At 48.2% G+C, this 142,837-nt stretch overlaps 3 protein-coding genes across 4 annotated transcripts; all 3 read right to left on the reverse strand.

Annotated features, from left to right (window-relative positions):
* Positions 1 to 28,319: 28,319 nt before the first annotated feature.
* On the reverse strand, positions 28,320 to 44,015 carry RBM38 (RNA binding motif protein 38). The gene is made up of 4 exons (XM_043479606.1): positions 43,576 to 44,015; positions 42,709 to 42,832; positions 42,188 to 42,242; positions 28,320 to 29,892 (listed from the first exon to the last, which is right to left on the reverse strand). Exons 1-4 carry the CDS (start codon positions 43,810 to 43,812, stop codon positions 29,589 to 29,591), a joined length of 720 nt encoding a protein of 239 aa, XP_043335541.1. The 5' UTR covers positions 43,813 to 44,015; the 3' UTR covers positions 28,320 to 29,588.
* A 14,133-nt stretch (positions 44,016 to 58,148) lies between these two features.
* RAE1 (ribonucleic acid export 1) lies at positions 58,149 to 75,627 on the reverse strand. Its single transcript, XM_043479781.1, has 12 exons — positions 75,415 to 75,627; positions 72,521 to 72,617; positions 71,838 to 71,942; positions 70,790 to 70,882; positions 67,004 to 67,090; positions 65,956 to 66,042; positions 65,754 to 65,825; positions 64,693 to 64,800; positions 62,499 to 62,605; positions 62,339 to 62,414; positions 61,570 to 61,764; positions 58,149 to 58,609 (listed from the first exon to the last, which is right to left on the reverse strand). The coding sequence occupies exons 1-12, from the start codon at positions 75,600 to 75,602 to the stop codon at positions 58,523 to 58,525; spliced, it is 1,302 nt and encodes a 433-aa protein (XP_043335716.1). The 5' UTR covers positions 75,603 to 75,627; the 3' UTR covers positions 58,149 to 58,522.
* Positions 75,628 to 85,519: 9,892 nt separating this feature from the next.
* On the reverse strand, positions 85,520 to 100,023 carry SPO11 (SPO11 initiator of meiotic double stranded breaks). Of its 2 annotated transcripts, XM_043480012.1 has the most exons (13): positions 99,883 to 100,023; positions 97,921 to 98,034; positions 96,549 to 96,637; positions 96,069 to 96,135; positions 95,716 to 95,824; positions 95,296 to 95,379; positions 94,085 to 94,121; positions 93,537 to 93,646; positions 90,082 to 90,181; positions 89,759 to 89,796; positions 88,777 to 88,853; positions 86,481 to 86,592; positions 85,520 to 85,997 (listed from the first exon to the last, which is right to left on the reverse strand). In XM_043480012.1, exons 1-13 carry the CDS (start codon positions 100,011 to 100,013, stop codon positions 85,878 to 85,880), a joined length of 1,188 nt encoding a protein of 395 aa, XP_043335947.1. In that variant the 5' UTR covers positions 100,014 to 100,023; the 3' UTR covers positions 85,520 to 85,877. The 2 variants fall into 2 exon arrangements, with proteins under 2 accessions (XP_043335947.1, XP_043335948.1); XM_043480013.1 differs by lacking the exon at positions 97,921 to 98,034 and having other exon boundaries at positions 85,878 to 85,997; positions 99,883 to 100,013.
* Positions 100,024 to 142,837: the final 42,814 nt, after the last annotated feature.

Consider the following 142,837-nt stretch of genomic DNA (forward strand, 5'->3'; position numbering starts at 1 on the left):
GCAAATAGCAACCTGTGTTATGGCTGCCTCAGCCTCCTCCCAGCACCAGGGCAACGCGGCCAGCCGGCTCCCAGCCAGCCAGCCAGCCACAGCAGAGCAAAGTGAGGGTGGGGCTGCCCACCAGGAGAGAGGATCAGGAGCAGGCCTGGCCGAGTGGGAAGGACTTATCCCCGAGACAAAGACTCAGGGTCACGCAGGCCTGCCTTTGACCGTAGAGACTCTGTGACCTCGAGCATTTTGTGGGCCTCAGTTGCCTCTCCTGTAAAATGGGAGAGTAACAATAGCCAGAGGTCTGCTGGATGCCAGGCCCTGTGTTAAGACCTATGCCAATTATCACCTCCTGGAAGGCTTGGAGAACCCTTGGAAGGAAGGGTGCTAACTCTGTGCAGACAAGGAACAAAACCCAGAGAGGGTGAGACAGCCACCCCAGGTCACACAGCTAGTACCAGTAAAGCACGGATTTGAGCTGTTTCAGACATTCACCCAGTGGAGGTAAGCAGCACAGCAAAGGGGTGGAGTGCAAGGGCTCTGGGGAGCCCCTTCCTGTTGATTCTGTGACCCTGGGCAAGTGGTTGCATCTCTCTGGGCCTGTTTTCCACCTATAAAGTAGGGATAACAAGGTCCCCATCTCCTATGGCTGGTCATTTATACCAGAAAATTTGTATTAGGCATCCACCCTGGGCCAGGCCCCATCCTAGATGTTGATACAACAGAGAACAAAACAAACAAAAAAGCCCTGCCTAGAGTTTATATTCTGGGTGTGGGGACACAGACAGAAATGTGGACATATAAATACATCTATGTCAGGGATGGGAATAGAGAGTGAAGGTGGGTTCTCTTTGATGAGGGTGCATGGTGGGCTGTTCAGGGCAGTGACATCTGAGCAGAACCTGAATGAAGGGAAGGAGCAAGTCATGCAGATATTGGGCAGATCCTGGGCGAAAGGCATCAGGGGATGAAGGAGCAGCCAGTGCAAAGGCCCTGAGGCAGGCTCGGGTCTGGAGTGGCTGCACCTGAGTGAGGCTGCAGAGGAGATGCTGAAGGAAAGGTAGGCAGAGCTCTGGTTGTGCAGGGATGAGGAACCGCTGGAGTGGTTCAAGCCGAGTGAGGCAGAATCACACAATTTTCTTTAAGGAGCTGTCTTCCTGCCTGTGACAATCAGGAGGAGGCAATAATCCAGACAAAATGTGATGGGCCTTGGCCCAGCATAGGAACAGGCCAAGGGGGAATTGGTCACATTCTGGAGATACTCTCAAAAGTCAACAGCTTTTGAAAAACAAATATCGTATGTTAAAGTATCTATGTGGAATCTAGAAAAGTGGTATAAATGATCTTACTTGCAAAGCAGAAATAGAGACACACAGAGAACAAATATATGGACGCCAAGGGGGGATGGGAGAGTGAACTGGGAGATTGGGATTGACATATATACACTATTGATGTGTGTTTTAGTCGCTCAGTCAGGCCCGACTCTTTGCAACCCCATGGACTGTAGCCCACCAGTCTCCTCCGTCCATGGAATTCTCCAGGCAAGAATACTGGTGTGGGTTACCATTCCCTTCTCCAGGGGATGAATACTGGTGTGGGCTGCCATTCTCTTCTCCAGGGGATCGTCCCAACCCAGAAATTGAACCTGGGTCTCCTGCATGGCAGGCAGAGTCTTTACTGTCTCAGCCACCATGGAAGCCCTATTGGTACTATGTATAAAATAGGTAACTCATGAGAACCTAATGTATAGCTCAGGGAACCTTACTCAGCACTCTGTGGTGACCTAAATGCGAAGTAAATCCAAAAAAAAGAGGGGCTATGTGAATATGTAAATGTACAGCTGATTCACTTTGCTGTGCAGAAGAAGCTAACATAACATTATAAAGCAACCATACTCCAATAAAAATTAATTTTAAAAAAAAAGAGTCAGCAGAGTACCGGGGATGGGGAGTAAGGGACGTGGGAATCAAAGGTGACTTCAAGATTGAGGGAGGAGTGAATGAGTTAATGCCATAGGAGCTCTTAGCACAAAACCCAGTGCGGAGTAACACTCAGTGAACGTGCGTTCTTGTCATTATTAAATGTGACGCTCTCTCTCCTAAGCTGCACTTCATCCTGGAAAACCTCTCTAATGAACAGGCCAGCTAAGAACTGATGCATTGGCCTAACGATGTGGGAGAGGAACAGTTGGGAAAATGAGAACCCCCAGCTGGGGCAGCCCAGCCACCCTCCCCATAAGGAAACCTTCAAACCAATGTGGCAACAGCAGGCGTCTGCACTGGACCTAAAGATGCTTCCTGACCTTGACTTGGCAGTAGGGAGAAGGAGGTAAGAAGAGAGAGGAAGGCAGACTTAGAGAATGAATTTTTGCTTCCCAGGGCGGGAGGAAGGATGGGGGGAGGGATAGTTAGGGAGTTTGAGACAGAACACACAGCTATATTTAAAATGGATAAGCAACAAGAATCTATTGTATAGCACAGGGAACTCTTCTCAATGTTATGGGGCAGCCTGGATGGGAGGGGAGTTTGGGGGAGAATGGATACACATATATGTGTGGCTGAGTCCCTTTTCTGTCTGTCCACCTGAGACTATCCCAGCACTGTTAATTGGCTATACTCCAATACAAAATAAAAAGTTTGGGAAAAATAAAAAAGAAGAAAGAGAGAGGAGGAAGGGACGAGGAAGTAAAAGTTCCCAAAGTCTCAAGAACTGGTCACCTAGATCCAAGGGGAGGGGTGGGCAAGACCCACGCAATCCAGGATGATCTCATTGGGGACCAATGAGGGCCCTTAGCTCTGGGTCTGAAACTTCAGACTTTCAGGGGCCACCTCTATGTCTGACCATCTCCACCTCATCTATCATTGGCTTCATATGAATGACTCACCTCTTTTGCTTTTTTTTTTTTTCACTTAAGTTTATGGCAACCCACTCCAGTAATCTTGCCTGGAGAATCCCATGGACAGAGGAGCCTGGTGGGCTACAGTCCATGGAGTCACAAAGAGTCAGATATGGCTGAGCCACTAAACAACACCTTTTTTTAAAAAGTAAGTTTATTTTAAAAGGAAAATCTCTATCATCAAAAGTAAATGGAGAACCAGCATGAAAACTTGCCGCTAATAGAGGATAACTTTGAAAGTGAGTCCGGTGAAAGCAAATCATGTTGCCTGTCCATGGCTCTCAGCCTGGGGCTTGGTCTCTCTTGGCTTAGAGGAGGGACAGGCAGGGAATGGCCAGCCATCAAGATAACGCGAGCACCAGGCTGAACCAAGGACAGAAAAATCATTGAAAAGGGATGGTCTTCGCCCCTGTGCCCCATGCCTACCACACTCCAAGCATCCCTCAGCCATGGCAGCCTAGGCCCCACATTTTCAACAAATTCATGTGAGCCGACCCTACTCTCTAGAGATGGAGATGGGGGACCCCAAGAACAGGAGCCACCGCTCCCTGAGAGGTCACAGCATGTCGGCACTCACACCAGTCTTGGACAGGTCATGAGGATGTGTCCCCTCCTGGGAGGCAGAGGATCCCAGAGAAACTTCAAACAGTCATGTCCTCCTGGAAGCCACAGGTGCCTGGAGCTGTCACTGTCCTTCCTGCCACGAGGCCACAGGCATTTCTGCTTGCAGGGGAAACACGAGGGTTCTGGGCATTGGTTCAACCGCTCAGCTCCCATCGAGGCAGCATGAAGGGTGCTGGCTTGATTCCCTGGACAAACGCAGAGCGTGTGCACCAGCCAGGTCTGTGGGCTGGGCCTGGCCCACCAGCACCGGCCACCAACAGCAGGTCTCCGGGGTGGCAGCTCACCCACATTCCAGAACCACAGGCCGGGGCACGCCTGCTGGGTAGCAGGCGCACATTTACCATCAAGAAGAAGCAGAAAGAAGCTCCTTTGTCTCCTGGTAGCATCCTGGTGACAGCACACACACACACACAACAGCAGCAGGTCACTGTCTCTTTGGCGGACAATGCTGCCTTCATGATACATAGCAATAATATGTGGTAGGACCTCCCAAGTTTCCGGTGGGGCAGCTTGGGTTCAAACCTCAGCTCTGCTGCTCACGATCTGATTGACCATGGAGGGAGGGACTCCAGGGCCCTCTAAGTCCTCATCCCTGAGAAGAAGCCTCAGAAATCACACACCTCGCAGAGTGGCTATAAGATTAAAGAAGTAATACATGTTCAGCGTTTCAAGTAGTTGAGTACTCCACCGAAACTAGCACAGGGCATCTGGGGGTTTTGGCTTTTGTTTTTTTCCATTTTCCACTTTTAAATAAGGCCATATTTTGCCAAAAGCCAAAATGCTGGGTCAGAGGGTATATGCAGTTTCTCAGTGCTTATTTCAGGAAGACAGACTGATCTTAAAAATCTGAATCTGTTTATAGCAAAACTGATGTGTCACTTTCCCCACATCCCTGCCAACACTAGGCTTTATCATTTTGTAATTGTTTCCTAATTGAATCAGCATGTAGCAGGGCTTTTGTTTGCATTTCTTTCTTTGCCTACAAGGCTGTGCATTCTTCCAGGTAACAACTGTCTGCACTTTCGCAGGGATAAATGAATTGTTTACTCCTTTTCAATGTTTCTTGAGTGGCCTCTGTGAAATCCTTTGATGGGTCCACATGGAAAGCACCTTCTGAGCAGGAAGGGAGTTGGGAGAGGGTTGTATCATGGGAACGTGGTGAGAGCCTCTGCCCCCACCCACCCCCATCTCGCGCCTTCACTTCACCTGAGTTTTCCCAGCTGAGGAAATGCTTCTCTGGGTTGGGGTTGCAGGCACCCTGGCTGGGAGGAAGCAAGGAGGGGCCAGAGGAACTGATTGCATTCTCCAAGCAACAAGCCAGAAACCTAACAGGCACCATTCCTGCCCCACTGACCACCCGCTTCTCACCCCTAACACTCCTACAGCCCCTGAGTATCAGGAAACTTTCCTTCCAGACTAATGACATCAGAATAAATTCATCCGAGTTATGATACTGCAATGATTTTCTCTCTTTGTTCCTTAATCACTCAAACTCCCAGGTGCTGTGTTAGCAAGATGCCCGGAATCTCTTTTTTGGGTCCTCCCTATACCTTGAATGGTCCAAGGATCCCTAGGTCATCTTCAACCCACAGGTAGGGGTGGGGCATGTTCCCCCGAAACTTCACTGCTGCCATGGCCTCTTACTCCCACATGGGGTCGCTGTTGAAGAGGGCTCTCCAACAGTCCTGTGGACACTTGTCCACTTTGCAACGATGCCTGAGCTGGTTGGACCTTTGCCTGGGTCTTGGAGGTCACCCACACTTGGGACTCGAGTTTGTAGCCCTCGTGGGTCACTCTTAAACACTCAGAACAGAATGGCAAGTCACCTCCCCACCTGATCCCAGCCCCTCACTGCACAGGAGGCCCCTGGGGGGGCTGGATCGTAGCACTGCCCCTAAGGTGACAGAGAGGGAACTGGAACCCCAAAGAGTAATTTTTCCAAAATCACTTGGCCAGGGGGCACCCAATTCAAGCTGAAGCTCCATTTCAGAACTTCCTGTCCAGTCCTCTCAGCACTTTTGTTTTTAGAGGCTACCAATGAAACTCCTGGGTTTCCCAGGTGGCTCAGTGGTAAAGAATCTACCTGCCAAGCAGGAGACAGGCTCAATCCCTGGGTCAGGAAGGTCCCCTGGAGAAAAGAATGGCAACCCACTCCAGTATTCTTGCCTGGGAAATTTTATGGACAGAGGAGCCTGGCAGGCTACAGTTAGTGCGGTCAAAAAAGAGTTGGACACGACTTAGCAACTAAACAACAAAAAGTGAAACTCCTGTTTCTCAGCCTGTGAGACTCTGCAGGAAGTGACCCCTGCCTTCCTCCCGGGCTTCATCTCACTTCCTCACCCACATTCAAAATCGTTTCCCACCTGCCTTTGCACCTGTCTCCCTCTCCCTAAAGACCACCCCCCCCCAGATCTCCCCCATCACTCAAGTATCTGCTCAGTGGGCCCCTATCAAGCTGCTTCTCAACAAGGCCCTTGTCACCATCAGACATCATCCTGTCCTTTCCACTCTGCAGGACACCCCTCTGATCCCGGCCACCTCATCTCCTCGGCTGTCCCCCCGGCCACTCACTACTATGTTGTCCTCCAGACTCAGCCCCGTGGATATTCTCTGTTGTGAGACCAGCCTGGGCACTGAGGGCTGTGTGCCAGCTCCCCTGGCCTCTTCTCCTGAGATTCCAGGAGCACCCCCTCCCCAGTGATGACAACCAAAGACACCTCCAGACATTGCCTGATATCCCCCAGGGTGAGGGTGCTGCAGGGGTTGGGGGGGAGAGGGGGAGAGCCCGTCCAGAAGCCAGAGGAATCCCCATCCTGGGCCTCGGAGCCCTGCCCTGCAGGCTCCTGGGGTTCTTGAGAAGCAGCGTGGAAACCCCTCTGCAGGGCCAGAAGGGAAGCAGCCGCAGGCCCAGCCACACCCAGCCAGGGAGGGTAGGCTGGGAGCTAATTATAGCAGGGGGGTTGTGAGAGGTCTTCTCCGGGAAGAGGAAGTGGCGCTCTGATTAACCCTGGGGTTGGTTCACCCCAAGTTGAGACAGTCCCCGTGGGGAGAGGAAGTGTGGTGAAATGAATTCAGCCTCGGGGGCCGGGGCGGCACCAACAAGCCAGGCGGCTCTGGCAGGGAAGGCCGGAACACGGCTCTGCGGCGCACGGGCCAGGTCTGTTGCGGAAGCCTTCAATTCTCCAGACCTTGGTTTTGAAAGAAAAGGGGGTGGGCCAGATTTGATTTTTGAAGTGGGCCTCTCGTTTCAGGGCACGGGCTCCCGAGTCAGGAGCTCACTGAGCCTCAGTGTCCTCATCTGTAGAATGGGTCAATGGGAACCATGTCTCTCACAGTCTTTGGAGGATGCATGGAGCTGGTCCGTGCTGCTGGCAGGCCTGAACCAGAGCCCGGCACGGGATAGGGGCTCAGTAGGTGTTCCATGTCGTCAGAACGGCAACACGATCGGTAGGGCCCAGTCAAAATGAAAATGTGGGCCCCTTGTTCAAAAGTTGCTAAGAACTTCAAGACAGAGAAAGCAGAGCATTAAGCCTGGCGTGGGGCCCCTCTGAGCCCGGTATGGCTGCCTGGGCCACAGGCCTGTGAGCTGGGGCACCTGTGGGGATGGGAGTGAGGTGAGGGTGGGGAAGGGCTCCTTACCAGGATGGACCCCTCTCCAAGACTGTCATCAGGGGACCTCAATTGGAACACATAAAATCAGAGTGCTGCACGCTGTATGAGACCCTTCACATACAAGCTATATAAATGGTGCACACAAAGCAATACTGCAAATTAACTGTCATCATAAATATGGGGGCTTCCCAGGTGGCACAAGCAGTGAAGAACCCACTGGCCAGTGCAGGAGACAGAAAAGACATGAGTTCAATCCCTGGGTCGGGAAGATCCCCTGGAGGAGGGCACAGCAGCCCACTCCAGTATCTTGGCTGGAGAATGCCCATGGACAGAGGAGCCTGGCAGGCTACAGTCCATGGGGTCGCATGGAGTTGGACATGACTGAAGCGACTTAGCACACACACATAAATATGTAGGTAAAAGCCTAGGCAGGAGGTCGCGGCTCCCACTCCCACTGAGGTTGGCTGTGGGTGGAACACGGGAGTCACAGCAGAACTGGGCTGTAATCTGTAACATTTTATTTCTTCAAAAGAAAAAGGATTAGTGACAAATGTGAGAAAATCTTCACATCTCATTGTGTGTCCTGTTTAATGCTGGGGAATCGTAGTAGGAGCTTATTCTCTGTATATTTTCATTTTTAAAAAGCAGGCATCACTGCTTTAAAAAGCTTGAAAGCATTCGATGAGGAAAGAACTAACCTTTGACTAAGGCTCCTGAGAGCAATGTGCCTGGGAGACACAAGAGTGTTAATTGAGAACCTACTACATGCCTGGCCCAAGGCTGGGGTCTCAGGTTGGAGGTGGGAGGATGTCCCTCCAGGAGCCCAGAGACCAGCACAGAAGCAGAAAGCAGGCCTGCATGTCCATCCTTTGCAGGGACTCACATGAAGTGACCCCAGCCTCAGCATGGGGCTGCCACTTGGCTATTTTCACAGGAAAGCTGAATCTTGGGTATTTTTCCCCTCTTGCTGAAGGATGCCCAGAGCCTAGGGGGGAGGAGGGGTCAGCTGGCAGGCACTGACGGCTGCCTGTTGGGGTGATGGGGGGCACACCAAGGTGAGAATGTGGGACAGAGTCCAACAGGCACGGTCAGGGGTGCAAGGGAGCCCCCGGGGCTGCCCCAACCACTGCTGAGACATTTAAATGAATGACAGGAGATGTCGCCCTGAATTGTCAGCCTCCTCAGCTGGCAAGACATGGGATCTGCAACCTCGGGCATGGAAGTACCTCACTCAGCTGGAACTAGAGCCCTCCCCCGGGGCATCAGCAGCCTCTTTGTCAGTCATGGGCAGAGGACTAGATACCGGGCTCACCCAGCCTAGGGCTTTCTCCCGAAGGGGCCTTGGCCGATGGTCCCCAAGAGGCCAGAAACACAGGCAGCTCCTCTGTCCCAGGGCTGCTCTCTGGTCATTTCTGTCTCCTTGGTTTATCTGTTCTAGCTTTTTAATTTTGAAATAATTTCAAACTGAGAAAAGGTGCAAAGAGAGTTCCCACATCCCCTTCCCCCGGCTTCCTCTATTACTCTCTTTCATAACAGTACAACAATCCAAACTGAGAAATTCACTTTGATACAATACCATTAACTAACTACAGACTTAATTCAGATTTTCCCCTAATGTCCTTTCTCTGTTCCAGATCCCACATGGAATTTGCTCATCTCATCTCCTTCTCCTGCAGCCTCAGGGATGGTCCTCACTCTTTCCTTGTCCTTCCTGATCTTGCCAGACTTGCAGAGCATCAGTCAGATGTTTTGTAGACTGTCCTTCAATTTGGGTTTCTCTCATGTCATCCCATGTTTTCAAATGAGATATAATTCCATGTTCCAGAAAATGCAACCTTGTAAAGTGTACAGTTCTGTGGCTTTTCATATACACAGTTGTGCAACCATCAAAAGGATCTAATTCCAGAATCTTCCCATCACCCCGAAAGGAGGCCCTGGGCCCCCACTTCCTTTTTGTCCACCATGCCTGGCACTTTCTCTTGTCCCCTCCCTCTTGCTCTGTCTCCATTTCTCTGCGGGACCCTGGTCCTATTTTCTTTCAGTTTCTGTTTAAGCCTCTGCCTCTGAGTTGCTTTGTCTCTCAGATTTGCTTCTATTTCTGCATCTCTCTCTCTCTCTCTGCCAGTCTCTCCCTGTCTCTCTCTCTCCATCTGACTCCCTCTATTTTATCCTTTTTCTTTCTATTTTGCTCTATGTAGCATGGGCAGCTTTCTCTCTCTTTCATTCTAAAGGTCATTGGTGTTTAGTTGTTCAGTCATGTCTGACTCTTTGCGACCCATGGACTGTAGCATGCCAGGCTTTCCTGTCCTTGACCATCAGTTGGAGTTCTAAAGGAGACACAGGCAAAACCCAAGAAAACTAAAAGGAATGATGAGGCATCTGCAGAGCTCTGGAAACAGACAGGGTGAGGGATATGTGAGGGCTCCAGGAGACGGGGACCTCTCTGAGGAAGTGACAACGCAGCAGCTCTGGAGGAGATGCAGGGAGATGGCCAGGCAGAGGGCAGCACAAACAAAGGCCCTGGGGCAGGAGAAAACTCCAGACTGAGACAAGGAGAGGCAGGGAAGACGGTCAGGAGCCTCCCTGTGCCCAGGCTTGCTTAGAATCCCTCCCCAGGTCAGGCCCCCAGCTCTGGGCCCGCTGCCTGGGAGCCCCAGCCAGCCCAGGGTGAGGCCTGTGGAGAATGTCACAGCTGAACCTCTGAGAACTTGCCAGGACTCCCACTGGGGGCCAAGCCACGTGCTCCTTCCTGGGGAACCTGAGCTGGACACAACCCACCCCTGCCATGGAAGGACTCAGCAGCAGAAGGGCACAACCCAGGCTCGAAGAGAGTCTGTGTGTTGATTTATTCCATTATTTACTCACAAAACCCTGATTAAGCACCTGCTGTATACCAGAACCATAAATGGGCACGGGCAGTGCCCCGACCTCACGGACTTAGACTCTAGCCCACCCACTCCCCCCAACCATGCTGGGGAGAAAGAGTGAAGCTCAGATGGTAACTTATTCATCCAGTACCTATGGGCTCTCGCTGTGTGGTGGACAAACATAGATGACCCTCAAGGGGTGGCCCCTGTTCACAGCACAGTTTCTGAAGCACAATGAATGGGTTCAAGTCCCAGCTCTGCCGGCTCTCAGCTAAGTGGCCTTGGGCAGGTAACTAACCTACTAACTTACAGTCTCTGAGCCTCAGTTTCCTCCTCTGCAGAGTGGGCTGCTGTGAGAGCTACAGGGTAGAATGTCACATGCTGAGCCCCCCACCCCTGACATTCAGAGAGCCCTCCTGGATCCGAACTGAGTTTACCAGTCATAGTCGTTGTCCTTCTGAGCTGGTGGGGCGGGCTGATGGGTCAGGATCCCAGGCCCGCTGGGGATGCAGTCTAGGCAGCCGGGTGGGGTGGGAGGGTGGAGAGGGGGCAGCGTGTGCAGCAGCTGGATGGTGGCTTGTGTCCTTAAGTCACCGAGGGCAGCACCAGGCAGGCCAGCCAGGGCCAATAGCCTGACCCAGCCTCATCTGTGATGCAAATGGTTGGCCGTGGCTCTGGGCCAGGGCCCCTGAGCCTTTATTTGGAGCAGAGGAGCCTGGGGGGGGATGTTGGGGGGTGGGGGAGTGGCCTGCCCCAGACAGCCTCAAGGGACCTCTCTGGGTGGGTTAGGGGTGAGTTGGGACTCCTTGACACCAGAAGATGCATTCCTGGAGGCTTACGAGGGCAGAGTTGAGGGGCGGGGGTGGGGAGGGGGAAGAGCTCTGGCTTGGCCAGTGGAGTGAGCAGAAAAGCCTTGCTGGCAGGGCTCCGTCCTGTGGAACCCAGAGATCCTCTCTGGGCTTTCTCCCGGGATCCCGTATAAATCAGGGCCTTGCATGTTACAGCCTGTCACTTCCTAGCTGGCCGCCCCCACTGGATCTCCAGCCCCCTCCAGGGTCCCCTGCAAAGCTGAGGCCACATGGACCTTCTCACCTTCTTCCCTGGCTCTTGGCCACCCTGGGCTTTTTCACAACCATTCCTTCTGCCTGGAATGCCTTTCCCTTTGGCTATGCCAATCTTTTTTAGTTCTTTTGTCCTTACTCAGTACATGTAACCATATATTCTTTTTCTTCAAGTCAGTACCCCCAAATTGTATAAACTTCAGGCCCCGTGAAAACTGGGTATGTCCCCATGGCAGGAAAATGTTCCCTGACACCATCCTTCCTGGTCCCTGAAGAAATGAGTAGGTCACATCCCCCTTTAGGTCATTCATTCATTCAACAAACATTTAATGAGAAACATTAAACATTTAGGGCTTCCCAGGTGGTGCTAGTGGTAAAGAACCTGTCTGCCAATGCAGGAGACATAAGAGATGGGGGTTTGATCCCTGAGTTGGGAAGATCCCCTGGAGGAGGGCATGGCAACCCACTCCAGTATTCTTGCCTGGAGAACCCCATGAACAGAGGAGCCTGGTGGTCTACAGTCCATAGGGTTGAAAAGAGTTGGACACAACTGAAGCAACTAGCATACACAATTAAACATTTAATGTATCAGGCACTCTTATAGGCACAGACAGAGTAGTGGACGAGGCAGATAAGGATGCCTGCCTTTATGCACTGATAGTCCACCAGGGGTATAAGCAACAGACAGATGAATAAGTAACAGTAAGAGGTACATAAGGTAATTGTAGATTTGAGGTGTGAGTTCTACAAAGAAAAATGGACAGGAAAGGTAGAGGAAGCATGGTCAGGGTGGGGGCTGTGATTTTGAATGCAGCAAGGTAAAAGGTGGGTGTGTTGATACCTGGAAGACGAGTGGTCCAGGTAAAGGGTAGCGCATGTGCAAAGGCCCTGAGGCAGAGGAATGCCTAGGAGGGCTTGGCATTTCTCAGTAGTGCTTATCAGACTGAAATTCAATAATTCATGCCAGTGATGACTTATGAATTTTCTGTCTTCCCCACTAGGATCTTGTATTTGGTAACTGTTCAATAAATAAATGGAGAAATAATGTATTTATTTCTTTGGGAGAAGGGGTTGGTGCTGGTAGAGTTGTAACAGAGCTCCCACCTCAGGGCGCTAGGTCAGTCCACAGGCCAGAGCTCTTCAGGCAGGGTGCTGGGCCTGGCAACAGTGTCTGGGGACAGGGGCACCAGGCAGCCTTTTCCTGGGATGTGGAGGGAGGGCGGTGGGCAGCAGGCACGGCAAGAACAAAGCAGGAAAAGAAGAAGGAGAAGACCCTGAGATGATCTCCAAGCTCAGTTTGGGGCACATGGAGTCCTCTGGAGATGCCCCAGAAATAACAGTGACACCATTTCAGGGGCCAAGTTCCAACTGGGCCACTGAATTTGGGAAGTGAACTTTAAAATCTTGGCCCCAAATAGTTACCTCCTCTTATGTGACCTCTGGGCGGGGCTGTACAAGTGGTGAGAAAGAATCTGCAGGTGAAATCCTGGCGCTGCGCACGGATTGGACAAGGGCAGGTGCGGCAGCAACTCTATTCAAGGCGATTCTTCTGCCTTTGCCTGAATTAGCAGAAGGCTGGACATGACATCTGCCTCCACTCCAGGGGACGGGCAATAGAGCACACCCACCCCCACTCCTTAGAATGTTACGCAGTCAACAATCAGGTGAGAAAAAGCTCCATGTGAGATAGGTGGGGAATCGTCAAGATGTTTTGGAGGGAAAGGAGCCTGACAGAGTGAATGGCACGTGCTGATTTGGAGGGAACAGATGGAAGCTCACAATGTAGTGTTCTGAAGCTGAAGGCCCTGGATGTCTGGAGAGAAGAGAACCAGGTGGGAGACAGGGTGGGAGGGACTTTCCCATCCCACAACCCTCCCTGATGCCCAGTCACTACATTAGTGAAAAATTGTTGTTGTTCAGCTGCCAAGTTGTGTACGGCTCTTTGTGACCCCCTGGACTGCAGCATACCAGCATGCCAGAGACAGAGGCCTCCCTGTCTCTTACCATCTCTCAGAGTTTGCCCAAGTTCACGTCCATTGAATCGGTGATGCCACCCAGCCATCTCATTCTCTGTCGTCCCCTTCTCCTTCTGCCTTCAATCTTTCCCAGCATCAGAGTCTTTTCCAATGAGTTGGATCTCCATGTCAGGTAGCCAGAGTATTGGAGTTTCAGCTTCAGCATCAGTCCTTCCAGTGAATATTCTGGGTTGATTTCCTTTAGGATGGACTGGTTTGATCTCCTTGCTGTCCAAGGGACTCTCAAGAGTCTTCCCCAGCCCCACAGTTCAGAAGCATCAATTCTTCAGCTCTCTGCCTTCTTTATTGAAGATGGGCAATTATCCTGCATAGAAATGCCACCGCTGTTAGGAGGAGTAAGGTGACTGCTGACAGATGGAGGCAGGAGAAACTGCTCACTGGGGGCAGAGGGGGTGGGGTGATGGGCACACCCCTCAGGGACCTGTCTGTTCCCCTTTCTCACAAAGCCAACCACCCAAGGAACAATAGGGCTTCCCCTCCTCTTCGGAGAGAACGGGCGGGTGAAGACAGCCTGCAGGGCTAGAGGTGGCAGGTGGAAACCTCAATGAGGTGCCAAATGCTATTCTGAGAGGCCAGGCGGAAGCCGGGCGGAAGTCGTGCCGGGGATGGTCTCAGGCTAGGTTACTGCAAGTGTGTTTGTGCTGGGGGAGGGGTGCCCCGGGGAGGGCAGGGAGATGCCAGGGGGTGCTCCCAGTCAGGCCTTATGCTCCCAACCCTCCCGGAAGCTGCTAGTCCAAAGCCAAGCCAGTTTCTGTTTTGCAGGAAATAGGGGTAGGTTAATGCATTCATCCCCCTCCATTTTCCTATCCACTCTGCCAACCTCAACCGACTCCCGGATCACTCTCACCCTCCTGACCTGCCGCAGTTCTTCACCCTGGCTGGGTGCATTCAACCTCAGGTTGCTCTCACAGGCTGTGAGTCCCTTAGAACACTCTAGCCTCTTGCCTCCTTCCACGACTCTTCTCCAGTGGCTTTTGCTCCACCCACCTCTCACCTGGGCCCTCCTGGTTCTTCTCCAGTACCTCACCTTGTTTCCTTCATAAAATTGTAACCCAATGATTTTTTTTTTTCGCTTATGCTCCTGTCTGGGCAGTAGCCACACCCACCTGTTTTTATTGCCGCAGAGAGAAGGTTGCGCTTTTGTAGAAGGAACAAAAGGAGACTCTTTGGGGCACAATGTCCTGTCACTTGGGGGAAAATATTCAATGTTCTGAGGCTCATCAAAGAGAGAGCCTGAATCTAACCAAGGTGGGGAATTTTAGAGCAAACAATTAGACTGTCCTTCAAGATAAAAGAGGTTGACTTTGTGACAGGCTTGGCTAAGGTTAAGGACCAGCAGGAAGGAGACACATTTTCCTTCCTTTGCAGTAACCCAGAGGGTAGGAGCCAAGGGCCATGGATTCTGAGCATGAAACCAACATAGGCTGAGAAATAGAGAAAGTTGAATCCCTATAACAGTATGTGAATTGCTGGATCCAGACATTCCTGAAGCCAGAAATTCAGCTGCATGAGTCAATCATGTCCAACTAATCATTCCCCAGAAGGTGGGTAAATCAATCAAGATCCTTTCCTTTGCATATGACAGAAAACCCAAGTCAGACTTCTCGGGTGGGCAGAATAATGCCCCTCCCTCTTAGACATTGTGTCCTGATCCTGGGAACCTGTGACTACATGAAGTTTGAATATATTTGGTTACAGGGCAAAATGGATTTTGCAGATGTGATTAAGATCATGGATCTTAAAAGAGGGAGAGTATCCTAGATTATCCAGGTGGGTTCAGTCTAACACATGAGTCATTAAAAGCAGATAGCTTTCTCCAGCAGGAGGCAGAGAGGGGCAGCAGAAGAGGAAGTTGAAGAGATTTGAACACCAAAGGGACTTGATCCACGGTTGCATTGTTGCCAAAGGGAGCCACGTGGGAAACAAGAGAAGGAATGCGGGCAGCCTCTAACAAAAAACCCACCCCCGCTGTCTGCCAGCAGGACATGAGGACCACAGTCCCATAGACACAAGGAATTGAGTTTAGCCAGCTATCTGAATGAGGCTGGAAGAGGATTCTTCCCAGACCCTCCCATAAGGATCAGCTCTGCAGACACCTTGACTTCATCATCCTAAGCTGAGGACCTGTCTGGATCATGCTGTATCTGGACCTCTGAACCACAAAAAGTAGGACATAATTATCTGTTAAGTGTTGTTTTAAGCCACTAAGTTTGGGACGACTTGATAGAAAACTAACTCCGCGGTTTAATGAAAAAAGAGAATTGACAGGCTTTCTCACCCTGACTTCAGGAATGACTGGGTCCAGCAGTTTAAATACTGTCCTCAAGATGCAATGTCTCTGCTTCCTCCTATGCTGGTTCATGCTACATGGGTCACCCTGGCAGCTCCAAAGCTCCCACCCCCAGGTTAAATCCACAGGAAAGGAGGCCCAGTTCTCCCAGTTCTCCCATTGTAATTCTCACCATCTCTCATTGCCCATGAGCAGACCACGTGCCCACTCCTGAGTTAGTCTCTAAGGCTAGTGGCATGCAGTGTTCTTTTTGGCCAGGTCTGGGTCACATACCCACCCTAAGAAGGTCAGGGCTGGGATCTGGAGCCCTGGAGACTGAAAGACAGATGTGGGGAAGGGCTGGTTCCCCAAGGGGAAATCTGGGCATGGGAGGGGGTAAATGACCACAGTGGAGCCCCTGCACAAGGGGGCGGCAGGAGGTCAGAGTGCACAGAGAATGTGTGTGTTTCACTCTCTGGAGTAAAGTGCACAGCCACCGTGCAGGGTGGCCTGGGCAGAGGAGCTCCGAGCCAGCCCAGTGAATGTGACTCAGAACCTCCAGATGACTCCTGCCCTGGGGGCGCCGTTTCCAAACTCTCAGGCTAGCCAGCAGAGAAGCCTTGTGTCCCTCAGAAGCATGCTCGACTGGGACAGAGTAAATAAACTGATATTTATACCCCAGTTCCACAGGGTGGCCACTTGGCTCTGAGGCAAATATGGTCAAAACTGAATTGTGCGGCCCTGGGAGGAGACCGAGGCAGTCCCAGGAGGAGCCCGCGGGAGGCAGCCACATACCACACTCCCACGGGCAATCCCTGCTCCTTCCCCAAAGACTCGGGTCAGGAGGGAGGGGTCCAGCCCTCTCTCAGGCTCATCCCCTTTTCCCTGCAACCAGATCAGGTGGCCCCTCCTCTCCTAGGACCTGGACCCCTGCTGGCCCTTCCCAGGTCAGATCCCGGCTGGATCCACAGCCCACAGCCAGGGTACCCATGCCCCCATCCATCCTCTCCTAAAGATGGCCTCTGTCTCAGATGGCCTCTCCTTGACTCAGAAGATCACTTAAATTATTTAGAATTCATATGTCCAGCAAGTATTATAAGCCCCATCTATGTGCCTGGTACTGGGTGTTGGGGTTGGATACCACCATGACGGCTCTGGTCTGCTCCTGCCCCTCCCAGCTTACAGTACAGGATGGGAGACAGATATTAAGTGAGCAAACAAAGTGTACTGAGAAGTACAAACCCTGATAAGTTCTCCTGAGAAGGCAGGCAAGCGGAGTGCAGAGTGAGGAAGGGTGGCAGGAACTGGCCAAGGATGGTCTCTGCAGGAACAGCACTCCAGGCAGTGGGGACAGCTTGTGCAAAGGCCCTGTGACCACCTGATAATTTCCTCCCCAGCTCCCGCTGATTCTGTAATGATCTTAGTTAATGGTTTCCCTGTTTTTTGTCCATCTCTCCCAGGAAACTGAAAGCCCTAGGAGGACCGAGATCTTTCTGCTTTGTTCCAGGCTGTCTCGGCAGGGCCTAGAACCAAGTCTGCACACAGTAGGTGCTAATACATGTTAGCAGAGTTCACTGAATTCAGTAACGATGAGTGGGCTGCGAGCTATGAAGGTGAGTGGACAAGCACGTTTAAAAATAGTGAATGAGGCATCAATTAAAGGTGTTCCCAGGTGGCTCAGTGGTAAAGAATTCGCCTGCAAAGCAAGAGATGTGGGTTTGATCCCTGGACCAGGACTATCTTCTGGAGTAGGAAATGGCAACCCACTCCAGTATCACTGCAGATGGTGACCAATCATGAAATGAAAAGATGCTTGCTCCTTGGAAGAAAAGCTATGACAAACCTAGACAGCATATTAAAAAGCAGAGACATCACTTTGCCAACAGCATGTCCGTTTAGTCGAAACTATGGTTTTTGCATTCGTCATATACAGATGTGAGAGTTGGACCATAAAGAAGACTGAATGCTGAAGAACTGATGCTTTTGAACTGTGGTGCTGAAGAAGACTCTTGAGAGTTCCTTAAATAGCAAGAAGATGAAAGCAGTCAATCCTAAAGGAAATCAACCTTGAATACTCACTGGAAGGACTGATGCTAAAGCTGAAGCCCCAAAACTTTGGCCCCCTAATGTGAAGAGCAGACCCATTGGAAAAGACTCTGATGCTGGGAAAGACTGAGGGCTTGAGGAGAAGGGGACGACAGGGGATGAAATGGTGGAATGGCATCACCGACTCAATGGACATGAGTTTGAGCAAACTCTGGGAGATGGTGAAGGACAGGGAAGCCTGGAGTTCTGAAGTCCATGGGATCACAAAGAGTCGGACACGACTGAGCACGTTAGTCATGGCTATGTCACTGCCTTGCTGCTGAGAAATCTGGAGTAACAAGCACAGATATTATCTGGAATTGGAGGGGCTCTCCTTTTGTACTTTTCAGAACTCTGTAACCTTCCAGTGTTTTACTCTGAGGTTGTAATTTCTTTCTACTCTTTTTGTTTTTTATAGTCATAGAAGCAATACATCTCTGCAGCATCACATTCAAACAGAAATATGTATAGAGTAAAAAGTAAAATCCATATTCGCCAGAGAGCACTCCTCAACCTGTGAATTCCACGAATGCCTGTTTAATCAGAGCCCCCCACCCCATGGGTTACACGTGATGCCCCTCTGTCCACCACGGACTATAGTGATGCAGGCCCAGGGCCAGACGAGTGTGGGTGAAGGCCTTGGAGAGGTCTGGGTCCCCTCCCCATCTTGGTTAAGCTCAGAGCCTCCCCTCCCCTTGTTCCCTGGAGATGCAGCCCAGGGCAGGGACTGAGCCCATGTTCGCAGCCTCTACCCCACAGTTCTAGCTAAGCAGACACCTGGGGAACAAACATCAAGAAGGGTTGGGAACCCATCACATGCGTCATCCAAAACAGAAGTGATATTCAGTGATAAACCAGTGTGGGAAGGGCCCAGAGCTCTGCTTTTTCCCGCGGTGACTTTCGTGGCTCTTTTGGAATACTCTTTCATTGTCTTTTCTCATTTTTTCAGAGTCACTGCTTTGCTGGTTTCATAAGAACTGCCTGGTGAGGTGGGCCTGGTATGTGGCAGGCCACCCTCTGGCCCCCCAGTCCCTGCAACCACTAGGCTCCTATCGCTATGGATTTGCCTATTCTGGACATGTCATACAAATGGAATCATGGGAGACATGGTCTTTTGCGACTGGTTTCTGCCCGCTATGATCCTGTTTTCAAGGTTCACCTGTGCTGTAGCATATATCAGAATTTCATGTGTAGAAAACCAACATGTGATTACCAAAAGGGGAAAGGGGGGAGGGATAAACTGGGAGGCTGGGACTGACATATACACACTACTATATATCAAGTAGATAATGAATGAAGACCTACTGTGTGGCACAGGGAACGCTACTCAGTACTCTGTAATGACCTGTATGGGAATAGAATCTAAAAAAGAGGGGATATATGTTTATGTGTAATTGATTCACTTTGCTGTACAACAGAAACTAACAAAACCTTGTAAATCAACTATACTCCAACAAAACTTTTAAAAAGGAAATTTCATTCCCTTTTATGGAAAATAATATTCTTTGTATAGGATACTATATTTTGTTTATCCATTTTTTCAATGGTGGACAGTGCATTCATTTCCACTTTGGGGCTATTGTGAACAGGTCTGCTAGAATGTTCATGGACAAGGTTTTGTATGCATGTATGTTTTTTATTTGTCTTGGTATATACCCAGGCGTGCAGTTTATGGGTTGTATGGTTATTGCTGCTGCTGCCGCTGTTTAGTCACTAAGTCATGTCCCACTCTTTATGACCCCATGGACTGTAGCCCGGCCTGCTTCTCTGTCCATGGGATTTTCTAGTCTCCCAGGCAAGAATACTGGAGTGGGTTGCCATTTCCTTCTCTGGAGATCTTCCTGACCCAGGGATCGAACTCAGGTCTCCTGCTTAGCAGGCAGATTGTTTACCACTGAGCCACCTGGGAAGCCCCATGGTAATTCTACATTTAGTCATTTGGAAACTGCTGGACAATCTTCCGTTCATATTCCCGCCAGCAGGGTGAAAGTGAAAGTTCCTCGGTCATGTCTGACTCTTTGCGACCCTATGGGCTATACAGTCCACGGAATTCTCCAGACCAAAAATACTGGAGTGGGTAGCTGTTCCCTTCTCCAGGGGATCTTCCCAACCCAGGGATAGAACCCAGGTCTACCTGCATTACAGGCAGATTCTTTACCAGCTGACCACAAGAGAAGCCCAGAGAGTTTCATTTCCTCCCACTCCACCAACACGGGTTCTTGCCTGACTTTTCCTTCCAGCCACCATAGGGGCTGTGAAGTGGCATCTCACTTTTTTGCTTTGATTGCATTTAGTGTTATTCTTTTAAACCAGTCTAAATTGTAATAAAAACCCCATGCTATATTCACAGAGGGTATCAGAGCCACATAAAAGAAGTGGATGAGGAGCTCCCCTGCTCTCACCAGCTATACTCCAAGGGGATTCACAAAAAATATTTTAAAAACTGAATCATCAAAACCCTACAAAGAAGACAAATTTGAATTCTTCCTCCAACTACAGAGGACAGTCTTTTTGAACCTCTGAAGAAACGAGAGAGGATAAACAGGAAAAATGGACAGGTGGAAACATACAAAACATTAAATAGAACTAAACATGGTGGTTCTTAGGCCAAACTTCACTTCAAAATCATTGTGATGCTCTTTAAATAATACCTATGCCCAGACCCTTCTCCCAGAGACCAAGCTTCAGCTGGTCCCAGTGGGGCCCATGCAGTGTGGTTTGGGGAATTTCCCTGGAGCCAGGTTCTGTGGGTGCCACCAGAAACCTGTTCCCTGCAGACCGTTTGTGTCTTCGGGGGGGTTATATCTGTCTGGTTAAAGCCAGAGAGCAAGGGGTGCTATCAGTATTGGCAGTGGTCCAGCGAAATCCTGAGATCCTCAGAATGGAAGGGGAGAAAAGGCTGAGTTCCCCCAGGGACTGACCTGTTTTCCTTGGACCAAGGACAACAGCATTGACTGTACTAAAGGGCTGGCACTCCTCAAGCTCCTCCCTCAAACTTAACCCTCACTGCTTTTTCCACTGTTATCCCAGGAGGCACGGATGAGGAAACTGTGGATCAGAGAGGGTGAGTGACTCACCCAAGGTCACACAGCTTGTAAGGAAAGAAACTCAAATTCAGACTCATGTCTGTCTAATTCCAAACGCTTGCACTGGACCCTTGCACTGACTTCACTGGAGTGTGGATGGGGGCTGGCGGTCTATCTAACCTAACATTCATCTTTCCAGCATCCCTCCATCCACCAGTCCTCCCTTCCCTCTCTCTCTGTCCATACTTTCTTCCATTCATTCATCCCTCCCTCCCTCCCTCCATCCATCCATCAAGGCTTAACTGCATGAACATCCTCCACTTAGACATTGATGAGGACAAAATGGATGTGTATCTGATGTGGCCCATGCCTTTCTCCCCCACTGACTCCCTCCCATGGCTCCTAGCTGGCAAACTAAAACACCCACCAGAGCTTGGTGAGAAGCACAATCAGGACTAGTCGGGACTGTGGCGAAGGGGAGGAGCGAGTGTTCTATCGTTGCTCTGTAGGACTGTGGGCCAGAGAAGCTTCTGTCTGTGGGTGCTCTCCTTCCACGGTGCTCCATGAACATCTCTCCAAGTCACAAAGGTACCTCTACCTCATGGTTCTTCACAGCTGCACCAAATTTCACATTGCCATTCCTTCCAGTGGAGAAGCCAGCAGCAGCTTGAGGGGGTGGCTTTGGCATCAGACCCGCTGAGGTTTGGACCCCAGCTCTGCCGGCTTCCTAATTACTCTGAACCTCAGTTTCTGCATCTGTAAAATGGGGACAATGTACATGCATGCTGCATGGGGTTTGTGAGCTGACACAGCCAAACAGTGAGCACAGCACCTGGCAGAAGCTAGGTGCTCAGTAAGTACAGGATTCTCTGTCCAGCCTGCCCCACAAGGAGGAACACGGCAGCCTCATTCGTCCTGGCCCCCCATGCCCTGTGATCTTGGAGGCTCCTATTTAAACCTCAGCTCCAGGCTCAGGATTGTGGCCTTTTTTGCAAGTCCATCCCTCATCCTCCACCCATGAGAGCCAAGCAGACTCTTCACCTGGGCCAGGTGAGCTCATGCAGACCAACCAGGCAGAGGCCGGATCCGCAGCAAACAGGGGCGGGCGTCCTGGATGTGCTGAAGGCTGGTGAGCTGGGATGGTGGGAGGCCTTGGGTCATGCAGGAGCAGGATGCCAGGAGAACCCAGCCCAAAGGACCCAATCAGCTACAAGGAGGAAGAAGGAGGATGCAAGAGGCAGCCTGGACCCGTTCCTACCTAAGATGCTCTGAGGCCACACCCAGGCTCTTGTTCTGGGTGATGGCAACACAAGGAGAGACAGCTGCCCCGAAAGGGAAGAAAAGTCAGAGTGAATAAAGCTGGGGGGTGGGGGGGTAGGGAAGCAGCTTCAACAAGGTCTAGGAAGGCATCTTGCAGATGGGGAGCAGGGGTGACATCTGAGCTGAGACTGGTGACTTTTGAACTAAGGCTGAGGGACAGAACACCTGGGGGGAGAGTGGCTTGTAAGAAAGGCATCTGCGAGGTGGCAGGGCCAGTTCAGCCATGGCACAGAACTGAGATTTTATTCCAGGGCAATGGGGAGCCACAGAGGCGTCTATGCCAGGGAATGTGCATGTTCTGTGTTACCTTTTTAGAAGATTGAGTGGGTCACCCTAGATAAGAGGTGGGAGGAGGCAAGGACAGCTGGGACCCCACCCAGCTCTGGCTCATCAGAGACACCCAGAAGACCAATATAAGCAAGCCGACGGGCACTGAAATGACCCCACCCTGGTAGTATTTGGAGTATGTGCACAGAAATGTAACATCAACCAGATGCCAAACTTCGGTCTCCAATTTTTCCTGCTCAGTTGCATATCGTATAGAATTGTGTTAAGAAAAACATAAAACTTCCCTGTAGTCCTGGTATTATTAACACCCCTGGTGGCTCAGATGGTGAAGAATCTGCCTGCAATTCAAGAGACCCAGGTTCAACCCCTGGGTATGAAAGATCCCCTGGAGAAAGGAATGGCTACCCACTCAGGTATTTTTGCCTGGAGAATTCCATGGACAGAGGAGCCTGGCAGGCTACAGTCCATGGGGTCGCAAAGAGTCGGATGTGACTGAGCGACTATAACACTTTCACACTAGTTTCTTCCTCTCGTTTATTATACACACATGTAAATTATTTGAATAAATTCCCTTTATTTTGGAATTTCCCCCCAACCTTGCTAATGTTACAATTTAGAAATAGAAGACCTTTATTTTTAATTTATCTACAAGTGTCTCCATCATGGGGCCCAAGGAAGCCAGCAGGAGGCACCTTGGACTCTCGAGTTGTCTAACGTAGCCAGCTTAGTTGGCTGGTGTTCGGGGCTTGGCGCGGGGGGCGGAGTTGCCCCATCCTTGATCTCCAGGCTGCTGTGTACACATGGCTTGAGGTGAGCAGACAGTGGAACAGGGCTGATAAGCACAGCCGGGCAGTTATCGACCCCAGCAGGAGGCCCAGGTGGTATCTGGAAGGCCAGGTGCCCACCCCACACCGGGGCCCGTGCCCCGTGCAGACACCCAGCCCAGGGCATGCTGGGCAGCTGCCCTGTATCTGGACAGCCCCCAATCCCAGGGGGCTCCCGGTTCCGTGTTTACATCTTGGGGACAAGCACAAGTGTGACTCAGCTCTCTAGGCAGGGACAAGCAGGGGTGGAGGGTGAGGAAGGAGAGAATGGAGCAGGGGTGGGGGAGGCCAGAGCCCAGCCCTTGGGGCAGGGTGGCGTGTGCCCTCCAGATTCAGGATTCTTGTGTCCAAATCCTGGCGGCCATGCCAGCTCTCTAGCCACGGGCAGGCAGCTGACCCTCCCAGTCTTGGTTTTCCTGCCTGTGAGCTGGGCACAGTCAACCGCCTGCGGGTTGCCAGGAGGATTCAGGGAAAGAATAGGAACAGACTATGTAAAGCCATCAGAAGTGTTCAGTGACGATCGATTGTCATGACCCTGGGGACAGCCTTAAGTTCCAGAGCTGAGGGTAACGCAGGGGAGGGTGTGCCTCATCTGCTGGAAACATGGGGTCCTTTATCCAAAGGCGGCGACCTAGAGGCAGCGGGCGGCTTTCACAGGAATTGAGGTGGTTTTCTCACCTCCACCCTCCACTGCTTGCTCAGCTTTCCCATGGGCACAGGGCTGCGGCTCTGGGAGCCGGGTGCCAGCCCCACAGCACTGAGCACGTTACCTAAGTCACCCTCTTTCATCCTAGTGGTGGTCTGGGGAGAGGACCGTGGTGATCACCCTGTGTGCAGGTGATCCTGACCCAGTTACTGCCTAGGGACAGGCAGTGACGAGGAGAGACAGAGCCAGAGGTACCCAAGTATCTAGTCCTTTGCACTGTTACATGTTGGCCTATGGGGTCTGCCTGCCTGGAGGAGGTTTGTGAGCAGGGTGGTGGGGGAGCCCTGGTCAAGACATTCCACCTCGAGCTCCCGGGGGCCACAGAGCCAGAGGCCAACATCACAGTCAAACCCAAGCCTGGACCAACCACGTAGCCCCTCTGAGTCTCAGTCTTCCCCTCTGTAAAATGGGACTATTAACCCACACCTTGTGGGAGGGTTCTGACCAGGAGGAATAGAGCCAGCACACGGGAGAACATCAAACCATCTGCCCAGGGCAGCATCCCACTCAAGGACCCTAAATGTGAAAGCACCTTGGGCCGCAAGTCCTACAGGGGGGTCAGATGCCCCATGATGACTGTTCACCAAATCTGAGCGACATGATGAGGCAGAAACTTGAGCTGCCATCTCAGAACTGCCCCTGGGGAGCCGGGTGACCCTGGGCAAGTTCTGTGCCCACTCTGAGCCCTAATTTCTCCACATGAGAAGTGGGCATGACGACGACAGACCCAGCTCACCTGGCTGGTATGAAGGTCGAGAGAGGGACTGGGTCAGTAACAGTGTGCACAAAGCCCCTGTGAATGGGACGTTAGTATCCTAGACTCACAGCTAACTGCCAGGAGAGTCTGAGACAGAAACTGCATGATGGACAGTCCCACCTTCCTCCTTAGTAACAAAAAACTTTCTGTATTCCGGTAAAAATCCAGCTAAACACCTGCATTGCCCACCAGCCCCTCATGGTTGAGTGTGGCCATGTGACTAAGTTCTGGTCAGTGAGATGAAAGAGAAATGTGCAATTTCTGTGAAACCTCCTTGGGAATTCCCAGCTTGAGGTATTCCTTTCACTTTCCTCCTTCTTTCTTCTGTCTAGAACTCTGAGATGATGACTGGATTTCTGGCAGCCACCTTGTTTCATGTGATGTCTTGAGAAAGTAAACCACGCACTAAAACAGTGACATTGGAAGTTAGAAGGAGCCTGATTCTGATGACTGGAGCTCTCATTTAAACACTGGACCTTCTGCTTCAAATCTCTTTTACATGAGAAAAACAAAGAAATGAACTTGTAACTTGCTAAGAACTACTGTTACTATTTTTTTATTGTATATCACTCAGCCTAATTTTAAGTAATGCAGACCCTTTGAGATTGTATATATCCAGAGTCTTGACTGCAAAGGTCAGAAAAAAATAAAATTAAATAGGGGTAAGTGAAAAAGGAAATTTATTAGCCCTTATAATGGGGGAAGTCCAGGGTCTAATTCAGGCACAGCTGGATCAAGGGGCCCCATAGATGTCACTGAGACCTTGTTCTGACTCCTCAGCTCTACCTTCCCTAGTGCGGTCTCTTCATAGGCATACACCCCTGCCTCTCCACTCCATGCCTTCGCCCCACCCCCGCCCCTCCCCCCACCCCAGCAGCTCCAGGCTTATCTGCTCCCAGATTGGCTCCCCAGCAGACAGACAGCTTCCTTCCCCCAAGAGGACCAGTAGGAATCCAGAACTGACTCCCATTGACCCAGACTGGGTCATATGCCTAACCCTGAACCAATCACCGAGGCCCCTCTCACGACACTGCCTGCTGGGGATGCAGCAGAGAAGGGACAGAGCCCTGGTCTTAGGGGGACTGTTGTGGCCCCTTTCTCAGGGAGGCAGAGACCCAGCTGAGCTCACCCTGCCAGCCTCAGAGGGTACCAGGGCCCCAGATCAGGCGCAAGCCCTTCACCTCCATGGCAGAGCACCTCCCACCGCCACTCCTCGGGGGCCCAGGCAGTGGTGACTCCACTTTTGTGTCTCAATTTCCCCATCTGTGCAAAGGGGCCATCTGAGTGTCCCCTCGTGGGTAACCGGCCATCCAGGAAAAGCGCTCGCACACAGCGCCTGAGCCAGGTTAGCACCGTGGATGTCGGCAGCCGTATTCACTATCCTCATTTATAATCATCGTCAGGGCATCCCACCTGCACAGACCATCACCTGCCGCCCTCAGCTTGCTCCTGCCCTGCACTAAGTGCCCTGACTCTGGAAGTTCACTCTCCGGGGTTTACCACCGTCCAGAGCCCTCAGTCCCGGACCCCATGAGGATGTGTATGAGGCCTCGAGGCCGGTCCCAGAGGCTGCCACCAGCCGATAGCGACAGGAAATGGGCTGGCCGCGAGTGGCCCTCCAGATAACCCTGGCAGCACCCGCCACCCACTCCCGGCCCCCCCTCCCCAGCCCTTATCAACAGCAGCAAATGTCTTCTCGGAGCTGGGAGCCCCGTGGTGACCTTCCTGACCACTTGCCAGTATTTGCAAACTAAGACCCAGCCAGAGGGAGAGAGGCAGGGGGCAGGGCCAGGTGTGAGGGGGCATCACGGGTCCCTGGTGAGACAAGGAAACCCTGCCTGGCAGGATCTCACCTGACTTGACCCCGGGAACCCTGATTCTTCCCTGGGCAGAGGCTGGGGGCCTGGACCACAGAAAGGGGGAATTCGTAAATCTCAGAATCAAAGGGACTGAAACAGACCCAAGGCGATCCCATGGGGACCCCAGGACAGCACAGTGTAGGTGGCTCCCAGTCTGCCTCAAGCCACCTGCCTGAATCAGGGTGAGTCATCTTGCTTCAAAGCCAAAGGCTGACCACGTGGAGTTGTCAGTGGACCTGAGGTCACACCCAGCCACCCAGCTCTGGGCAGGCACTACGTTCCCCACGCATCATCTGCCCTGTTCCCTGCGGACACTGTGGCAGCTCTGGCCTCTTCCGCCCCACCCCTCCCCTGGCCCCAGCTCCTCTCGTCTCAGATCTGCCCAGCACACTCCAGCCTGGATGGATGGTTCCAAAACTCCTGCTGGCGTCCTCCGCCAGAATCAAGTTCTAAATGCCAGCAGGCATCAGTTTCCCTGCTGTGCCTGGCACAACACTACATGTGGGGGACATACAGGACACAAAGCAGATGCCCCCCTGGTGTTGGTGTTCCAATGGGGATGGGACAGGGACAGGTGAGGTTACACCTGACAGGGAACACAGTTCAGCTGTCTGGACTGAGACTGGGGCCAGAGGAGGCTGCCGGGACAAAGATGCGCTGAGAGCTGGAGGAATTCAGCAGGTAAAAGCTGGAGGATTTGACAGCAAGTACAAAGGTCCTGTGGCGGGCTCTGCCTGGTGTGGGGGGCTCTCCCAGAACACAGTGACAGCTTTGGCTTTTTCCTTGAGGATGAGGGGGAGTCACAGAGGGCTCTGAGCTGGGGGAGCAGGGAACCCCACTGATGTCAAACAGGGCCCTCTGGCTGCAAGATGCAGACCATGGACCACCAGAGGACGGAGGCAGAAGCAGTGAAGGGGGCAAGGAGTGGGCAGACAAGAGATAGGCTTAGCAGAAGTTGCAAGAGAGGGTGAGGGAGGAGTTTTGCGGGACCAGAGGGAGCCTGGCTCGCCTACTGTGCAGGAGGTGAATGGGGGAGATGGCACAGACGTACACGCTCTGAAAGGTCCAGGAGGACAAGCATCCTGGTGCCTGGAGAGCAACTGCCCCAAAGTAGGCCAACCCTCGACCTCCGAGCTCTGCTCAGACTGGCTTCCCCACCAGGAGGAATCCCTCCATCCAGCTGCCTCTGATGCCTCCTCCTACCTGTGCAGTCCTCCCCTCCCGTCCCCCAGGGCATCAGCTACACTGTGCTGAGCTCACCAGGCAGCGGGCGTCTCTGCACTGTCCCCCCCAAGCCCCACCCAGACTGTGCTCAGCATGCTCACTGGTCTCTGCTGTCCCCTCAGCCCCGCCACCTCCTATGCTCACCTGCCACCCTGCCTCCCCTCACGAGTCTCTCCAGCCACCTGGGCCTCGGCGCCTGCTGTTCCTCTGCCTAGAACCCAGGCCTCCTCCTCCATCACCTGGTAATGCATCCTGACCGGTAGGTGAAATCACTGCATTTGCATGTTTCCTGCGTCTCCCTCACTGCTTTGCATGCTTGCTGCGCGTCCCTGCTAGATTCTAACTCCCCGGGCAGGACTGCGTGCTTTGTTCATGACTACTCCCAGGGCTCTGCATGTGACCTGGCACAGAACAATTTCTTGGAATGAATGAATGAGGGAACAATTGAGGGAATGAGCAAATGAACCTCCTTCTCCAGCCTTCACACTCCTTCCAGAAGGCCTCCATGATCTCCCACCACTGACAGGGCTCCAGGTGGGTGGTGGAAGAGGTTGGGACTTCCCTGAGATGGGACCCCTTACTCACACACCCTAGACGTCTCTTCTCCACCCTGACTTGTGTCTGGCTGCCAGTGCCCCAAGGGTGGGTGGCCTGGACACCTGCTCCTCAGCTCTCTTCGCAGCTGCCACCCAGGTTCTGCCAGCAGCACCCAGCTTTCTCTTTCATGGGGCTCTGGTGGCACCATCAATGACAACACCCTCCCCAACCCCCTGGCCTCTGCCCCAGGGCCCTGCTCCCAGCACATCAGCAATGCTGAGCCTGGTCGCTGTGGGGGTCGGAGGCGCCCCTTTGAGGGGGAAAAAAACCACAGACCCACTTTTTCTTTAAAGAAAACAAGTTTTATTTTTTATAATCAGAACATTCTAATAAAAATATTATTATAATATTAGCTACCTTTACTTTCTGGGCTTTGACTCTGCACCAGACGTGCAGCGAAGCCCACGTACGTCAGCCCCGAGGCCTCCCGCGTCCCTGAGGTAGGTCTGAAGGAGCACCCCAGTGCCCCCAACCTTCCGGCCCGCCCGCCCCTCAACTCTCCCCTGCTCCTCCAGGGCAGGGCCCCATCGTGGTGTGGGTGAACCTCCGCCTCCTCTCCCCGAGCTCCCAAGGCAGCCAGACATGTCTCAACTCAAACCCACAGGTTGTATACAGCAGGCGACACTATGGGGGTGGAGGGTGGGGTGGGGACCACCCTATGCTCTGAGCCTCTATCCTGCCAGCCGGCCGGGATGTGGTGGTCCAGCCCCTCAGCCAGCACCCCTTCATGGCCTCAGGGAGCAGGTAAAGCTTAAGAAAACTCACTGTCAAGATGCCCACCCTCTGAGGAGCTCGAGCTGGCACTTAGCAGAAGAACACCACCACCATCTCTTCAGGCGGACGAGCCATCGACCAAAGTGAGTCTCAAAGTCAGAAAAACAGGTTTTGGATTCTTGGCATTGGAGTCTCCATTGAAAAAATAGACTGAAACTCTGAAATCATCTTAGTAGCAAAACAACAATGATAAGAAAAAGAGCCACAGTGCTTTGATGGAATGAACGGACCATGGCTGGCTGCCCCAGTCACAGGTCACCGGGGGCGCCCTGCTGCACCTGGGAGCCCTGGGGGGTGGGGGGGTGCCCCCAGGCGAACATTTAGATAATGGGAATTCTGGGGGTGGGAGAGCCCCCTACCTGCGGTTCACAGTCATGCAGATGGAGTGACAACAGTCAATGCACTTCGCCGCGATCCTGGGCTTCCCTGGAGTAATAAGGCCTCTCTGAACGGGACCCAGAGGGCAGTCGGGGTTTATGGAGGGTCCAGAAGACCCCGCTGGGTGCTGGAGGGACCGCCTGCGGGCTCTAAGGTGTGGGAGGGTGGGGACGGTGCATGTGCGACATTCAGGCTGATCTTCCATTAGCTTTCGGTCATTCAAGTCCTCTCTCAAGACATGATGTCCCAGGTGTAAAGATCAGTAGTCTCTGGGCCATCCAGGGTGCGACGGGGTCCCGTGGGCCCTGCGAGGTCCAGGGGTGAGTGTGCACCCCCGGACTCGGCCGGCACCCCCCAGCCCGCAGTGACGGGGCCGTGGTGGCGGGCGGGGCCGGCCTCACTGCATCCGGTCAGGCTGCAGCTGCGGAGGCTGGTACTGCAGGAAGGTGGTGCCCGCGGGGGCCGCGGCTGAGAGGGCCTGGGGCACGGCAGCCGGGTAGCTGTAGCCCATGAAGCTGGCGGCTGTGGCGGGCGAGGCGGCATACGGGTACTGGTCATAGGCAGCCGGCGGGTACTGGGCGTAGGCCGGGCTGGCCGGCGTGTACTCGATGTAAGGCGAGGACAGCGGTGGGACCGGGGTGGCCGGGATCACCACGCTGGGCTGGACGATGGCTTGTGGGTAGATGTAGTGGGGGGTCAGCCTGCGGGGCCAAGCAGAGAGGGTCAGGGGACAGAGCAGGGAAACACAGCTGGCTCCAGGGAGGAGTGGACGAGCTGGGACTGCTGGGCGATGCTGTCTCGCCCTCCTGTGTCTCCACTTTCTCATCTGTAAAATGGGTGCAATCTGAGCAATAAGGCTGCTCCCACTGCAGGGCTGTGGCACTGGCCATGCCTACAACTGCACGGCGACCCAGCACTCTCCCCAGCGACCCACAGGCTTCCCACCTCCCCTCTTCAAGTCTACACTCAAAATATCTCCTCAGTGAACCCCTTCAGGAACCCCCCTCAAACCACCCTACACCCCAAATACCATCCACTCCTGACAGGAGCAACAACATGACCTGGGGGCCAGGGGGAGTTTAAAAATGATTAGCAATTTCAGCACCAGAGCATCAAACCCAGCACAGGCCCTTCTGAACACAAGTTCCCGTGTGATCAGCCAGGGCCCAGGTCCATGAAGCCAGCCCTGTCCCCACCCCCACTTCCCTATTCATCTTCCAGCATCTTGCCACGCCCCCAAGTGACACCCACACAACTTACTTATTTCCCACAGCTGTCTCCCCCCACTAAAACGTCAGCCACCTATGGACTGACAACACAGACCTTGGCCCCCAGCACGGGCTCACTTGCTGAGGGAACAAAGACAATGATGAATCGAAGTATAACCAGATGGTGGGACTAAGAGCAGAGATGACGGCCAAGCCTCAGGGACAGGGCTCAGCAGCCCAGCGGCCACGTCTCACCTAAGACTAACTGGTGAACCTTGCCCTAGGGTGGCTCTCATAATTATCCCAGTTTACTACAGAAACACTGGGCTCGGAGGCACACTGCCTGTAGTACCAGAGGGGAGGGAACAGGATGTGGCCCCTGGGCATCAGTCTGAGAGCTGTGACTTGCACCTGGCACTCATCACACCCGGCAGGCTGCCCACTGTGGGTGCTATGCGTGCCCCACACCCAGTCCTCCAACACAGGTGTGATCCCGCACATAGCCAAAGGGGAAAGTGAGGCTCAGGAAGGCGGTATCGGCAGGTGCCTGCTCTGCCAGCCAGCGCCGAGCCCCACAGCCAATCTGCAGCAGTGCCCACGACGGGGGTGGGCGCAGAGCCACCGGAGCGGGCATCAGATCCTCGTCCGCCTCTCAGAACTGCTTGAGGTACACAGGACGGGGCCTCCACACCTGTAACACAGGCCCGGGAACCCCGTCCTGCCGCCCTTCCATTTCGAAGAGAAGCTGCTTGGAAAGCAAAAGGGAAAACATTCCCTCCTGGGAATCCCGCAGGTGGGGCAGCTGGAGGACCGCAAGTGGACAGCAAGCGGGGCCGTGGCAGCCAGGTTCCCTCCCCTGCCGGGCCCCTCAGCATCCAGGAGCCCTTGCTCCTGAACAAAGGCGGGGCTCAGTGGGTCCTGGCCGCCCCCTTGGGAACACGGAAAAAGCAGAGAAACCCCAGTGCCATCCATCGGGACAAAGCAGCGCCCGGGGTCCCCCAGACCAACCCACGGGGCAGTGGGACAAAGTCCAAGCTCAACCTCAAGCCACTCCCTCTCCATGCGGCCGGGAGAGAAAACCAGGTCACAGAACAGACGTGCTGTTTCTGCAAAACTGTTATATTTATACTGAACAGTGATAATGTTCACTAAAAAAATTCAGATGTGTGTTTATACCAGTGCTAAGGATGGGTGAGGTGGAATCGTATGAAACCGCCATTGTTACAGGTCCAAAAAGCTGATTGACAGCAACTTTATGCGGCCCGATGTTTCGAATGCAAAGAAAAGGCCGGGAAGGGGGCTGTGGAGGGGGCAGGGGGACAGGCAGTTGGTGCATGTGGGTCTGAGTATCTCCATGAGGCGAACGGACTCACGGGCACAGTTAAAAGATAAGAAGCACTATTCGCACCAGCCACAAAGGAGAAGCAACCCAAGCTCCCGTCCAAGGATGAATGGGTTTCCAGACTGCGGTGTGTGCATGCCAAGGAATGTTATTCTGCCATAAAAAGGAGTAACACGCTGACACATACCACCACTGTGTTCATCCTCAAGGATGAACCTTGAGGACATGACGCTGGGTGAAAGAAGCCAGAAGGGAAAGGCTCCGGACTGCACAATTCCACTCACGGAAACCTCCACAGAAGCGGGTCCAGAAAGAGTGGTCATAATGGAGGGGCAAGCAGGAGAGGGGAGGCGGTGCTATGGGGTCTCCTCCTGGGTGATGCAGAAGTTCTGAATCAGATGGTGGTGATGAATACACAACTCTGTGAAAATGCTTAATGCCCTACAACGGCAGATTTTAGGTTATGCGTACATTTACCACAGGGCTTCCCTCGTGACTCAGCAGGAAAGAACCTGTCTGCCAATGCAGGAGACACCAGAGATGTGGGTTCGATTCCTGGGTCAAGATTTCCCCTGAGGAGGATATGACAACCCACTCTAGTATTCTTGGCCTGGAGAATCCCATGGACAGAGGAGTCTGGTGGGCTATAGTCCACAGGGTTGCCGAGTTGGACAGGATTGAGTGACGGAGCACACCCTCACACCTTACCACAATAAAGGCACACACACGTAAGAAGCAATCCTGAGCCAGGGGTGAACCACCCAGTGAGGGCAGAGCTGAGGTGGGGATGGGTACCACGGCCCTGTGGACCCAGCAGCAAACGCCTCCCTAGGGGTAAGAGCCTGGGCACACCTGGCCAGTCCCAGAGGAGCCCCAGTTGCCCCTGGCCAGGAAGTTCTCACACTGAGGTCCCCCATCCCTGCTATGTGCCCTCCTAGGTGGCAGCACCCCAACGGTTGCCATGGCGACCCACTCCTGCTTGCCAGGAGGTCAGACAGCTTCCTGTAGGAACCTACATACTGGCCCCAGGCCAAGCTCTCTCTCCCTTATTAGGGGCTTCTGCTGTACACCCCCTCCTGCTCCTCTGGTGGGAACAAGAGCCCTGAACGGAGTACGGCCTGGGTTCGAATTCCACCTCCGCCTCCCCAGGCTTCTCTCCTGTCTGTGGGTGTGCTCTGGGCAAGGACACAGCAGCGAGAAGATTACATGGCCCCTGGCCTCTCAGAGCTCGGAATCCAGGAGAAGGAGAGACACGCAAATATGCCAACCCACGAACCAGAGTCGGGAGTGGTCAGGGGAGGCTTCTCGGAGGAGGAGGCAGCTGCTCGGAGCCTGAGCTCCTGATCCATCTCCCCGCCTGGACCTCACATGAGTGGGTGGAGGCTCTACCCGGCACCTTGTCTAGGCCCCTGGATAGGGAAGGGGCTGGGCATTCGGTGCTGACACCAAGACAGAAGAGGGGCCGCACCAACAGTTCCATTTCTTGATATTTAGTCTGCCTACAGGAAATGACCTAAGTGTTTACACAGAAGTATATGAGGACTTGAGAATCCACAGCAAACACGTCCCTTATTTAAAAGGGTATGTGATATGAAGCATATGAGTTGCCTTTTGGGTCTCAGTTTAATAACTTAACAATTTGATAATTTAATCAATTGGTAACAATGGAAACAATGCCATCTATTTCACAAGATTGTGATAATTTCAAAAGCTATCATATATTAAAAAAAACAGGCAGGAAAAAAAAAAACAAGGAACTAATACCTGATTAACCTTCAGCGTCTATTTCTTGGGTACCCACTATGTGACAGAAACTTTCTTTTCACATTCATGGAGCACTTTTATTTTCAGTCTAATTATTAAATTAAAAAAGAGGGGCCCCAGCAGTCTAGACCCATCCCTAAACAGAAGCCAGTGGAGACAAGACAGAGCGGGTCTCGGAGCAGTGCTCCGGACACCCCAGGACATTCCTGAGGGTGAGGCTCTGGAAGTTTTGAGCCCAGAACTTCTCCCAGCACAGGCAGGGACACCCCTGCTTCAGAGAGCGGACAGCCAAGTCTGATGGGGTCTGGGAGCCTGCATCCGACAGGCCCCCGGGGACGCAGGTACACACTGCACTGCGTAAGTACCCCCCAGGCCAGGCACAAGCTGTCCGCACAGGAGACGCACCCAGGGCGCTGAAATGGCAGGATTCTGGCCATGCCTGCCTCAAGGCTGCCGGCCAGGAAAGCCGGCATGTTCACCAGGTTTCTGACACTCAGCATCGTGGGGAGCATGGAGCTGCCCTGCTGGGGATGCTCAGACATGGTGGGCGAGTAAGCTTCAGGTTGGGAGGAAAGGGGCTACCGTTTCCTGGCCTGTGGGGACATTTTAAATCTGCATCTGTTCACCTGTGTCCCTCAAGCACCCTGCCCCACCCTCCACTCTGTGAAAAGCCAAAGATAACATACAAAGCATTCCACAGCCAGAAAATAGGTGCTGGTGTTGCCCCATTTCTCAGGAAAACTTAGGCTCCAAGAGGCCAAGGGACTGGCAGTCACACAGCCAGGAGACAAGAGCAGGGCTCTGCCGCTGCGCAAGCCCTGCAGAGTCAAGGGGGAGGAAGCTGTGAAGCTCCCCCAAACAGGGGGCTGGGCCCCTCAGATCTGCATTCAAGTTACAGAGCTTCCACGAGCCTCAGTTTTCCCATCTGTAAAATGGGTCTGGCAGAAGCTGACCTCAGGGCTTGAGAGGTGAGACGCCTCCACCCGACCAGCATTTCTCAGCCACAGTGACTTCACCCCAGGGGTCACTCAGCATAAATATGACATTCCTGTTTGTCACCTGGTGGGTAGGGAGTGCCACTGGCAGCCAGCGGTGGAGGCTGGGGACGCTGGTAACATTCCACAGCGCACAGGACAGTCCCCACACAAAGAAACCTGCAGCATCATGCTGAGGTCAAGACCTGCTGTCAACTACAAGGCAAAAGGTCGATACACGGAGTCCTTACCACTGCCCCAACCAGACACCCACACAGAGGGCTGGGAAGGAGGCCAGGTGGGGACCAAGGAGCCGAGCTGGCACGTGAACACAAACACGCAGGGATGAACACACACACACATACATGCACCCACCAGAATCTCCAGTGAGAAGGAAAACCCAGCCAAACCCGCGGCTGGCCCCGTCTGAGCACAGCCCCCGGGTCCCTCCCCAGGCCTACACACCATGAAAGGGGGGCGTCTCGGACACCTGGCACTAGGACACAGGGTGCGTGTGCCCAGCGGGTTCCTTGGTGCCCCACCTACTCCCCAGAAAGGTCAGGTGCCGCCGGCCTCCACGTACTCCATCTACAGGCTTCTGAAAAGGGCACAGGCTTGGCACGTTCTGTCCCCAGACTGGACATGCTTCTCTGTGCATAGGGCCTTCGCACCTGCTGTTCCCGCTGCTGGCAGGCTCCTTCCCACAGCTAAGTCACCTCCACAGAGGCCTTCCCTGACCACCACCCCCTCACCTCCTGCCCACCGCTGGCCATACTTCCTTCCTACAGCCTCAAACCACTTTGTCATCCGTCTGTCTTCCCGAGGGCAGGGACATGGCCTGGACCGCTTGGTCCCCAGCACCTAGCCAGCACCGAGAGCCAAGGGCCTTGCTGGCACTGGGTGGAAAAGGGGCTTCCTCCGGGGCCCTGCTGCTTTCTGGGCTGGGAGTCTCGGTCCTTGGAAGGCAGAAGCAGCAGCCTTACCTGGAATGGCCTCTAGGGCCAGCACAGCTCTGCTCGACAACTCACACCATGAACCCTGGGGAGGCAAGAACCACAGCCTCTGTTCAAGTCTCACCCTGCACCTGTCAGCCTCAGGGCTGTCTTGGGGGCTTGGACTGCCCCGTCTGTACCGCCAGGGACCTCAGCAGCACCGATGACCCCTCCTCCTCGAGCCTGAGGGAGTGCAAGAACATCCCACCCAGCCAGGACGGACAGAAGCCCCTCCCAGCCCAGCCCCACGGAGGGCAGACCAGAGACCCAGAGGGAAAAGCAAATCAGCAAGCAGGACAGTTAATGGGTCAGAACTCAGGTGACCCAACGCCCAGGCCAGGACCTGAGCGAAACAAACCCACAAAACCCAAGACTGTGGGAAGTGGGGGGGGCTACAGTCGGCCAGGTTCAAAAGGCCAGACCATCCTGGGGGGGCACATGCTCAGGCCGAGCAGCCCCTGCTGAAAGGGTGATGGCAGAGATCTCTGCCTGGACCCATGCGCCCAGAGTGAGCAGCTCCCAGCCAGGAATGACCCAGCTGTCTCGGGCCGATGGAGACTGGGGTGTAGGACTGAGAATCCCGAGTCTGGATCTTGGCCGCGGCTGCCCCAGCCCCTCGGCCCTCTCTGGCCTGTTTCCCTGTCTGTAAACCAAGGGTGACACAGAGCGCGACACAGCCTCCCCTGGACCCCTGGTGGCAGAAGTCTAGGGGTCTGATCAGCAGGGTCTGGGACTCCTGGGCAGTCGGGGGTGGAGGGGGGCAGCTGAGGGAGCTGGCGCCAGGAGACAGACGGCCTCACACCCCACACTCAGAGCGAAACTCGCAGCGCAAAGGGATGGGTTGCCGTCCCAGGCGCTCACTCTGTGAACGCACGGTCACCCTCGAAAATAAAAATAAAAAAGGCAAATGAGCCCATTTCACTTTTTCTGTTCTCTGGAGGTTTGGCCTGATGGGCTGGAGAAGTCGGCAGCTGCTGGGGTACAACTCATGATTCTCAGGCCAGGGAGGGGGCCCCCCAGGACTTCCCAGAGGGGGGCCTCCAGGCTCTCTGGGGCCACTGGATCAGAGCAGGTGCGATGCGTCTCCCATGGGGCAGTGCCGGGCCCTGGCCTGGCCTCTCCAACAGAACCTGTCCAAGCCCAAATGCCGCTCTTCCCCCCAGACTGCAGCCTCCCCTCACTGCCAAGGCCCATCGAACTGCCGTGAGCTCAGGCCCAATGTTCTGGAATCCTCCTGGACTCCCTTCTTTCTCACGTTCTTTAAATGTACTTCTTTAAATGTACACAGAATCCCACAACTCCACACCCCTGTGCTGGTCCAGGGGCCCACCATGCCCCCAGTGGTTCAGGCCCACCCAGCAGCCAGAGACGCTCTAAAGATGCAAGTGACTCGGCCATCACATGCTCAGGGCCCACGGTAGCCCCACATGACTCAAGAGTAAAATCCAAATGCCCCCACTGGACCACTAAGGCCCTATGTGAGCTGAGGCCACCCTGCTGGGTCCATGACTCCCTTCAATCTCCCACTTCCTCCCACCGGTCATACCAGCCTCCTGTCAGCCGCTCCCTTCCCCCAGGAGCACCTGTCACCACCTCTGCCAAAGAAAGTTCTGTAATCACAAGCAGGACCAGGGTTCCCTTCATCCCAACCTGCCACAAACCGGCAAACGTCCTTTGAACAAACTGAATGGATGAGCAGGGCTTCCTCCCCACCCCCAACGTGGGAGGGGTCAGGAGAATGAGCAGGGTGCCCCCCCAGCACTCTGCAGAGTGCTCATCACATCCACGCAGCAGCTGGGGAAACAGAGACTCGAAGAGAAAAGGTCATCACAAAAACAAGGAGTCCTCCAGGCAAGTCATGGGGCTCCCCGGCTCCCCACACAGCCTCCTCCCGCTGCAGCGTGAAGGGCCTGGCCCACCTCCCCCGCCACACTCCTCCCCACCCATGGGGCCAGGATGCCCGAGTCAGCCTGAGCATGGCCAGGCCTCTCCCCTGGGCCCGAGGCTTCCGGACGAGGCCCTGCAGCCCTCCGCACAGGGTCCCTCCTGCCAGGGCCAGCGCGGCTGGCGGGGAGCTTGCCCTTGGATGAGAACCCAAGAACCACCCGGAGGCCGGTGTCTGTTACAGCAGACGGCGACAAACAACAGGTGTGCACGGGTGCCCGCGGGGAGGGCCACGCGCCGGCCCACGCCTCGCTCCAGTGAGAGCTAAACAGGAAGCAATGGGGTGGGGAGGGGCAGGACCACCCCAGACACCCTGAAAGTAAAAACAAGCCATGTGATGCCACACAGGGAGGGTACCGGCTTCCTCTCTGCCCACCCCCTGGCCCCCCCCCGCCCCCCGCAAAGCCTCCACTCTGACCTCACTTCCTGCCACACCTCCAAGATGCTGGCCCCCACCCCCCTGCCCCCCCAGCCCAGGTGCTGGCCCCTATTCTAGGCACTGCAACTACCCCTGGCTTTATTTATGTCATATCATGAGATAACAAGGCTCTCCAGGTACAGTACCGGAGGCCCCCTGCAATGTCCCCAGTGGTGACGTCTCATAACACAACATGCCACCAAGCCCAAGAGTCCATAGCAGGCATGCTGTTCTTAGCTGGCTCCAGGCCTTGCTCTGATTTCACCATCTGGAGGTGTCCTAGGGTGCAGGTCTGTGACTGTCATGCTCGCAGATCACCCTCCCTACCCTTACATCACGACAGAGGCCTGTCCTGCCCCCACGAGGCCTCCTGCCAGCCAGCTGCTCTGTCCAGCTGCACCCATCACATGTGCAGATGGATTTCGAATGGTCTGGCATCCCTGCCAGAAAGCGAGATGGAGAACCAACCACGTCTTTCAAAGTATCCAGCAGGTGTTCAATAAATACTCGAGGAACAAAGCATTCTGGGAACAGCTCATTCCCTTCTGCCCAGTCCTGTGTGCTCCACGCTTTTGAGAAACAGACATCTTCCCATCGCCCTGTGGCGCCACCCCCACCCCACCCTGGGGACCCAGACACTCCACTCAGACCCCCTGGCTGGGCAGATACCCACGACCTGATGACAACAAGGGCAGCGGGTCTCGACCTGGGCACTGGGGACCATCACAGAGACGGAGCAGGGGTCCGGAAACCTTCAGCCAAATGCAGTGTGAAGGTGCCAAGGGAGGAGACCCTAGGCCCTGGTCAGTTCTGGGGGTTCTGGCTCTGCCCTGTCCAAGAGCTAGCCAGACAGCAGTGCTGGGGCCTCGGGGAAGGAGGGAGGGTGCTGGAGCCCCCGACTCAGGCTCTAGTGCCTGTGCCATGCACGGTCAGCTCTGGAGAGTTTCCCCGCGCCCAGCACCCACACAGGTGGAGGGGGCAACAGACTGGCCGAGCCGCCATGAGAGGAGTCACTGTGCGCCCGTCTTCCTGTGGGCCCGGCCCTCACTGCGCGGTTCTGCACCAGGCACGGGCCCGTCCCCACTCAGCCCAGCGAGGTGGCATCTCCCTGCAGATGGGGAGAAGGGGGTGGGCCTGACCCTGAGCCCGGTCAGGCCTCCGGGGGCCTCGCTCCGACACGAAGCCTGCCTGACACCCAATGGCCACAGGACCCTGTCCTGTCATCTGGGCCCGAGGGCTTGGCCTGCTCCCGGCACTGAGTGGGGCTCGTGGTGGACAGGTGTGGAGCCACAGTGAGGCCCCCTTAAGAAGTTGGGGAGGGGGGAGGTGAGCCTAGAGAAACAGGTAACCCTTCAAACATACCCCAAGGAGAGGCTCCCAGCGCAGTAGGGCCCAGGACACACCTCAGCTCCTACGGCCCTCAGGCCCAGCCTAGACAGACAGCTGGCTGTCAAACAGCCCTGATACCGGCCATGAAGCCCCTTCCAAGCCAGATCCGACACTCTGCCTGGACCCGTGCCTGCAGGCTGCTGACTGTCCCACCTGGTGGGCCACTAAGCTGGGTGGTCTCTGGCTGTAGTTGTCCCCCCTGAGACTGGCCACTTGCCACCTCCCAAAGAAGTCTTCTCCAGACCCAAGCCTCAGCCCCACGGAGTGAATGTGACGGAAATGTCCTACTCGAGGTAGACCCTGAAAGACCCTGTTCTTGAAGAAAAGATAAACCGGGGAGGAGGAACCCAAGCTGAAAACAGAATGTCGAAGTCCTTTGGCAAATCTTCCCACACTGACGTTTTTGACCCAGCCAGGTGAGGATTCCGCAGTAGCTAAGCCCAGGAGTTGGGGGTCTGGGGTCTTTGGAGCTGTCCCGGGCACAGGAGCGGGGCCGGAAAGACTGGCGAAAGTTCTGCCGGGCAGGAGAGGGGTTAACGGGTTCGCAAACTCTGGGCTGCCCGGGCCTCCCTGCCAGCCTGGAGCTGACACAACTGACCGCTGAGTCAGGCCCGACCGGGCTCCCGGGCCTGATTGTTTGTAAAGACAAAAGGGACGCTGACAGCCCAAGTCTCCAGCCAGGCAGGCGGGCGCTGGGAGGAGACAGCTGACCCCGAAAGCATGGCCGAGGCCCCTCCTGCCTCTGGGTCTCAGCGCAGCCTGGTGGGAGGCGACCATCCACCAGCCACTGGAAAACGCAGAGCTGGACCATCCCCCCGACCCCTTGTCCCTGTTTGTCGACTGTCCTTCCACCCCTTGGCAACCAACAAATAGAGCCTCTGCATCGTCATGGGTCTTAAATGGCCGGCCAGCAGATTCAGTTACAAAACACTTTCGCCGGCGCTCAGGAGCACATGGCAGTAAAATCTGAGTGACCCCTGACCACCCTCCCGTGGGCGGCGCTCTGAGGACCGTGAGGGAAACTGCCTGGGCACCCTTCCCACCTCCCACCCCAGAGAGCAGGGGCTAAGAGCACAGGCCCAGAGCCAGCTCGTGGAGGTTCAAGTCCCCTCACTTCAGCCACCCTGGATGGGTTGTTAACTGTTTTTAACCTTTCTCTGCCCGTTTCCCCACCTATGAGGGAGGAATGACGTCCATCCCAACCTCAGAGAAGTGCCATGAGGGTGTGGAGCACCTAGCCCCATGAGCCAGCATTGCCTCGTGTCATTATTATTCCCATCTTCCAGATGAGGAAACGGAAGGCTCAGGAAGACATCACTTAGCAAGGAGGACCCCACTGGTAAAGTGACAAAGCCAGGATCTGATCCCAGGTCCGCAGGCTCCAGAGTCCCAAGTATCAGGACTCTGAGACTCAGTCCCAGAAGCAGCTGTGATGGGTCAGAACAGAGCCCAGGCCCAAGCAGAAAGCCATGGAGGCATTTTAAGCAGAGGAAAGCTGCGTGTGCTCAAGGCTCACACCCGGATCTCAGTGCTAGCCCCTGTCCAAGCCCCTGCCCCAGGGAGCAGAACCAAGACTGTGAAAAGTGAGAAACGCCCTCCCCGTGTGGCCTGAACCCAAACAGGAAGAACCTGGGTGACAGCAGGAAGATGGGGGTGTCCCCAAACACCTTCCAAGACGCCTACAGCCACAGAAGAAGCAGATCCTAGGGTGGGAAGGAAACCAGAGCCCCCTACTCCCGGCTGCCCTCCAGGCTTCCTCCCAGGAGGACACACAGGCACCAGGCCCACACACAGTCTCTTACCCACAAGGGGGTGGGGGCACGGGACAGCCACAGAGACTGCCCGTCAGGACAAGGAGCCCCGAATCATGGCCAACCTGCCCAGTCCCCCCGAGCCCAGCTCCCAACCTGCTCCAAAGCCTGGTCCACACCACCCCAGTGAGCCAGGGGAGCAATCAAATCAAGTCTCTGGGGCAGACACACACACACAAATTTGCAACTTTCAACACAAAACACAGGGCCTGGAATCTGATCTCTGATAAGCTTAAGAAGTTCTACCATCCTAAAAGGGGCTGCCCTTTCTATAAATGGTCCCCCAACACAAACCCCCCATCGTAATCAGCACATTCCCCACACCAGGGCATAAAGCCGACATCAATCATGGGGCTGAGAAGTCAGCCAGTACGGCAGGCTCCTTTGTGCATCTAAAGTTTGTGTCCTTTCCCAAGCAGCTACCAGGCCCTATTAGATGCTTTTTTTAAAAAAAAAAAAAAAAAGAAGGCCCTTTTCAGGTGGAGGAGGGTGGGACACTGTACTCCAAAGCATGTTAGACAAAAGGCCCACAGGCTGAGCCCACTCGGGCGGAGACATCTGGCCCTGATTCCAGCTCACCTGCTGCAGCTTCACAAACACCGGACCGGATGGCAGTGACCTGCTGCCGCCATCTGTTGGGCACCGGAGCAGGTCAGAGAGGCGCCCTCAGAAGAGCCTGGCCCGGTTCCTGGTCGGCAAACACCTCCAGCATGCTCACCTACCTGCCTGGCCTCCACCCACAGAACTCAGAGGTGCTATCACTATCCCATTTTACAGGTGAGGAAACCGAGGCACACAACCAAGCAGGGGAAGCTAGGACCTGAATTCAGGCCCATGTTCCCCATCTCTCTTCAGTGTGGCCTTTGCTGGGGGCAGAGAAATGCAATCTGCCTTCTCTCCCTTCTCCCAGCTGAACCCCTCCCACTTCCACAACACGATCACGTTTCTGAAAGACTGGAGCAAGTGACAGGTCTCAGACAGAGAAAGGGAGCTGCAAACAGCACCACCAATGCCAGAGGGTCGGCGGTCCTGGGGTGAGAGGCTCCCTCAGACTGAGGGCCACCTGCACGGGGAGACCCAGGAAGCCCACGGCCCCCTGGCCTAGTCTCCAAGGGCTGTGCGCCCCCCGGCCCCAACCGGCCACGTCCACTCACCCATAAGTCCGCTGGATCAAAGTGGGGGGCACCTGCTGCACGCCGATGGCAAAGCCTAAAATGAGAGACCAGTTAGGGAGGGGCCCAGCCTTACCCAGGGAAGACCCCCACAGCCTAGTCCAAAGGGGTAAACAGCTTCCTCTCCCCTCCTGGCCACCTCCACCTGAACCCCAGAACTCCCAGCCAAAGGGGGCCCACGGAGCTGAGGGGCAGCAGTCGCTGGGCTTGCGTCCTCCCGACCTCCAGCTCTGGGACCCACTTCCTCCCTCCGGTGAGGACAGCTGACAAGCGGGTGACCTGCCCTCCTCGCCCTGTCCCACTGGCACACGTGGCCGGAGGAAGGGGTTTGACTTCTGAGCTGGGGGATGACTGCCCTGTGATGGCTCTCTTGGAGCACATGACAGCCGACTGCTACTCCTGGAGCAGGGCGGTGGAGGGCGGGGGGTGCCTCTTCCACCCCACAGAGAGCCAGGCTGAATATAGCAACCAGAAGCACAGGAAAGGAAAGCACGGACTCTCACCCGTCTGGAGGCTGCGCGGCTTAGCACCCAGATAGGCCAAGTTCACGTTTGCCTTGCGACCATCGATGTTGGGGTTAGGGTCTTTGCAAGCCCTCTCAGCGGCTGCGCGGTCGGCCATGGTCACCTGGGGGCGCACAGAGGCATCAGGGGCTTCCCCGGAAGGTGGGGGAAGCAGACAGTGGGCTCTAGAGCCCAGGCACCCCCGGCATTCACTTCCCCTGACCTCAGGTGCCCGCTACCCAAGGCATCCGCCCAGCCCCCGTCCAGCCTAGGCCCCCCCACGCCAAAGCTGCCCCTGGACCCCAGCTCCTCCCTCCGAGTTCAAGTGCTAAGAAACGCGGCCTTGAAGGGCAAAAACAATCCCCGGAGACTACAGCAGATCCGAAGGGAAGGAGGAGTCCTGGGGTGGCCTACCCGGCCTGGGGGGACCACCAATTTCCTCACGGGAGGGGTTTGGGGACACCCTAGTTAGAAAAGGAGTTAAGAGAAGTGTCTTCAGGCCAACTCTGACTTATGTTGTTTGGGGTGTCTGTGGGAGTTGCTAAAAAATAAAACACGGGTTGCTCAAAGGCTCCTAAGTGCCCCAGGGTGAAGCCCTGTTCCTCGCTCGCTTGTTGCTCCAGGAAGTGCCGAAAAGTAGCCGGCTGTTCCCAAAACCTCTCCACAAACTTAGAAGAGTCCTAGTTGAACAGAGCGGCTCTCCCTTTTAAAGCCGGCGTGGCGTGGGGGCAGGGAGACGGGGGCAGGACCGGCTGCAGCCCGAGAAGGGTCAGCAGGTGCCGAGCCGGCGGGAGGCGCCCGGGGCTGGCGTGCGCCCGCCGCTCGACTCAGCGCCCTGGCGGCGATAAGTGCCGCGGGGCCACTTACGAAGCCGTATCCGCGAGACTTGCCCGTCTGGCGGTCGGTGATGACCACGGCCTCCTCGATGTCCCCGAAGCCCTCGAAGTACTTCCTGAGCGAGGCGTCGGTAGTATGGTAGGGCAGGCCGCCCACGAAAATCTTGGTGAACGTGGTGTCCTTCTGCGAGCCGTGCATGGCGCCGGGGGCGGCCGGGGGCCGCGAGAAGCCCGCGCTCGGGGCGCACGGCGCGGGCTGCAGCAGCATGGGGGGCGCCCAGCCGCCTACGGACCCGGGCCGCGTGGGGCTGCGATCATTGGGGGCGGTGGCGGAGCGAGCGCGGCAGCAGGGGCGCGGGTTTAGCCGCCGGGCCCTTCCACGCGCGGGCCGCTCCCGCCGCGCGCGCCTCTCTGCGCTGCGCTTCTGCCGGCGTTGCGGGCACTCTGCGCCTCAGCGCCGGCCCCCGGGCTTTGTAGTCGGCCCCGCCCCCGGTCCGCTCAGGCCCCGCCCTGTAAAACCAGCCCCGCCCCCAGCCTCAGCCCCGCCCCGCCCCGGGCGCGCGAGGAGCGCCGGGAAGCGTAGTCCAGGCCCCGCCCCACCGCGCCTCACGTGCGGTGGGGAAGCACTTGGAGCAGAGCGCGCACTTACGGAGGGGGCACATTCGGGTTTTCTAGGGCACCTGTTTAGTGCTCGCTGGGTTCCGGGCCCCTCTCCTCGTGGAGAGCACAGTCTAGCGAATCAGATGTACACGATTCAGATCATGTTTAGTGAGACCACGTTTCTCCCAGTGCCACCTCCAGTACAACAACATATTGAAGGTGAAATGATTTTTGTCTTTACGCACAGGTGCTAAGTAGCTTCAGCAGTGTCCCACTCTTTGTGACCTGCCAGGTTCCTCTGTCCTTGGAATTCTCTAGGCAAGAATACTGGAGTGGGTTGCCATGCCCTCTTCCAGGAGATCTTTCCAGTCCACAGACTGAACCCTCATCTCTTATGTCTTCTGCACTGGCAGGCAGGTTCTTTACCACTAGAACCACCTGTGAAGCCCCGTTTGTCGAGAGTGTGTGTGTGTGTGTGTGTGTGTGCGTGGACTATATACATGAATATAATTAGTTCAAGGAATTTTAGAGTGTGTGGGTGTGTGGTCTATATATACGAATATAATTCATTCAAGGACTATTTATTAGGGTGCGTGGGGTTGCAGAAATACACAGAACACACTCTAGCCCCACCAAGCCGCTATGAACAAGACAGATAATTAAACGGATTCAGTTCAGTTGCTCAGTCTTGTCCGACTCTTTGCAACCCCATCAACTGCAGCATGCCAGGCTTCCCTGTCTATCACCAACTCCCAGAGGTTGCTCAAACTCATATTCATTGAGTGGGTGATGCCATCCAACCATCTCATCCTCTGTCGTCCCTTTTTCCTCCTGCCTTTGCTCTTTCCCAGCATCAATCTTTTCCAATGAGTCAGTTCTTTGCATCAGGTGGCCAAAGTATTGGAGTGTGAACTTCAGCATCAGTCCTCCCAAGGAATATTCAGGACTGATTTCCTTTAGGCTTGACTGGTTCGACCTCCTTGCAGCCCAAGGGACTCTCAAGAGTCTTCTCCAACACCACAGTTCAAAAGCATCAATTCTTTGGCACTCAGCTTTCTTTATAGTCCAAATCTCTCCCATCCATATGTAACTACTGGAAAAACCATAGCTTTCACTAAATGGGCCTTTGTCGGGAAAAGTAATGTCTCTGCTTTTTAATTATACAATATATTACCCATTAGGAAATAAATCAGGGCACTGCCATCCAGGAATGGCCAGAGTGGTCCCGGAAGCCCCTCTGATAAGGTGATTGGGCAGGGGAAGTAATTCTGGCCTCATTGAAAGTCCCTCCCGGTGTTCGGGATTCCTCCGTCTCGGTCGGCAGCCTCTGGGGCAGAGCAAACAGAAAGGGCAGTGCTATTCCCTTTGTCCCTTCTCCAACCACAGGGACAGGCCCACCCCTGGGACTCTGGAGCAAGACCTGTTGCAGATTGTCAAGGCCGCTTGTTCAAAGTTACTAGGAACTTCCTGTCTGACCAGAGCACTGAACACAAGGCCCCGGCACCAGCATCCCCCACCAGTGGGTCACACGGCTATGCAGAGCCAGGCCCTGAGGGTCTCAAACCCTCCACATGTCCAGGCACCAGCATTGGGATGTCCTGTGCAGTGGACATTAAGCCATCAGCCACTGTAGCCACCTGACTACACCCTGAGGGGATTCAGGTTGGGAGGGGGGGGACAGGATACTGAACCTAGATGGTTAAGGTACACATCAAAGGAATGATTTCCATGAGCCCAGACTCTTGCATCTTTGCATGCATACAAAAGTGCTAAATTCATTAACTTGTCTGGTTTTTCTTTAATTCACAAGAATCCTTTGATGTTCAACTTTTGGGTTTTTGTTACAAAAACTCCCTGTATCCTGCCCCCTCCTTCACCGCTTAGGACCACTCTCTCACACTTAGGAGCACTCCCTCTGGGCTATCCTAGAGACTGCTTCCAGAGTTTGAGTCTGCATAAAGCCCACTGAATAAAATACAATCCTCAGCTTCTAGTTGTGCACCTTTTTTTAAGTTGACACTGCTCAAAGTGGGTTTGAGGGGCACAGGAAGACAGGCGAGGTGTTTACTAGTCTTGGAGATTATCCAGTACATTCTGTTAGGCTACATTTGACCCCAGGCCCAGACCAGCTGTGCCTGAAGACCCCGACTCCTTAATCCCACTCTCCCCCAGGCAACCACTGTTCTGATCCTTGCCTCCCCCAAGACACCCGCTTCAGCCCCCTGACGCTGGGAATGGAACCCCAAGTCTTCACGGAGTCCCCTGGGGACACACTTTTCTGGTTCCCCTGATTTCTCGTCTTGTCCTGGGTGTTTCCCCCAGCTCCCTAGGCCCGCTCCTGCCTCGGGGCTGTGTCACACCGCTTGCCCTTTAGCCTGCTCTTATCCATTCACTGCACTTTTCACCTCCCCAAACCCTGGTCCCCTATTCGCGGGTTTGAGTTCTCTCTCTCCCCTGCGAGGTGGGGCCTTGGATGTTTTCCTCAAGCTGTACGGTCTGGCAAGCAGAAGTCCCCCGAGGAAAGGTTTGTTGAGTGAACGAATGCATGGTGGAAGGAAAGAGCCGAGGAGAGCTCTCGACCAGAGAAGGGACCCTCAGCGCGCCCTTGGAAAACTTTGCTAAAGTGTCACCTACAGTTGTTGGGCCAGGGAAGGCGGTCATCTTGCAGCCGCGCGATCTTGGGCACGTTGGATACCTTCACCCGGCCTCAGTTTCCCCTTCCGTGATTGGGCCTCTAAGGGCGGGGGCAGGGCGCAGGCGGCTAGGCCTACAAGTCCCAGCACCGCCCGGGCCGGTCCCGCCCCGCCCACTCCGCGCCCCTCCCGACTGAGCGGCCGCGCGGGGAGGGGCGCCGCAGAGAGTGAGGCTGCGCCCTGGGCGGCCGGCGTCTGCTGAGCACGTGCTGACGCCGCGGGATCTGGAGGGTTCAGACCCTGGGTGGGCGGCCGCCCTGGGCGGGAACACGGGGTTAGAAAGGCAGAGTGCGCAGGACCCGTGCCCGACGTTTTCCGCCCGTGTCCGGCAGGATAGCTGCGGGCCCCTGGCGCTCCCGCCCTGCCCGGAAGAGGGCATGGGGCATCTTTTTCGTAAAAATGCAGATGCTCAGCCATGGTTCATTCAGTTGTTTATCCTCCGGTCCCTAGGTTTCTGCGTCACCAACCTCTCCGCCCGTCGAGTGGTCCCGTGTCCCCACGTGTCACCCGCTTCTGCCTGAAAATCGGCCATTCTCCCAACAAGTACTTAATCACCTGTCAGGTGCCAGGCAGGGTTCTAGACCCCAGGAAGACTGCAAGCAGGAAACTAATAAAGTCCCCCACTCCCTCCACCCGCACACACGTCCAAGCTTACGTTTTAGGAGGACTAGAGAGAAAGTGAATGAATGAATACTATATTTACTTTTAGGTAAATTTTTCTAGGCAGGTGCTGAGACAAGGGCAAAGAAGAGTGACAGGTGTTCTCTAGAAGCAAGTTAGGAGTCTAGGGGATTGAAAGCCAGAGCCATCGGCGCAAAGGGCACAGGTGACCGAGTGTGAAAAGTCAGAGCAGGAGGAGATCCAGGCGCCATCACTGATGCAGTAACCTCTGAGTGCTGGGCACTTTTATGTGACTAATCCTCCCACACCACTAATAATAATAAAGGTCAATTGTTTTAATGCCTGTTGGGGTTAGGACCTGAACTGGGTAGTTTATATATTAGAAAGTGTGAAAGTGAACATGTTAGTTGTTCAGTCATGTCTGACTGCAATTCCATGGACTATAGCCCTCCAGGCTCCTCTCCCTATGGGATCTCCCAGGCATATTGAGGATACTGGAGTGGGTTGCCATTCCCTTCTCCAGGGGATCTTCCCTACCCAATGCAGGGTCTCCTGCACTGCAGGCAGAGTTTTTTACCGTGATTTAACCTCCAAACACCCTTTGTCACGGGGAGGGAACTGAGGCACTGAGTGACTTCCGCAACACCACCCAGAGCAGCAAATGGTCGGCCAATCCATGATCCTATTTTTGTCCCCTCACAGCCTTTAGAGAAGGCCTTTAATTTTTATTTATTTATTTATGCCTTTGCTGGTCTGCGTTGCTACACAGGGTTTCTTCAGCTGTGGCAAGCAGGGACTACTCTCTAGTTGTGTGTGCTAGCTTCTCATTGTGGCCATCTGGACTGAGGTGGTGGTCCTGGACTCAGGCCCTTCCTCTGGAAATGTTGGCCCTTGTCTGAGGCCATGCCTGGGTGTAGGTATCTGCTATGGGTTGGATTGTGTCCCCCAAGAATACATTCAAGTCCCCGATACTCATAAATGTGCCCTTATTTGGAAATAAGATTTTTGTACTATACATCCATTTAAGACAAAGTCATATTGGAGTTGTATGGGGACTAATCCAATGACTGTTGTCCTTATAAGAAGGCTATATGAAAACTCAAACAAGGTGAAGGCCATATGACACCAGAGGCAGAGGGGTTGGAGTGATGTGCCTGCAAGCTGAGAACATGGTGATTGCTGGCAACCCCAGAAGCCAGCTCTGAAAAAGGCATACTGGGAACAGAGTTCTCTGTCTGAGTGCCTTAACCAGGACCGTGGCCCTGCCGACACCTTGACTTTGGACTTCTGGCCTCCAGAGCTTGAGAGTAAATTTCTGTTGTTCTGAGCTGCCCAGTTCAATGTCAGATGCTGCAGCAGCCCCAGGAGACCAGCACAGCTGGAGGGGAGAGAAAGCCAGAGCCCTGGGTGGGTGGAATCGTGGCTGTGGGACTCCTGGTTTGGAATGACTGAACTTCAGAGTCACACAAGGGTAATTGGGGCTCTCTGGGTCATTCCAGGACTGGGAAGCACTCCTATACCTCCCTGGGCTTCAGCTGCTCAGCTAGGGAAAAGTCCAACTAAGCATCCTTTTACTTAGAACATTGCCAGTTTATGTCCTGTCCTGTTCTTCGCTGCCCAACCCACACTGGGAATGAAACTGATGGCGCCCACTTCCCTGACCCCCTCCTGGCCGTCTCCTGAGTCTGGGCCCTTATACTCAGCAAGCAGTCAGGTTGGGACCCCACCTCTCATCCTCACCTACATCTTGGAGGCAGCATCTGGCTGCAGCCCCAGGACCCACACAGACCCTCTGTTCCCAGCCTGTCCTGGAGGGCAGCCAGTCTGGTGTCTGGATCCACTATCGCTGATCTGGATGCTCCCAGGGCCTGGGACTCAGACTCCCTCCAGGCCTCTCCTCCAGCATCCCTCAAAAGCTCCTGTCCCTTCCCAGCCCTACTTTATACATCTGTTTGCTTCCGTGTGGACCATCTCCCCTGGCTCTGGGAGGACAGGCTACTGGCTACTTTGTTCACTTCCATGTATTCAGGGCCTGGCACATGGAAGGCACTCTCTAAAGATGTGCTGAGTGGAGTTAACAACTGTGTCACTGAACACATTCCAGAGGACTGAGATCGGGGGCGTGAAAGGATCCCTAAAGCATGTTTCCTAACGGAGATGCGAGCTACACGATGTTCCTCTGGAGTCAAGCCTGGGCAGCCCCATCTCCATCTCAGAGCTGGGCTGCAGCTGGTGGGTGGGGTGCAGCCACCTGCACCCCCTCCCCCACCCAAACTGGGGGGGCCCAAGGAACCTTGAAACAAAAAACTGAGGCGGGGAACCAAAAGAGGAAGCGCAAGAGACTTTTGCACGTCATTCAGGCATGGATTGGGCCCTGCTGTTTCAACTTCAGAGAGTAACCTGCCCCCTGGGTTCCTCTGGTCATCCGTCAAGTAGTGAAAGTCTCTCTCCCTTCTCTTCGGGCAGAGGGCAGCCTGCACTGCACAGAACATAGCCGCCACCTGTCTGGGCCTTAGCTTCCTCAGTTCTAGAATGGGCATGATGACAGTGACTTCCTCCTAAGTCTTCAGTGAGGCTGAAATGAGATCACGTGCAGAGTGCCGAGCTCGTCCTCACACTGAAGGTTGTTGTTTAGCCGCCCAGTCGTGTCCGACTCTTTGTGACCTCATGGACGGCAGCACGCCAGGCTGCCCTGTCCTCCACTGTCTCCTGGGAGTTTGCTCAAACTCACTTCCCATGCCGACAACTGCAATTTTGACTTTTTCACCAGGCATGCCTCAGTTTCCAGGCTACACAGGCCAGGTGAGGAGGTGGGCACCTGGCAGCCCTCCCGTGTGTGCTCCTTCCGTGGCTCCCCAGTGCCCAGGGACAGAGTCCCGGATCTCTTCATTCAAGATGCCTTCACTGCCTCCCAAAGCAGAGCCGAAGGGCCCAGCCTCCCAGGCTGTGTCCCCTTCCCAGGAGCTTGCAGCTATGTGGGCCATATGGCTGCTCTGCTGAGCCCAAAGGACCCTCTTCAGACAGATGATCTTAGACACTTGATAAAATGCCTGGAAAGGCAAAGGAAAACCGTCATACTAAAACACAGCTATTAAAATGGTTAAAATGAGGAATGAGTGTGCTCCTTGACTAATGCAAGAAACAACACGTAGCAGGGGCGCTGGTGAGTCAGTAGTTTCGAAGGACTAATGAGCAAGTCCCCTGTGTCAGGATGTCAGTGATGCCCTGGGGTACAGGGCGTCCATGGTTGGGTCACAACTGCTGCTGGGGGGCCCTGGCCCAGGTTGTGACTCATCTGTGCCTCAATCCGACCTCTGGTCACTAAAGATGTAGACTTTTCCCTTGCAGTTCACAGAGCCTGAATTCTACCTGGGGGGTCTGTGCATGCGTGCTAAGTCACTTCAGTCGTGCTAACTCTTTGTGACCCTGTGGACTGTAGCCTGCCAGGCTCCTCTGTCCAAGCAAGACTACTACAGTGGGTTGCCGTGCCCTCCTCTAGGGGATCTTCCCATCCCAGGGTTTGAACCTGCATCTCACGTCTCCTGCATTGGCAGGCAAGTTCTTTACCACTAGCACCACCTGGGAAGCCCATGGGATCTGTGGGTCCCAGGTAAAGACCCCTTTGCTTTAGTTCCAGGTGCCTGTGTCACAGAGGGCCTGCACTTTTTGACTTAAAGCAGCAGACATTTCCTCTCTTAGAGTTCTGGAGGGCAGAGCCCAAACGTGTCTCACGGGGCTTAAGTCAAGGTGTAGGCAGGGCTGGTCCTTCTGGCGGCTCCAGGAAATAATCTGTTTCCTTGCCTTTTCCAGCTTCTAGAGGTTGCCAGCATTCCCAGCTGGCAGCTTCCTCCCAGTCTTTCTCCCACTGCATCTCCCTGATGCTCTCTCCCCTCTACCCACCTCTTCCACTGTTAGAGACCCTTGCAACTCCACTGGCCCCCCGGAAAATCCAGCATAAGCTCCCTATCTCAAGACCTAGAGTCTCGGGCACATCTGCAAAGTCCCTTTGCTGTGTGAATGGGCATGAAAAGCAGTAGGAAACTTGGGGACTGATGATGGTGTGCCAGTGCATACCTTGGGGCACCGCCTCTGTCAACCTTCTAAGAGCAGCCACCGCTGGGGTGAGGAGGTGGATTAAACAGTCAGTCTCACCGGGAAGGCTACAGGAGTCTTGGTTTTTTGCATCCTCCAGGCCAGCAGGTGTGCTGGGAAGCCTGTCCTGCCAATGGGAGCCCCCTTTCCTGGGATGGTTCGTGGCTAATCCCCGGGCTGAGAGCGGTCTGCAAGAATCAGTGCAGGGATGGGGGCCAGCCTGACTCTGCAGCTGGAGGGAGGCTGCCCACCTGCCGGCAGGGGTCTTCCCAGTGAGCACCAGGGGGAGACCTTGCCCCAGGCAAGTGCAGCCCTGCTCTGCACCTGCTCTGGGGGCCCGGGAATGTGTGTGAAGGCTCCTGTAGGTGTGACATGAACACGGGGTCTATTCCAGAGGGGACATCTGGTCATATGGCTGAAAGACACATGGCTACCTGGCAACACTTAGCTCAGGGCGCTGGGACGAAGCACCACAGAAATCTAATTCCTCACACTTCTGGAGGCCAGGAGTCCAAGATCAAGGTGTGGGCAGTGTTGGTTCTGTGAGGCGTCTCTCCTTGCAGATGGCTGGCTGTCTTCCCCTTGTCATCCCATGGTCTTTCCTCTGTGGTGTCTGAGTCCTAACCTCTTCTTTTAAGGATACCAGTCATACTGGATTAGGGCCCATTCTAGTGACCTCATTTAATCACCTCTTTGAAGACACTCTCTCCAATCCAGTCATAATTGAGGTACTAGGGGTTAGGACTTCGAGATACAATTGGGGGAGTGGGGGACAATTCAGCCCATGACAAATACCTCCTTTGCATCTGCAGGTGACTAAGTTGTTAGCCTTCAGAATTGTGCTCAGGGCCTTCCCTGCTGCTCAAGGGCCCTCACTGTGGAGGCCGCGGAGGCCCACAGAGGCAGCCGAGCAGTGGTTCATGTCAGGTGAAGTCCAGAGGCCAGGGAGCCTTGAGGGGGTCCCTGGGCCTTGGCACCAGAAAACACACACTGAGCTGAGGACAGTGGGAAGCAACCTGCTTGAATGCTTCCAGGCATTCTCTCTCGGAAAAAGTCAGCCTCCATCGCATTTCTTTAAGGGCCAATCCCAGAACCAGAAAGATCCATGAGGGAGTGGAAGTGATGGTAAATATCTGAGGTATTCTTGCCTGGAAAATCCCATGGACACAGGAGCCTGGCGGACTGCAGTCCACGGGGTCATAAAGAGTCAGACACGACTGAAGCGACTGAGAATCCACACACGGTGCCTGATGAGGTGCCCAGAGTCAGCAGGGGCTGGGGTTTGACTCCGCTGCAGTCGGCGAGTCCTGGCCAATGAGTAGCCAGTGAAGGGCCAGAGATAGGCCCCTCCCAGTCCCCGGGAAGGCTTGTGAAATCTGGTAAGTGATCAATGCCCCTAAGCTCACCAGGGGTAGTGTTGACATGGTACCAGGGGGCTGCCGGCCACATCTAAATTTAAGACTCAAAAGGAAGAGTCTCCACTGCTGACCGGTGATGAGGAAGGGACGCTGACGCCTTGGGGGTGACCCGGCACTGCCAGGGGCCCTGATGTCCTAAAGGGTAGTGCTAGTTTGGCCCATGGGAGACAGGGGATTGACAGTGTCTTAGTACTGTGTCCATGTCCTCTCCCCATCACCACCCTTGCCCCACACCTAGGAGGGAAAAACCAAAAGAATGCACACCAGTTGCTTTTCAGGGGCTGAATTACTGTTTAAGCAAGTGTGTAACTGGTTTTTCTTATTTGCTTTGGAAATGGCCCTCACCTTAAAGAATATTTCTCAACACATTGATGCAAAATTCACAACAGACTTACATCAGGCTGCGAAGTTATTTACTCTGCTTCTGTTTGCTCTTTGGTGACATAACACCTGTTGTGATTAAAAAAACAAACAAAAAAAACCCTCTCAAAACTGCAGCCACAGGATTTTCCCGCCTTCTCCCGCCTTCTCCCGCCTTCTGATGAACAAGATCTGTGCAATCCAGGAGTCCTCACTTAGCATGAAATTCTGCAGAGCTATGAAACGCTGGGTCTCTCGGTATCAACCCGGCACCTCTCAAGGAAATAGGACTGTAGTGTTGAAACTGCCTTTGCTAAACACTGCAGCCCCGAGAGACTTCCCACGAGGCACTCTGGACCCCAGGCCTGGGGCTTATATAGCTTGTTCAAGGGCCTGCAAATGTGTCTGGGGGTGGGGTTGGGAGCAGGAAGGAGAGAGTGGAAATTGGCTTCAAAATATAAAAACAACCCCAAACTAAGGTAAGTGTCCACAAATATAATACTATCAAAACTCTTCAGTGTTCCAAAGATTTGTCAGAAAACATGTTTTAAGAAACTTCTTGGTATTCTAGGTGATCGTTAAGAAATCATTGCCAAGTATGAGTTAAAGACTGCCAAATAATCTCAGAAGTAAAACATAAAAATTTTTTCCCCAAAAACTTGCAGCAAGAATATGTATTTAAGGTGGGATGTGGGTGCATTTTAACATATGATGTGATGAGTGGGGAGATCTTCAAAAAGTCAGAGGGCCTGGGGCCCCAGTGTCCTGGGGAAATACACTGTGGTGGATTTACATTTCTAGTAGCTGCAGTTACAAAAGTATGACAGGGTCATACCATCATCCAGAATATTATTTCAATGTGATATTAAAAAGAAGATATTTATATTCTGTTTTTGAAATCTACTGTGCCAAATTACTTCACTTTCACTTTTCACTTTCATGCACTGGAGAAGGAAATGGCAACCCACTCCAGTATTCTTGCCTGGAGATTCCCAGGGATGGGGGAGCCTGGTGGGCTGCCGTCTATGGGGTCGCACAGAGTTGGATGCCACTGAAGCGACTTAGCAGCAGCAGCCGTAGTGCCAAATTTTACATTTACTTCTCTATTCTGACTAGACACACAGAGGCCTGGAGCACCCCAAGTTATTAAAATGCATCTTAAAATGGCCTGTTTGCCACCAGTACCCATGTGGGATGGAGATTTTCTGAATCTTACTTTCCTAAACCAGGGCAGAGATGCTAAAGGGTGAGCAAGTGCTCAGAGCTCCCCCCACCCCCCACCCCCCACAAGAAGGCCTCAACATCCCAGGAGGAAACCAACAGGGACATTAGATCTTAAGTAGAAATTCAGGAATCTGACCTCTGAAAAACTGTTCCCTTCAGCATTGTGACTCAGACGATAAAGAATCTGCCTGCAATGCGGGAGACCCAGGTTTGATCCCTGGGTCAGGAAGATCCCTTGGAGCAAGGAATGGAAACCAATCCAATATTCTTGCCTGGGAAATCCCATGGACAGAGGAGCCTGGCAGGCTATACAGTCCTTGGGGTTGCAGAGTCAGACCTAACACTTTCACTTTGACTTTCAGAATTTCCCACACAGAACATCAATCTTCTAAGATAAAAATGTATTAAAGACTAGGGTGAGCCACACCGTTTCTTCTAATAAGCTGGTCAGTGAAATTGAATACAGAAGCTGGTCCCCAACACTGGCACTGGTATCCTTGGTGCCATCTGCTGGTCACATTGAAACACAGCCTCCCTGAGGGAGAATCCTCTTAGGGACATTTTGGTCCCAGCAGGCTCCCTGGGACAGGAAACTTCCCAGACGCCATCCCCCTGAAGTTAGCGCATAGCAGCTGACATTTATTATGCGCCAGCCACGGAAGCCCTTCACACCCATTAGCTCTTTGAATACTCACACTGACCATTTGTGGCAGCTACTTTTAACGTCTCCCATTTTAGATGAGGTCACTGAAGCTCACAGACGTTTAAGTCACATGCTTAAGGTCACAGAGTTGGTCATCACTTGATAGCTGGGACGTAGAGGCAGGCAGTCCAACTCTGAGTGCATGTTCGTAACTACGTCATACAGGCATTTCAAATGTCATTTTGGAATCGATGTAATTACCTCTTCCATTTGGGGAGAATGCAAGCACACAGTTAAAGACTGGTGGTCAGACAATAAATGCTACTTGGTTATTGAACCTCAAGAATTCACCCAAATCAAAAGTCCCCAACACCTGGGTTCTAATGCCTGACAATCTGAGGTGGAGCTGATGTAGTAATAGAAATAATGTGCACAAGAAATGTAATGTGTTTGAATCATCTTGAAACCATGCCCTCCACCCCCTTGTCTGTGGAAAAATTTTCTTCCACAAAACTGGCCCCTCATGCCAAAAAAGTTGGGGACCACTGCCCTAAATCATGTAAAAAGAGGGACAAAAAAAGAAACCCCAATCCAGTACATTATTAAACTTATAATGTTAGCACACCATGCGAAACAATATTTACCATTACTGTAAGCCACGTACTGGAATAGGTTCTGTCGTCTGTGGCTTCACTTGACACTACAATTCGTTGTAATTGTACCACCTACGAGGGGTCATGATTTAATTGGAAAATGCTGGCTTAGATGTTCCTATACGCATTCAAGGTTCATTTCTTACTGAGCCTTTCCTTTAAAGGAAACTAAAATTTTGTATGAAAAAAAAAAAAAATCCCTCCATCTCTCTACGTAGCCCAGAACACATGAAATAGTCACCTTTGTGGAATTTTCACTGTATTTTTTATGGTTACTTTCTATTTGGGGTAAGAGATACTAGTTTTCCATGCAGTATTGAAATTTTTTTCTCTAAATTTATGTCAATGACAAATTTATTTTTGAGGAGCAAATGTTTTCAATAAGTGAATCGATTTAAAAGAAAAACAAGGAATGCTAGCAAAGTGTTGACTGTAGTATCTAGGTGTAGATAAATGGTCACTATAAAACTCCCAACTGCTTCATATGTTTGAAATTTTTCATTAAAAAGTGTTGGGGGAAAAAAATGAACAACAAAACCTGTCTTCTCCAAGAGGTTTACATACTCCACCTTCAGTGAAAGCAACTCCATCTTAAACTGGGTATAAATTTTTAATGGCAGAATGACTTGACACTAATTAAAGGGGAGTGAAGATTATACTTGGGTCTTCCCAAACTAGACGACGCCATCAAATTATGAATTACCTATCGAGCACCTGGGGCTTCCCAGGTGGCTCAGTGGTAAAGAATCCACCTGCCAATGCAGGTTCAACCTCTGGGTTGGGAAGATCCCCTGGAGAAGGAAAGACACTCACTCCAGTATTCTTGCCTGGGAAATTCCACGGACAGAGGAGCCTGGTGGGCTACAGTCCACGGGGTCGCAGTTGGACTGGCACCTGCCATACGCAGCAACACATAGTATTATGTCTACAGGGATGTCGAGGATGGAGAGTTCCTCAGACCCCACATACCTCTTACAAAACATGAAAACAAGTATCTTACGAAGTTTAATGATTTCAACAAATATTTACAGGTTCACTTTTATGTTTCAGGTTCTAGGTTGACAGAGGACTGAACCCATCTCCAGGACTCACATCCTGGGGCCCTTACTTACTCCTGGTTTCTGGCAGCCATTAAGTCCAACCAGGGACTTAAATATTTTAAATCTGACCGTTAGAAAAGAGCACTCTAAAAGGTTCATGACTTAAGATGTATTATTCTATGGTCACTTTGAACCACAGCCAGTCACTAGCTTGTAAAAAAAGAACAGTGAAACTCTGGCTGAACTAAAAGTGATAGTTTCTTCTCATCTCCAACGAACATGGACTACCGAGACAATCAAGCTTGGCTAGAGCCTGGCTCTCTTCATAGCCACATCTGCACATACATACAGATGACAGGGCTACAGCGCTGATTCATAAAGGAAAGGAAAAAATTAGCTGTAAACAGTTAACTTGAAAACTAAGACCTTTCTAGTGCACCTGCCTTTCTCTCTCAGAAAATTAAAAAAATTTAAAAAGCCAAAAGAAAACAACAACCAGCCAAAACAAAACAACAAAACTTTTCAGACCAGAAGAGCCAGAGAGTTAATGGTCTGAATTCATCTATGATTTGATGAGCGAAGAATTTAAACCACTGAGTGCAGGTTATGTCTTTCAGTAGAAAACTTTATTTTGTCTTTTAAGAGTAGGCAAACATGTCTTACAATATTACAATACCTGACTTCCACACTCAGCAAGTTAATTTACAACCGGCCCCAAAGAGTAAAGCAGAAGCATTTGGGTTTGCAGGGTAAAAACACAATAGACTCTCATTTCTGATACTTACCAATCAGGAATTTTATTACATGAAATAAAAAAACACTCCAAAACTATGGCTACCGGGGACACGAATTCAGAGCACTTCCCATGCAGTGGACTTGGGTTCTAACTTGGGAGTCCACAAAGGCATCACCCACTTGGGCTTTGCCCACAAAGGGCTGTGCCTCAAAACAGGAAGAAGAACCATGTTCTAGTCACCAGGACACCCAGCAGAGGTGAAAAGCACTGGAATGTCAAAGATAGGAATGAGGGAAGCAAAAGAAAAGCACATCCAAACTGTCCAGCAATGCTTGGAGAGGCTGCTGCTGGACATGCCACAGGGCAGAGACAACCCCAGCTCAGGACTGTCTCTTCTGAGGGGCACGATCTCTCATTTCCGACAGGGCATCTGCAATCACGAACCAAAACCCAACGAGGACGCTGAGCAGGACAATCACTTCAGAGCTCACGGGTGGGTGAGAGGAGAGTCAGACAAAGGGAGCTTAGGAGACAATCTTCAAAATGTTTATTACAAAATACAGTACAGGCTTGCCAAATGTTTCCCAATGTTCTCTAATACATACACTGCGGGACGAAGCACTGCAAATACCTGGCAGGCGCCCATGTGAATCTAAGGACGTCTATAATGATTTGAATCTCCTTAGAGGTACAGACGAAACCTGTAACCGGCAGTGGAATGGAGACGGACAGTCACTGTGGCCGCCTGGCTCCTGACTGCTGAAGAATGACATCATTTTCTCCAGAGGTTGAAATCCACATCCAGGGCTGACAACCTACTGAAAGCTGGGACCCAAATTCGTACAAAGACGAGGCAGAATGGAGAGAAAACTCCGGACAACCCACAGGTCTCCAGCCACTACTTCTTATTCCTGGGTTTTAGCTCTTCGGCTGCGTTACGCAGGAAAATGTAATTTTTCTTTTGGGGATTATAAAATTCATGTCCCTAAGGGGGAAAAAACAGTATCTTAAAAACGATGAAAAATCAGGTTAGCATTTTGTGGGTACTTTTAACATGCCAAGTCCTACGCCCTGTGCGTGAAGCATAATCTCTTAGGAGTGAAAGAGGTAAATGGAGAAAAATAAAAGTCAAATCTTAAACAAAAACTTCAGTCCCCAGAGAAAAGGTTAAGGATGTGGGACTTGCAATGTCCCCTTGGAAGGATGATCTTTTACATATTTCTCTCTTCAGCACTGAGACTCCTGTCAACCTTCCACCCACTGCTTTACTGCTGAGACGACTCCCTAGACAGCACAGCCTGGGGAGGGGAGGGTGGTGGAGAATGAGCTGCAGGTTTCTCAGCACAGGAGACACCTAGTCTGTAACGTCAAGAGGGAGCAGATGTGCCATCCCAGACACTGAGGGAGGTGACGTGCGGGAGTTGGTGTTATCTGCCGGGGAGGGAGGGGGGCTACCTGACACTGGGGGAGGTGGAAACACCCAGTTCAGGCCAGGCTATGAACGGCGAGGGGAAAAAGCAATGGCAGCCACAAAGACTGTGACAATGAGAGTGACAGGACAGGAAGAGAGCAGAGCGGGTGGACAAGACAAGAGGAGTGGAAACCCACGGTGACCGAAAGGCCTGGAACACGGAGGTGGGAAGGGCCTCTGGGTGTACCCTGCCACCTGCTCTGCAATGGCACGCTTTATTCTCATTCCTTGACAGCTATGCCGAGATGGTTCTAGAAATTCTGCTCAAACAATGACCAACCAGTCTCATAATATACAAAGTATAGCTTTTCTTACAGGTTACACTAAAGCAGCAAGCTAATATTAACCACGTAATTATGACTCCATACCACAGATACTGTCCTTCAACTGAGAACAATGAAAAACTCCTAGAACAACTTTTTTTTAAATTAAAAGATTATAATTAAGTATTCCACTGTAAGTTGACATTAACTGTTCTGATTAAGGATTTCTGAGCAGCATTCAAATCAATGAGCTCTGGTTATACACTTCTTTCAATTTACAACTATTTTTTCAAGGCTTGAAAACAGAGACCTGAGTGTCATGTGAGTAAAACATGGAGTTTTGATGTGGCTGCAGGTCAAGCAGGTGAAGAAGACGAGTTCCATCAGAGGCCCACGGAGACCCTGGGGCCCCAGGCCAGAAGCTGGCTCCAATTCCAGACAGGCAGAACCAAAAACAGCACACTCTTTGTAAAACCGAGGGTATGGCTTCCACAGGTGAAAAAATAAAGTGATCCTAGCCATGGGATACTACTGTCATAAAAAGGAACGAACTAGTGACATACGTAACAGCAAAAAAGCCTATCTAGTGTATGACTCCATCTGTATAGAATTCTAGAAAACACAAATTCATCCATAACAACAGAAAGGAAATCAATGTGTGTGTGAAAGAAAGGATTACAATACACAACCTTTTGGGGAGATAACTGTTAATCTTGACTGTGGTGATGGTTTCCCGGGTACATAAAGATACTGAAACTGATCAAAGTATACTTTTTACATATGTTATGTGCAATTTACTGCATTGAAGTTGCTTAAAAAAGGGGGGGGGGAGGGGCAGCTGCATGGCTCACAGAAGCAAAGACTCAGAGAGGTTGTGCCTCCCACAGACCAGAGCAGGCATCACAACAGTGTGCTGATCGGGCAGGATGTACCACATAGGTGAAGCAGATGCAGCTCAGTGACTGCCCAGCTCTTCTGAGAGAAAGAGACAGAATCATAGGTGATTCCAAGACTTCTGCCCCACTGACCATGTGGTGTTTAAGTAAAGAGGAACACAGGAGAAGCAGCAAGCCTGGAGGATAAAAGGAGACAGGTTGGAAAATCCACCCGATGTTTATGTCCTAGGTTAAGGTGCTCAGGGGGTGCCCAGGTGCAGACACCCCACTGGCATGGGTACACAGAAAACTGGGGCACAAGGTCAGGAGGAGGTGAGACACGAGAGCCACCAGCTTATGCTGGAGGTGCTTCATGAATGCAGATGCGCCTGAGGAACCTGAAGGAGAACTACAGAAAAAGGCCTGCGTCCAAGAGTTGGGAAGAAGGGCAAGCCACCAGAGACGGTGAGCAGTCAGGAGTAGGAACACAACAGACAGTAGACATGTCAGAGACCAGGGAGAAGGCTTTGTGAATGAAGAGGAAGGGGTGGCCCACAGTGCCCAACGCAGACAATAAGCAGCTTCTGGACCGGACGAGGACAAAGGCAGTGAGGTCCCAACGACAGCTCCAGGAAACTAAGGAGGAGACAGAGGCGGGGGAACAAGAGGGCAGGTGGTTACCTCCCTGGACGAGTTTAACAGTAAGGGGACACTGGGATTCTTAAAGCTTGTTTCAGAACAGCTGAAGTGTGTGCTTATAGATGGCAGAAGGAGACAGGGGACAGGAAGAGAAGATGGAATAACAAAGAGGCAGAGAAGAATGGAGTTAAGTGTGTTGGGGATGGGAGGGGAGGGGGGCAGGACGAGTGAAGACAGACACGTGTGGAGGTGAGACTGTGGCTGAAACCTGAGTGCTCGGGTCAGTTCTTTTACCACAGCACTGGGATGACTCAAACACAACCAGGACCCCATCAGTCCATAACCTCGCTCCCCAAACAGTGAACAAACAAAAAGCTTATGCCTCTGGTGAAGGCCGGGCACCTTGCCGAGCCCTCGTCACTCTCACCCAACAACCCCCGACATCCCTGAATGACTCAGATGCCCCCAGAGTGTTGGCTGCTGGGTTTACGCTGACCAAGCACCTCACGTGGGCATGTTCTCAGGGAAGGCTGAGGGGGAGGCCCTGCCGCTTCCTGCTGCAGTGAGGTGATGGTGACAGGTCACGTGCAAGACACACAGCACGTCTGGAGAGGCCTCACAACTAAGCTCAGGCCTTCGTACACCAGAGCCTAGCTCTGCTGCTGGACGGCGCCAGTGCAGGCCTGGGGATTCTCACCTTTGACCAGTCGTAGCTGGAGGCATACGCAAATATGTTTCCATTGTGATTGAAGCAGCAGGCTGATATTGGCTGATCTAACTGTTCCGAAGTCTTTAGTTTTGTTCTGGCATCTTTGTCCCAAAAGCTGAATCTACCATCAGATCCCACAGTAGCAAGGGTGCCATGGACAGGATGGAACGCAATTCCATTAACCTACGAAGGATGGATACACACAATGAGGAGGGAGGAGAAACCGGGTTTTTGACAACGCAGACTTCCTGGTTCAATGAGAACATAAAATGAACAATCATAATTTCATTAGAACTGATGGCCTGCTGATCACATCAAAAATCAGCCCCGCTTCCTGAACCAACTGACAGCTCAGGACTGAATCTTGTTTCTCGTTAAAAACACAAGTCAGCAGAAGTTAATAACTATGTAAGCTAGTGGCACCAAGGAGCAAACCTCAGGAAAATGCCTTTTTCTTTTTCAGCAAATAGCAATTTCTCAGTTTTAGCTAAGCGTACCAACTGTCTACTATACTAGCACTCATATAGGTGGAAGTTGCTCCCCCAAACTCCTAAGCTTGCATTTCAGAAACAGAGAATGAAGAGAGTCAACATGTTCATAAAAACAGAAAACCGAAACCTCCCATGTAAGACATTTGTCCCTACACATGAACACACACAATGACAGTGATCTTTTCTGATCCCATAATGACTCAGCTATCCACCGCCAAGTCTAGTTTCTAGACATATTCTCAGGATTAACGTTTCTAAAAACTCACCGCATAGATGTCCTGAGGAGCTGAAGTGTTGGTCCCGTTAGATCGATGACATTTAAAGGTGAAGTTATCCTTGGCACTGAAAAACAAAGGCCCAACTTAGCTTTCCTTCAAAACAAAATGTCTCACATGAACATGTGCAAGCTGACCAGGCCTCACTTACGGATTTGGGGGGTTGATGTAGTGGATAGCAACTCTCCCCTCAATGCTTCCCAGGGCAAAACCTGTTGGCTTGTTCTGTTTGTCTTTAAAAATAGCCACACATCGATGCTATAGTTGGGGAGAAAAAGTATATCATCATCATGTGAAGTATAACATTCCATAAATAACGTGAAAGTAAACAACTTTTACTCCATTTTTGGGTTTTGAAAGAACCAGAAACATATTTCTCAAACATGATAAAGAAGATTTTTCCATTCCTCCAGTAGGCATTATTTTTTTATTCAGCTACATGACTTTATGAATAAACCGCAGACCACGTTCTTCCGTCCAGGTGCTGCTGCTCCTCTGCTACCCTGCGGCCTCGCTGTCATGGCAGCAGGGCACGCACCCCTCAGCCCCACCAGCTCCTATTCCGGCACTGACCCCCTGGTGGGTTGGGAGGACACATCCCTTTGATTTGCAGCATACCACTGACTAAGTGAGTGCCCTCTAGGAAGTCACCCAGTGTCCCAGGGTCTCTGCATCCCCAATTGGAAAAGGGAAGTAGTGTTTGCTGGGGGAGGATGTGGGAACAAGGGTCAAGCATACAGTGGATGTGGCCAGAACTTTCTAAACCATGAATAAGCTATGCAAAAGCTAGACACTACACTTGATCCAACACTGAGCCTGAGGGCCCAAAGGAGGGTCTCCTGGACTCCACAGAAGATCCCAAACAAAGAGCCCATGGCCCAGTCTCCAGAGGCAGACACGCATAGGTCCACACTCCTGCTGTCATTCAACAAGAGCTGCATTCGAGTTGGAAGGAGAGAAATGGTCAGATTCGAAACCACACACAGGGTGCAAGTGAGCGTGGTGGTTAATGAGATGGGGGAGGAGAAAAGGACGGACAGTGAGTAAAGGACAACTCCTGATTTCTGGCCTAGACAGCTAAAGGCTCCACTTAGTGAGATGCAGAGCATATGGGTAGGAGCAGGCTGGGGGCAGTGGGGAGGCCCTGGGCCTGGTATGGGATGCTACTGGGCTGAGATACCAGGGGTTGGGGGTCGGGGGGGACGCATAGGAGCTGTCAGACTGCGGGTGCCCTTGTCAGGAGCACAGAGAGTAGGTAGCTAGGGATCCAAGACTCCAGCTCACCATGCACCCCTAACCAACAATCATGAATGGCAGACGGGACCGTGCTGAGGTTCAGAAGGCAGTGGCCCAGGGCAGATGCCTGGGGAACTTCAAGATACAGCAAGAACCAGCAAGGAAGACAAAGCAGCAAGCAGAGGCCAGAGTTAAGACACTGGCATTTAGAGCCCAGGCACAAAGTCCTAAGAACATATAGTTAAGAACATTGGTGAGTGCCATGGTTGTGGTAAGATGAGGGTGACGAGTATCCACTGGAGTCACTGACTAGGAAGCCATCAGTGGCCGTGCCAGAAACAGTTTTGGTGGAGTCACAGGGGCAGAAGTCTCAAAGGAGTGGGTGAGAAATGAGTAGGAGGTAGGAGAACCAGGAAAGCTCATTTAAGACACTTGACTTACAAGGGGAAAAGGTACCTAGCTGGCTGAGGGTGTGAGGGTCAGAAGAGGTTTGTTTCCCAGGATTAGACTTGAGTTTGTCTTATGCCAGCGAACAAAAAGTTGGAGGGGGTGAGGAGGAGGGAAGATGAGATACAGGAGGGAGGTGAATGGCTGATAGCCTGAGGCTCCTGAGAGGTGGGAGGGCGCAGAGCCCAACCAAAACTGGCCACTGGAGAGCGTGGACCACTCTTCAACAGGTGGGAAAAGGTAGGCAAGAGGCAGGTGTAGCCAGAGTTCTAGGTTCAGCAGGAGTTAAGATGAGGAAGCTTCCAATTATCAGCTTCTGTGTTCTAGGAGTAGAGGCAGATCTGATCTGCAGAGACAAAGGCCAAAGGAGGGAGGGATCGGAAGAAGGTGAAGAAGATCTAAGAATCTGTGGCAGGTGGAGACCAAGCTGAAGGCAGAAGCTATGGACTCACAATGGAACCAGTTCACTGTAGTGTGTACCCATTCAGCAGCATTCTGCTACCCAGGGCATGTCTGCCAAGGATGGTATTTACCCGCGAATACTGTGTTTATATCCTTAAAGTCACCTCCTTTTAATATCCAAAAGTACAACAATTTCCACATGCACGCATTTACTCCCTATGATGCTAAATACAAGCTTCCTGATCTGATTCATGACTCACCTGATGCTTCAGTGGAGACTCTATCCTCCTAAATTCAGAAGGCTGATTCTCTAACTGATACACAATCAGGCCCCTCTCTGCAGTTGCCACCACAGCCATAGGATATATCTAGGAAAAAGAAGAAAGCAGAGACCTACTTAAAGTGGGGTGTGCTCTTTTATATACCAAAGTATTCAATCAATTTTTTCAGAGTCACAAAAATTAGTGAATTTTTTTTAAGCTTAACAATCCAATGGTATTTACATGTTTCAAGGTAACCTAGAGAAATCATATTTGAAAGTAGAACATACCTTTTTAAAAGACTTTTTAAAACTATGAAATATTATGAAGTATTTATTTAGAACATATACTGAGGAATAGAGAAGAAATAAAAATCATTGTTCTACTACCCCTTCAAATGATAACAGTTGTCATCATTACGGTATGTTTTCTCTTGTCTTTTTTTTGAGCAGTTTTTACACATGTGTGTATATGTAATTTTTATACAATTCACATTCTTTACTAAAGTGTGTTCAGTGAGCACTGCTCCACACATTTTCCTGAGAACAGTAGTAGTGGCCATTTAAGTAATGTTCCCTCAAATCATATGACTGCAGAGTTGGCCCACTGGGTCATTTCCAGTATTTCACTCTATTATACAGAACAAAGAACATTTGCATCTCTACTTTTCTCATGATAAATTCCTGAAAGTGGAATTATGGGGCAGTTAGTACACTCTTAAGACTTATTGCTACACCAACAGAGAAAGTTCTTCAGCTTCTATCCCACTCAGGGACAGTCACCAAAGATCTAGTCCCACATCACAAAGTTATTGCCAGTTTTTGTACAGTACACATCATACCAGTGCCAGCATGGCCTGTGACTGAATATGTTCGTATAATAAGTGACTAAAAAAGTGTGACATCCAGTTTTCTGTAGTTCTGGAACATATGCAGTACAAAAATCTAGGTTAAGACAACTGAGGCAATCCAAACTTACATCCCACATCTATTATTAAAGTCTGAAGGGTTTTTACATTGTCCTCTAATTGTAAGGCATCATAAAGTAAGAAAACTTCTTACCACATCAGCACAGTAACACCTTTCAGGGAGCTGTAACACCATCATAGGATTTGATGATCGTGTATCCCAAAACTGAAAGACAAAAAAACAACAACAAAACAAAAACAAAAAAACAAGTGACCAACCTTTCAGAGCTAACATCCAGATAGTGTAAGAATATCACCTTGGTCAGGCCAGGAAGTCCCTTGACTATGTAGCATACCTTTAAGGTCTTATCCCAGCTGCCGGTCATCACACAGCTGTAGTTTGGTGCTTTGATCCAATGTATTGTTTTGACAGGAGCATCGTGCTTTCAAGAGAAAACCAAAACAGGTAAAGGTAATGTAACATGCCACACAGCTTTGGTTCTGGAAATTCAAAGAAAAGGAATCTTAAATATTGAGGTCATACTCAACAAAAACCAAAGGATGGTATAGTCCTTCCCCATGACCAAAACATTCTGTGTAACATTAAGAGCATGTACCTACCTTCCATACCAACAAAATTTAATTTGATTTGAACCATAATTAACTAGTATGAGAGTGAAGGGGGAAGTACTCAGAAACAACTCACAGGGAAGAACTCCCCCACAGTTGTATCACTGAGAAGACAAACATTAGAGATCGAAGAGGTGCTCTAGCACACGGGACTGCTGTCTCAGGGTATGTGACACCTTCCTGAAAGTGTCTCAGTGTCAAGAGGCTCTTCCTCACCAGGCCTGACCCTCTGGCTCTAGGCTCTCTCCTCTTCATTGTTTCTGCTTTTCTTAGCAGTCTTCACACAAGAACCTGCCTGCCATCCTCAAGCAGGCTGTAAAAGCTCCTGACACAGGGGAGGGTGCCTCTCACTCACTGCTGTGTCTCTACTCCAAGGACAGTGCCTGCGCTGTCACTGGCAATTGATACATACTTGTCTAATGAACAAGTGGCCAAACGCAGCCTGGGACAGCGCAAACCAACACGGGTGCTGGAATGCTGAGCATCAGTTTTAACACTGCCTTTTTACAGGTCTGAACATCACTAGCTCCTCATGATGCAACCCTCAACCACACAAATGCGGAAGACCCTTGATAGAACAACTTGTGAAACACCAGTAAAAACGAGAGTGCTCATAAAATTGGTGTTATTTTGTGCTTAAGAGGTTTCTGGTATATTTAAGTCTAATTGATTTGGTACAGCTGAACTGCACCTTTCCTGTAACAAAGAGTAAGAATCATTACAACCCTGCCTTGCCCAGCATCTCTGCAGAGGATAAATTTTATTATTTATTACCTGTGCAATCTGTATCGCCTGGTTACTATTGAGGTCCCACATTTTGGCAGTTTTATCACATGAGGCTGTAAATACTTTGCTCCCATCCTAAAATAAAGTAGAAAAAAATCTGACATTCTAATAAAAATAAAAATTCTATATGGACATTTAGATATTAGATTGAACATACTGAGGCAGGTTTTATTTTGCAATTTTTATTTTTCCAATTATTTGGGGGCTTGTGTATTGCAAACTACAATGTCATAAAAAACACATTTCCAGCTCTCTTCAATTATCAATTTTTTTCTAAGAGACAATGTGTAAACAGGTTAATAAAAAACTTAAACAGCATTTAGAGCTACGTAATGAAAACCATGTCCCTCCCTGACCCCAGCTCACTGTTCAGAGGCAGTCATGGTCACTGGCAGCCTTCTAGGAGCAGCCTTTTATATCCTGTATCAATGTGTATTACCTACCAGGAGCCACTTACATTTTTTTTTCTTATTTTCATCAATTTCAAGCCTTCACAACAGGTACAAGAATAGTACAATGAATACTCACAAACACATCATCTACGTTCACCAGTTTAAACATTTCGCCACATATACTGTATCTTTCTCCCAGCAATTTCTGCTCTATACCACATATGTTCAATCATTATCACTTGTGTTCAACATCTAACAGCATTCTAAAGTGCATGCAATAAAACTACACTAATTTACAATGATCATTGGTCCAATATAAACTACAGAATAGCTTAAAAAATTGGCACTGTGTTATAGTTTTAAAATATTCACATACAGAATTCATAAAGTAGGTCAGTCAATTATGAAGTACAAGATAATTTAAAAACAGTAAGTACCGAGTTGAAAATCTAGACCTATCATCAACAATTCTTTTTCCTAAAGGGTAACAGAGTAAATATTTCAGCTTTGCAGGTCAAGTGGTCTCTGATGCAACTCCTAATTCTGCTGTTGTAGCTAGAACGCAGCCATACACACTGTCAAATGAATGAGTGTGGTTGCGTTTCAAGAAAACTTCATTTACAAAAGTTAGCAATGGGCCAAATTGGGCCCATGGGCCATAATCTACAGACCCCTACCCTGTCACTTCTGGTTCCACAGCTCAGATTTACCATTATCCTTCCCTAGCAAAAACTTATTTGAAGTCACCAGCTCTCCATCTGAAAGAAGAGAGAAAACTGTCTTCTCTATTAATGAGGCTCTAAGGGTAAGTCCACAAATCCTTGGAAAGATGCTAATATGGGCTGTCCTGAGGCTGAGTGAAACACTGGCCCCTCAATCTCCTGAAATGTTGACCCTACCAGCTGCAGGATGCCAGGCCCCAGTGGACACACTGAGACAGAGGCCAGTCTATCAAAAGGCTGGCGCAGAGGAATGAGATCGCTAAATGCTCCCAAATCAGCTCCTCTAAGCTCCATCTGCTGTGTCCACACAGCGAGCTGTGTCCTTGGACTGCTGGAGAATCACCCTCACCAGCTGGGCTTTTACACCTCAAGGGTAACTCTGGCTCTTCTGTGCCTTTCCATATATGCCTTCCTCTTCCACGCCGGCTCCTATTTCCTACAAGCCCCTGTGAGGGAGGCTGTCAGTGCCTGGGCTCTGGAGCCAGAAGGTCCAGGTCTGGGCTCAGCCTTTCTCTATGTTACCTCAAGCAAGTCTCTTAACCACTTCCCACAGGTGCCAGGCTAGTCTTTGAGTGACCGGATAACAGACTCAGAGAGATCAGTAACTTGGCAAAGCCAAAAAGTGAAGATAGAGCTGAAATTTGAATCCACATTTGGAATGGAGACAGTTCTCTAAAGCTATAAGCAAATGGTTTGCTTTTAAGATTCAGCTCAATTCTTGCCTCTTCTGCGAAGCTTTCACTGCACCCTTCCCAACTTCATAGTTGCCTTCTGGGTTCTGTCCACCCAGCACAGTGCATCCTGTCTCTCTAAGAACTTAGCTCCCTGAACTGGAACTCTTCATGTCTATATTCTGACTCTTCCACTAGACAGCGCATGACTCTAATGGAGTTAGAGAAAGGAAATAGGCTGTGTACATTTCTGTAAAAGATGACGCAAGAACACCTGAACAACAAACAGAATTCTGATATCAGGTAACTCTATTTCTTACCATACCTGATAAGAAACTCACAATTCTGATCTGTTCTCTCATCAGTAAAGAAAGACAGGTAAAATAAATTAGAAGTATTTAAAATCTACTCAAATAGCTGTTTTTCTAAGTGTAATTTAAAACTATTATTAATCTCATAATAGCCTAATCAGACAAATCAGGAATACACTTTACAGATTGACAGAAACGCCTTAGAGAAGACTTTCAGAGATGATTAAAACGGGAGAAACTCAAAATATTTATAAACAGAATCATTTGCTATGTGTAAACTAAATACAATCACATAAATGAATGGTGTGAGTAGTCTGGTGTTTCTCATAAAAATTAACATAAATTTTTCATATGACTCGGCAAGCCCACTATTAGATATAAACTCAAGAAGAAAGAAAATTTATATTCACGGAAAATCCAGCATACAAAGTGTTTACAGCAACATTTATTCATTACAACCAAAAATGGAAAACAACCTAAATGTCCTTCAGCTTGTGGATGGTGAACAAATGGTGAACATCCATACCATGCACTACTACTCAGCAACAAGGACAAACTAACTACTGCCAGACCCACGCCAGACGGCCCTCAAGTGCGCTGAGCTGAGAGCAGCCAGACTCAAAAGGATTCTATTGATGGCATTCTAGTAAGGGCAGAAACACAGGGACGGAAAACACACCAGTGGTCTCCAGGGACAGCGGCTGAGGAGGATCTGACTACAAAGGGCAAGAGGAAATCTTTCGGCTGATGGATCTCTTCTATACTTTGACCACAACTCTATCCATTTCTCAAAACTCACAGAATCATACACTTAAAAGGTTTAATTTTACTGCCTGCAAATTACATCTAATAAAAAAAATTCTATGAGCCTGGAGAGGAACCTTGAGACTTAGCTTCCTCAGCACATCTGCCCCACTCTTGAGTCAGGCGCTTTTGTTTTCAGCTGTCAGCGGGAGAAGGAGGGGAGGGAGGCTGGGCCCTTCAGAGCCAAGACTCCTGCTGTGCGTGACTTCACCATCCCTGTCGGCTTCTTTGTAAATGGTATAGCTTTACTAAACACCCCAATCACCCACCTTCTCCTCTCAAAAAAAAAAAAGAGCGAGCTCAGAGTTGAATAAACTCAAACACATTTACTTATAATGCTAATGTTCAGGATTTGGAAGGAAAAAGAATTTCAAAGAAAGGAAATATTTCAAAAGTCTAATAATGGTAAAGGATTAATTTTCCCCATAGGACTTACTTCCTGGGACTGTAAATTTTTAATTTTAAAACAGCATAAGCTCCTGGCACATCAAGAGATATAGGAAAAGCTTTAACTGTCTAACCCTTGCTCAAGAAAATGGCAAAGCACTCCAGTATTCTTGCCTAGAGGATTCCATGGACAGAGGAGCCTGACAGGCTGCAATCCATGGGGGGAGGTGCATGCGGTGCACAGAGAGTCAGATACGACTGAGCAGCTATCACTTTGCTCAAGCAAACAGGTCAATAAATTAATGGATTTTTTTTTATGCAAGAAGTTCTCAGAGAGACTAACTAAAACCAACATAACAAAAGTTAACTGACTACATTATGAATATCAATCAATGACCGTATTTAAATTCAGAAACAGCATTTCTAAAATGTGCATGCATACATGCTATTTGTATTTCAGGTTATATAAAAACATAACGAAACTTACATCGCTCCAGCAAACATCTAGCACAGGCCCCGTGTGCATCTGCTGGGCTTTTGGAATAGTCTGTCCGCTATCTTGAACTTCCCAGCATCGAACCTACAGTAATAAAACAATGCAGACACAACAATTAATGATAACCCCTATGCTCCCAGCCATAATCAGATAAACACAAATTTACACGACAGACACTTTCCCCTATCAAACTGGCATAATAAAATGAGTAATACTCAGCACCACCAAGAAGATGAAATCTGGACTAGTGGTAGCTATACCCTATGTCTCAGACATTCCCTTTCTGGTACTTGAGAATTTCCCATGATGCACTTTGTATGCGTTATCTGAATTCATCTCTACAACAGCTAAACTTCTGTGTACTTCCTGTCATCTCCATCTTATTTCAGGATATGAAGCTTAGAGAAGTAAGATAACTGGCCTAGGTCCCCAACTTAAGTGAACAGCAAAGCCACTATGCATTTATCTGATTATGAGTGTGATTAAATGGTTCAAGTTTGCTCGAACAAGCCACCTGCACTTCTTTTGTGAAGTGCTTCTAAACATCTTTTGCCTTTTTTTCTACCAGAATTTTTATCTTTCTTTTTGAATACTACCATTTTTGTTTGGTAAGTATGGTGTTGATGCAGGACTGTTAATATAGCTAAAGGTGAAAAACTTTAACATACGCCTTAAGAATAGGCATCCTTCAGGATGCCTAGAAGAGAAATTCCCATAGAGCATTAGGGACATTTATTCTCAATGAATACTGCATATGATCAGGGAATATACTCAAGATACTGAACTAGAGTATAAATTTTTGAATGATGCATATGATCTTGCTTTCTTAAAAAAATGGCACAAGAAGTGATGCCTGCCATTCAGAATGGTTCACACTCTTAAACTCATTTCTTTTAAAAAAAGGTCATGAATGAGCCATAACTTTGCTTTATTCACTTGGAGCAAAAACAAACAAACAAAAAACCCAGCCCTGCGCATGCAAAGAGATACATGACAGAGAGCACCTACATTTAAGGAGATACATTTAAGAAGCACTTACATCATTAGCCCACGATCCTGCAATAAGAAAGTTCCCCGGCAAGGTTGGGGGGCTAAATGATAGACAACCAATGCTATCATCAGGAGAGGATGTTACTTCAATATCCTGGGGTGGAAAAAGTCCATGTTAAAATGTATACATCATCACAATTCAAAATTGCTTTCTTTCTCACCAACACATCAAGGTGAAGTGTCCCTGTTCCCAAGAACTAAGTGAATCAGATCTCACTTACTTGGATAAAAAGGGGGAGCGTAACCCAGCCAGTGAAAGTATTGGCACTGCTGGACCGCAGGCAGCATCTCAAAGCCAGGCCTGCAGCCACGTTTCCCAACAACGGCCCACCAGGTCATTCCTGCCCCGCAGTGCTCAACCATCATCATCACCTGCCTCCCTCTCCCAGAGAAATTCTCATTCAACAGTTGTGGACTGGACCCTGGGCACATGCAATTTTAACAAGCACCTTGTGTGATTTCAGTGACTAGGAATGTCAGGGGAAATAGGACACTAGTCCAGGGGACACACAATTTTTCTGCTCCAGTATTTGAGAAAGCAGGCTGAACAAAATTTCAGCGTTTTCACCTCAAAGGAGGCTCCCACACCAAGTGGGATTCTCTTGCTGTCACGGATGTGGGACTCTCTGGCCTGCGCTGTTTCTAAAAACCCTGTGAAGCTGTATGTGGTACCTTCATAGGGTTGTGATTATCTGTGGTTGTGCTGCCAAACATGCTGGTCCCACCAGATCCAAAACCCGAGGTTGTTCCAAACAGACTCATTTTGGCCCTAAAAAATAATGGAAAAAGTAAAGGACAGGTCCTCTCATAAGTAATTAACATCCTTAAGAGGCAATAAAAAGATACAGTTAAGTTATAGAAGGGATATAGAGAGTAAATAAATAAATGACTTAGTATCACGCTTCTCTCTTCTGAGGAGATTTAAATATGCAATAAGCAGAGTGCCTTTTAATAGAGTGCCTTCTATTTTTAGAATAGTTTTTAATGGAAAATTCCAAAGTCAGGAGAGTTCCCATAAATCCCACATCCAGTTCCCTTCTTACATTGATCACAATTAATTAACCAATACCGATACATTACAGCAGAGTACTTTTCAGTCATCAACTAGAAAATAAATTCATTTTTACACAGTTTGAGACACAGCACTGAGCAGTAGGAATACAACAGGAAACCAGCAGAAGGCTCTGTTCTTCCAGGTTCCCATTTAGTGACAGTTCACTTTCCTCATACAAATTTCCACACTCTGGTTTAGATCACTATTTCTGCATGAACTCAATAAGAAAAGCAACCAATCTTGGCAGCAATCACAAGAGTTTTAAAGAGTAATCCACCTTTATCTGGTTTGGCATTGTGCTGGACATTTGCCCAGCGAGAATTCCCCACTTTTATTTTTAGGGGTGCCATAGTCTAGTAGGCCCGCCTAGTTAGAACCATGCCTCTGCCACTCACCAGAATCGGGACCCTAATCTGACCCAGCCTCCTTTTCCCTGTTCTGCAAACACAGAGAATATTAACACCTTATCCAGGGGTGCTCTGAGTATCAAATCAGATTATCTATGTAGAAAATGTAGTATCTAGTGGATAGTGGGTCATAAACAAGTTTCCTTTTTTCCTTACAAGGAGAAAGTATATATACTATAACTCTCTGATGATTCACTTACATTGATGTATTTTCAATTCTGTAACTGGTTAGTAAATTCTTACATCCAGCTGCCTACCCAAAGGAGCCTTGCAGCTGAGTGACATGAGATAACAAGAGTAGCATCTCTTATGATGACAACACAGAATGGGAAAACTATGAGGAATTTTGGAAGATATCTGAGTTTCCTGAACTTCAAGAAAAATAATCAAGTGTAGACATACTAGGTCTATGAGTACATTTATTATCTCAAAAAGTGACTCTGTGCAAGGATGTGGGGCTTGCTGACCACCTCTGACTCAAATGATTGAGATGTATTTGGAACATCAACTAACTGTGTGAGCAAAGGAATGACAAAGGTTCTGCAATCAAGTCCAGGAACTAAATATATGATTTTGGGCAAATTATTTAGCCCCACTGGCTCAAACAGTAAAGAATCTGCCTGCAATGTAGGAGACCGGGTTCAATCCACAGGTCAGGAAGATACCCTGGAGGAGGGCATGGCAACCCATTGAAGTATCCTTGCCTGGAACATCTCACAGACAAAAGAGCCTGCCAGGCTACAGTCCATGGGGTTGCCAAGAGTTGGACAAGACTCAGCAACTAACACTTTCTCATCTACAAAAACAGACACTAAGATCCACCCGAAGTGAAGCTGTACACACAGTGCCTGAAACTTCTATTCCTTCTTTCTCTTCAACCATGGAGCATTAATCAGCCTGTGTGGACCATATGTTGCACAGGACACTGGGAACCCACAAGTTCAGAAGGCAGGTGTCCATCTCTAGCCTATCTAGTCTCTTGCTCCTTCCTTGAGCACTCCAGCTCTGAGGGTTTCCTTTCTGCCTGTGAATACAATAAGCGCCTCCCAGTTTGAAGCATTCCTACCAGCTATTCCTGCAACCTGGGGTGACCCGGCCTCCCCCGGTGGAGGGAGTCGCTTTTTGAGATTATTAATGCGCTCATAGACCTAGTATGTCTACATTTCATTATTTTTCTTGAAGCCCAGGAAACTCAGATACCTTCCCAAATCCCCAGCTGTCTCAGTGTGAATTTTCAGGTCCCACTTCAAAAGGTAGCTCCTCTTGTGAACTTTTGGGGGGTGATGGAAATGGTCTAAACTGCATCGTGAGGATGCTTACACGACTGTATTAAACTTTCCAAGCTCATCAAAATGTGCACTTTAAATAGGTTACAGTGTGTAAGTGACGTTCGGTGAAACTCTTGGAGCATCTTTTTTTTTTTTAAAGTCACCTCCTCTCCTCAGAGGCTTCCCTGCCTTTGAAAGTAATACACCTGATCCTCCATCACTTGCCCCTTTTCTTCACAGCACCGGTCCCCATCCGGGACTTGTCTGCAACCAGCCCCCTCCCCAGGAGAGTGCCAGCTCCAAACGGCCCAGAATTGTCTGGATGTTCCCCTAAAACACACCTGGCCCGCAGCACAGCGCCTGGCGTGTCACAGATGCTTGCCTGGGCGGAGTGTGAGCACACGGATATAATAAAACACTTGGCGGAGGAAAACAGAAACAGAGTCAACTGCAGACACTGATAAGTGTAACAAAGGCGCTCAAGCACGTTACCCTGGAAGAGACTACCAAGAATGGTAGGGAAGGTCTCCGAGGCGGCCGCTTGAGTCTGAGGAGAAGCCAGACGTGTAACCAGAAAGGGCAGAGGCGATAGGGGCTGCCATCGACTCGGCCCTTTCTCGGTGCCTCAGTTTCCCCACGAGAAAAACGAGGGGATCAGACCAGCGGTGATCCTAACGCACCCTTGCAACTCCGAAGTCCCTCCCAGGGGCCACTCAGGAAGCTCGCCAACGGTCCGGCTCGTGCTCCAGCACCTCGCGGCGGGACGCACTCCCCCGGGGACCCGGCCTCAGCGGCGCCATGGCGGCGGGGAACAAGGAGAATCCGCACGGGGCCTACCTGAGAGTCGCGCAGCGGAGGGAAGTCGGCGATGGGAAGCGGGAGGAGCTCGAGAGCCTGCGACCCCGCCACCCCGCTCGGGCGCGGAGGAGACAGAGGCGAGGTGACGGAACACTAACCCCGAGGGACTGAGATCCCCTCACGCCTGCCGAGGAAATTGCCCTAATTACCGCGGAGACACTACGCATGCGTCCCTAAGCCACTTCCTTTGGCGTCCGGAAGTCAGGGAAGGAAAGAAAAGGCTTCTCCGCCCTCAAGGCAATAGCACATGCGCAGAAGCACTATTGATGCCTAGAAGTCCTCGTGCCAGCAGTTTGCGGATTGGTCGAAAGTTGGTGTCGACGCAGTTGCCGAGCGACCGCTCAGATAATTCCGCGGCCCCGGCAGGAAAAAGGTAGTTAGAATCTTCTCTTGTGAATTTACTGTAGCAAAATTCTGATTGCCGCAAATTCAAGTTCAGGGCCATCCTTCGAATAGCTGTCTGGGTGGTTTGCTGTCTGGGTTCCTACCGTGGCCTCCCTATTTGCGACTGGGGTATCTTGAGCCATTTGGGCTCTTTGGACCTCAGTTTATAGCTGTAAAATGAGGACAATGATGCCTAACTTCCAGGACTATTCTTAGCTAGACTCAAGTGAAGTAACACGGGTGAAGGTCTTTTGCTAAGTGTAAGGTTTCATAGTAATATTAAGGGACTGTTGTGACGCACATATGCCAACTCTGAATATATCAGCTGGCTTCCCCCTCCTCCTTTATGAATATCTAAAGGAAAAAAAGGGGGGTTGTGGTACATACACTGAACCTTCTCCTTTTCTACTTAGTGTGGGCAACGTACCAAAAACCTTGACATCTGAGAATCCGGGGGACCTAGTTATAGCATGAAGATTCAGAAGGTCCAGTGTGGGTCCAAGAACCTACAGTTCTAGCAAACTCCCAGCTGAAGTCGCCAAGCAGACCACAGTTGAACACCAAGAATCTATATGTTTAGAAATCACTTGGGGAAACTTTTTAAAAAATAACTGATGCCTGGGCGTCACTCTTGAAGATTCTGATTTAGCTGGTTTGGGGTGGAAAAAGGGAATTAATATTTTTTAAAAGCTCTCTGAGTGATTCTAAAATGCAGCCAGAGTTCAAGAACTTTAGTCTAAACAATGATAATAGCTCGTTTATTGGCTGGCTGCTGTTTATTATCTGGCTGCTCCATCTTCTATAATTTCCAGAGCAGCCCTATAGGGTAGCTGTCTCCATTTTATAGAAAAAGAAAAGGAGGCTGAGAGAGGTATTGTGACTCGTCAGACATCACACAGCTGTTAAGTGACAGAGCCAGTTGAAGTAGGTCCTGTACCTAAACTCTCCCAACCAGCAAAACCTTAGAATCATCTCTGACAAGTACTCCCTCCTCAGTGACACGTTTCCTCATTGTTTCCCACATGAATCATCTCATACCATCTCTCCTTTCATCTTTCAAAGTCCTCTCAATTCAGTTCAGCTCAGTCACTCAGTCGTGTCTGACTCTTTGTGACCCCATGAATTGCAGCACGCCAGGCCTCCCTGTCCATCACCAACTCCCGGAGTTTACTCAAACTCATGTTCATCGAGTCGGTGATGCCATCCAGCCATCTCATCCTCTATTGTCCCCTTCTCCTCCTGCCCCCAATCCCTCCCAGCATCAGGGTCTTTTCCAATGAGTCAACTCTTCGCATGAGGTGGCAAAAGTACTGGAGTTTCAGCTTCAGCATCAGTCCTTCCAGTGAACACCCAGAACTGATCTCCTTTAGGATGGACTGGGTTGGCTCTCCTTGCAGTCCAATGGACTCTCAAGAGTCTTCTCTAACACCACAGTTCAAAAGCATCAATTCTTCGGTGCTCAGCTTTCTTCACAGTCCAACTCTCACATCCATACATGACCACTGGAAAAACCACAGCCTTGACTAGATGGGACCTTTGTTGGCAAAGTAACGTCTCTGCTTTTTAATATGCTGTCTAGGTTGGTCATAACTTTCCTTCCAAGGAGTAGGCGTCTTTTAATTTCATGGCTGCAGTTACCATCTGCAGTGATTTTGGAGCCCAGAAAAATAAAGTCTGACACTATTTCCACTGTTTCCCCATCTATTTCCCATGAAGTGATGAGACCAGATGCCGTGGTCATAGTTTTCTGAATGTTGAGCTTTAAGCCAACTTTTTCACTCTCCTCTTTCACTTTCATCAAGAGGCTTTTTTGTTCCTCTTCACTTTCTGCCATAAGGGTGGTGTCATCTGCATATCCGAGGTTATTGATATTTCTCCCGGCAATCTTGATTCCATCCTGTGCTTCCTCCAGCCCAGCGTTTCTCATGATGTACTCTGCAAATAAGTTAAACAAGCAGGGTGACAATATACAGCCTTGACGTACTCCTTTTCCTGTTTGGAACCAGTCTGTTGTTCCATGTCCAGTTCTAACTGTTGCTTCTTGACCTGCATACATGTTTCTCAAGAGGCATGTCAGGTGGTCTGGTATTCCCATCTCTTTCAGAATTTTCCACAGTTTATTGTGATCCACACAATCAGAGGCTTTGGCATAGTCAATAAGGCAGAAATACATCTTTTTCTGGAACTCTCTTGCTTTTTCGATGATCCAGTGGATGTTGGCAATTTGATCTCTGGTTCCTCTGCCTTTTCTAAAACCAGCTTGAACATCTGGAAGTTCATGGTTAATGTATTGCTGAAGCTTGGCTTGGAGAATTTTGAGCATTACTTTACTAGCGTGTGAGATGAGTGAAATTGTGTGGTAGTTTGAGCATTCTTTGGCATTGCTTTTCTTTGGGATTGGAATGAAAACTGACCTTTTCCAGTCCTGTGGCCACTGCAGAGTTTTCCATATTTGCTGGCATATTGAGTGCAGCACTTTCACAGCATCATCTTTCAGGATTTGAAACAGCTCAACTGGAATGCCATCAGCTCCACTAGCTTTGTTCATAGTGATGCTTCCTAAGGTCCACTTGACTTCACATTCCAGGATGTCTGGCTCTAGGTGATTGATCACACCATCGTGATTATCTGGGTCATGAAGATCTTTTTTGTACAGTTCCTCTCTGTATTCTTGCCACCTCTTCTTAATATCTTCTGCTTCTGTTAGGTCCCTACCGTTTCTGTCCTTTATTGAACCCATCTTTGCATGAAATGTTCCCTCGGTATCTCTGATTTTCTTGAAGAGATCTCTAGTCTTTCCCATTCTATTGTTTTCCTCTATTTCTTTGCATTGATCGCTGAGGAAGGCTTTCTTATCTCTCCTTGTTATTCTAAGGAACTCTGCAATCAAATGGGTATATCTTTCCTTTTCTCCTTTGCTTTTCATTTCCCATCTTTTCACAGTTATTTGTAAGGCCTCCTCAGACAGCCATTTTGCTTTTTTGCATTTCTTTTTCTTGGGGATGGTCTTGATTCCTGTCTCCTGTACAATGTCATGAACCTCCATCCATAGTTCATCAGGCACTCTGTCTATCAGATCTAGTCCCTTAAATCTATTTCTCACTTCCACTGTATAGTCATAAGGGATTTGATTTAGGTCATACCTGAATGGTCTAGTGGTTTTCTCCACTTTCTTCAATTTCAGTCTGAATTTGGCAATAAGTTCATGATCTGTGCCCCAGTCAGCTCCCGGTCTTGTTTTTGCTGACTGTATAGAGTTTCTCCATCTTTGGCTGTGAAGAATATAACCAGTCTGATTTTGGTGTGGACCATCTGGTGATGTCCATGTATAGAGTCTTCTATTGTGTTGTTGGAAGAGGGTGTTTGCTATGACCAGTGCGTTCTCTTGGCAGAACTCTATTAGCCTTTGCCCTGCTTCATTCCGTACTCCAAGGCCAAATTTGCCTGTTACTCCATGTGTTTCTTGACTTCCTACTTTTGCATTCCAGTCCCCTATAATGAAAAGGACATCTCTTTTGGGTGTTACTTCTAGCAGGTCTTGTAGGTCTTCATAGAACTGTTCAACTTCAGCTTCTTCAGCGTTACTGGTTGGGGCATAGACTTGAATTACCATGATACTGAATGGTTTGCCTTGGAAATGAATGGAGATCATTCTGTCATTTTTGAGATGGCATCCAAGTACTGCATTTCGGATTCTTTTGTTGACTATGATGGCTACTCCATTTCTTCTAAGGGATTCCTGCCCACAGCAGTAGACATAATGGTCATCTGAGTTAAATTCACCCATTCCAGTTCCATCTTAGTTCACTGATTCCTAGAATGTCGATGTTCACTCTTGTCATCTCCTTTTTGACCACTTCCAATTTGCCTTGATTCATGGACCTAACATTCCAGGTTCCTATGCAATATTGCTCTTTACAGCATCAAATCTTGCTTCTATCACCAGTCCCATTCACAACTGGGTGTTGTTTTTGCTTTGGCTCCATCCTTTCATTCTTTCTGGAGTTATTTAGTGCTTATTGTATTCTGTCTCATATGGTCATGGGTGTATTTGCCTTGTCTAGCTTCCTAGATTTTAAACTTTGTGTTTTACACCCACATATGTAGCACCGAGCACAGTCTTACATATTTTGGTGTTTAATATGTGTTGAATTATATTTTCCATTTCCAAGGAATCTTCCAGAAGCCTCTATTATATACAGATTCTTGTATAATACTGGTTATTCAGCATACTTTAAAAAAATCTTTCTGCTGTTTAGGAATATGTAATTGACAAGCTGCCTTTGCATACCCTATCAGTGGAACAATAGTAGCAGCCTGTGCACCAAATATAGCAGTAACAGTCCAAGGGTGTTATTCAAACCCACACTTGTCCTAACAGTTACACTACAGAATAGCTATTATTACTGTTATCCCCATCTACAGTTGATGAAACCAAGGCCAGATTGTAACTTCTCCCAGTTACAAAGGCAGTGAGTAGAAGTGGAACTGGGATGCAAGCATCCTGCCCCTCAAAATATGACTTTACAGATGGAAGACAGGCTGTGGTGTCACCTAACTTTTCCCCTCAGAAACAGGAAGAGGGATCAAAATCATCTGTATCAGGGGGTATGATTATTTAGCCATAAAATAAAGGTGAAATTATGAAAAAAAAAGCAATTAAAATTCAGTTTTGGTCATGGCTACGATTCACATTAGTAAATCCTTCTGCAGTTTTAATACAAGAGGATATTTATGAATGACCATAGAGCTTCCAAACAAAGCTAGTGGAGCTGATGGCATTCCAGTTGAGCTGTTTCAAATCCTGAAAGATGATGCTGTGAAAGTGCTGCACTCAATATGCCAGCAAATATGGAAAACTCTGCAGTGGCCACAGGACTGGAAAAGGTCAGTTTTCATTCCAATCCCAAAGAAAAGCAATGCCAAAGAATGCTCAAACTACCACACAATTTCACTCATCTCACACGCTAGTAAAGTAATGCTCAAAATTCTCCAAGCCAAGCTTCAGCAATACATTAACCATGAACTTCCAGATGTTCAAGCTGGTTTTAGAAAAGGCAGAGGAACCAGAGATCAAATTGCCAACATCCACTGGATCATCGAAAAAGCAAGAGAGTTCCAGAAAAAGATGTATTTCTGCCTTATTGACTATGCCAAAGCCTCTGATTGTGTGGATCACAATAAACTGTGGAAAATTCTGAAAGAGATGGGAATACCAGACCACCTGACATGCCTCTTGAGAAACATGTATGCAGGTCAAGAAGCAACAGTTAGAACTGGACATGGAACAACAGACTGGTTCCAAACAGGAAAAGGAGTACGTCAAGGCTGTATATTGTCACCCTGCTTGTTTAACTTATTTGCAGAGTACATCATGAGAAACGCTGGGCTGGAGGAAGCACAGGATGGAATCAAGATTGCCGGGAGAAATATCAATAACCTCGGATATGCAGATGACACCACCCTTATGGCAGAAAGTGAAGAGGAACAAAAAAGCCTCTTGATGAAAGTGGAGAGGAGAGTGAAAAAGTTGGCTTAAAGCTCAACATTCAGAAAACTATGACCACGGCATCTGGTCTCATCACTTCATGGGAAATAGATGGGGAAACAGTGGAAATAGTGTCAGACTTTATTTTTCTGGGCTCCAAAATCACTGCAGATGGTAACTGCAGCCATGAAATTAAAAGACGCCTACTCCTTGGAAGGAAAGTTATGACCAACCTAGACAGCATATTAAAAAGCAGAGACGTTACTTTGCCAACAAAGGTCCATCTAGTCAAGGCTGTGGTTTTTCCAGTGGTCATGTATGGATGTGAGAGTTGGACTGTGAAGAAAGCTGAGCACCGAAGAATTGATGCTTTTGAACTGTGGTGTTAGAGAAGACTCTTGAGAGTCCATTGGACTGCAAGGAGAGCCAACCAGTCCATCCTAAAGGAGATCAGTTCTGGGTGTTCACTGGAAGGACTGATGCTGAAGCTGAAACTCCAGTACTTTTGCCACCTCATGCGAAGAGTTGACTCATTGGAAAAGACCCTGATGCTGGGAGGGATTGGGGGCAGGAGGAGAAGGGGACAATAGAGGATGAGATGGCTGGATGGCATCACCGACTCGATGAACATGAGTTTGAGTAAACTCCGGGGGTTGGTGATGGACAGGGAGGCCTGGCGTGCTGCAATTCATGGGGTCACAAAGAGTCAGACACGACTGAGTGACTGAACTGAACTGATAGAGCTTCCCAGGTGGTGCTAATGGTAAAGAACCTGCCTGCCAATGTGACGTAGAGAGTTGCAGGTTTGCTCCCAGGGTTGGGATGACCTCCTGGGGGAGGGCATGACAACTCACTTCAGCATTCTTGCCTGGAGAATCCCATGGTCAGAGGAGTCTGACAAGCTACAGTCCATGGGGTTGCAAAGAGTTGGACATGACTGAAGCAACTTAGCACGCACACATATAGTTTATATTCCATTTTTAGGTGAGTAGAGAGTGAATATATTTGTAATTTTAGTATCAGTTTCTTTTTATTTGAAGTGATCTTTAATTCTTCTACTTTAAAAGTCCTAATATGTTGTCTTAGGTTTTTGTAAATAGCTTGGTTGCAATGAAGCACACATTAAGTGTAGCTTTACAAGGAATTGGGGGCATCTAAAGCTGATGATACATAATGGGTTCCTGTGTGTAGAAGTACTCAATGTCACACAGAAAGCCTCATGGTTTTCACAACCTCTTGTGTCTCAGACTCTTTCACCCCATTCCTGAAAACAAGGGCTTGAAATTATTACAAAGAAATATCCACCCAAAATAGTGGGAAAATTTGAGAGAACTATAGAGCTTCTGCCAGCAGAGGGAGACCTTGACTTCTTTTTACAAGATTGTTTTCTTGGTGAACAGAAGTCCAAACAGAAGTAATGTTTCTCAATAGTTTACTACAAAAACATCCCGCTGAAAATATTTTTTAACATCTGTGTGGCTTAGCTTTGACAGCATCTCTTCTTTTCAGCATCACTGAAGAGGTATTTACATCAAACAGTTCAAATGAGACACTAAGGGAAGTCATAGATGGAAACCCCGGAGTGTTTTTTTGCCTGTTTTGTAGAAAGTGCAAAATGGGTTTATTTTCCCATCAAATCATGACTTCTGAAATCAATTAGCATCATCAATGATGACAGCTAAATTTCCCAGAAACCTGGGGATATTATGAGAGCTTTTATTTTACAAGGGTGATTATGAGCCCTTAAGGAAAAACCAAGATTCTCTGAACATCTTTCTGTTGCACCAGTTTTTATTCACTTTAATTATAAACAGATTCCAACCCAAATGTTCTTTCTTTATTAAAATTATGAAAATATTAAAAATAAATACAGATGGTAGAGAGGATGTCTGTTGTCAGTTGCCATTTTAAACTGCTGCCTATTTTACAGTAATCTTTTTTAGAAACAAATCTTAAGACTTAGAATTCTAGCTGGGTCCCAAACAGCCACTAACATTAACTTTTCATCTGTATCTAATAAAGATAGGGAGCTAAGCCCAACTGCAGTGTATTTTGCTCTCCTCTCTCCTCCCATTTTCGTTTCCCAAAATAAATGAAAATTAATTTACACAAATTTCTAACATAAACTTGAAAGGAATTTAATTATCCAAAGTGAATGTATCTGCAAAACTTTTTCAAATCTATTTTCAGATTTTAATGACTATGGTAGATTTTTTTTATTTCTCCTCATTTTGACAGTAGACCCTAATCCAGACCTTCTGTGGCTTAACCACATATTTCTAAGTTAGTATTTTTCTCCTTTACAAAACTTGTCAAAATTCAATGATTATTAGATGTTAAGGGAGGAAGTGTTGTATACATTCAAAGAAAAACTTGCAATTTATAACATGTTTTTTAGAATTTGCAGTAGTCTCACAAGTCAGTCAAATTAACGGTATACCAGAATATACTCAAGAGGAAATATCTGGTTCTGATGTGACTAGAGAACATAACGTAACAGGCTTGACATCAGGGACCCTCCTTACTGGGCAGTGTGCATGCCTGGCCACACATGACACCGTTGACAAGCACCAGTACCATGATTAAAGCGTGAACTGTGGAGTCAGACTCCCTGGGAGCAGGTCCCAGCTCCACCGCTTTGTAGTTATGTGACCTTGGGAAAGTTACTTAACCTCCCTGCACGCTTGATGCCTCATCTGAAAATGGAGATAGGAAAGGTACTTGCTCATAGGGTTTCTGTGAACATGAAATTAGTTAATGCTGGTAAAGCATCTAGAAAAATACCTGGCAACATAATAAGTGTCATACAAGTATTTTTCATTATTGTTTTTGACCTTATTTACCTCTTGAGTAGGGCTGGCTTAATGGCTGTGCCACCAGCACAGTCACACAGGGCCCTGCGCTGAGAAGGGCCCTGTGCTTGCTTTAAGTCTCTGCTGCTGTCATCTTGAAATTCTTAATAACTCTGAAACAAAGGACCCTACGCTTACCTTCTGCACTCAGTTCAGTCACTCAGTCGTGTCCAACTCCTTGCGACCCCATGAACCGCAGCACGCCAGGCCTCCCTGTCCATCACCAACTCCCAGAGTCCCCCCAAACCCATGTCCATTGAGTCGGTGATGCCATCCAACCGTCTCATCCTCTGTCGTCCCCTTCTCCTCCTGCCCTCAATCTTTCCCAGCATCAGGGTCTTTTCCAATGAGTACCTTCTGCACTGGGCCCCAAATATTCGGTACCTGGTCCTGCCCTGGAGGTAGATGGTGTCACTGTCCCCTTCTGCTACATCTGGCTGGGGCTTTAGACAAGCAACAGCCTCTGTGTTCTCACCTGTAAACTGTGAGTCTAACTACTGCCCTGACAAGGCTCTTGAGAGAGTTAAGTAAGATAATATGTAAGCAGTGATTGGCACATGTAAGTTCTCAGAGGTATATTCTGTTCACATTTATCGTGATAAAAATTAACCCAATGTTTCTTCACTTCTCCTGTAAATACATATTCTTGCCTACAATTACAAGAAAGTTTTCAGTGCAGTTAAAAGTTTGTTGAAAATACAGAATAAAATCATAAAACTCATCTCTGGAAAATTAAGATAGGTTTACGAGAGGAGAAGATCACACCTTTACTGTTATAGGTAGGACTTATTAAAATTTGAGGCTTCTGTAAATCTTAAAGCTGAACAAGTTCTTTGTTCGATAAACCTCGGCTAGAGAAGAACTCAAGTGACTTGAATTTGGGTGAGAACTGATGAAACCCTGGGGAAGTTTTTCAAATAAGTATATTATTAAGAAGTATGCTCAAAGTCAAATCAAAGCACTGAGGACTACATCAACCCAGTATTTATTCATAATAAATATTACCACTACTTTCATAGTGAATGACTGAAGCATGACCCCTACACTATGAAAGCAAAGGAAAATGTGACTAAGAAGAAATTGCTTGATACTTTCATTAATTTGCAACCTTTCAAATTTAGGTTATTATTACTTTTGTTACTGGGGCTTCCCTGGTGGCTCAGACGGTAGGGAAACCTCCTGCCATGCAAGAGACCTGGGGTCGATCCCTGGGTTGGGAAGATGCCCTGAAGAAGGGAACAGCTACTACTGGAGAATACACTCCAGTATTCTGCATAGTCCATTGGGTTGCAGAGTCAGACACGAGTGAGTGACTTTCACTTCACTTCTTCACTTTTGTTACTAACAGGATACTTCATGAAGTAATAGAATACTTCATGCCTTAACATGACTTGTACTGTAGAAAGTAAATAAAGCATTTCTGCAGACTTTGATGACATGTGTTAGACATTTTTTCAAACAAAATTTAAAAGTCAAAATAACATACATCCTTCTATGATTTAATTTAGAACACAGGATAGAAATTAATCTCTAAGAGATAAGCCTTATCAAGAAAATTAGAGTATAGCAGTTTTTGACAAAAAAATACAATTATGAAAAATTATTAATTTTACCTCTATAAAATGAAGAACATTTGCTCTTTGCACAACAGTATCTACTGCTGAAAACAAAACTAATGAAAAGCCTCTTGTGATCACAAGATACATTCTGACATATTTTTATATCCACCCGCCAAATTTTAATTTGTTAGGTAAGTATACTCTGGAAAGATAGTCTGATGATAGGAAGGTCAAAGCTTGAATTTCTGCCTTCATTTTAGAGTCTGCCATTATTTCCATCTGTCAATAAAAGTAAACTATAGTCATACCAGAGTCCTTTGCTACAGTTCTGTCAGCTCAAACTGGTAAATCTAGATTTGTTTTAGTCTCCAACACCATGGGCAATAAACTTTAGGTCAGCCAGAATATTTTAGAGTTGCTACAGCTAAAAATATTAGTATGGATTCCTTCAATAGTTAGGAATGGTCTGGCATCTTTATAATTTCCTTCACTCCATTTTTCCTTCATGAACTACGATAGAACCGTAGACAATGGGTATTTAACTATGATGAGAATAAATTAGGTCAACTCCACCCAGCTAACCTTATCTATTAGCATTCACAATTCAATGTTTCAGCAACAATTTACTGCCAAACAATGCACATGGCAGTTGCTAGTTATATAAAAATTCAAGAAGGATAGCTTCAAAATATGATGCAAATAGCCACTGCTAAAAGTAAAAAGCAATAAAACATGACATTTGCATTTTAAAAAGAAACATACTTCTTTTCTCCAAAACGGTTGACAAGTAATATAAGGTCTCTTTAGGATGCTGTCAAGTTTCATCTGGTCCCGTTTTGTCAGTGGAATTAAAGTACATTTGGGTATATTTAATCTGGGGGAAAAAATAGGTTAAAAAAAATCAGTAAAAACAAAGTGCTCCTGTAACTTTAAGGTCACATACATTTCATTTTTATTTATCATGCTATTTCAAAAGACTCAGAAATAACAGATGAAAAAATCAGTACAGGTTCACTTTTAAATATGGAGTTTGAGGGAATCTGGTATGTCTTCGACCAGCAAGTGTTCAAGATCATAGTGGAGGTCTGTTTCAAGTTGTTGTTTTCTTTCATGCCACACTCACAGGATGATGACAGGAAGATAGACATTGGTTATAAAACAAATGCCGGGAGCACTAACATCATGTGTCTCAACACCAGGGCTGCCCCCAGAGCACCGCAGTCTTAGAGCAGTGAGCACCAGTGTGTGTGTGGCCAGCAGCGAGATCCACTGTGGGATTTCAGGTCCCACTGAATCCTTAATTCTTTGTAATTCAATGAGAATTTTCTGGGCCAAGGAAGTTAGTCTATCAATTTTCACTTATGCAGTCATGCGTGCACACAGACATACGTACACACATCTATCTTGTTTCAAATTTTTAAAAAGTGGATTGTAATTTTATCTTGGTATGTGTTTTAAAAATAGGACATGAAAAAAAAAATAGAACATGAGAGGTCCAGGATTTATGCTGTGAATTGCTTTTTGAAGTCACAAATCCTGGATTTCCCAGCAGAGCTCTAGTTTCAAACAGTCTTTCTCAATGTCCCCACAGTAATGACTATTTGCCACTGGCAGCTCCTGGATAGGGTGACAATTTGATTGAAAGGGAGGCCTAGAGGATTTCCCTTGAAGCCATGTTTGTGTAGCTATCATGCTATATTTTCTTTGATTGTACATTTATTTAGAGTACATTTATTTTGAGGGCACTGGTGGGATTTGTGAGATACACCTAGAGTTTCTTCGTTTTCTGCCTTAATCAGATTCTCTGTCCTAAACTTGTATTAGAAATGATCTCAATACAAATAGATCACCCCCAAGGGATTTTGACCATGATGTATACACTAAACTGAACAAAACTTTGATTCACTACAGCGTAAACATTCGAAAGTCAAAACCTGAATGTTTTCTCTTGTGCCCTCATTTTGTAAGAAGCATCGATCATTCTATTTTTAGAAAATAAGCGATTTTAACCAAGGTTTGCTCACTGCTTGAAGAAATCCAAATATGTTTAATTTCACTCTCACCTCTCACTAGCCAATTAAAACAATAAAATATCTTAAAATATCACATTAGCAGAGATGAATAAAGTGATAATGTCTTATGCTGAGGGGCAGGTGGGCTCTTATTCTCCAGGGAAGACAAAATAATTAACCTATCCAGAGGGCAGCCAAAGCCTTAAAAATGTGCATACCCTTTGACCCAGCAATTCCGGGAATTCAGCCTATGGGACTAATTAAGGATACAGGCAAAGATTCAGTCACAAGAAGGTCGGTCAGAGGACTATCTTTCAAAACAGAGATTTGGAACCCATCCAAATGTCCAACTACAAGGGACTGACCAAATAGACACACTCAGAATTGAAACCAAGTGGAAGAAGACATTCAAATAAGATCATAGGGATGTATTTATTGATAAGGAAGTGCAATTACATTGTGTTGTGGGAGAAAAGAAGATTACAAAATCAAGCTCTTTCAAATTCTTTTGGAAGAAATTATGGCAATGCACAGCAAATAATCTACAAGGGCAGAACTGTTCGTCTATACGTGACTTTTATCCTGTTACTTAATGATATTTTTTTCTATAACGAATACATATATCTTAAAACTGACAAAATGCAGATCCCCCAACTTTAAGTAATCTTAAAATGAGATTTTTAAATGAAATTAAGAACCTATGATAAAATCAATTCAGATGGCAAATGGTGTTGTCAATGATTACTATTTAGATTCAATGTCTTAATACTTTGTAAGTATAAAGAAATTATTAAAGACTTTAACCATAAGGGTAAAACAAAAAAATGTCTTCTAACTAGCTAAAGGCTCAATTAACCAAATATATTTAAGTATTTTAGTAGTTGAAACAGAAATATCGATAAATTAAATTTATAATGATATAATCCTGAGTTATCGTGAACGTAAGTAAAAAACAGTAAGCACTTCTCCTGGTAGTAACTCTTCAGGCTGAGTGCTACATGTTACAGTGAGTCATCATTTTAAATACCCTCATTGTGCTGTCTAACCTTTTGATATCAGAAGGGAGGAGACCAAGCCATCTAATAGCTGGAACTGTGAGATTATGGGCTTCAAAAGACATAGCCTAAAATAAAGAGCAGAAGTATATTAGCTAAACCTTTTGCAGAGAACTAGCAACACTTGTTTCTGCAGCAATTTTTTTTCAATTTATCAAGGACTAGTACTGAAGACTTCACACTCTCCGAGGCCACAGAAGTAAGAAAATCACCAAGAGCTTAGCTAAACTGGACTTTCAGTGGAGGTTTTAAGACTGCTCTATACTATTTCTGTGTTGATTTTCTATAACATGAAAGTACAAATGACCCTCTCTGACCCAAATTTATTGTCGTTTGTGATTCCACACCTTAATCCCTTGCTCCACCATCCTTTTCTTCTGCTATAAACATACACATCAGGGACACACAAAGTGTACACCAGTGGTTCCCAAACTTTACCATGAGTCAGGAACACTTGGAGGGCCCACCTTTAGAATTCCAGACTCAGGAGGTCTGAATGGGGACTGAGATTTGCATTTCTAACAACTTCCCAGGACCACATTTTGAGAACCACTGATGTGTAGCAGTTGCCGTCCCTAGTGGTAAAGTTTGGTGGTCTTTTCATTTCTCCCAATGGTTGGAATTGGAAAAGTCAGAATTCAAGACTATATATAATTTTCAGGGTATAATTGGTAATCAGTGTTGTTATGCTGAGGGCTTGCCGTTACTTCAGCAGGCCAGGAGAGTGGAGGATAATTAAGGCCTCTTGCCCAAAGGTAATCCCACTCTGTCATCTGCAGTCACACTGGTTATGCTGGAAGCTGGAATCATAAACTCTGAAACAGAGCGGCCCTAGACTAGGACAGTAGCTTCCCTGGTACCTTTTGGGGGCCCTCAGCTTACTAGGGGCTTATAAGTAAATGCAGAAATCACTCCAGTGAATAATACAAACTATCTCAATAGTGGAAAAGGAAAAATATTTTTCTATACTTACCATAGATCCATACTTATAGATACACATTATCTCTATGCCTGTTAAAAGAAAGTTAACTTTGAAATTTGTCTTCTTGCTTATTAGAGTTAGATAATTATATCTAACATCTGCAATTTTTATTTTTGTGGACAATACCAGTGGAAAATTTATGGTTCAGTTTAATACAGTAAAAAACAATAAATGCCCCAAATGATTAGTCATTGATTTAAATCTAATAATCATATTCTTTTAAAGTATTTTATGAAAGTGTTCTATAAGGAGAAAAACACAGCTATAAATATGATTTGATTATGACTATTTCAAATAGTCTAACAATAAATTACCATGTGGATCAGCATCTACCAGAGTGAAAACAGGAATGTGAAATGTATCCCACAACTTCTTGACTAGAAGTCTTGTGTTCAGATCAGGTACCCCCTTTCCCTAGAAGCAAGGATTGAAATCATGCATTTTAATTTCAGTAGAATGAAACTGATGACACTGTGTCCTTATTTTATTATTAACAAATATCTTCATAACTTGACTTAATTATCCCAGGTCTATGTAAATATTTTAGCAGAAACAGAAATAATAAAAAATGTGACATACATAAGGATGTCCACTGCAGTGTTACTTAAAAGGACAGAAACCACAGTAAATATCCAAAAGATCTAACAACAGGCAGCATAGCACAGTGGTGGCATGCATCAGCTTCAGAGCCGACTGCCTGCGCAGGCGTCTGGCTCTGCCACTTCTTAGCAGCGTGGACCTTAACAGTCATGAAAACTCTCTGAGGTTTGGGGCTTTGTAATAACATCTTCCAATATTATTACAGGAACTAAGATATTTAATAATTATAAAGCATTTAAAAGTATCTGGTTTAAACTCAGGATTTAATAAAACCAACGGTAGAATAGTATTATGAAGTGATTAAAACAATAATTATGTAGAAAAATAATTTGAAGAGCATTACAATAATGTTAAAAGAGAGAACAGGAGACCAAATGAAATGTGGAACAGGGAGGAAGCAAGTAGAGATGAGAACGGGCTTTTGATGGGAGAGCCCTGAGTCTGAATTCCCTCTCCACCAATCACTAGTGGGTTTCCTAGTCTCTTTAGGCTATGGCTTTATTTATAAAACTGGGCTAAATATGCCTACCACCCAGAGTTATGGCACTGCAGCAATGTGGAGTGAACTATCTTAATCCCAGTACTAGTTTTTTTTTTTTTTAATATGTATTTATTTAATTTACTTATTTGGCTGTGTCTGGTCTTAGTTGCAGCACACAGGATCTTTTGTTGTGGCACTTGGGCTTTGTTGCCCTGTGGAGTGTGGGATCTTAGTTCCACGACTTGGGATTGAACCCACATCCCCTACATTGCAGATTCTCAATCACTGGACCACCAGGGGAGTCCCTCTCCAAGTCCTAATTTTGACCAGCCTTGAGATTGTGGTAAAACACATTCCTGGGTCCCAATGTCCTATTGTTAAAATGGGGATGATAATAACACCTATCTCATAAGGCTGGAGAGACTTTACAAGTTGATACGAGGGCATGAAGAGAAGGGGGCAACAGAGGATAAGATGGTTGGATGGCATCACTGACTCAACGGACATGGGTCTGAATAAGCTCTGAAAGATGGTGAAGGAGAGGGAGCTGGTGTGCTGCAGTTCATGGGGTCCGAAAGAGTCAGACACAACTGAGTGACTGAACAACAAACAATGTAGAAAACAGCAGTAAATGGAACCCTTATTACGTAAAGTGCCCAGCAGAGTTCCTGGTGCATCACGAATACATAGTGAATGGTAGTGTACTTTGTTTCCTTTGGGAGAGATAACCCATATATGTGGTAGAGGAGTCAGAGAGTACCAAAGATTCCTTCCTAGCCCAGCCCTCGACTCTCAGCTCCCCTCTGCAGGGGCAGCTACTACAGGCCAGCTTCTAGTGGGTGTTTCACCATAGTAACAATAGCAGGTATCAATGGATGCCATGACAGCACCAACATGTAGGCAGACAAAGACTAGAAGGCAGCATTCAAGAGGAAAGACAAGGTAAAAAGAGAAATGTGACCAAGAGCTGAGCTTTATGTGCATCTCCAGTGCACTAGTACCAGCTGTGATTCAAACTCCAAGGGCTGAAACAGAGGCTTGGGCCACTGTTGGTTTCTTTGTCTATAATGGCTTGTCTTCTGATCAGTCCAGCAAACATGCACTCTCACCAGGAAGGTGTGAAACAGCAGGAGGACTCCACCGAAAATGAACCACAGGACAACGCCACTGAGAGATCACTTCAGGGGTTCAGGTATGGTCTTTATTACTGACAAGGTCTCAGTGTACATTTTCTGTCACAACTGTTCTCTCCTCTCTTCAAACTGAGCACATGCCACTAGGATCTCCTGTTATCATCTCAAATTTTTATCTCTAAGACTATATTCAACATCTTTTTTCTACGAAGAACCAAGCCTCCCTTGCCACTTGTTCTATAGCATCCATGGGGATATCGTGGTAAAGCTCCACACAATAGAGTCATTTGGACTCATTCCTCTCATCCCGTGGTCATCACGTCCTTTTAAACTTGCCTTGGAAATGTCCTTTGCTTGAGTCCTTTCTCTTTAACCATTTCCCTGGCAACCTGCCACCAAGGTAACTACCTGAGAGCCTCCAGACAGGATCCCTGAATCTTGTTGTCTCCCTATCCATCTAACTGATGATGCTACCACACAAATCCTTGTCATTTCCTTTCTCACCAATCCTTCTCACTTTTGTTAACACTTGATATTTTTGTACTAAATCAGGATGCCTCCTGGGGGTGGCCAGGCCTTCCAAGATGCCAACAGCTGCCCAACATCCTGCTCCCTCGGCAGGGCAGCTCTCCTCACTGCTTCCAAAAACATACCTTACAAGCATCATACTTAATAAGCCAGGAGAACTGTAAGTAGATGAGCTTTTTTTTTTCTTCAGAGAACTAGGTCTTTATGCAGATCTGTAAGAGTGGAGGAAGGCTGGCACAGGATGGGGAACCTGATGTATCTGTTGCTCTCCCATCATCTCACTGACCCACACCCCTGGCTTCCTGTACTGCCACCTCCTTCTTCCCCAGGCCAGCAGATGTCATTGGGCTCCCCGGTTTTATGAACACCTCCCACATTACCCTTTGCTAATTATTGCCTGTAGTTCTCTGTGTATTACCTCAACATATGCTTCTGTGTTCTTTGCTCTTCTTTCAATAGCATACAAACCGTGTGAGGAAGAACAAGGAGTAGCTCTTGTTCATTCAACCCTATCAAAGCTCCCATGTTACCATATTATAGTCAAGACAAGTAGCCCCTGTGGGAATGGTGTGAGGGTGATACTGAGAGCCTATGTAAACTTACGTTTTTATTAGAAAATCTCTGGTATTTAAGAATCGGGACCATCACCTTGATTTCAGTCAGATTTGAGGATGGTTAAATAAATGCCTCAGAAATTCTTGTTCTATAATCCCAAAGGATGCTTCATAGTGACAAGAGAATGCTGTTCAAACTCACAGATGACATTATAAACCACTCTTGTGTGTATATGTGCTTCAGTTGTGTCTGACTCTTTCCAATTCCATGGACTGTAGCCCGCCAGGCTCCTCTGTCCTTGGGATTTCTCAGGCAAGAATACTGGAACAGGTTGCCATTTCCTACTCCAGGGGATCTTCCTGACCCAGGGATATAACCCATGTCTCCAGCATTGGCAGGCAGACAAACCCCTCTTATTGATCACCAAAGTAGCCCATTAGTCTGCTAATTGAGGTAAAAGTAGATAATATACCGTAACCATGATGCATGGAGACATTTTGTTGCAAAAGTTGTCATCCAGGAGGCGCTGAAATGTTGCATCTTTTTCTACAATTAGTAGAAATTTCGCATCCGTAATTAAATCTGTGAAGTTAAGGCTGATAAATTTAAGGCATGTGTGTTTCAACTGAGCCAGTAATTATAAGTAACAATGCCATATCAATCAATTCAAAAGTAGCTATAGATATAGAATTTTTGTTTTTACCTTCACACATCAGATACCTAGTCTCTTCCAAGGCATCTTCCCAACCCAGGGATCGAACCTGCTTCTCTTGCTTGTCCTGCATTGGCAGTCAGATTCTTTACCACTAGCCCCACCTATTCACACACAGTATTTACATATCTGTCTTTCTTACTAGATAGTGAGCGCCTAAAAATATCCTAGAAAAGGGAGCATGGTATGTTCATCTTGACCAATACAGGGTATGGCTTACTGGTTACACATTATGAAGGCTTGATTTATTAAAGTAAAAATGAATGAACGTTCTGTAAGTTTAAATAGCTTTCTCACTCAAAGGATACTCTGAATTCCTTGAATATTAGATGGCACAGCAACAGCCTAAGTTAACAAGAGGAGACAGTTTTTATTTTAAATAAATAGCAAGTATAACAACATTTGGGCTTCTCTGGTGGCTCAGACGGTAAAGAATCCACCTGCAATATGGGAGACCTGGGTTTGATCCCTGGGTTGGGCAGATCTCCTGGAGGAGAGCATGGAAACCCTCTTCAGTATTCTTGTCTGGAGAAGAGTCTGGCAGGCTCTTCCCTTCTCCAGGAGAAGAGTCTGGCAGGCTACAGTCTGCGGGGTCCCAAAGAGTAGGACATGACTAAGCTACTAAGCAAACATACACAATAACATTTAAAAATGTATCAAGAACACTTTTTGTTGTTGTTTAGTCGCTCAGTTGCAACCCCCGTGGACTGTAGCTCACCAGGCTCCTCTGTCCATGGGATTTCCCAGGCAAGAATATTGGGAGTGGGTTGCTATTTCCTCCTCCAGGGGATCTTCCCAAGCCAGGGATTGAACCCGTGTCTCTGAGTCTCCTGTATTGCAGGTGGATTGTTTACCACTGAGCCACTGGGGAAGCCCTATATTTTCATTTTTTAAAAATACACTGTCATCAGAAGTCTACACCTCAGTAAGAAAATAGTAGGACACAGATTTACTTTTCAATAAGAAAAGAGACATACAACCCAAACTACTTCCCAGCAGGTGAAAATTTCTTGGAAACTTTATAGATATGTGGCTTAAAAAGCAGAAACTGATAAAGGAAAGACTTCCTTATGTAGAATATCATAGGTGTCATTCTCCTCTTTCCAAAATGGTGAGTTAACCATTTCCAAACTTCTGTGCTAGTTCTGTGACTTTCCATGTACTAAAGCCTAGCAAACACTTTAGTCTCAAATTTACAAATTTCAGAACCAGAAAATTTTATGAAGATACATAAATAGCCATGCTAAAATGGTCAAGTCACACTTTTACCTGAAAACAACAAACAGTGCATTTAAAAAAGGAATGTGTATGTTTGTTTATTTCAATATGACATCTGACAATTGGCATATTTGGAAACTGGGTAATGTACAACCCCATAAAGCATATACCTATTCATCCTTTCATTTTATTTAAAGTCTTGAGCTCTGAACTACATACCAAAGCCAGTCAATAGAGTGCATTTCAAACACAAAGGAGCTTGAAATGGAGTGGAAGCACATGAACACATTATGATGCTTACTGTTGCACGTGTGCAGTTCACCTTGGTGCCATCTTCCTCAAGGTACTTTAAATCGCCAGCAATTAAACCTTTTGATGTAGACAGCTGAAAAAAGTAATAGTCATATATGAAACCTTTTTCTCGAGTGCATTTTATGCTTCTAAGTCCCTTCTCATGTTCACCTGCTAAATCATATAGGCATTTTGGATCAGACTGGAATTTAAGAAATAAAGGAGAAAATACGTAAGCGTTTAGGAATGAAAAGTGTCTGACAATTCATCAGTTTTGCTTCCTTTAGCCAAGGGGATCCACTGAGACTAGATTATTTAAATTCATAGTGAGAAAAACATAATATCAAAAATATGAAAAGGTGGCACAGGTTACATTTATTCTATTTTCATACATTTTGTTTTAAAATATCTTTTATTAAATGCTACTTACTATATGCAGACTCCTCCTCGGCACTTTTAACATACAGGAAATATCATTGATAATATTGTCCACAACAGTCTGGTTACCAAAGAGTTGGCTGTCAGTGTAATAAATGTCTCTGTGAAAATTTTAAAAATATATATTTTAATTAACCATATTTTCTCTGAATATGATAAATATTGGAATATTAACTGAAGAAAGCTTTGAGTGGGTGTAAACAAATAATTTATTACCCACAGTCTAGTTTTACGTAACTTTTCAAAACATATAATGAAAGTCAATCCCACACATATAATGAAAGTCAATCCCACTTAACCTCACAACACATTTCAAAGAGTAATTTATTAGAATAATGTACTTACCTTTTGGTTGCATAAGTGTTGCTCTGTACTAATTTATAAATCATGGAAAATATTTTAAGAATTAGTGCTGGAAAATAAGATGGAGTAAGTGAGTTACTCATCACTTACAAAAATCAAAACATTCTGTGATCAAGGATTAACTCTCTCCAGTTACTTTCCACAACATTATAAAAATTATCTTTCCAAAAGAGAAGTGTTAAGTACAGAATGATAATTGTCTACGAGATAGATAAAATTAAGTGTTCTATGTACAGCAAAATTGAAAGACTATTTTTCCACTGAATCATATACTTGAACATTCATTTTGGAATAATACTTTACTTCCACATTTATTGACAATGCAAAATTCTACAAATTTATTTCAAGTACAGGATGGCCTATTAATGAACAAGTAAAATAATTTAGCTCAGAACAACTATGACCCAGAAAGTAATCAAAATTATTTACTTTACCACTAAAAGCTATGAAAGATGAATTTACCAAAATTTTTAACTGATTTTGGTGAATCACTTTTGATTTTTCTTGTGGTACAATGAGATACCATGTGAAGACCCACAGAATCTTCAAACCTGTCATTTTGTTTAAAGCAAGGGAATAGAATAAAAAAGAGTTAACTTCTGAACACCAAACAACATACAATATATGTCCTCTTCTGAACATCATTTAAATCCACATTTCTTCTCAATGTAAGCACTGAAGTTTTAGGATAACCTCGTTTATAAGTTTAGAGAATTCCAAGTGGTAATCAGGTAATTATCTTTGCAACATACAGAGGCACTAAAAGAGTGTTTAAAATACATGAATTAAACACCTTTGATTATAGTGTGTGCGCATGTGTGTGTATTTCTTTCCTGGGAAGACATTTAGGGTATGTGAACTGTTATAAATTATTTCACAATTTTAGTAGCATTTTGCTTATTGATTTAATGCTTTTATTCAATTTAATAATAAGATTTGAAATATTTCATTTAATTTACCCCCAAAGTTACAGTAATGAAATAAGTTTATACTCGGTTGTTAAATTGAACTGCCAAGCCTGTCCTAAAGATGGCAGAAGGCACCAGGCAAACAGGCCAGGTGACAGCTGCTTCAAGGCTTGGTGAAATCCACCTTGCAAAATATGATTCAAAAGTTTACAGTTTCACTAATTATATTGATCATAAAATAATAATGAATGACTAAAGAGCCTTAAGATTTCTTTAATTCTTTTCCTGTAACTCTTACTGAGGACTAATCTTGCAGTGTTTTTCATTGTTTAGTGAAAAGTGTCTACAGGTTGAGGACCTGAAAGAATCAAACTATGTAACTAGATTCCAAGACTCTGATAAAGCTGTTTGCTGATTTTACCCTCTTGGGGACATGACTTCGCAGGAGGAGATCTGCTAAGAGAATGAGCCATCGCAATGTGTTCTGTGCTCAGGATACATTTATTTTGGTCTCAATATCAGGGCTGGTTATAGCTCCCCTGAGCAAGTGGTTTGCTTCTGCAGTACAGATAAGAATTCTGATGGTGATATTTTCCCCTTTGAGTGCTAGAAAGCTTAGATCCAAGGCTGGAGCCTATTTTTAGCAGGACTGTTTAAGACTTTATCATATGCATTTTGAATTCTAACTTCTTTTGGTGCTCCATTTTTTTGTTCCTAGCATTGTTTTCCCTTTGCCTTATCTTTCACACCTACTTGTAGTTTATATAACCTGCCTGTATGGTATGTATTTTATAAACTTCCTTAAATCCTTTTTGGCAGGGTAAAGGCAACAAACAGAATTAAATCCAACTAGAACTCTAACTCAAATAAATTCTAATAATGACTTAGATAATGCACTTAAAAATTTAAAAATGCAAAATGCCCACTTTATATTTTCCCAGCTTGATCTGTTGTCTATTGTGAATGCAGGTGCTTCATTTCTTGCCAAGCTTGTGACTATGTCTTGGATAATTTTTTCTATAGATGAAAGAACCTCAGAACTGAAAGAATAAACACACAATGATTCAATCTTAATTCTAAATTAGACCTTTACAATAGGTAACATTTCCCCAGAATATTAATTTTTTGTTTCATTGGTTGTTTTTTAAGACTAGATGATACATGTCAATATTCTCTCCCACTAAATTTTAACATGAGTAATACATTAAAACAATTGTATTTATAGTGGTGGATTTCAAGGAAATTTCATTTGCTTGTAATTTTACTTCTCAATTACCAACTTAAGTACTATCTCCCTTTTAATGACCAATTTATAAATACATTGATATAAATGTATTGATATAATGTATTGATATAAATACATTGATCTTCAGATCAATCTACTTTAAATACAAACTCATTGACTTGAAATACTACTGATAAATCTTTTAATTGATGTAATACTGGCTTTTATTTCCCCAAATGCAATGTGAAAATATTTCAAAAAAAACAGTTCTTACTATAGTATGTTACCCTAATTGATGTCATGCCATAAATCAGCCCTTTTGAATTTTAGTGATACAAAAAGAAAAAAGTTTAATCATTACCATGAAAGGGCTTGGCAACTACTACACCACAGAAAATGATTAAGACTTAGCACAGTTTTCCGTCAGCTGACTCTTAATTTCACAAGCCATCAGCTTCAAAAAATGTTATTCTGTTATAAACACCATAAAAATATTGCCTAGGAAGGAAAATCATATTAAATCTAGAAAATGCACAAAATGTAGTGTTCGAATTTCCATAGAAACTTCACAGCTTTCATTGAAAATGCATGTATCAGAAAATAACTTTTAAAACATTCAATATTTTCTGATTTTGAGAGCAAAACTGATTTAAGTATCTTATTCATTTTTCTAGTTTGGAAAAAAAGCTGCAGTAATATTATGACTAACTTTAAAACAATCAGATTTACATCTGAAACCTAAACAGGGACTGCCACCCCCTTCTTTTACCCTCTTCTAGTACTCTCTTAACTAAAACATATTATAAAATTTGTTTGTCGCTTTCTAGGGCGTCTTGTTTTTTTTGGTAGTTGGTCTGGGCTTAAATGACAGTACTTTGTTTAAGTGAAAAACCTTGCTGATAAAACTAGAAAAGCAGATCAAGTAAGCGGAACAACAGAGCATTTTAAGTGAAAGTGGTGAATAATGTAAACATATTTCCTGCAGTTAACTCCAGGTTGGGCAGCTGGAGAATCTCTGTAATTGATTTTATCAGCACCACACTCTTAAGCTAAACTCTAACTGTTTTAACTGATTTAAAGAAATGTGTATTTTCTTCCCTTTCAGGTCCATAAATCCCATTGTCTTACTATAAACCACTTAAAATGTGTTGACTTCCTCATTCATTTTGATAAAACACACTTATTAAGAACTCACAACATTGACTTCCCCCGACCCTTCCTTCAAAAAAAAAAAAGCTTGAAAACTTCTAAATTTTCACAACTTTTAAAAAATAAACACCAAGCCAAACTGCGCCTTAAACTCCTCAACTGTCCAGATCTCAGGAAACCCGTGACGCCAGCTGTGGGGATGCTCCTGGAACATTCTAGAAGACACAGCGGGGGGTGGGGGGGCTGTGGGGGTGGGGGTGTAGGTGCGGCTGGCACCGGGCTTTTTGAGTTGAGAGTAAGAAGAAATAGGGGGCACTAAACTTTCTTGGCGTTCAGGGCTGGTGGGCCAAACAGGCCTCCGTGGCCTCAACATTCTGAGGTGGCCTTGCTCCCCAGATTGGGGAGATGGGAAGGGGGTCCAGCATTTCTCCACAGAGCACCTCAAGCCTGGCTGGGCAGAACCTTCTTGCTCCCTAACTCCCAGCCGTCTGTGCCCCAGAAAGAACCCATATACCTAGAAGCCAAGCGCATCCCGCTACCCGCGGGCTCCTCGCCACCTCTCCTCAGGGCGGCCAGTAGGGAAGCCCTGTGCTGGTCCAAAACCTCGAAAAACGAGGCCTCGGGGCCCCTGGGCATAAAGGCCATAAGGACCGACTACAACAAAAGCATCCAACAACAGGAGCAGGAGCTCCACCTGGCCTGAGATCACCCTTCTCTGTACCCACAATGCACTTCCAGGGGTGGGGCCTGGAAGGACAGCTCCTCTCCCGAGCGGGGCGGGGGGGGGCGGACTGCGCATGCGCACACCTCACCCCCAGGTGGGATTGGACTAACGCACGTGCACAGCGCTTGCACTGAGACATCTGTGCGCAGGGCTCTATCAGGTGCAACCTCACCTGGGAGACGAAGTGATGGGCCCCTTCCTGGGTACCTTCTGACAAGCCTCAGGGACCAGCAGGATATATTTGGGATGTGGGACCAAGATTTGAGACCTTGAAATGGTTTTATATCTCCTTTTTTTGGCTAGTTAGGGAAAGTCATATCAATGATTTTTCACTAAAACAAGTAGTTATGGCTATCCAATTGTGTATCAGACACAGTTCTAGGCACTGGGTTCAGATGAGGATCAAGGCAAACGAAACTTCTGCCCTTGCTAGCATTTATGTAGTAGCCGAGGGCTTAAAAACCCATTTCATTCAGCCTCTCCCTTTAAACTCTCATAACCACACCAGTGGGGATTTTGCAAGAGAGGAGAAAGCGGTCCACAAGCCCAGGCAAGCCTGGGTTAACATCCCAGCTCCATCACTTTGTTGGCCTGCCAGATTTTGCAAATTATAACACAGGACCCTCAGTTAAAATTGAATTGCAGATAAACAGTGAATACTCTTTTTATGGATAACTTGGTCCCATGCAATCTGTGGGACACTTTTTTACTAAAAAATTATTTCATTGTTCACCCAAAATTCTTATTTAATTGGTCATCCAGTATTTTAACCTAGCAATCCTCCCCTTGCAGATTTGAACTGAGCCTTCACTCCTACTCTCTTCTAGAGCAGAAGACAGAAATTCTGAAGCCTCAGGGAAGGAGTGCTGCCCCTGGGGGACAATTTCCTTGAGGGAGAGGAAACAGGGAGAGGCCCTGGAGCAAGGCGGAGCTGAGGCCTTCCTAGGGAGGCCTTCCTAGGGGGCAGGATGGTGTCCTGGGGTCTTAGCCCCAGAAGAGCCACTTGACAGCAGGCCCTCTCCAGAGAACTGTTTTGTTCCCTCAGTTCCTGGTCATTTGATCCTGTTAAAACAAAACTTGCTTCCCACCATAAATAATGAACTCCCTATTTGATAATGATGACTCTGTGCCATACCCTGTGCTGAGGGCCTTTATTATTATCATCACTAATACTTCCTCACTGCCTACCCTGCACTAGGCAATTGTAGTCTGCCCTAGGCAATTGTAGTTACTGAGGACACGTCTGTGAGCAAGGCATGCAGAGTCCTTGCCTTTAGGGGACTCACAGTCTAAGGGGAAGGGGGAAATTGAGGAGAAATAGGTGGACACCAAAATAATTGAGGGAGAGCTGTGCATTTGAATCAACAACCCTATGCAGTAAAAATTATTCTTCCTGTTTCACAGATGAAGAAACTAAGGCTTGGAGAGCCTGAGTGGGTTGTGCAAGACTGCATTGTGATCAGCATGATGAAAGGTAAATCTCGACTCCAAAGTGGAGCTCTTACCATTAAGTTATGAGGCACCACTGAGGGTCTGGCTGGAAATGGGTCATAATTTTGTGAGGGTGTCTTTGGTGGTGGAATTGCCCCTCGGGGCTCAGGTTTCTCACCTTTCAGATGAAGGCTTTGCAGCAGATGGGTTCTCCATGAGAAATAAACAAATAAAAGGTCTTTAAATGGTGAGGCTGAGTGGAGTGCCTCTTTCCCAGGACTGGAACCATCTGACCACTGGTCTCTGTCCCTCAGGAGGGCAGACCCTTCTGTATCACACAGCACTAACACTCAGCCAGAAGCCAGTGGCCTCTCTAGACCTGACATGAAATGAAAGGTCCTGAACTGGGTGGGGGCCGGGGCAGGGGATCAAAACAGCGAAGGAAACAAACCCATAATAAAGCTGGCCTTCCTACAGGTAGAAACTGCAAGGTGCAGACTTGAAAGGGCCTCTCTGGATTCTCCCTGCATGGATCAGAAGGGGTGGCCTGAGCCCTCCTCCCAGGCAGCACATCCCTGCCCTCAGTTGTCCACCTCCACTCAGGTAACCTGCGTGCACCTCCTTTACATCAAAGTGAACTGGCCCAGTCCCAAGCTGAGAGGAAAGCAGAAAAACAGATTCCACCCCTCACGACAGATTGCAGAGGAAACTTGCAGGTGCCGCTTTGCAGGGCAGTCCCAATACCAATTTCTTTGCTCCTGCTGGCCCGCTGCGCTCAGCACAGGGACGAGGGTCGGGGTCACGGAGCTCCCCAAACTGCATTCCAACTACACATAGTTGGAAAAGTGAAGAGCTTTTCCCCAAACCTTACTTGCAGGTCTTTCCTCCAAGCTCAGCCTATCAGTCAGAAATGTGTTTGAGGACCAGCAGCTTCACGATGGTTGGAAAGAGCATCATTTAAATTAGATGCAGTGATCATTTCCGTGTCTAATGCACCAAGAGGTGGGGAAGGATGGGGAGGCCCTTTCGGCAAACCAGACAGGAGAGGATCCTGTGCTTGGTACATTTAAACAAAGTGGTTTTTTCCTTAAAGCAAATGTGAATGAATTTTAACATCTTGTAGAATTCGAGAGGAAAGAGTAGAGAAAGTGCTATAATAATTTCTTTACTTCCTGGGGCTTTATAAGGTGTTTTACTTTTGTGTGTATATTTTAAAATTTTTTTAAAAAATTGTAAGAATGATACATGCTTCCATAAAATATTTACATAATTCAGAAGGTATGAAGTTAAAATGAGCAAACTGCAACTCCATTGCCCTGCGTCCTGCTCGGTACTCTCTGATCCTTCTGACCCTGGAATTAGTCCTTCTTGCCCTGAGGTCCTTTGCACTTGCTCTTCCCTTAACAGCCTGGAATGCTTTGTCCTCTTTTCTCTCTGTGCTTTCTGCCCTCCCTCGATAAATCCAGCCTGGCTCGTTCTCCTGTGTCCTTCAGATCTGGTCTGGACCTCTTTCCACACTGCCCCTAAGTCTTGACCCCTGCTTTTTCCTTGTCTTGACATGCCTTCCTTTCTCCTCCCCGGGGAGCAGGCGCTGAGCTTAGCCAGTGGTCCCAGTTCCTCTGTGCCTGACACAGGGAAGATACTCAGCTCTGCTTGTTGAATGAAGGAATGACACCCTGAGGTATTTATCTCTGTAATCTCTCTTTAGTATTTCATCCAGTCATCTTTCTACAGATGTCCAAAGAGGCATAATTTTTTAAAATAATTTTATTTCTTTATTTTTTGGCTGTGCTGGGTCTTTGTTGTTGTGTGGGCTTTCTTTCTAATTGTGGCAAGTGGGGGCCACTTTGTAGTTGTGGTGTGTGGGCTTCTCATTGTGGTGGCTTCTTCTCTTATGGAGCATGGGCTCAAGGGCTTCAGCAGTTGCGACTTCTGGGCTCTAGAGCACAGGCTCAGTAGTTGTGGCCCATGGGTTTAGTTGGTCCAAGGCATGAAGGATCTTCCCAGATCAGGGATGGAACCCATGTCTCCTGCATTGGCCAGTGAATTTTTTACCACTGAGCCACCAGAAAAAGTGAAAGTGAAAGTCGCTCAGTCTTGTCGGACTCTGCGACCCCATGGACTATACAGTCCATGGAATTCTCCAGACCAGAATACTGGAGTGGGTAGCCTTTCCCTTCTCCAGGGGATTTTCCCAACCCAGGGATCAAACCCAGGTGTCCCACATTGCAGACGGATTCTTTACCAGCTGAGCCACAAGTGAAGCCCACGAATACTGGAATGGATAGCCTATCCCTTCTCCAGGGGATCTTCCCAACCCTGGAATTGAACCGAGGTCTCCTACATTGCAGGCAGATTCTTTACCAACTGAGTTATGAGGGAAGCCCAGCACAATTTTTTAATATGAACAAGCCTCTACTGTGAATTATTCTGGTGTTGTTGCCACTGGTCATAACATCAAACATGCAAAATCTCATTTACTCCTTCCCATTTTAGGAGAGAAAGTTGAAGCTCTGAGAAATATAAGTGAATTTGCTGGGTTTTCTGGAGATGCAGATGACAAAACATGGACAGGAATAGTTTCTCAGCTCTCAGCCACTACATGATATTGCCTCTAAGTCAAGGTAACTTAGTGCTGATGAATAAATTCACACATTTTTCATAGCCAGTGATTGTATACCTGGATGTAGGTTGTAAGGCAGAGCAATGAAACAACGTTAAATTGAATTTTATTAAGAGCCCCAAAATATCTGTAAGCCTGTAGCTCATTTTACTGATGAAGTCATGCTTGTTTTTAGGGAGGGGCTATGTAATCCACTCCCATAGACCCAACACCAGCTGCCATGATTGGTCAACCAGGAATTTGTTTGGATTTTCCCATAAAATGTTACGGAAAACCCCAAACAAACATTTTGGCCAATCCAGTACATCCTCCCTTTCCCCACCCTCACTCCAGATTCTTTAGAAGCAAATCCTGGGCATCGTATTACTTCATCCACAAGTATTTGAACAAATATCTCTAAAAAATAAGGATCCTTTAAAAAATAACCATGATCCATTATCATATCAAAACTTGACTTCACAATCATCCTTTCACGTCACGAATTTGCTATCACTGTTGAAATTTCCCAGCCATTTCATGAATTGTTCTTGTCAAAATGCAAACAAGGTACATCTTTGCATGGCTGTGGTTTGATATTTTTCTCATTGCTGTTGTTGCTAAGTTCCTGACCGACTCTTCGAGACCCCATGGACTGCAACACACCAGGCTTCCCTGTCCTTCACTATCTCGCTGAGTTTGCTCAAACTCATATCCATTGAGTCAATGATGCCATCCAACCATCTCATCCTCTGTTGCCCCCTTATACTCTTGCCCTCAATCTTTCCCAACATCAGGGTGTTTACCAGTGAGTCGGCTCTTCATATCAGGTGGCCAAAGTATTTTAACTTCAGTTCAGCACCAGTCCATCCAATGAATATTCAGGGTTAATTTCCTTTAGGATTGACTGGTTTGATCTCCTTGCAGTCCAAGGGACTCTCAAGAGTCTGCTCCAACACCACAGTTCAAAAGCATCAATTCTTTGGCACTCAGCCTTCTTCATGGTCCAACACTCACATCCATACATGACTAGTGGAAAAACCGTAGCTTTGACTGTATGAACCTTTGTTGGCAAAATGATGTCTCTGCTTTTTAATACACTGTCTAGGTTTGTCATAGCAGTCTTCCAAGGAGCAAGCATCTTTTAATTTCATGGATGCAGTCACCATCTGCATTGATGTTGGAGCCCAAGAGAATGAAATTTGACCCTGTTTCCACATTTTCTCAATATATTTGCCTTGAGGTGATAGGACCAGATGCCATGATCTTCGTTTTTTGAATGTTGAGTATTAAGCAAGCTTTTTCACTCTCTTCTTTCACCTTCATCAAGAGACTCTTTAGTTCCTCTTCACTTTCTGCCATTAGAATGGTATTATCTGCATGTCTGAGGTCATCGATATTTCTCCCAGCAATCTTGATTCCAGCTTGTGATTCATCCAGCCTGGCATTTCCCATGATGTACTCTGTGTAGAAGCTAAATAAGCAGGGTGACAATATACAGCCTTGACATATTCCTTTCCCAATTTGGAACCAATCCGTTGTTCCATATTTGGTTCTAACTGTTGCTTATTGACCTGCATACAGATTTCTCAGGAGGCAGGTAATGTGGTCTGGTATTCTCATCTTTTTAAGAATATTCCACAGTTTGTCGTGATCCATACAGTCAAAGACTTTAGTGTAGTCAATGAAGCAGAAGTAGATTTTTTTTTAAATTCCCTTGCTTTTTCTATGATCCAGTGTATGTTGGCAATTTGATCTCTGGTACCTCTGCCTTTTCTAAATCCAGCTTGTACATCTGGAAGTTCTCCATTCATGTACTACTGAATCCTAACTTGAAGGATTTTAAGCATAATCTTTCTGGCATGTGAAATGAGTGATATTTCTCTTAAGACTCTTTCATTCTAGAGGATTCTCTCTTTTCCTTCCTTTCAGTTTACTTGTTGGAGACACCAAGTCATTTGTCCCAGAGAGTTTTGTGCAGTTAAGAGTTTGTGGGTTACATCCCTGTGGCACCATTTAACATGTTTTTCTGTCCCTGGTAGTTCCTACCAGTGAAAAGTAAAAGTCCCATTTAGGGACTTGACTGTTTCTGGTTTGATTTTTTTTTTTTTTTTAATAAAAATACCAGTAGGTGGTTGGAAATGTTTAGGGCCTCCAGTCTAACCTTCCAGGGTCTCTGTGGCTGGGACCTCCAGCTCAAGATGCTCCAAGCAAGCCCGAGCCTCTCATTAACAGAAGGAGAAGCCAAGCCTAGAAGGTTTAGTTGTGCACAGCAGAATCCCTGCAGAATTCAGAATCTCTTAACAGAAGACCACCCTGGAGGAGGAGACCAGGGAGAGCTTTAGAAGCTGCAGTTACGTCCACTTCGTGTGGGTCTGCAGGAAAGTTCCTCAGGCTGGCTCCCTCTCTGCTTGCCGGCACGCAGGGTGGCCCACAGCCCCAGTCTGACTCATCCTCTCTGCCCCGTATTTCTTTCTTCCTCACACCCCAAGCGGACTGCTCATCGCTCTCCTCCGCTCACCCTTGTCGTCAGAACTGCTGAAGCTGGGACCTAGAGACACCCCACCACGACTACTTTCCACTCTTGTTCCAAGGTCTAGTCCCACTTTATTTGAAAATCAGCCGACACCTAGCAGAGACTTGCTTTGATTTTAAAAGACTTTAAAAATTTTAAAGTAATTCTCATCTTCCTCTTCTGCTGTATCTTTTCCTTCTTTTATTGTTTGTTTTCCGTCTTAAAGACTTCTTGGCAACCAGTTTTGGGAGAAAGAGATCTTTTACCAAAGACCAGAAGGCGTGTTCCATGCCTGCAGCCAAGGTGATAAAACTCCTCAGGTGTTTTCCCTTTCCACTACCAGTGTCGACCGAGCCCGGGCACGCGCCAGGAGGGCTTCCCAATACCTGTGGACAGGTTCATGATTCATGCAGCACTCAGAGACAAGCTGCTGCCTGGCACCCAGCTTCTTCTTGGCACCAGAGATTCAACGAACAAGAGCACCAGATGTCCACACACACACTGCTGGTGTTTTAGTGAGGAGGGCAGATTATAAAGAAGAAAACCCAAGTACACGTCATAAATTCAATAATGGTGTGTTACAAGGAAAATGAATCTGGGTGTTACGGCGTGGATGACTGGGTGGAAAACAGCAAAGAAGGTGGACAGACAAAACCTGAATAATGAGGAAGTTGGATCCAAGTCTTGGCACTGTCCTTTGGTGATCTCCAGCAAGATTCTCAACCTCTCTGGGCTTCAGTGTCTTCCTTTGTGAAATGAGGTATTAATGGTATCTACTTTATAGGGTTAGCATAAGAAGTAAATTAGTTAATATATGTAAATGAGTCAGTGTATGTCTGGCCCATTGTGAAAACTCAATAAGTATTATCTCTTATTAAGACATGTTCCTCTTAGGAGTGTCCTTGTGCATATCTACAAATTGAAGGCTCTGAGAAGTCCTGCATTAAAACCTTACTGAAATTGTTTGGTTTACATTTGCCGAACTTACTTTTTTCATGACATTCCCTCATGAATGTTCAGGAAACCAAAGCTTCTCAGAACACATTTTAAAAACAGTTTTATTGAGCTATAATTCACATATAAAATTTGCCCATTTAAAGGGTGCAGTTCAATAGTTTTTGTAGTATATTTGCAGTGTGCATCCATCATCACAATCTAACTTTAGAACATTTTTGTCCCTCTCAAGAGAAACCCTGCATCTATAAGCAGTGATTTCTCATTTTTCCCTTCCCCCAGCCCATATAACCACTAATCTGCTGCTGTCTTTATAGATTTGCCTGTTCTTCACAATTCATGTAAGTGGAATCTTATGTTATGTGCCCTTTTGTGACTCATTGCTTTCATTCAGCATAATGTGTTCAAGGTTCACTCACATCAGGGCATTTATCTGTGTTTCATCCCTTTCTATGGCCAAGAAGTATTTCACTGTATGGACATACCACATTTTATTTATCCATTTATTAGTTGATAGACTTGCGTTGTTTCCACTTTTATGAAGAATGCCACTGTGAACATTCCTGCAGATGAACATTTTGTGGATGTATGTTTTCATTTCTTTTGGGTATATACCTGGGAGTGAAATGACTGGGTCATGCAATAGCTCTGTTTAGCATTTGGCAGAAAAGAGCACTCTTTTAGGTGTGTTGGTGCTATCCTTTTGTCTTCTCTGTTGTTTTCCTTCCTCTTCCTCCCTGCTACCGCCACCCTCCCGACCCTTCCCACCATCTAGGAAGCAGGTCAGAACTTTGCCACTTCCCAGCTGTGTGAGGTTTTGAGCAAGTGAAATTTACATTTCTCAGAACCTCCATTTTCTCACCTATAAAATGGACATAAAGACAAAATGAGATTATTTATGTAACATTCTTACACTAGTGTCTGGCCATCAATGGTAGCTGTATTCTTGTTAGTAGCATCTGTGCATGTGCTGGTAAGATCTTACAGTATCAGCATTATATGTTGGTAGATGTGATTGTAAACAGTGTCATGACCAGGAGTCCTGTCCTTGCCTCCCAGGAGGCAGAAGGACAGGCTCATCCTCACCTCCACTTGATTCCGTCAAATGAATCTCTAAAGTGATTGCATCGATGTGCAGTGTCAGTGGAAGCCTCACTTACATCCTTGCCAACCTTTGATCATGTTTCAGCGTTCTTTACTTTTTGCCACCTTATGGCTTTGATGTGGATACCAGGCACCTTACCTGGACTGTTTCATTCAGCACCTACAGACACCCCATGAGGTAGATACAAAAATTCTCCCTGTGTTGCGGATGAAGAAACAGGCTTTGTGAGGTCAAGGGCCAGCCCTTAAGATATGAAGGCAGGCAGTCTGGCTCTGCTGCCTGGGCTCTCAGCTGTGGCTTCATTCTGCTTCCCATGGAGCCAGGGCTGGCAGATGCACATGAGAGTGACCTCGGGGTGACTATTTAAGACCATTAAGAAATTTACATGTTCTTCCTTTCATTCAACAAATATTTATTGAGCATCTACTCCATGCCAGACGCTGCAAACAAAGTCAAGTCCCTGTCCCCAGGGCTTAAGAATCCAGTGGGGGAGACAGATCAAATAAATCTGCAAGAGTACTTCAGCTCCAGGAGAGAAATGAAGCAGGATGAGGAGGCTGCAGAGCGACGGGGGCGATGGTTCCGATGGGGGGTCAGGGAAGGCTTCTGAAGGAGGTGGCCTTTATATGAAGACCTGAATGAAATGTAGGGTGGGCCACATGCCCACCTGCAGTGAGAGTTTTCTTGGAAGAGGAAACAGCAAGCACGAGTCTTTGAGGCAGAGCTTGGTTGGGATGTTTGAGGAACAAGGAAGCTGTCGTAGGTGGAATTCTAAAGCCAGATCCCCAGTCTCTGGTCATTCGACCAAACACGAATCCAGCTAGTGCCATAAATGGACTTTGCATTTGTAATTAAGGTCCCAAGTCTGTTGACCTTGAGGTGTGGAGATGAGCCAGGTAGGTTAGGTCTAATCAGTTGAGCTCTTTAAGAGCAGAGAGCTCTCTCTGGCTCCTGGCAGGGGAATTAAGAGGTGGCTGAAGCACAGGAAAGATTCCATGTGCTAATGCTGGCTGCAAGTGGAGGAAGACACATGACAAGGTGGCCTCTAGGACCTAAGAGCTGCCCCTGGCTGAACACCACGAAGGAAAGGGGGACTACAGTCCTACAGCCACAGGAATGGAGTTCTGCCAGTTACGGGCAAGAGCTCGGAGGAGAATCCTCAGACAAGAGCACAGCTGGCGAACACCTTGACTTCCACCTGAGTGAAGGGTACAGCTCACCCTGCTGGACTTCCAGCTTCCAGAACTGTGAGCTAATAATCAGGTGTTGTTCTCAGCTGTTGACTTGGGGGGTAGGGTAATTTGTTACATAGCAGAGAAAATGGATACAGAGGCCTGGTGGCTGGAAAGGAGGATGGGAGAATGGTGGCGGGGAGAGGAGACAGGGCCTGAGAGGTCACACTGGGCCAGATGCTGTGGGACTGTGTAGGCGGTGGTGAGCGCTTTGGCATCTGTGCTGAGGGACACAGAGAACCACCACAAGCATGTAGTGCTCAGCCCTTCTCGCTGTCCGTTCCCAAGCTTGCCACCTCTAATTTTCCATCCTCCCAGTGTTCCTCCCACCACCACCACCTCCCCCACTTCCTGGTGTCATCTACCGATGCGTGCTTGTGAATTGGTTGGGGCACTATTGATGGGAAGGGACTGGAAAACAACACAAACTACTTAACCCACCCCCACCCCCCCCGCCCCCGAGTCCAGGGACTTCAGGCTTAGCTGGATCCAGGAGTTCAAGTTACCTTCAGAAATCTGTGCCTTTGCAACTCTCTACTTTGCTTTCTTCATTGTCTTCATTCTCAGGCAGCCTCTCCCCATTCTGGTGGTGGAAATGGTTATCAGCAGCTGTGAGCTCACATCCTGCCCTGTTATCAATCCGAACAGAGCCATCCCATCTCTCCTGCATGGTTCCCCTAAGAGTCCTGGGATAACTGGCACTAGCCCAGGTTGGGTCACATGACCACAGCAGAGCCAGTCACAAAGGCTGGAGGTAGGATAGGGAGAAGACTTTCAGTGGCCAGGCCACCACTGTGTACCTGTTCCAGGACATGGAGCACAGGGGAGGGTGGGGAGCAGGGGTCTTTAAGCCTACCTGGAAACCCCTTGAATGGAGAAAGGGAGAGATGGTCCTTGGGGATCCTCTAGGTGGTCACTGGGGTGCTGGAGCAGCCAAAGAGGATCTGGATGCTGGGCAGCACAGCCAGCAGATGTCCACTAGAGCAGCCAGCCCCATCCACGCCTCTGGGCGCCATGGGTGCCTGTGGCAAGAATATAGCTTCTGCGTGGGCCTTCCAGAGCCTCACGCTGGGTCCTGCTCAGATCACAGGGCCCTCGCTTCTCCCCTTGTTATCTCTGCATCCTATTAGGTCTTGGCACCGGCGTCAGGGGTTGTGGAAATACCACAGGGCCCTGCCTCTGCCCTGTTGTTTACTGAAGAAATAAATAGAGAAAGAAACTCAACTGAACAAATGCTTGGACCAGCAGAGCAGCCCTGGGAGATTCATGCCACAGAGATTCATCGTCATAAACAGAGGGGCAGCCTGGAGAGTCTGTCCAAGTCCCAAACAAACGGGGACCCACAGCCAAATGCGAGGCCAGCTGGAAGGCCCCTAGCCAGGGAGGAGGGGAGCCCCTCGGCTGGAGGAGAGTCCAGCAGGATGCTCCAGCTCGTTGTCTGTGTGGAGGGTCGGGGTGGGTGCCTATGGCTGCATCTGCTCCTTGTTGCTTTTTAGAGGCAGCGCTGGAAACAGATCTGGGAGGACAGGTGTGTTGCTCAGTTTGGATGGAGCGCCTCCCTTCCCCAGACTCCAGTAATTGTTGTGCTTGGCCTCCCAGTGGCCCACAAGGACATCATTGAGTACCCTCCTTCCCCACCCCCCACCTCCTGCTGCCACACTTTACTCCTGGGGCCACTGCAACCACACAAGCCTCCTCCTGTTCCTGAAATCTACCGGCACACCCTTGTCTCAGGGCCTTTGCATCTGCTGTTCCCACCACCTGCAGTACTTCAAACACATTGCCCGGCAGCTTACTCCCTCACCTCCCCTAGGCTTCTGCTCACATGTCTGCTTATGACACAGGACTTTTCCATCAGGCTCAGTTTGCTGCAGTAACAAACAAGCCCCAATTCCTCATGTCCAGGCACAGCCAGTGCTCACCTCTCACACACACTGCATATCCGGTGTCATCACCTGGGGGCTCTGATGATCTCCCAAGGCTCCATCTCTACTTGTTTTTTGTGGCAGTGCAGTAGGTGGGATCTTAGTTCCCCAATAATGGATAGAATCTGCACTTCCTGCAGTGGAAGCCCAGAGTCTTAACCACTGGACTGCCAGGGAAGTCCCTCCATCTCTGCTTGTGTTTTCACGGTTACAGTGGCCGCAGGATGGGAGGATGGAAAAGCACGTGGTGGCTCTGCAGGTCCTCCAGGTAGTCACACCTGTCACTTTCATTCACGTTTTGTGGCCAAAGCCACTCACAGGTATCTGGAAGGAGAACCAAAAACATTTGGTGAACAGCTCAGCATCACCTATTTTCTTAATAACCCTGCATCTGCGGACCCCGCTCTGCTTTAATGCCTGTTCCTGCCCTGCTCCCTGCCTGACATTACATTATATTTAGTGTTTTTGCCTCTTCCACTAGAATCTAAGCTCCATGAGGTCAGGCTTTGTCTGATTTTGTTCACTGCTGTACCTGCAGCACTTAGAGCACTGCCTGGCATACAAAAGACACTCAGATAAGTTTCATTCAGGTGGATCAGCAGTAATACAAACAGGCAGTGAGTTAGGGTTGATGATGATATGTGTGCTCAGTCGTGTCCAACTCTGCAACCCCACGGACTGTGGTCCGCCCAGCTCCTCTGTCCATGGGATTTTTCAGGCAAGAATACTGGAGTGGGTTGTCATTTCCTCCTCCAGGGGATCTACCCAATCCAGGGATTGAACCCACATCTCCTGTGTCTCCTGCATTGCAGGAGGATTCTTTATCTGCTGAGCCATCAGAATCTTGGGTTAGGGTTATTGCCTTATTTTATAGCTTTAGTGGGAGTTGTCACCTGGCCTCCCACTGTAGAAGGAGCAACAGATAAGGCATCACTCTATCTCGAGGCCCTCTTTCTTCTACCTGTGTTGAAAATGATACCCACATGTTTGGAGCTGTTTATTCATCTTGCATGTGGAGGTGATGCTGGTGGCTGCACAGCCCTTGAACTCAGTTATCCCAGGGCCGCTCAGCATCCCTGCTTGGTCTGCCACTTGGGTTTATTCGCCAGCCGTTGTATTGAACAAGTGGGTTTCATTAAGAAGCACTACCAGCCATTCAGACCTTCTCAGGTAACTCATTAGCATGTTGTCTAGACAAGGTAAATTCTGGAGAGAAAACAGCAGTAAGGCAGGCAGAAAGGAGCAGTCACCAAATTCATAGTTGGGGAACCTCTCAGGCGATTGTCCCCAGTCACAGGGCACCCAGTGACCAATGGCTTCTGTTTCTATCGCATTCGATGGGGAGTTTGTTTGGCGTCTCTTTCAGAAGATTGGTTCAAGCCTCCACAGTCAGGACCAGGAGCAAGGACCTCGCTGAGAGTAGCCCAGCCTGCCAGCCACAGGCACAGTTCACCTTGGCTTTCATAGTGGCTGAGAGCACATTATCTGTGGCCAGAATTCCTGGGTTCACACTTGAGTCCTGCCAGTTATTAGCTGTGCTATATGCTGTGCTTAGTCGCTCAGTCGTGTCAAACTATTTACGACCCTGTGGACTGTAGCCCTCCAGGCTCCTCTGTCCATGGGATTTCCCAGGCAAGAATGCTGCAGTGGGTTGCCATTTCCTTCTCCAGGAGATCTTCCCCATTCAGGGATCAAACCCCCATCTGTTGCATCTTCTGGTTTGTCAGGTGGATTCTTTAACACTGGCACCACCTGGGAAGCCATCATAGGTTGTTAGGAGGATTAAATGAATTAATACATTTCCTTAATTAATTAATACAAACATTCATAAGTAAAGAGCTTAGGGGCCTATCACATAGTAAGTGCTCAGTAAAACTTAACCATCATTATTACCACCATTATGATGATGATGATGATGATCTTTCTGTTGTGATGTAGATGTCGGTCAGTATAAGCACCTGCTCAGAACTCTGGTCATATCTTTTCTGTGTCCCTTTTCAGCAATTTGATCAAAAGTCTGGCTTTATTAGCTAAAGGATGTATTCTGGCCCTCTGCAAGATGCTGGAGTGTGTTAATTGTAGCATCAGCTTTGTCCCCTAGAACTTGGGACTCTCACTCATTCAGTTTGCTCCAGCCATCACCTGCAATCTCCCCCATGCTGTTGCCTCTTCACACAGAATGCCACCTCCTTCCACTGGTTGGTGTTGTCCATTCTTGGGGACAATCTTCCCTATAAGTCTTCCTCACACCCCTGCCCATTCCACCTCTTACTTCTTCTCGTTCTTACAGCTCCCAATTCTGGAAGCACCCACGTAGAATCTTCTCTGGAGACCCACCTGCCTACTCAGTCTCTTATCTGTAAGTGGGACATTGGATCCAATCATCTCTAAGATCCTTTTCAGTCTAATGTGGGTTTTTGAAATATAATTAAGAGAATATTGATGAGATCTTTACAGGAAAAATCATAAAACATTATTTAAGGTCATGAAAGAAGACCAGAGTAAATGGAGACATATGCCATATTAGTGGATGTGAGATTCAGTATTATAAAAACAAGTGTGTGCCCAACAACCTAGGCCCAGTGAAATTCCAATAATCATTTTTGGAATATGCATTCCCAGTGGAGGTTAGCAAATGGATTCTAAAGCTTGTATGGAGAAACAGAGGCAAGAATAATTTAGACAAATTAAAAGAAGATATGGGGCAATTTAAGACATCCAGATTTGTTATAAAGCTCGAGTTTTTGAGAGAGACTGATATTGAAACAATGATGGATACATAGGTGAGTGAAATAGTGGAAGCTTGTTCTGCGACTCAGGTGACCTTGAAGATACAAGGAAAGGATGGACTACTTAAAAAACAAATGGTGCTTTAGCAACTGTTTTTCCAGGTTAATTTTTTTTAATTCCTACTATGTATCATAATTCATACTCAAAATTCAATTCAAGGTGGGTTAAAAACCTATGTATGAAAAACAGAACTTCGAAAGGAAAGCATAAGAGAAGATGACTTTGGTTAGGGATGAATTTGTTTAACACAGTAGGTGGGAGAGTTCAGGAAGACTAGTGGCCAGGCTGTGGGTCTAGAATCAGCACTTGCCTGCAGTGCAGTATCAGACACCCAGCTTCGTCTTTCTGCACCTCAACTCATTTCTCATAAAGGGTGGGTGAGCATCTGGGAAGACACCATCAACTGTCTCCCTCCCCCAAATCCCCTCCTTTCTGGCAAAGCCCACTGCTCACCCTGGGAGGTGAACACTCAGGTTAACTCCTTGCTAGTGAACTGGTGCTAAATGGAAGGCTGTGCTCCAGTCCTGGGAGATGACACCCAAGAGCCTTTGTGCCTTAGGTTTAGGGGAAAATCTTCCATCCCTAATAGACATAGATAAGGCAAATGCCTCTCACCAGGATGTTGTCACATCTGCTGGAGTTGCAGCAGCCTTTCGTGACCATGAAGGGAGAGGTAGGTCTGCTGTCAATGGGAGAGCAAGAAGATGAAGATAGCCTGGGTCCTTGAAGAGTTCACAGGGATGCCAATCCTGCCTGGACCAGCCTGCCAGCAGACATCAAGTACTGGGAGAAAGTCCAGTTTCCTTCTTATTCCATCTGATTTGAATTGCTTGACTTGTGACCTGCTGTCAAAAGTGTTGCAGTGGTCCTAATGTCATAGGTTTGCTGGGAAAATTAAGTTTAGGTAATGATATTTGTAAAACACTTAGCACGATCCCTGGAGGCTGAGAGAGTTGGACAAAGGACAAGCTTTACAGTCACGAGAACACAGAAGCCCTTCAGCATTGTGCATGCTACGTTGCTTTAGTTGTGTCAGACTCTATGTGACGCTATGAACTGTAGCCCACCAAGCTCCTCTGTCCATGGAATTCTCCAGGCAAGAATACTGAAGTGAGTTGCCTTGCCCTCCTCCAGGGGATCTTCCCAACCCAGGGATCCAGTGCGCATCTCACATGTCTCCCGCATTGGCAGGCAGGTTCTTTACCACTAGCGCCACCTGGGAAGCCCCTTCAGCATTGTAACCACAGTAAAAGTTAAAGTTAACAGGGACTGAGAGGCACTCACGGTGGGGAGGAACAGGGAAGGGTTTCCAACTAAAGGCTCTTGGTGAGTCCTCTTAAAGGTCCTTCGAGATTGGTGCTATTACTGGGTTATTCACACAACAGGAACCTGAGGCTCAGAGAGGTTAAAAAAACTTGCTCCAGGGCTCCCAGCAAGAAAGAGGTGGGGCTGGGACTTGAATCCTGGCCTGTCCCTAACTCTGAGCTTGTCCATAGCACTGGGCTAGTTTTCTTAGGACAGGAGCCCTACTGATTCCCCTCCCAGGTGGAAGGACTTGTGCGATCAGCAAACCCTGCAGAATCAAAGTGCCCCTCCACCCCTGGAGATCCCAGCTCAGGGCCTCTGGTCGTGTTTCTGCTCCTCCCTGCGTTATGGCTGGTCCTGACGTGCTCCCCAGAGAGGCAGGGACGAGCCAAAAACACTGGCTCACATGCCTCCCTAATAGAATTAGAATGTTCTTGTCAAGATGGATTTCTTTCGGGGATGGCCAAGCAAGCCACGTACTCAGCTGCCAGAGGCAGAGGACAAACACGCTGTGTCATCATAGCTGACACTTTGTCTGCAGGGCTGGGCGGGCAGAGAGGGGCCTGTTATTTGCACTCCAAATCCAGCTTCACTGGTGTGGAGTGGAGTGGGGAAGTTTTGATAGTTTCTGATAACTTTGGGCTTTCGTCCCACATTTCTGTCTCGTCTCCCCTTCTTCTGAGGCCACTCTCCCTGTCAGCTTGCAAGTGCTCCATTGCAGGGACATGATGTGATGTGGTGGCCCTACCCCTTTGGGAGTGTGATCAACCCATGATGGGGACAGCAGGTACTGATCTGAAGTAAGGGCTCCTGCTGGTCTTCCTTGACCACCTTAATATCACCTGCTTCCTGGAATTCCACAGACTGTGGGGAGCCCCGGGTCAGAAATTGCTGTTTCTGTTGGCTTTCAATTCTGTCCTTGGCTCTCTTCTCGGATTTCTTGGCCGGCTTCAGCATGGACCCTGCAAGGCGGACTCATGCCGGAGCACAGGACGCAATGCTAGTGAGGTCACCACTGGGCTCCTGGAGGCTTCGGAGGGGAGAGCAGCTGAGAGGCTGCAGACCAGGGCCTCCACGGGACACAGCTCTTGAGCCCCAAGACTTGGTGTTGGGAGACAATTGCACGCAGACCTGAGTTCTCTTTCTCCTTTGTCCAGCGTCCTACAAATCTAAAATGAAAGTGTTAGTCTCTCAGTCATGTCTGACTTTTGGCAACCCCACAGACTGTAGCCCTCCAGGCTCCTCTGTCCATGGGATTCTCCAGGCAAGAATATTGGAGTGGGTTGTCATGCCCTCCTCCAGGGGATCTTCCCAATCCAGGGATCTAGCTGTCTCCCGCCTCACAACTAGATGCTTTACTGTCTGAGCCACCAGGGAAACCTGCAGATCTAAAACACCCATGCCCTTTCGCATGATTTGTGACCAGGAAAGTCGGCCATACTGTCCTCTGCCTGTGAATCCCTGTGTCCACTGGCTTCTCACTCATCCAGCTGCTGCAACTCGGGGTTTAGGGTTTACATTTTATTTACCCTGTTGAAATTCCATCCTGGAGTTCTCAGCGCTTGTGTGCTGCTCACAGGTGAAGGATGTCCTAATCAAGATAATGCTGAGCTTTTGACCACTCACCTAAAAGAAGGCGATATAGGATTCAGGAGGCCCCTTCCCAAGTTGGCTAAGTGGGCCAGGGAGGCTCACGTGGACGCTGTCTGCTGGGAGCTCTTCCTGTTTTCACCCTGTGTCATTGGCTCTGAAAGTCCGGGCGGGCAGGGGTAGGATCTAAGGAGCCCACCCCCAGGTGGACCTCATCAACTATCCCACTCTGTTGCCATTTCAATACCCCTGTTACAACTCTCACTATTACATGCTGGCATTTAACTTGACCAAATCGTGACAAAGTCACAAATACATCCCCTTTGGAACCTTTCTCAGTGTCCCTCTCATTCTAGAAATCCCACATTTTCAAGCAGACTATAAATTATTTCCCTTTCAGCTCCTGTCTGTCTCTTTCCCATTGTGAAAGTAAAAGTGTTAGTCACTCAGTCATGTCCGACTGTTTGCCACCCCGTGGACTGTAGCTCACCAGGCTCCTCTATCCATGGGATTCTCGAGGCAAGAATACTGGAGTGGATTGCCATGCCCTTCCCCTGAGCATCTTCCTGACCCAGGGATCAAACCCAGGTCTCCTGCATTGGCAGGTGGATTCTTTACTGTCTGAACCACCAGGGAAGCCCGTTGGACAGCTTTATTTTTCTTGGCATCACATCTGACATTATACGGTAACGTAGGTGACTCTCAGGCCACTGTCTGTCTCCTCCCACTGGAATGGGAGCATCGGGAAGTCAGGGACCTTGCAAGTCTTTTGGTTGCTCCATTCTCTGGGCATAGAATAGTACCCCGGACATGGCATGGGCTCAACCAGTATTTCATGACCAATTGCATTAATCCATCCACTAAATACTGACCAGTGGATGGCCCACAATGTGTGTGGAGTCCTGTGGAGGATAGGAATAACTATCAAACACTCAGTTTATGGACAGCCTAATACAGGTGCTCTGTGGTATGTGTTTCACATCCATCATCATACTGAACTCGGGAGTGGTGGGGCTGGTGGTCAGAAATCGGGGTTCCACTGTCCAAATGCCCGGTTTTCAGTTCTGGCCCCAGCACTTGCTAGGTCTGTGACCTCAGCCAGGTTGTTCAGGCCCCCTCTGCATCAGTTTCCTCATCTGTAAATCCCCCTCATCTGGGGATAACATTAGTACCTGTCCCACTGGGATGTGGCCCAGATTAGATGAGGTCATGCATGTAACACACTTAGAAAGATGCCCTGCACAGGATAGAGGCTCAGCAGAGGCCACTGTTGTATGAAGCCGGAACCCCCAGAATCCCCATGTTGCAGATGGGGAAACGAAGCAGGCTCCTGAGCAGATAGAGCCAGATAAGACCCACCCTGCCCCTCAGGGATCTGCAGTGTTGTGGAGGGTCAAATGCAGACAATGTACTTCATTTTCACTACTTGGTTCCCAATTCTTACAGAGGGACTCCAAAGCCTACACCAGCTCACGAAACTGTATTTCATGACTTCTAATACGCCTTGGACTGATTCGTGTCATTTCGAGAGAATCCCAGTTATGCAAGGACGCTTGGGTGTGACCTCAGTGTCATGTGGTGGTGAGCATCTCACACAAGCAGCAGGATGTTTCAAGAGTGCTGTGTGAGTGGAAAAAGCTCCAGGAATACATATCACAGCCCAGGATGCTCACAGCCAAGGAGCAGCCCCAGTGATGGTTTAGGGTGGGCGTGCTGTTCCCATTCTCTCATAAGCTAAATTCAGTTATGAGTTTCTTTGCATTTCTGGCCAAAGTCCATTCATTGACTGTTCCATTTCTGCAGAGCCTGGGGGCTGAGAGAACCGCCAGCAGAGTTCCCGCGTGCTGCTTATTCCTTAAGCGGAGGTGACATGCTCCGTGCAAGGCGAGGCTCTCTGCTACAGCCTCACCTAAGAGAAGCTCCAGGCCCCACCTAGCAAGCTGGAACATGCCTTAGACTAAGGGCCCATAAGGGGTAGTCATTACCCAGCCCTGGCCTTTGAATCTTGCCGATGGTGGTATTTATATTCTTAAAACCTGGCTGAGCAGGCAGGCATTTCATTGGGGTGGGCCTCGTTTGGAGAGTTAGGTCACCGGCTAACAGTGTCTGCAGATGACTTCATGGAGACTGCCTGGGAGATGGCCAAGGGCTGGTCTCCTCTTTTATAATCCTCAAGGTCACCGGTGGCTGTGGGCATTAGTGGGCCAAGGACTGGGGAGAGGCCATCAAGATTAATAATAGTAGTCAGCATGGATGAGTACTTCCTATGGGCCATGCAGTGACACGGTGTATTTATAAGACTCAAGAGAAGGAAGTATTATCCCCATTTTACAGAAAAGTAAACCAAGTCTCAGAGAGGTTAAGTAATTTGCCCATGTCACACAGCTGAGATGCTTGATATCTCACGTATATGATTCCGGATTCCACACTCAGCCCTCACTGGTCCTTAATTCTTCCTCTTAGGAAAGCAGGAAGGAAGACAGCCTCTGAAAAAGGGAAGAGGGAGAAGAAATGGGGTGGGGGGTGGGACAGGAAGATCAAAGGAAGAAAGCGTTTCAGGTGTTAGGGAGCCAGGTTGGGTGGCCTTGATGATTTGCCCCAAGCCTTCCAGAGGAGCCCGAGCCTGTTGGGCAGGAGCGTGAGCTGGCAGCTGGTTATGGAACTCCCAATGCAGATCACGGAGGTGCGGCACTAAGCAACATCAAAAGCCATCCTGTGCGTTCTGCCTCAGGATGGCCAGGACTCTATAGGTTGCTAGTGACAGAAAACCTAATCAAACCAGCTTAACAGAAAAATAAATACGGGCTCACAGAACTTAAAAGTGCAGAGCCAGTGCCTTCAGGCAAGGCTGCGTCCAGGTGTTCCACCAAGGCTTCTCTCCGTGTGGTTCTCTTCATCTTAATGGATGAAGAAATTGATTGTGTGGATGTGTCATATAACCAGCCTCCTTTGTTAGATATATTTAGATTGTGGTTGCTCTTTTGCTGTTCCCAAGAGAACTACATTTAATAAACTTGTGCAGAAATGATCTTGCTGCCATGTGAGAGGAGATCTCTAGGATTAGTTCCTAGAAGTGGCATGGCTGGGCATGTGAACTTGAAATTTTGATAGATGTTCCCAAATTACCCTCCAGAGGAAATGTACCACCGGCAACGTGTGACAGCCTCCCCAGCTTGGTGTATTGTTTTAGCCTTAGTCTCCTTCTCGAGAAGGAGTGGGGCTGGAGCATCCAGGGAGCTGATCCTCTTCAAAGGTTTCTCCTGACACCCAGCCCAGCAGCTTCCACTGACATCTGGTGGATTTTATAGAAAAGTGGGGGGGGGGGGGAATCACACAGCACTTGCCCATATCCTTATGGCCCACATCCCAGGTGGTGCTTGTGGTAAAGAACCTGCCTGCCAATGCAGGAGACATAAGACACACAAGTTCTATCCCTGAGAGGAGAGCCTGGCAACCCACTCCAGTATTCTTGCCTGGAGAATACCATGGAAGAGGAGCCTGGTGGGCTACAGTTCATGGGGTCTCAAAGAGTCGGACATGACTGAAGCGTCTTAGCATGCACCCACATGCCATGGCCTAAGTTTCATAATTAACATTTACTAAACTTAACTTTTCCTCATTATCTGTCCAGCTTGCAGACACTAGCATAAGGAAGCCCAGTTTTATTTTACTTTATTTTTTGGCAACTTGTGGGATCTCATATTCCCTACCAGAGATTGAACCTGGGGCCACGGCAGTGAATGCCCGGAATCCTAACCACTAGTCCTTGAGGGAATTCCCAGGAAGCTCAGATTCAAAAGTTATTGTGAAAAGGTTAGATAAATGCTAAGTTAGATAGATTGAGGTTTATAGGACTAGAGTGGAGAGTTATTTTATTCAGTCATTTAAATTTTTGAACTATGTGTTGTCATAGTCTTCTAGGACAAGTCTCTCTCTTTTCCATCCAAAGGGCACATCTACCAGATTTTTGACACAGGAATTTTAGGGTAGGTTTTCAGTGTTAAAAGTGTATGTAAAAATCAGGCTTCCCTGGTGGCTCAATGGTAAAGAATCCACCTGCTGATGCAAGAGACACAGGTTCAATTCCTGGTTTGGGAAGATCCCACATGCCGAGGAGCAACTATGCCACAACTACTGAGCCCACATGCTACAACTGCTGGAGCTTGTGTACCTAGAACGAGTGCTCCACAGCAAGTGAAACCACAGCAATGAAAAGCCTAGGCCCAGCAACTAAAGAATAGCCCCTGCTCGCCACGACTAGAGAAAAGCCCACTCAGGAATGAAGACCCAGCACAGCCAAATAAATAATTAAAAACAAACAAACTACTGAACAGAATAAAGTGCTATTTGGTGTTAAAAAAAAAAAAAGAAGAAGAAGAAAGAAAAGAAAGAAAGGTTCTTCCATATTGAAAAATAAGCATGTGTAAAAGTTTTCATTCACATTTATTCATTCACTCACTCACTCAGAAACACTTGCTGAAGTCCTTTTAGGAGTCAGACAATGTTTAAAGTACTATCAGGCATCTCCAGATTAGGACAGGTGGCAGTGGATTGTACATAGAAGATGCTCAATCAGTATTTGTGATGTGACTCTCTGAAGAACTTTCTAGCAATGACATTCTTGGCTGTTGGTGGGTTTATTAATATTTATTAAGTTTTGTGTGTGTGAGAGACAGTTTCAACATATGATGAGTTTAAATTCCAGCTTTTACAAGTAGTAAAAATTGTAATATATACAAAAAGATATACACATTACAGATTTGTAAATTCCACAGCTGCAGTGTGTGTGGTTTGAGAAGAATTATTCAAATCTCTGAGCCTCTGGTTCTTGACTGTGTAAAAGGAGAGAACATTCAAACCCCAGTCTCCTCGTTCAGGAGATGAAATAAAATGAGCCACAAAAATTGCTGAGCACACCGTGCCTGCAGAAAACCCACAGGAACCCTCGCTCTAGTTACACTTGTGACCTAGACAGCTGTGTGCCCTCTCTCGGATTCTGAGTGGTTGGGGTTGGGAAGGAGAGTCCGAGGGAGGTGAAAAGGAGAGGAGGACTGTGGCCGCCTTGGCCCCCTATCTGGCCGTCTGCTTTCTCCACTCCCAGTTTGAAGCAGCCACACGCCAAGGTGGAGGAAGCTGGTTTGCTAGCTCTGAGCCTGAGGTCTGTCTGGTCTGAGCAGCCTAGAGGTCTCTCTAGGAGGCTGGAGCAACTGATACCGCGCACTGCACGCCCCACTCCTGCACCTCTAAATATCGAAATGTCTCCTGGCCCAGCCCAAGGATCCCTGAGGTCAAAGCCACACTTGATGCCCTGGAGGTTCCTTTTGCAAAGTATGCGACAGCCCTTTCCAGGTCAGTGCAGTGGAATTTGACCCCTGGAGCCCAGCTCTCCCCCTTTCCAGAGTCAACCTCTTGCCTATGGGTTCCCACCAACTCCCAGAAGCTCAGCTTCTGCCTCCTCTGAGGAGGGCAGTTACAGCCATTTTCATTTCAATGTCTCTTTATTATATGACTATGTTTAGAGTACAAAAGCCATGTGGTCTCATTGCAAAAATACTGAAACACGAATGTTATAGCAAATCCCTTTCCTCAGAAATCAGCAGTCTGTGAAAATTCTCTTAGAAATTTTTTTTGCATATTCTAATTTTTTTTTAAAACAACAATGGGATAACATTCTACAGATTATTTAGTCACTTCCTTTTTTTAACTTTAGAGACATCTTGGATGTCATTCCAAATCAAAGTCATTCTTTTTTAACGGCTGCAAAGAATCTATTGTATGGATGACCTATATTATTCCCGCCCCTGTGGGTAGCTATTTAGGTGGTTGCTAATTCTCTGCTGTTACAAACACTGCTGCAGCGAACAGCCTTACGCATTTATTGTGAAGCACTCGAGCAATTGTGAAATTGAACGCTGGAATTGGGAAAGGAAAATCATTGGCTCAAATAACCATCCTAATATTAATCAGGAGACACAGCCATCTTTGAAACAGTTATTATTAGTCTCGTTTATAGGTGTGAAAACTGAATCACAGAGAGGCCAAAGGACAGTCAGTCCCCTACATACAAACCTTCAAGTTTCAGACTTCCAAGATTCTAATGTGCATTCCATCACCGTCAGGCATGAGTGAAACTGCAGCTTGCCCTCCATCTCCTATTGTTGATGATCCTTCAGCTCCACCATCACCCACCTCCTCTGCCACCTCCAGTAACTCTTCTTGCCTATTCACTCGATGCCAGCCCCTGTATACCAGCTGTTGGAACTGTACTACTGTATTTTTCAAGGTACTGGGCTATAAGATTAAAAATATTTTCTTTATATTTTGTGTTCGTTTTTTATGATTATCTGTGTGAAAAGTGTTGTAAATCTATTACAGTACTATATAGCCGGTTGTCTTAGTAGGCTAACATTTTTGGACCTAATGCGATCTTGAAACAGAACTCATTCATATGCAGGGGGCTTTACTGTATTTGAGATCACAGCTGGTAAGAAGCGGGTTTTACATTTTGACCTATATTCTGATATTGATCTTCAGAAAGATTGTTTCCAAGTATACTAGGACCAGAGATCACGTTTACCCAGAGCTTCATCAGTTGTCTATGTATCATCCTGTTGTAATCTTCACAACCACCCCGTGATGCAGGAACTGTTGTTACCCCAGTTTATGATGGGGGAAACAAAGCCCAGAGGTTAAGTGATTGCTGGAAACCACCCAGCTGGCACAAAGGGACTGGGTATGATGACACCTGTTTCATTTTCAAATTAAAGAAAATTTATGTGAAAATGTCTTAAGAAGTCTGTGGCCACCGAAGGGTTTCCTGGACGCCCCCCTCCCCCCTGCCACACCAATGACCTTCTCCCTAATTATTCCTTGAATATGTGGGTGTGTGTGGTTGGTGGCTGACAGTGACAATGCCTTTGGGGGGGGGGGGTCTTTAAGGGCGGCTGGGAGTGACTTGGGCACAGAGTTGGAAACAGTTTCATGATTGGAAGGGCAGGGCTCTTTCCAGGGTGAGGCTGTCTACCTTCAGGAGGAAGGGGTGGGGGCAGAGAACCCCTGCAAATGTGATAGAAGGGAGTGAACTTCCACTTGCGGAAAACAACCAGGTGAGTCTTTTCTGGGAGTTTCCAGCATTTCTGGGAAAGCCACCTCCGTGCCCTTCCCCCTCCCCTGTCCCTCTGCTGCGCACACACTGGTCTGGACTCCTCTCCTCTAGACGTCCCTCTGTGGCCTGCGGGTGCTCACACCTGAGTGTCAATTGCTTTACTTGGCTAATTAGATCAGCACCTTGCCTCCTGGATGCCCAAGCCTCCCCAGGGCTTATCTGAGAGGAGACAGACTTATTTCTGAGGGAAGATAGCCCAAGGCTGAGCAGTGGAGGGAGGAGGGAAGAGGCAGGGCTGTTTTCTGACCATTTCTGGAAGAAGGTTGGGGTGGAGTTTACCCAAGAAGGTGGAGGCCTCGGGATGGCTTGGTCCCAGGGGTGACTGCAAAGCCCTCGGGGAGGCAAGGTGACTGCTCACACTGGTCAAGAAGGCCCCTGGTCACCCCAGTTAGGATGTAACCCCACCCCACACAGGGGTCTTGTGGGTCCAGCTTCTCTGGATTCTTCATGTCTCCTCTTTGGCACATATTCACCTGCCCACTTTCTTTCTCTCTCTCTCTCTCTCTGAGTGAAGATCTCAGGCTCTGGGTGTGAGAGGCTGCCAGGTGTTCCCTGTCTACCATCAAGTCCAGACTGCTCAGTACAGTGGACTTGGGCTGCAATCCTTCCCCCCTTGAGCATTTCTGAACCTCCCCCGCATAAATCCAACCTTCAGCTGCATCCAGCTGACTCTATACCTTTGCATAAATTGGTCTGTCTTCCCAGAATACCTACTCCCCAACCCCGGGGACTCCCCAGTTGACTCAGTGGTAAAGAATCTGCCTGCCGATGCAGGGGACACAGATTTGATCTCTGCTGCAAGAAGATTCCACATGCTGTGGAGCAACTAAGCCCCTGCCCCACAACTACTGAGCCTGTGCTCCAGAGCCTGGGAACTGCAGCTCCTGACCCAACTTGCAGCAACTACTGAAGCCCTCATGCCCTGGAGCCTGTGCTCTGCAATAAGAAAAGCTACCACAATGAGAAGCCTATGTGCACTGCCATTAGAGAGTAATCCATGCATCAGCGAAGACCCAGCACAGCCAAAAATTAATATATCATTGAAAAAAAAAGTTTAACACCATCAGTTTGACCTATAACCTGTTGTTTGAAACCACTTGGCTAATTGTCACTGCATTAGGTTGTATCCCCCTGAAGCAAAACCTGAGACATGGATTCATGTGCCCATGATTTCCAGAGGATGTATGTCCAGGGGCAGCTGGACAGGGGTGGGAAGGAATCAACCGTGAAGTGGTTTCAGGCACAGACCACGCTAAGCTCAGGACCCCCGCCTACAGGGAACTCTGGAGTGTGAGTGACTCTCAGATCCCAGCCTGCCTGGAGGCAGGGAGCTGGACTTTTGATCATTAGTTCAGGGCCACTGGGACAGCACCAACCAGGTGTCTCCAGCTCACTGTGCCTGCAGGCAGCGCAGAAGCAGCGGCCCAGGTGCCTTGCTCTGAAAACAGCGGCAGGTCCGGGGCCTCGGGGAGACAGGAGGAGAGCACAGAGCTGAAAAGAGGATCGGAGGAGGCCTGGGCAGATGCTGGCACTTGAATCTGCAGGACAGATGGTCAGGAAGGCAAAGTGGATGTTGCACTGGAAGCGGTGGGAACATGCTAGAACCCACAGGCACAAGCTGGAGCCCACAGGGACAGACTGGAACTCGTGTTGGTTCTTGTCCCTTCTGACCATGGTGATGGGGGTGTCCCGCCATAGCCGAGACCTTCACCAGGGAGCTCAACCCATGCCTAGCCTGGGAGTTGGAGGAGTTGAAGGAAGAGCCAGGAGAAGGGGGGCTGATGGCAACCTCTCATTATGGGTTGAATTGTGTCCCCCCAAAAGGTATGCTGAAGCTCTAACCCCCAGGATCTCAGTGTATGACCTCATTTGGAGATAGGGTTGATGCAGATTGTGGTAATAAGATGAAGTCATATTGGAGGAGGTTGGGCTCCTAATCCAGTAGAATTGGTGTCTTGAGAGGAGAGGGGCAGTTGGACCCAGATGTGTAAAGGAGGATGATGTGAAGATGGAAGCAGAGATCGGAGAGATGCAGCCGTAAGCCAAGAACACCCAAGCCACCAGAGGCTGGGAGAGGCCAGGAAGGACCCTCCTTTAAGAGCGCTGGTCCTGCCAATACCTTGATTTTGGACGTCTAGTGTCCAGGACTGCGAGGGAATAAGTTCCTGTCATTGTAGGCCATCTGCATTTTGGGTGCTTTGTTATAGCAGCTGCAGGAAATGAATGTATCCCCCCACCCCCACCTCCCCTTCCATCCAGCCACTGCAGAGAAGAGAGTTCCAGGAGATAGGTCCTGTCCTGGTCACACCAGCAGATCTGAGCCACCCAGCCTCTAGATGACCGTCACCACCTCAAGGAGGTGGGCCCCTTGCCCAGCTCCTTCTTGGGGTCAACCATGCATGATTAAGTAGCATCGAGTCACTGGGCATTGTTGCCAGTCTCCCCTGGATCCCATTCTCTCTGGCAGAGGAGTGTGCCATCTGGTTCTGTCTCTCTGTTGTCTCAGGCCTAGCAAAGTGCCCAGCACACTGTAGGGCCTTTTGTAACTGATAGAAGGGGTCGGAGTTTGCAGGGAGAGAGTGGTGACCACCGCTGGGCTGGCATCCCAGCCTAGGTGGGTGGGAGGGGCACCGCCTCTTCCCAGACCTGCACTGGTCAGGAGATCTACCTCTTGGAGAGAACCCAGCTTTTCTTCCTTGCTCCTTTGGACAGGCAGCCCCAAACCCTGGCTTACCAGTTTCCTCCAAGTGTTAATTTATCAGGACAGTAATAATCTTCAGGAAGATTTATGGTTTGGAGGGATTACCAGCCTGTAGTGGTGGAGCTGATAGGCGTTTATTACCTACTTAACCATTTAAGTCGAACAAAAAGGAAAAGCCTTGTTGCACAAAAGGTGATGAATGTTTCTGTTAAAACACCCTGTTAACATGATTCATTAACATGACAAAGAACGGCCTGGTCTCCCCACGCCAGCAAGGAGGTTGGAAGATCCCACCAGACCTGCTCTTGGGGAGGTTGTAGGGAGCTGCAAGAATTCAGGGGTTTGCTTCTACTCTGCTTGGGGTGGGGGGTGAGGGCCTATCTGCACAAGTTTGCTTTGTGGGATTCAAGTCTTTTTTAAGAGTCCTGACCCATGTTCATCTCTGACAGCTACAAGTTGTATTTGGAAGGAAGTGCGATCCCTGGGTTAGAAGATACCCTGGAGAAGGGAAAAGTTACCCGCTCCAGTTTTCTGGCCTGGAGAATTCCATGGACTGTGTAGTCCATGGGGTCGCAAAGAGTCAGACATGACTTAGCTACTTTGACTCACTTCACTTAGCTAAGAAAAAAACCTCAGAGGTCTTCCCCCAAATCTGCTCCTTACTGAAAATAGCAAAGGGCTTAGCTAAGGATGTCATGACTGTGCTGTCTGACACTGATGTCTGGTCACTCAGCAACCAACAGAGAACTGGGGATACTGAGCCTTTCATGAACAGAAATGTGGCAGACAGTGATATAGTGGAGTGTCCAAAAGCTAGGGGGTGGGCAGTGGACTGGCCTGGGTTTAAACTCTCACTTCACTCCCCCTCACTGTGTGATCAGAACTTACTTCTCCCTGAGCCTCAGTCTCCTTGTCTATAATACAGAGCTAAAACCTGGACCTGGTTCCAGACTTGTTACCGGGGTTCAGTGAGAGAATCACAGCAAAGCTCTTGGGTCAGTTCATGGGTAGAGCATAGCACAGTGGCTTGCACAAGTGGATACTGAATATAGGAACTTTGGGGGATCTCCAGGCTGCTTTATGAGATTCCTGGTTCATCAAACCTGACCCCTGTGCTCTTAGCCCTTCTCTGGAGTTCTGCCAGCTTGTTAATGATTTTTTAAAAAAAAATACTGATGACCTTTATCTCATCTCTCTGCCTTGATTCTCACCCCAGCCCCATGAGGTCTGCACCGTCATTAGCTCCATTTTTGCAGATGAGGATTGTTAAGGCTCAGAAAGGGTTAAGTGACTCACCCAGTGAAGGAGGAAACAGACAGAACAGGCTCCATCTTGAAAGCAGGACTCCATCTTGGGCCGGACTGTGGACTTTGAGCTATATGCCCAGTATCTGTGGAAATGACATACCAACTGGAAAACCAGGACCCCTGGATGGAAGAGCCCCAGGGCTTGTACCTAGACTCTCTGTTGCCTAAAAGAATACCCTAATTATCTGTGTAACAGAATAGAATCATAAATTCTATTATGCTTATTGGGGTATGACCACAGGCCTATTGATAATTGTCCACTGTTAACTTCCTAGGCTTAAGGCATATGAATCACGGGTTAACTTTGATTGTATCTTTCTTTTCCTTTGTTCAGACTAGTTCCAGGGAATTTGGGGAGGTGGGTTTGGGCATGTACACTTAGGGTATATAAGGTTTTCAGAAAACTTGATCAGGGTCCTTGGCTAAGAGGAGACTCTGCCTTGGGCCCGCCGGTGTAATAAGCTGTACTCCACTATCTGCATTGTCCTTCTGAGTGAGTTTGTTTCCCGGAATGCGTGGCTACAACATTTGGTGCATTGGCCGTGAAACTCCTCACTTTGAGGAGACAAGTCCCATTTGGGACTACTCTGAGGCCTTGCGGCTTGAATCTTCTAGAGGGGGGAAGGCGCCTCGCCCTTCTGGAAGGATTCTGCTTCTCAATGCCCGGACCTTTTATGTTAGCAGGTAGTGGATGGCAGCAGGGGAACTGAGCGCTCAGGTGAGGAGGAACCCACCCGGTAGGGTGGAAGAGGGGCCTGATCACCCCCCTGGGAGGGATTAGAAGGCTCCACAGGAGCCTGGACTGGGAAGGTGGCAACGATTGCTCGGTACACAGATTGACGAGCATGTTAGGGCTTAGGAAGGAAATTTGTGAAGGAAAATTGTGAAGGTCATTTAGGAGGTGGTGTCCATGCCGTCCTGGGAAAAATTATTACCAAGCAATTGCCAGGGGATTTTTAGGAGAAGAAACTTGGTTTTTGTGTGCTCGTACTCTGCCCTCCCCAAGGAGGTGTCCCATCTGCTATGAAACTCTTGACCCCCTTGGAATTGTCAGGCTAGAAGGAGGGGGATACATAAGTGAGCACAAATCGGCTTTTCCAGAGACGGCCTGGGAGGTGGGATATATAACCCATCTGTATTTTCATCCGCACCTGATCAAGCCCACCAAAGCAAAATGGACTTTAAAAGTTAAGAGAGAAGCAGTCTTGGATCATCTGGTGTTCTGGTTCGGCTGTGCAGACCTGCAGGTGAAGACACACTGATCCCCCGTCTTCCTCTGGGATCTGGCAGGTAAGGCTCTTCTCACCTCAATTAGGAAGGAGGCAGAATGGCAATTTAAGTGTCACTGAGTGGAAATATCAGAAGTACATAGGGTACTGAGAACTTTGTAGACAGAACGAAAAGGAAAAGTAGAAGAAGGTCCGAGAAGGTAAGCAAGATGGGGGTAAGTGAATCTAAGGCAACTGTATTGGAGTGCATGATTTAAAATTTAAAGAAGGGATTTGGAGGAGACTATGGGGTGAAGATGAAGCCTAACCACCTCCACATACTCTGTGAGGTCGAATGACCCCCTATGGGAGTAGGATGGCCACCAGATAACACCATGAACTTGAAAATAGTGGAAGCAATCTCTACAGTAGTCACAGGAGAGCCAGGACACCTGGATCAATATCCATATATTGACTCATGGCTAGGGTTAGCCCAAGACCCTCCTACTTGGACAAGGTTCTGTATCCAGAAGGGAAAGGGAAAAATATTAGTGGCACAAAAATTGACTGATGATAGAAAAGGAAATTCTACAGGATTTGGACGGGGATGACCTGACCCCTCCGCCATGCTGGATAATGACGTGCCTGCCTCCCAGGGCTCCACCAGGGCTGAAGGCCACCTTAATGCCCAATCCAGGGCCAGGTGAAGTTCCTGCAGCAGCCACTGCTCTTCTGCCAGCTCTCCTGGAGTTCGTAGAGCCGCCATTTCGGCAGGCTCCAATCCCAGCAATGGAGACCTCTGGTCAACGCCCCAGAATTCCACCTCAGCTGGACCTCCTAGGTTGTATCCACCTCTCCTGGTGAGTACTGACGGGAAGGGGGAAGAAAACACAACAATTATACAGAGGCTGCGCTCTGCCAAGGAACAGGGGGAAAGAACCCCACTACAGATGCCTCTCAGAGAGCTACAATAGCCTCCAGTTCAGGACACATGTGGGCGCTACCATCAGCTCCCTATAGCCTGTTATTACCAGCCATTTTCCTCTATGGATATATTAAACTGGCAGAGACACGCTCCACCGTACTCAGGGGAGCCAAAGGCCATGATGAGGCTAATGGAGACTATTTTTCGAACCCACTGCCCTACATGGGATGACATAATCCAACTACTAGCCTCCCTTTTCAGCACTGAGGGAAGACACAGGATCCTAACTGAGGCCAGAAAATGGTTCAGAGAAATGGCACCTGGGGGTACTGGAAACCCGCAGCGCGGGCAGAACTAGTCACCCCCAATGAGAGGCCCGATTGGGACTGTAACACAGAGGCAGGGAGGGGCCACCTGGAGAGATATCGGGTGACCATTTTATAAGGTCTCAAGATGGGGGCCCGAAAAGCTATGAGTATCGCAAAACCCTCCGAAGTGATTCAAAGGGAAAGCGAATCACCCTCTTGAGTTCTGCGAAAGACTGTGCAAGGCCTATAGACTTTATACACCAATAGACCCAGCCAGAGGCTGCTGGGTCTCAGATGGTGATAAATGCAGCCTCTGTGTCTCTAGACTACCCTGAAAATGTCAGATGGGGGGACACCAAGTGATTCATGAATTTTTATACATCCCTGAATGCCCAGTACCTTTGTTAGGAAGAGACTTGCTGTCTAAATCGGGGGCACAAGTGACCTTTCCCCCCACAAAAGACCCACTGTCCCAGTGGGCTCAACCACCTACTTACTCTTCTTCTCAGTAACCCCTCAAGATGAATGGAGGTTGCACAATCTCCCGGCAAGGAAACTGGATGGGCTAAACAGTCGAGGGAGAGTTAACAATTCCCTGAGGTCTGGGCGGAAGACAACCCCCCTAGGCTTGCAAAACAAGTCCCACTGGTAATAGAACTCAAACCCGGTACAATTATGTCAGCACCCACCTTGGGCCTGCCAGACCTTGCTAAGCCATTTACTCTTTATGTGACCGAAAAGGACAAAGGTGGCTATGGGAGTGTTATCCCAGATTATGGGGACATGGGACAGACCAGTGACTTATCTCTAATCATCTGGACAGTGTTGCCACTGGGTGGCTGGGATGCTTACGGGCAGTTGCTGCAGTTGCCTTATTGGTCCAGGAGGCAACCAAGCTGACTTTGGGCCAAGATTTGTTCATAAAAGTCCTGCATGAGGTCAACACACTCATGCGAAGGGACCCCCATAAATGGGTGTCAACATCCCGAATTACTCAATACCAGGGACTGATGTGAGAACCTCCATTTACTACTGAGCCTTGTCAGGCCCTGAATCTGGCCACTCTCTTTCTTGTGGGACAAGGTGGACCCTCACATGATTGCAAGGAAATATGCCAGCAGACCTGACTTGAGAGACCAGCCAATCCCTGACCTGGATTTGGTCCTGAACACCAATGGCACCAGCCTGGTGAAACAAGGACAATGACTGTTGGGATATGCAGCAGTTGTGGAAGAAACCATCGTTGAGGTTGGCTCTCTGCCATCACACTGGTCCACTCAATGGGCTGAACTATATGCTCTAATCCAGGCCCTCCAACTGTCAAAAGGTAAGAAGACAAACATTTACACAGACTCCAGGTATGCTTTTGCGACACTACAGGGAGTGAGGAGAGAGGCCTTTGACAGCTAGTGAAAAAGATTAAAAATAAGGAAGAACTTAAGACCCTATTAGATGCTGCCTTGGAACCTGAAAGGGCTGCAGTCATACACTGCTGAGGACGTCAAAAAAAGATACCCCCCGGGCTCAGGGGATAGACTGGCAGATAAGACTGCTAAACAAACAGCTGGGGGCTTGGGGGTGACAAGTGAAACCCCAGTTAAAGCTCTCATATTGGCGGAGCTACCTGAGCTAACGCTAGACTCTCCAAAATACACTGAAACCCAAAACTAACTAGCCAAAGCAGAAGGGGCCATCAAGACTGAAAAGGGATGGTGGGAATTGCCAAGTGGCAAATCATTGGTACCGGAGGGGCTGGCACCCACTCTGGTAAACCAAACACACCAAGAGACCCATCTAGGCCGTGATAAACTGAAAGAGCTAATTTGAAAATATTTCTTGGTTCCCTGCCTCTCTTCCTTATGCAGGACAAAATCTCAGAACTGCACTGCCTGCTCACAGGTCAATGCTGCCTCTCAGCACAGACAGAAACCTCCAGGGATTCAGTTGAAAGGCACGCTGCCCTTTGAACACCTGGAAGTGGACTTCACTGAAATGAAACCTCACCAACACTACCATTACCTGCTGGCCATAGCATGTACGTTCTTGGGATGGGTAGACGTTTTTCCTACCCAGGCTGAAAGAGCATCAAAAGTAGCCGGGTGCCTGCTTAAGGAGATAGTTCCCAGATTTGGATTTCCCACCAGCATTGGATCGGACAATGGCCCGGCTTTCGTAGCTGATTTAGTATAACAAGTAAGCAAAACTTTAAACATCAAGTGGAAATTACATACAGCATATAGGCCCCAGAGTTCTGGGACGGTAGAAGGAACCAACCGGACATTTAAAGAGACTCAAGTGGATCTTGGAGACTGACTTTTCCTGGGCGGGCTTGTTTCCGACGGCTCTGCTCAGACTCAGGATGACCCCACAGTCCCATGGCCCTTCTCCATACAAAATTGTGTATGGGAAGCCCCCTCCCATAATAAAACAGGTGTCAACAAATTTGCCTCAGGTAAGGGGAGATGAGATTTCACAGCAGATGGAGCAACTGGGTAAGGTAATAAATCAGGTAACTAAGTTTGTACAAGAAAGGGTGCCATTCCCCCTTGGGGAACAGGTTCACGAATGTGTGCCTGGGATCAGGTGTGGTCAAGCACTGGAAACACGACTCCTTGGCCCCACATTGGAAGGGTCCGTATACTGTTGTTCTAACCAGCCCTACTGCAGTTAAAGTTGCAGGTGTCACTCCCTGGATCCACCACATGAGGGTGGGGAGAGCATACCACGCAGACCTGGAGGACGCCGGGTGGACTACACAAAGGACCCACTGATCCCCATGAAACCAAGATCATCTTAAAGAAGAAAAAGAGATGAAGCTCTACAATCAACTGCTGCTACAAGGACTCGCTGCTATCATCCTGAGACTAACCATAGTTTCAGTACAAAGAGGTACCTGTGCTATAATTAAAGTTGAAAATTGAACATTGTGTATATATTCCTGATTTATCTGGCTATATATCAGCCACCCTAGATGACATGAAAGGTCAGGTAAAAGTTATGTCTGATGATAATCTTCCTTTTTGGACTTCAGTCCTATCTAGGGTGAAGGGTGATTGGTGGAAAACTATATTTACCATTGTTATAGTTGCCTTGATAGTTCTGCTTTGTGGACCCTTTATTTTACAATGTATTAAGAACTTTGTAACCCAAAGGTTGGTGTCGTTCTCCCAAATTGGAGGTCGGAGAGTCAGGGTGCCATATATCCCTATGAATGATGCTCATACTATGAGTTAAGAGCATAAAGAGGGGGGAATGAAGGAGGAAACAGACAGAACAGGCTCCATCTTGAAAGCAGGACTCCATCTTGGGCCGGACTGTGGACTTTGAGCTATATGCCCAGTATCTGTGGAAACGACATACCAACTGGAAAACCAGGACCCCTGGATGGAAGAGCCCCAGGGCTCATACCTAGACTCTCTGTTGCCTAAAAGAATACCCTAATTATCTGTGTAACCTAATAGAATCATAAATTCTATTATACTTATTGGGGTATGACCACAGGCCTATTGATAATTGTCCACTGTTAACTTCCTAGGCTTAAGGCATATGAATCACGGGTTAACTTTGATTGTATCTTTCTTTTCCTTTGTTCAGACTAGTTCCAGGGAATTTGGGGAGGTGGGTTTGGGCATGTACACTTAGGGTATATAAGGTTTTCAGAAAACTTGATCAGGGTCCTTGGCTAAGAGGAGACTCTGCCTGGGGCCGCCGGTGTAATAAGCTGTACTCCACTATCTGTGTTGTCCTTCTGAGTGAGTTTGTTTCCCAGAACGCATGGCTACAACACCAGGATCACATGGCCAGGAAAGGATGAGTGCCCAGTTTGAACCCTAATCTGTCTGAATCTTTGTCTTTGGTATTTAAAAATGTGTCCTGCCAGCTGGGAGAGGCAGGAAATGGGCAAATGTTTCTTAAGGAATCACGTACCAGAATCTTTCATGCCTTTATCTCATTGAATCACCATGGCAGCACTTCAAAGTAGGTATTTTAATAGTCTTGATTTATAGCTGCTTGCTCATAGAGTGTTAGTCCTTTGGTACAAGGAGTGACTTTGGGGAGGTAGCCCCGCTTTGGAGCAAACCACTTTCAGCTTCAGCTTCAACTATGGAGCTGTGTGACCCAGGATAAGTTGCTTAACTTCTCTGTGCTTCAGCTTCTGATGGATAATCCTGGCACCCACCTCCTAGGTGGATTGAGGCTCCATGACTTTATATCTTCATGAGGAGCTTGTGGTCGGGGCTCAGTACTTATTTTCTGTTATTATTTGGCAGCCTTGGGCTAGACTCTGGCACCCCACCCCCACCCCCCGCACCATCCATTGCTCCATTGTGGGTTATAATGATCTACAGGGTTTTCTTCACTAGAAACTATTCATGCCAATCTGACCCCACCGGTAACAACTTCCCCCAAACACACCTCCCTATTTCTCTTTTATTTGAAGATGAAATTCATATTTCTACTATCTACTCTAGGTGTGTCTGAGAGCAAAAAAAACAACAAAAAAAAGTAATTTAAAAGCCTGGAATTCAAAACCCCAAAACCTTTGAAGCTGCAGCCAGCTGAAAAAGATTGCAGTCAACTGTAGTCACTCATGTTTATCACGGAGGGGAAAAAACGTTCACTGCAAACAAAGCCGCTTACCGGGGAGAGGGAAAATATGAGAAGTATTTGGTCAAATGCTTCATTTGCTGCAGAGCCGGCCCCTGAGCCGCTTACCCAGCAAGGCATTTCACCCACCGGGGGCTTGGCCTCTCCCCCCCACCCCAGGAAGTTATTAAGTTGAAAATAATGAAGGTTGCTAAGTGATTTCCCCTCTTGTGAAACCTCTAGAAAGGAATCCTGTCATTGTTTAATTAAAAAATGAAGAAGGGAAAGAAGGAAGGAAAGAAGGGGAGGAAGGAAGGAAAAAAAGAGAGAGGGAGGAGAGATGGGGGAGGGAGGGGATGGGAAGAAAGGAAGCCCTGTGATGTGCTTAGACGCTGCTGGGGCTCTCCTGGGGGCTGGAGTGGGGTTGGGGGGACATCTCTGCTTATCACAGAATGAGTTCATTTCCCACTCAGCTGGAAAGTGGTCCCTGCCAGGCCCTCCTCCAGCCGCCCCCACCCCTTGCCGGCACCTTTATTTGGGCGGTTGCCTCTTTCCTGCACCCAGGAGGGAACAAAGTTCTCTTGACACCTTATGCCAGTTTCTCCTAAAGGCACAAAGGTCCAAATTAGAACACAGGGCAGAAGTTCTGGATTGGAACTGACTCCAGTGTTTCCCAGTTTCATGGTCTGGAAAGGTCCCTGGCTTTTGCTAGACTGTGACTTTGTGTGTGTGTTAGTCACTCAGTCGTGTCCGACTCTTTGTGTCTCCATGGACTGCAGCCCGCCAGGCTCCCTTGTCCATGGAATTCTCCAGGTGAGAATACTGGAGTGGGTTGCCATTCCTTTCTCCAGGGGATCTTCCCAACCCCAGGGATCAAACCCAGGTCTCCTACATCGCAGGTAGATGCCTTACTGTCTGAGCAACCAGGAAAACTTACTTATGTGCAAAACAGGATCAGTAATGTATTTATTTTGCCTACAAATTTAGGCTGAACTCTGTTTGTATAGGTCAAAAATGGCCAAATATCAGTAATTCCATAAGGTTCTACCTGAATCTGGGGCTTTCCTGGTGGCTCGGACAGTAAAGAATCCTCCTGCAATGCAATTGAGACCCAGGTTTGATCGATCCAGGTTCCAGGGTCAGGAAGATCCCTGCAGTATTCTTGCCTGGAGAATTCCATGGACAGAGGAGCCTAGTGGGCTGCAGTCCATGGAGTTGCAAAGAGTCAGACACAACTGAGCGACTAACAGTAACACCTGAATCAGTTTAAAAGGGAAGAGCACAGGAGTGTTAGGGGAAGCACGTTGACTGAAACCGCCTACCCTCGCCAGGCATCATAGTAACTATTTGCATGAGTTGTTTTATGACGGAGGTCCTGGTAAGGAACAAGGAACTAATAAGCCACGACCAACCCGAAGAGTTCAGGAAACGTCAAAAGGAGACACCACATGTCCAACCACCTTGCAGAATCCTTCTCTCTGGCATCCATCTTGGCTGAACAAGGCATGCACCACCAGAAAGGACTTTGAGTCAGAATGATTGGCTAAAGACAACCCGGAAACTAATCCTATCACCATAAAACCCGAGACTGGGAGCCACATGGCAGAGCAGTCCTCCTGGGTTCCCTTACCCTCCTGCTCTCCGCCCGGGAGCCCTTTCCCAATAAAATCTCTTGCTTTGTCAGCACATTTGTCTCCTTAGAAAATTCATTTCTGAGTGTTAGACAAGAGCCCAGTTTCAGGCCCTGGAAGGGGTCCCCTTTCTTGCAACAAGAGTATTTTGAAAGTGGTTAAGTGTTGTACTGATTTTGTTATTGTTTTGCAGTTGCTAAGTCACGTCCAACTCTTTGTGATCCCACGGACTGTAGCATACCAGGCTTCTCTGTCCTTCACTATCTCCCGGAGTTTGCTCAGATTTGCGTCCACTGAATTGGTGATAACCATCTAACCATCTCATCCTCTGCCACCTTCTTCTCCTTTTGCCTTCCATCTTTCCCATCATCAGGGTCTTTTCCAATGAGTTAACTCTTCACAGCAGGTGGACAAAGTATCAGAGATTCAACCTCAGCATCAGTCCTTCCAGTGGATATTCGGTTTGATTTCCTTTAGGACTGACTGGTTTGATCTCCTTGCTGTCTAAGGGACTCTCAAGAGTCTTCTCCAGCACCACAGACATTAACTTATTCCGCAGGGATTTCCTGAATGTCTCCAACATGCTGGTACTGGGTTGTCAGCATGTACTGGGGACACTGCTTAATCCTTGCAACAACCTCAGGGATGGATGCAATTGTTCCTCATATTATGGATGAGGAGACCAAGGTTCTTGTGGCTAGAATCACATACCCTGGGACATTCAATGGAATGTAGAGTAGCCAGAATTTGACTCAAGCAGTCTGACTTCCAAACCTAAATTAACCTCTTCATCATTAAGTAATCAATCACCAGTTATTTTTTTTTAAATCTTTATATTCATTCAATAAATATTTCTTGATTTTTTAAAATGGTCCAGACACTGTCTAGGCATTAGGAATAGAGTGATAAGGAAGATAAAGTCCCTGCTCCCATGAGGGAGAAAGAAAACATACAGGAGATGAGTACAAACCATTACAGATACTGGTAGGTACAGGAAAGAAGATAAGGAGTGGGGTGGAGAGGCTTCCATATAACAGGAAACGCTTAAAGCCTTCGGAATTTTCTGAGTAATAGGGGTGATAGGAGCATCTTTTTTCCTATTATTTGGCTTTTGACTCCAGTTCCTGACACAGAGCTCCTAAATCCTTTGTAATTTTGTGATAGGAACATCTTTTGCTCTGATGAGGCACCCCTTGGTAGATTCCTAAGTAGCTTCTGATGGGGGCTGGTCACTGGAAAGACCTGATCTTGGTTAGAAGCTTGGGACTGTGAGCCCTATCCCCTCAACCTCAGGGGAAGGGTGAGGGGCTGCGGAATGAGTTAATAACTGATCATGCTTATGTGATGAAACTTCCATGGCTGTTGTTGTTGTTCAATTGCTGTGTTGTTTCCAACTCTTTATGACTCCATGGACTGTAGCCCACCAGGCTCCTCTGTCTATGGGATTTTCCAGGCAAAAATATTGGAGTGGGTTGACATTTCCTTCTTCAGGGGAATCTTCCCTGACCGGTGATCAAATTGTGTCTGTTGCATTGGCCGGTGGATTCTTTACCACTGAGTCACCAGGGAAGACTGGAATTTCCATTAAAAAAAACCCTAAATGATGATGTCCAGGAAACGTCCAGGTTCTCAAATGCATTCACATGCTGGGATGGGGGAGCACTCCAGTTCCACAGGAACAGAAGCTCCTGGTTTGACCATTCCCAACCTTGCCCTGTGCACCTCATCATCTGGGTGTTCATTTTTATTCTTTACAATAAACCAGTAAATGTAAGTAATGTGTTTCAGAGTTCTGTGAGCAGTTACAGCAAATTATTGAGCCTGGGGGTCATGGGAACCCTAATTTATAGGTGGTTGGTCAGAAGTGTAGGAGGTCTAGGACTTGTGATTGACATCTAATGTCAGGTTAGTCTTTTGGGACTGAGTCCTTAATATATGGGGTCTAATTCCAGGTGTTAGTATCAGGATTGAACTGAATTGTAGGATACCCAATTGGTATCCAGAGAGTTGGAGAATTAGTTGGTGTAGGAAAAAACCCACACACACATTTGGTGTTAGAAGTGCTGGGAGTACAAACAGAGCATATAGTTGGTGTCAGAAGTGGGATTAATTACCCCGGAACTGGTTCATGAAAGCATGATGCTTGAGAAGAGAGGATGAAATGGTGTGGGATGAGGAAATTTTGATTCCTGGAGGACCACGTGGTCACCTATGGTGTGGAACAGCAAGAGTGCTGCAATCAGTTACTAAAGATAAAGGATGCTAATGGAAGTCAGAGTTGGATCTAACTCCTGAGAGGTTAGCTTACTGTATGCATCAGGAAATTGTCTTTCCTGGTGGCTCAGATGGTAAAGAATCTGCCTGCCAATGCAGGAGACCTGAGTTTGATCCCTGGGTTGGAAGATCTCCTGGAGAAGGGAATGGCTACCCACTCCAGTGTTCTTGCCTGGAGAATCCCATGGACAGAGGAGCCTGGCGGACTACAGTCCATGGGGTCACAAAGAATCGGACATGATTGAGCAATTAACACTTTCACTTTCAAGGGAAAAAAGCAAGATATAATGCTTTGGTTTTTGTTGTCTGTAATAGTTAAAATGAAATTAAAACAGAACACTGTGTTGGACCTTGACACGAGACAAAGCTCAGATATCAGTCAGTCTGCCCTTGGTTGCCACCCTCAAAGCCACCCATAAAAGGAAAAATTATGTGAGCACCACAGAGAGTATCCCTCCAAGACCTCTAGCCACCAAGAAACTAGTCCATTGTGAGGGGAGGGAAAAACCAAGAAACATTTGAAAACAAGGGGGATAGCGTGAAAGGAGTTGTCTTGTGGATCAGTGTCATCCAATTCCTGAAGAACCTTAACTAGAAGGAATTTTGACAGTGACTAGCTCAGGGATAGTACCATTAGTGTGTAAACTGCAGAGTAGAAGAGACTGTTTTTGATGGGTGGTCTGGGTGCTGATACTGGGGGAGGCCAGGATGGCTGGGACATCTGGAATGGAGCAAGGGCAATACAGAAGGGCAGCCAGAAGGGTGGAGCAACTGTGAAGTGTGACTTGGGCTCCTGCAGGAGGCTCTCCAGGCAGAGGTGATGGTGGTCGGAGTCCAGGTGCCGGTGGGAGAAGTGGGTGGAGTCAGAACGTACCTTGAAGGTAGAGGGGGCAGCACCTCCTGATGCACTCGGTATTCGAGACAGAAAGAGAAGGCTGTGGTCTTTGAGATTTCAAGTCCACAGCTAGTAACTTGGAGAGAAAAGACTTGAGGTCCAGGCTCTTGATACTGCTCAGATGTTCTCTTCACTGTTCATTCATTTCACAAGCATTTACTGAGTACTTACTGTGTTCTTGTGCCCAGAACTGGTCTGCTCTCATAGAGCTTACGTTCTCGAGGAGAAGGCAGATTCCAAGTCACACATTTCCTCGGGGCCAATATAATTAAGTGGATGTAGAGAAGTGGGGTGCCCCAGGAATACAGAGGGGACCTCATTACTGCAGACTTTGCTGGATCTGCAGAAGGACAAAACCAGACCAGAAAGATAGCCAGCATCTTCTGAACTCTTCCCAGGGCTGGGGAATATGCTAAGCTGCTTAAATCCCTGATCTCATTTTAGTCTTGGTAAGAACCCTAGGAGAAAGGGATTATTTTTATTCCTTTTTTATAGATGAGAAAACCCAAAGTTTCGGGGTCAGTGTGGGGTGGAGGGTGGGCAGGTAGCTCAAGATTATGCAGTTGGTCGGGCCAAGACTCAAACCTCAGGATTTGACCCTAAGCTTCTCCCTCTCCTCTGTTCAAAGTTCTTTGCTATCAGCCCCTTCCCATTACTTCTTGGAGAAAAAGGGACGTGATTAATAAATCAATATGTCACATAAGAAGCGCGGTTTACCTCCTGACAGTCCCCTGTGATAGAAGCAGGTGTGTTTTCTGGGGCGGGAGTAAGCATGAGCGAAGGTTGATGAAAGTCCAGAGTTTCTCCCACAAAGTCCACCGTGACCTTTAATTACTTACAGATTTAATAGAATATCATCCCACGTGATTTATTCCACTGAAAGATTGATTAGTAATATAACTTGAATTGTATTCCATTTCCCCATGCAATTTAAGATGATTTAGTGCCAAATAAAGGCTAACCCCAAAGCCCTTGCTTCAAAGAGCAGCAGTCCCCCTCTCTTGCTGTTCTGACACATTTGGGAGGGAGGAATTGTGCCCCCACCCGTCAGAAAGCAATTCCATCTTTCCTAACTCTTAACTAAGCGAGGCTCTGGGCCCTTCCAGTCTTGGCCGTGAGTCTGGGTCACTTTATTCTAGCCCAGGGTTCCTCAGTCTTGGTACTGTGGACATTTGGATCAGACGCTTCTCTGCTGTGGGGCCGTTCCATGCCCCATGGGAGAGTGAGCAACACCCATGATCTTCACCCACCAGATGTCAGTAGCGCCCCCTGCAGTTGTGAATAACTAACAACATCCCCAGATACAGAATCTTCACCCCTGGCTGAGAACAACTCATCTGGACTTCACTGATGTGGGGGAAACCAACATGTGTTCTTTAGAAAAGAACAAATAAGCACATTTAAAATATCACTTGCACACGTACAATTGAAAAAGGGGAAACTTCCTCCAAAGGAGAAATCACAGCTTTTGTTTCTTGTCTCTCTGGTCCTTGTTACTTACGGAGACAGCATCCTTTAGGTCCACCTGGGAGACCCTCCATGGACCCTGGGTTTTAACAGGGGTGTTGAGCAGGCAGTGCCCTGTGAGCAGCTACTGTGTCTGGATCCTGCAGGAACCAAAGGGACTTCCAAGACCTCCAGATGAAAACACAGTGGTTAGAATGTGGCTCTCCGACGCAGTCCGAGGTCTTCGGCCAGGGGAACACATGTCCCGGTTACTGCACTGGCTCTACCAAATCCTGGGTTTTCAGCTTTTGGGGACCCCATCCCTCTGGGAGGGGTTTCCCCAGTGGCTCAGTGGTAAAGCATCCACCTGCAGGGCAGGAGACACAGGAGATGAGAGTTTGATCCCTGAGTTGGGAAGATCCCCTGGAAAAGGAAATGACTACCCACTCCAGTATTCTAGACTGGAAAATCCCATGGACTGCAGAGCACAGTGGGCTACAGTCCATGGGGTCACAAAGAGTTGGACATGATGGAGCATGCACGCAGTTGTAGCAGTTGTCCGTCTGGGATGATATTTGATGTTACTGTGTGTGTTTGTGTGTGTGTGCGTGCGTGTGTGTGCGTGTGTGTGTGTGTGTGTTTGAGTATGGCACTAATTATGGAAATTTGTGGGACAGTCCCCCTCACACCAGCCCCCTTCCCTTTTCCATTTTAGACAAATAAAACAGCCCAGTCCTCTGCGGCAGGACCACCAGGGCTGAGTAAAGGGCCGCCAGCCCCTCCCGCTGGGTCCCGCGTGCTCTGCCCCACTTGGCTCTTTCAAGGACGGCTCAATGAGTGGCCTTGTTGAGA

Source organism: Cervus canadensis, chromosome 10 (assembly GCF_019320065.1).
Source record: "Cervus canadensis isolate Bull #8, Minnesota chromosome 10, ASM1932006v1, whole genome shotgun sequence".
NCBI lineage: Eukaryota > Metazoa > Chordata > Mammalia > Artiodactyla > Cervidae > Cervus > Cervus canadensis.

What these genes read in the sequence shown, in the direction of transcription:
- RBM38 (XM_043479606.1), bottom strand. Translation starts at nt 43,812, where the DNA reads ATGCTGCTGCAGCCCGCGCCGTGCGCCCCGAGCGCGGGCTTCTCGCGG. An exon ending in AGTCTCGCGGATACGGCTTC is followed by an intron (nt 42,833 to 43,575) that starts GTAAGTGGCCCC and finishes GTGCGCCCCCAG; the next exon opens with GTGACCATGGCCGACCGCGC. An exon ending in GCCGCGCAGCCTCCAGACGG is followed by an intron (nt 42,243 to 42,708) that starts GTGAGAGTCCGT and finishes CTCTCATTTTAG; the next exon opens with GCTTTGCCATCGGCGTGCAG.
- RAE1 (XM_043479781.1), bottom strand. Translation starts at nt 75,602, where the DNA reads ATGCGTAGTGTCTCCGCGGTAATTAGGGCAATTTCCTCGGCAGGCGTG. An exon ending in CTCCTCAGGACATCTATGCG is followed by an intron (nt 61,765 to 62,338) that starts GTGAGTTTTTAG and finishes CATCCTTCGTAG; the next exon opens with GTTAATGGAATTGCGTTCCA. An exon ending in CCAGCTACGACTGGTCAAAG is followed by an intron (nt 58,610 to 61,569) that starts GTGAGAATCCCC and finishes TTTCCCCCTTAG; the next exon opens with GGACATGAATTTTATAATCC.
- SPO11 (XM_043480012.1), bottom strand. Translation starts at nt 100,013, where the DNA reads ATGGCCTTTATGCCCAGGGGCCCCGAGGCCTCGTTTTTCGAGGTTTTG. An exon ending in AAAATCAGTTAAAAATTTTG is followed by an intron (nt 96,136 to 96,548) that starts GTAAATTCATCT and finishes CTTATTTTCCAG; the next exon opens with CACTAATTCTTAAAATATTT. An exon ending in CTCCATGCATCATGGTTACG is followed by an intron (nt 90,182 to 93,536) that starts GTATATTATCTA and finishes CCTTGCTTCTAG; the next exon opens with GGAAAGGGGGTACCTGATCT.